Source organism: Erpetoichthys calabaricus, chromosome 3, assembly GCF_900747795.2.
Source record: "Erpetoichthys calabaricus chromosome 3, fErpCal1.3, whole genome shotgun sequence".
In the NCBI taxonomy this organism is placed as follows: Eukaryota; Metazoa; Chordata; class Cladistia; order Polypteriformes; family Polypteridae; genus Erpetoichthys; species Erpetoichthys calabaricus.
Window position 1 is genome coordinate 91,583,920 of NC_041396.2, and position 144,179 is coordinate 91,728,098.

General features: G+C 39.0%; 2 protein-coding genes across 3 annotated transcripts; both read right to left on the reverse strand.

The window, feature by feature from the left end:
• Positions 1-5,903: 5,903 nt before the first annotated feature.
• slc16a4 (solute carrier family 16 member 4) lies at positions 5,904-64,832 on the reverse strand. Its single transcript, XM_028797117.2, has 9 exons — positions 64,728-64,832; positions 52,258-52,370; positions 49,930-50,062; positions 48,953-49,096; positions 48,279-48,440; positions 45,938-46,534; positions 29,276-29,487; positions 18,175-18,268; positions 5,904-7,964 (listed from the first exon to the last, which is right to left on the reverse strand). Exons 2-9 carry the CDS (start codon positions 52,354-52,356, stop codon positions 7,774-7,776), a joined length of 1,632 nt encoding a protein of 543 aa, XP_028652950.1. The 5' UTR covers positions 52,357-52,370; positions 64,728-64,832; the 3' UTR covers positions 5,904-7,773.
• Positions 64,833-122,375: 57,543 nt separating this feature from the next.
• On the reverse strand, positions 122,376-140,317 carry lamtor5 (late endosomal/lysosomal adaptor, MAPK and MTOR activator 5). Of its 2 annotated transcripts, XM_051924388.1 has the most exons (5): positions 140,132-140,317; positions 133,914-133,975; positions 133,595-133,712; positions 133,162-133,239; positions 122,376-122,446 (listed from the first exon to the last, which is right to left on the reverse strand). In XM_051924388.1, the coding sequence occupies exons 1-4, from the start codon at positions 140,164-140,166 to the stop codon at positions 133,179-133,181; spliced, it is 276 nt and encodes a 91-aa protein (XP_051780348.1). In that variant the 5' UTR covers positions 140,167-140,317; the 3' UTR covers positions 122,376-122,446; positions 133,162-133,178. The 2 variants fall into 2 exon arrangements, with proteins under 2 accessions (XP_051780348.1, XP_028652951.1); XM_028797118.2 differs by lacking the exon at positions 122,376-122,446 and having other exon boundaries at positions 132,872-133,239; positions 140,132-140,316.
• Between the last annotated feature and the right edge of the window lie 3,862 nt (positions 140,318-144,179).

The following is a 144,179-nucleotide window of genomic DNA, read 5'->3' on the forward strand; positions in this document are numbered from 1 at the left end:
AATGTGATTAGGTCCCTACACTAGTACTCTGCCTTCTGAAAAAGATGAGTAGTTAATGTTCTAAGGCCTGTCATGTGTTTCCATTTCAAACACGTGCATCCAGGGCTTTCAGTCTGTTGGGATGTACCTTTCACTTCCCCGTCTATAAAGGAAAAGTGATGACATGTTACTTGTAATCTGCAAAATATTCAGATTTTCATTTTCAGGACAGACTCTTGACAGTAATTTTTTAAGATTAATCAATATGTATTGTGTGTGTATTCATTTATTTATTTTACTTTTCCAGGTGCTTATCTGTTAATGGGATAGCTGTCTGAATATAACGGACAACTCGTGGATGAAGAGCAAAAGAGTGAGTAGCAGCCAATTACTGGCATAAATGTAGCCGTTCAGTTCAAGCAGTAATTGTTTAATTTGAATACTTCTCATATAGGTGAACTTTGTTTTACCATATATTAATTGTTTTAACTTTTCACTTGACTATTTTTAATGCTCAGGTTTATTTTATACACTCTTTTGAGTTTTCTGAGTGCCTTTATGTATAGAAGATTTTGATGGACAGGCATTATTTAAAAATATTTTTTGTTAAAACATTTTTGTATGAACATTTCAATAAAACTTCTTTTGGTAACCAAACAATGTGTGCTGCCATTCAATGTTTATACTGTTTATCTTTAATTTGCAGCATAGTAAATTAACTCTGGGGTGGTATTGTTCTGTAGTAGTCAGTGATGTTGCCCTACTGATACAGAAGCCTGCATACGGCACCCATTTGTCGTCCCAATAGAACTGACATGTACTCCTAAGGCAGGCTTGGAGGTGCACAGTGGCTGCAGGTTCTTGTTCCAGTAAGTTTTTAAAATACAAGCCAGGCTTAACAGATTATAAAACTCAGTATTCAATTATATAGCTTATATATAAGACAAAAATTGTGTATTAATTGTTTTCTGAGAACTTTATATGTATGTTTTGTGGTCCTTCCCTTTTCTTTCATTCATTTCAAAACATTTTATTAACACAAATACTTCATGTTTCTGGTTTAAAAGAAAATACATTAGCTGTAGAGCTGGTGATTTCCTTATCATTTGCACCTCATTACTGTTTGTTAAAAAACAAGCCATAATTAGAATGTAAATGTGGCAGTTTAAACCTGAAATAGGCAATTAGGGCTTCTTAACTACAACTAAGCCCAAAATATTGCTTTATTAGTAAACTAGCTGTGTTTCCTGTCAGAAATGGGTTGAAATGTAAGTAATCAATGTAGACCTCAATGTTAATGTTTGCACTGTTGGAATGTGTTATGTACTGCATATATTAATGAAATGCATTACAGTTTTCATTCCAACATATGGCGCATCACCAATATTTGTAGTAATACAGTCTATCACTATAAATGTTTTTCATCTGTTGGAATGACAGATGCAGTGTGCCTGTCTCTGTTATATGCCATTTGGTATGAAAGGCACTTTTAATGTTTGTGATATACCATCTGTTGGAATGACAGACATAGCAACTGGAAGAACACAAGATACACAGACCTTTCCTTTTATTAAGGTGGATAAATTGGTTCCAATTAAAAAATTGGTTAAAGCAAAAATGTGCAGCTACTGCGGACCTCCAGGATTGTGACTGAGTACCCCTGTTCCTAGGGGATTAGATTATCCTGTAGTAATGCTGGGTTTCTGTTACAACACTAGTGATATCCTTGATAGGTTAATTGCCATATTGGAATTGGTTGTTTGTGTCAGTGGAAGCTGTGATGGACTGGCATCCTGTCAACACTCTCTGGATTGCCCTTATGAAGAAGGTTCAAGTTTGGAAAAAATAGATGAATGAATTCCCACCATCCAATATGCACATTATTTGCGCTTGTACAATGAAATGGTTCCTGCCTTTAAGCCAGTGCTTCTGGCTTGGATTCCTTGTGACCTTGAAATAGGTTAAGGGGGTTTCAGAATATTTTATTAAATGTTTAATACCAATTAGCTTTTTAAATTGTATACATTTTTAGAAGAACTGTACTTTAGCAGTAAGTTAAAAACAAACTCTTTTCACAGCTCTCTTCTTAACCCTCACTTTGCCAAGTAAGATGGCTAATTACAAGTAGTTATTTAAATGACATCATTTATTCACTTGCCAATACAGTGTTAGAGGGCCAGCTCTGTAAGTGGTGACAATCCATCACAGGTCATACCAACACCAGGTCGATTTTGTTGCCAATTACATGTGTTTTATTTATGGAAGCAAACTGGAGTCCCTGGAGAAGATCCACAGGCACATAGTGGGAGTGTGAAAAATCAATGAAGACAACGAGAAGCCACCATTTAAACCCAGGACTCTAGAGCCGTGAGGCTGCCCCCAGAATAGTACAATGAAATAGTCGTGTGTAATTTGTATAAATCAAATTTAATAGTAATAGTTTACACTTGCAAGATTCTCCTTTTAAAACTGGATAGCACATCATTAGTTGATTGCATGATTGTGCCACAGTGCTAGGACTAAAGGTTTAATTTCAAGTTAGAGTTCCTTCAGTGCTTGGACGTGAACAAAGGAGTGGCTGCAGAGACTCTAGAACCTTCCTTTTTTTTCCCTTATCTGTTTAACTGCCCTTTTCTTCTGGGCACAAATGTACATTTTATTTTCATTTTTAAGAAACTGAGAAAAAGCAGCAATAAGTAACATGTCTTGTTAAAGCTGGGTGGGCTGCATTTTACTGTACCATATGGAAAAAAAGAGTAGTATATTTGTTTTTGTGTCCTTGTCATGATGCCGAATGTAGCTGTAATGTCTTTTCACAAGCCACGCATATTCATTTTACTATGACACTAGTTTATTATGGTTATCAGTTGCTCCCACTTTCAAAAAATATTCGAGATGTACAGTGCAGCACAGCAGTTTCTGCCTGTCAACTCAAAACACATTTTAATAGAATTATTTTCAAGTATTGTCATACACTTGTGGTCAGTACAGATTTAGAAAAATATACTTCAGGTGACTCACTGGTGCAGGTTTCCCAAAGGTGTACCCAAGGTAATGAAGTTGAAGAGTCTAACAAATCTTTGTGGTCAAAAGGTAAACTTTATACATTTTTAATTCAATAGCATACTACAAAAGACCACAGTTATTGTACCGTGCTTATTTAAAATGTAATCAAGTTCTTGTGAGACTTTCAATGAGAAGCACTTCGTTCAGTCCTCGTGATTTGGTTAATGCTGCTTTTACTTGTTATGTATGGTCTCTCCAGGAGCTAGTAAATACAAAAAGCATCTGCCTGTCAATTGAGAGAAACCAGGGCAAAATGACTAATGAGGTGTGTTTGTTCGTGTTACACCGCACATTTCTATAACTTGTTAAGTATTCTCAGGGTAATGCTATTTTATACTGGAAATCACAATTCCACCAGAGTGCAAAAATAGGTCCTAAAAGTTGCTGCATTCTCCCTCTGGAATGGAAAAAAACAAGTCTTGGTAGCCAGTCAAACCAAACGAAAACCTCCTCATTGTAAGAGACACTTACTGCAGTTTATGATGAGACTTGTATACTTCAGAACAGGTTTGATGTATTTGAACCATACCATATCATTTTCTAAGCATACAAGGTCACAGGGAACTGGCGCATATGGCGTAAGGCAGGAACAGTCCCCTAAACAGGGTGCCAGTCCATCGCAGGGGCACACACTTGCATGCAAGCACACACACAGTACACCCAGTCCACCTGGTGTGCCAGCCCACTTAGCCTGCATGCCTTTGATCTGTGGGAGGAAACTTGGGAAGAATATGCAAACTCCACGCAAGGAGGACACACAAGTCCTGGTCTTCTTACAGCAAGAGAGAAGCACTACTGCTGGTGCCATGAGCTCTAATTTGTGTCCAAGATTAAAATGTAACAGATTCTGTTCCATAAAGCGCCCCTTCTCCCCTTATGAGCCACTGTCCACCAAGGTTTGTGAACATCACTGTTTCTGTGTACGCTTTGCATTGTCTTACCATATTTCCCAGTGTTTCTGTTCAACATATACAAATAAAGCTTGCAGTCCAACAGTCTAGTTGTTGACTCACAGCTGCCTCATTTTGTGTGTGAGAAGGAGATTACCCTGTGATGAACTGGTGTCCCATCCAGGCCTAATTTTTGACTTAAGCTTCTTGCTGGTGAACAGGAGAGGACCAAGTCTGAGAATAGATGCATACACTCACAGTACACATCGTTTGAGTAAATGATCCCCCTTTTCAATATAAGGCACTGTCGGGCAACCGGTGTGCGCCGCGGAATTTTCTAGGGGCGTAGTGAAAATTTTTGTAAAATATTTAAAATTGCTAGAGTTTTTGAACTTTTGGTTGATTAAAAAGATAATGTTTTAAAAAAAATATTTTATGTTGGAAAAACAGAACGGTTAATCAGATTGTTGAATAAACGAATGTATTTATTTTGAATGCAAGTTAAAATTTTCGCTGTCCACCATTCATCATAATATCAACACCAGCGGTGTCGAAAACACATCTCGTGAGACTTAAAAAGTCTCGTTGTTAGAAGATCTCGCTCACTGTACGGATAGAAGAAGGCGGAGCAAATATAGAACGAGAAAATACGAACGCTACTGTTTTTATTGGCGATTGTCCATAGATTGTGTCGTCACGACTTTATTTATGGGCAGTCCCTCAGGTGCGCCGCGAAAGAAAATTTTTGGACTTGGTGCGCCGCAACTCGAAAAAGGTTGCCTTTCACGGATATAAGGAATACTTTACATAAAAAAATATTATTTATGAGTGATATGTGTATTGCTTCCTTTGTGACTGTAATTACTACTTCACTTCCTGAAATCAACTGTTTGGATAAGAACACTCACCAAACTATTGCACTTTGGGACTGTTTTATAAAACATTTTGAATCATACTTGGGAGTTTCAGATATATACAGGGGGGGAAAAGTAAAAGATTACTAAATCTTATTTAAAATTAATAGACTTAATATTCATTGTTTAGTTTAGACTTAACTATCTGTGGATGCCTTTTTATTTCATTTAATTATACAGTCTTTATATAGCAACTTTTCACACAAAGAACAATACAACATTAAAAGAACTGAATGAACACAGAAATAGACAAGACACTAAGAGTTGATACTACACTATGGTAAAACTGTGTCAGCATGGCTGGTATTGAAGAAATTCTAGCATGGCTTAACATTATAAGACCTACCTAATCTGATTTAGGGTAACAGGCAAACAGAATCGTGAATAAGGCAAGAAGAAGTGCATTTTACAAAATAAAATGGTTATAGCAGAAGCAACACACAATAAGAAAACAAATGAAGTCCTCACAAATGTAGTTGCCCTCCTTTATTATTTGTAATATGTGATACTGACATTAATGCACATTACTGCAATGGAAAGAGTTTAGGAAAAGAACAAGTCCCAGTAAATTGTGAATTTGCTTTAAACTGGTTTTGGCTCACCAGGTACACAGCTAAAATTAAATTGGTTGTATTCTTTTAAAAGACATTACATGGAGTGGATTAGCAGCTGTAATTTGCATTTGATTGCACCACAGCCCACATGTATAGCGGACTGCTGTCCCATTCTGGATTACATCCTGCTTTTTGCCAGCTGCTGCTGGGATGGGCTCCGGCTTTCCATGGCACTGTACTAGAAATCTGGACATTGAAAAAGAAAGGACGTAAAGTCTAACATTTTAAACTGAAAGTAACATGGTTCAGGTATTTTTTTTCCATTAATTTTCTGAACCGACCTCTTTGATGTTGTATTGTTACAGGATGTTAATGTCTGTCTTGGCAGCACTAAATGCAAGGCAGAAAGCAAACCTGGAGGGGTGCACACATTCACAACACCCACAGTTTCCAGGCCCTCTAAATATTCTGTTTACTAAGAGGAAATAAATTAATCACTTATTTCTTAAATAGTTTTCTGTTGAAACAAAGGGTTAATATTAGGTAAGGAAGTGGGCTTCATTTGTAAATCTAAATGACATAAGCAGTTTATTTGGATTTTTCTCCAACCCCATTGCCAGATCTGCTTGTTATTTTATTTTTGCAGCAAATGTCACACACAGCTTTAGATGTTCTGTTGAGACCCACGTTGTGATCTTTGCTCATTTCACCACTGGTAGTTGAGCTCATGGTTACGCATTGAGTTAGTGCAGGGTATTAAATATTACACTGTGTGTTTAATACTTAGGCAGCTTAGCAAGATCCAGTACTGTCTACTTATTTTTGTTTTACCTTTGCCCATCACAAAAGTTATAGTAATGTAAAAAAAAACAAAAAACAAACAAGTACACAAATGTGAAGAGGTCCAAGTAAGGTACTGATACTTTATAAATTCACCATATACACATTTGGCAAATGATGGTGTGCCATTCTGTTATTATATTACTTGTAGGTAAAAGTATTCTGATTGTTCCCAGTTAATTCACTTCAGATTCTTGATTTGTTTACTTTGGAAGTGAGTGTTGGGGATTGAGGGTCAACTGTCTAGTCCGAACTCGGTACTTGTCAGTTCTCCGCATGACACACATTCAAACCAGGTTAAAACAAATGTGAATTAAATAACAGTTGCTATCCTAACCTAATGTGAATGGTTTTGGGATCCTTTCATAATTTCCACCAGTTCTGGTTCACAGCAGACTTTGGAGCCGATTTCTAGCAGCAACAGGCACGTGAGCAAACTGGATGTGGTGGCCATCCCATCACAGGTGATGCCCATATGCTTACACTCACTCCTGCGGGGTAAATGTGGGATGTGCAAATTCAGCCCACTTACATGGGAAAAACTTGTAAACCCCATGCAAGCTGTTCCCAAGTCGAGATTCAAACTGGGACTCAGTAGTTGGGAGGTATCACTTCTAATCACTATGCTACATTTACTTGTCAGTCAGTCATTGTCCAACCCGCTATATCCTAACATTTACTTGTTTTTTTTATTATTATTTGTGCACTTTACAACTATAACAAATAGACTTTTAATGGTGGACTAAACTGATCCAGTACTGCAGCAAACCAACTACCTCAACTTTTTTCTCTAATCATTCTAACAACGTACGTTTTTTCAACATTTTTATTAGTTTATAGCACAGAAACAGTCGTGTCTTCTTAACTGATAAGAAAAATGTTTTTGAATGATTTATTGAGTTATGAAATGCTAGATTATTGAGTCACAAGAAAATACACTGGTATCTGGCACCAGGTATCTGATCACTCAGTTATCAGCATTCAAGCATTGCATCTTCAGAGATTTTGTCAAAAGTTAGGAGAAACAAAGGCACAATGTTTTTGTTTTCCTCTCCTCCATCATCAACTGCCCACAGTTCAACGATAACGTCAAAGGACAGATAGTGTTAGGTTTTATTTAAGTTAACCAATTTGGAACTTTTTTTTTTTCTTCCACTGCATTTAAACAAATCTTATCTTGTCACATGTATTCATTATGCAATTAGTCTTTTGGATACTTTATTAAGTACATATACTGTACCTGTAAACCTGTTACAGCACTCAGTGAAGAGTGCCATACAAAAATAAACTGAATTGAATTGAAAATTAAACACCTGTGAATTTGCAGTAAGTTTAAACAAACTTGGGTAATTCGCAATAAATCCATATAGGGTTATTTCCACGTAAGTATTTTTGTTTTCTTTGCACCATGACATCCACTATCTGCATTTCCTTAGCTGCCATGGCTTGAGGGAAGTGAGTGAAGCAGTCCAGGTTCCACTTTTTAAACCGATACAGCATGTCCTTATGCATTGATCTTTTTGTGGTCAGTTAATTCTGTGCAGGAATAAAACCCTCATTAGCTATACAGTCTGCAGTCTCACCTAAAGTTTCCAGGTTCTTTCTGGCCTTCCGCCTACTGGCCAGCGGTTCAAAGAAAAGAGAGACTGAGGAAAGCATGAAGCACACGCCAGCCAGATAAAATGAGCAGTCGTAGGTTTGGGTGTAGTCATAAAGCCAGCCTGAAAGAGACACAAACAGAGCTGTAAGGTCAGCTGTATTATTTAGCTGTGCAAAACACTGTAAAGTTATGTCACACTAAATCTTTATTTACAAACACTTCAAATTATAAAGATAAAAAAATCTTATGAATTTGCTTAGTCTAATAGAAGGGTAATGACGATTTACAGCACGGGTGTCAAACTCCAGGCCTGGAGGGCCGCAGTGGCTGCAGGTTTTCAATCTAACCCTCTTCCTAATCAGGGACCAGTTTTCACTGCTAATTCACTTTTTTCCCCTTTATTTTAACCGCCATGTTAGAAGGATTCAGTCCTCTGAATTGATTTGTTTCCTCATTAAATGACAGCCAAACAGAAAAGAGATGTGAAACGAACCAACAGATGACCAGCTTAAACTGGAGCTTCAAACTCCAACCAGTTTCTTAATGAGAAGCCGATGCTTGCTGTTAATTAAACCTACTATTTAATTCCATGGCTTGTTGCTGCTCTCGTTCTGCAACAGAAGATTTTCTGTTTTTTATAAGAACATCATCAAAGTGTTTTGGTGAGTTGAGAGATCAACCTTACTGAGACCATCACCTTTCTTTATTTTCAGATACTGTGTGATGTGGCGGCTTGTTTTGTGTCTCATTATTGTTTGGCTGCTAATTAAGGAAAAAGAAACAACTAAAGGGCTTGAGTCAAGTTAATTAAAAGAAGTAATTAGCAGCAAAAATTGGTCACTAATTAAGAAGATGGTTAGAATGAAAACCTGCAGCCACTGCGGCACTCCAGGACTGGAGTTCGACACCCCTGATTTACAGTATATCATTCCTGCACTTAGTGCAATAAAAAAAACAACCTAGGACATAAAAACTAGGATAGAACCTGCATTTATCACATGACACATTCACGCCAGCACCCACACGAGACCAGCTTACAGTCAACATGCATCCATCCATTATCCAACCCTCTATATCCTAAATACAGGGTCATGGGGGTCTACTGGAGCCAATCCCAGCCAACATAGGGCTGGGCACCAGTCCACCGCGGGGCGCGCGCACACACACCCCACAAGCACACACTAGGGACAATTTAGGATCACCAATGCACCTAACCTGCATGTCTTTTGTCTTTGTTGGAGGAAACCCACGTAGACATGGGGAGAACATGCAAACTCCACGTAGGGAGGACCCGGGAAGCGAACCCAGGTCTCCTAACTGCGAGGCAGCAGCACTACCCACTGCGCCACCGTGCTGCCCTACAGTCAACATAATGTTTTAATTTTTGGACTGTAAGTGAACAGTAAGAGTGCACAAAGAAAAGCCAAATGCACAGAGTAAGAATGTTGAACTCAACCTAATAGAGAAGTATGGAAAGAGCACTAACGGCTGTACCACTCTGCTGACGAAAGCAGGTATTACAATTCATTTCAAATGACTTCTTGTTCATTTTAGTTTGTGAAAACTTTTTGATTATTTCCTAAAACAGAAAGGACGACTCATTAAAAGGAAAATTAAATTTTGCAGTAGTGCCACTATCCCACAGTCCTGAAAAGAGTGAATTGAAATTCCTGTTTGGTCACTCTGTGTGAGGTTTGCATGTTCAACCCATGTTTAAGTACTTTTTCCTTTTGCATCCTGTAAACAGGAGTCTCAATTGCTTGGCTGTACAGCCCCACATCTCTAAGGACCCAGCTTCAATTCATAGCTCAGTTATACCGTATTTAGTTTACATGTTTTGTGTGTGTCCTTACGTGTTTTCTCCCCATATCTCAAAGACAAGTACAGTCATGTCCATTAAGTATTTGGGCAGTGACACAATTTGCATAATTTTGACTCTGTATGCCACCATAATGGATTTGAAATAAAGCAATCAGTATGTGATTGACATGTAGACTTTCAGCTTTAATTTAAGGGTTTTAGCAAAAATATTGCATGAGCCGTTTAGGAATGACAGCTATTTTCCTGCGTAGCCAACCCCCAATTCAAGGGGCTCAAACATATAGGGACATTTGACTGGCAAGCTTTTCCACAGCCATGTGGGAGCCATTCCCTCATTATTTCATTAACTATTAAGCAGGTAAAAAAAAGGTCTAGAGATGATTCCAAGTGCGGAATTTGCATGTGGAAGCTGTCACTGCAAACTCTCAATATGAGGTCCAAAGAGCTGTCCATGCAAGTAAAAACAGGCCATCATTAGGCTGAAAAAACAAACCCTTTATAAAGAGCAGAAACACAAGGAGTGGTCAAATCAACCATTTGGTATACAGTACTCTTAAAAAGAAGGAATGCACTGGAACTCAGCATCACCAGAAGGTCTGAAAAACCACAGGAGACAGCTATGCTGGATGATTGCAGAATTCTGTCCTTGGTGAAGAAGAAACCCTTCACAACATTTAGCCAAACCAAGAACACTCTCTTGGAGGTCGACCTATCATTGCCAAAATCTACAATCAAGAGAAGACTTTATGGAAGTAAAGATAGAGGGTTTAACACAAAGTGCAAACTGCTGGTCAACCTCAAGCATAGAAGAACAGATTAGACCAGGGGTCTCAAACTCCAGTCCTGGGGCCTCATGTATAACGCCGTGCGTAGAACTCACACTATAACATGGCGTAAGCACAAAAGCGGGATTGTGCGTACGCACAGAAAAATCCAGATGCAGGAATCTGCGCGCACGCAAAATTTCACGTTCTTCCACTACATAAATCCCAATCAGCGTGAAAAGTAACGCACGTGCACGCGCCTTCTGTCCCGCCACAACTCCTCCCAGAATTATGCCTCTTTGAATATGCAAATCAATATAAATAGCCTTCTGTGAAAAGACAATGGGAAAAGCACAGGGGAAAATATAAGAATTTCAGCGAATACCAAGTGGAGGCAAAGGAAAAACGTACTATTTGTTGGTTTAAACAGTGGTATAATCAACAAAAGAAAGTTGATCGAGTGACAGAGTGTCGGAAAAACTCGAAAGATCAAATTCACAAAGTCACACAGTGCCCGAAATAAAAAAGAAATCACATATCAAAGTCGCCGTGAAAAGGCAAGTCGTAGCCCACTGTCTGAGTGTCATATGAAAGCTTATTAGGGTACAGACAAAAAAAATAGGCACACAGTGGGAAAAAAGCATGAAATGTCAACTTTAATCTCTAAATTTCCACTTTAATCACATAGTTTATTTTGCCATTAAAGTAGAACATCATAAACTTCATGTTAAAATCGTTTATTTTACTAGTTTCTCAAGTAGCATGTTAAATGCTTTGTTCTGTGTTTGATCTTCTATGTGCTCTATGTGTGTGAATCACTACGTGCTTCCGTTCTTTCTCTTTCTCCGACAGGACACAGAATGCATTACATTCGAGATGTTACAGCTCTCTGAATAATTAAAATACTGAGATGTATACGTGATATCATTTTCATGATAATAGGAATGAAAGCATGTTATTAAACATGGGAACACGGTGGCGCAGTGATTGTTCATATCTCACGCAAAAGGCTTGCTGCACCATGTGCAACCTTCGATGAAATAATTTATTACAGAAGTACTGTCTCTTTCAAACGTACTAACCTCCAGTTCCTGTCCTTACTTTTCTTTCTCCAAAAACCCAATCGCCACACAATCAGCTCTGTAATAGACGTTAAGCCATTTGTAAGCTTAGAACGCCGATTCTTCAAAACTTTTAAGAAACATTGAAATATCTTCATAGTACATGTTTAATTATTCTATTCGTCTATCCTTCCAGTGTCGTGTCAGCACCAACAAGAATACAGCGCAAGGCAGGAGCTATCCTTGAACTAGCTATACGCTGCGGCACTGTGTGCTCACATGTTTAATTATTAACAATACAGATTATTTAAATGAAGTTAAAGTTTTATCTGTATACTATAAGCAACATATTTTGCTGCATTTCATCTTAAAAATGATATTGTCATCATATGCGCTTTCTAAAGTAGCGCAGGTTGTGCAATATTGTAACTGTAGTGTAAGTTTACAGTGAGGTGATTGTACTTATAAGTACAAACAGTTCTACAAGGAGCACTTGATGGACTGATTGAGTGCGTTTATAGTTTTTGGGATGAAACTGTTTCTGAAACGCGAGGTCCGTACAGGAAAGGCTTTGACGCTTTTTGCCGTGGTTGAGGTAGTGTGTACTTGAAACTTTATACCGATAATTCTCTTTCCGATCAGCTGCTGCTGTGATTCACACTCAGATACAGTGATATAAATACTCCAAGTGGTGCAGTGAGAGTAATATGGAAAAAGATGATCCGCAGTGGCAACCCTTAACAGGAGCAGCAAAAAGAAGAACAAGATGCAGTGAGCGTAACAACGCTAAAGCAGTTATGGTATTTGGAATACTATGGCTATTCCCTGGACCATTATATTGCTACAGGTTAATTACAATCAGATGCATTACACTAATAAACAATATGCAGTTAATTTCAGTGTATTTATAAAGCCGCGTCAGGAATGTGGAGCTAAGAAAGAAAGGATGAGCACACAGGAACAGTAGTTTGACCATTCTGTGGACCATTATATTGTTACAGGTTAATTACAATCAGATGCATTAAATTTATGAACGATATGCGGTTAATTTCAGTGTATTTGATAAAGCCGCCGCCGTGGATGTGGATCTAAGAAAGGGTAACCACACAGGAACAGTAGCACTGCTTTGACACTGGGTGCCGCCAGTCTGCAAAACCGAGCAGAGAAATTGCGTACGCCAAGGTATGAGTTACCGTGGAAATGTGCGTGGCTTTACGCCAAGTTTAGGTTTTATACATCGCGATTTGAGTGTGGAAAGGTTCGTACGCAACATTTCTGTGCGTACGCACCGTTTATACATGAGGCCCCTGGAGAGCTACTGTGGCTGCAGGTTTTCATTCTAACCCTTTTCTTAATTAGTGACCAGATTTTGCTGCTAGTTAACGCTTTGCCTTAATTTTAATTGATGCACAACTTAAGACTCAAGCCCCTTAATTATTTATTTTTTCCTTAATTAGCAACCAAACAATATTAAGACACAATATGAACCAACACGTAAACAACAACCTGCGTCCATCACACAATAACTGAAAATAAAGAAAGGTGAAGGCCTCCGTAATGTTGATCTGCCGCTCAGGTCCACAAAGCATTTTGACAGCACTCTTAAAAAAGAAAGTCGACAGTTTTGGAAATGTCTGCCATGGCAGAATGAGTGTCATGAAATTAATAAACAAGTTTAATTAGCAATGAGAATTGGCTTCAAGGTAAGAAACTGAATGAAGTGAAGTTGGCTAGAATTTGAGGCCCCAACATATTTGGTCATCTGTTGGCTCACTTCACATCAAATTTATGTTTAGGTGCCATTTAAGGAAAAAAGAATTAATTCAGCGGTCAGAGTCTCAAGAAAAGGGAATATAGTTAATTAGCAGCAAAAACTCATCACCAATTTAGAAAAATTTTAGAATGAAAACTTGCAGCCACTGTAGCTCTCCAGGACTGGAGACTGGAGACCCCTGGATTAGACTTTGTCAGAAAACATTTTTTAAAAGCCTATCCAGTTCTGGAACAATTTTCTTTGGATAATGGAAACTAAGATCAATATATACCAGAATGATAAAAAGAGAAGACAATAGAGAAGAGAATAAATGGCTCATGATCAGATGAATACCACATTATCTATAAAACATGGTGGAGGCATTTTAATGGCGATCATGCATGGCTGCGAACGAAAGTTGGTCACAGGTGTTTACTGATGATATGTCAGCTGGCAGAAGTAGCAGGATGAATTCTCAAGTGTGCAGAGCTTTACTGCTCAGAACTGATAGGACGACATGTCACAGTACAGATGGACAATGAGCCAAAACATATTGCAAAACTAAACCTGAAAGTGCTTTTCAATGCAAAGTAGTGGAATATCCTTCAAAGGCCACGTCAATCAACACATGCATTTCACTTGCTGAAGGCAGAAAGTCCAACGAACAAGCAGCAATTTGAAGACAGCTGCAGTAACATCATGGCAAAGTATCACTAGGGTGGAAACCCAGCACTTGGAGAAGGCCATGGGTTCAAGACTTCAGGCAGTCACTGACCGTAAAGGATTTTTCAACTAAATATTGAAAATGATCATTATATTTATGATTATGTTAGTTTTTTCAAATACTTTGAGCCCCTAAAAAAGGGGGACCATGTATAAAAATTACTGTTTTTTCTAAACAGCTCCTACAATATTTTTGTTAAACCCCTTGAATTAAAGCTGAATCTCTACTCTTCAGTCAAATCTTTCAAATCCAATGTGGTTGCATACTGAGCCAAAATTATGCAAATTGTGTCACTATCCAAATACTTATGGACCTGACTGTAGGTTATGTGCTGTCCAAGATTGGGTCCTGCTTTCTCCCTCATGTTGTCAGGATAGTCTGTAGATCTAAAGCTGGGTATAGGAAGGTTAAGAAAATGGAGAGGTTCTTTTCAAATGACCAAAGAGAACTGAAATTAATTCCTGATGGAGCCTATGATCTTGTGCCCTGTATCACACATATCCTGAAAAAGAAAATGAAATTATTCGAGTGGGAAAAAAAAAAACCCTTCTTAGGGACATAATTAGAACTGCTGGACTAAACTCAGAATTACCCTCCTTTTCCAGTGCTTGGGATCCATTCATGACCATCTTTTTCTTCTCCCACTGCTGTATGCCACCACCAGGTGGGGCTGACAGCTTTCCCTAAACTGCACGTGTGCATCATACCAAAGAGAAATGGTTCTGTTGTAAATGGGCAAGTAGTTTCATGACCTAGATACTAGAGCTTTTTCGGGTCAGTGCCTATGTAATGCGATCAGATTGAAAGACTGCTTTCGACGGCAGCCAGGACGGCATGCTTTCTGGGATGTTGCTGTGAGTGAGAAACTTTTAAAAAAAAAAATGTTGCTCCCAAATGTTCATAAATAAAACAATGATTATAGTTTGTAAATAAACTGGTTACAGATCTATGGCAAACATAACATTAAGGAGGTAAAAAAATCACTTCTTGACTGTTGTTCCAACTAGCCTTGGCTTAACCTTTGTTAGCCTTAGATTTCTTTTCTCCTTCATATTTTTTTCTGCAAACTGAGAAATGATGGTGAGTAGGCCTTGTAGCAGTCACCTGCCTGCCAAGCCACCCAGACATGTTAATTATCTACATTGTGGGCAAGATCTTGTCAAACGACTATGGCTCAAAGGTCTCCACTTCAGTGCTTTGGGCCTCTCTTTAAGTTGGGACAATTAAAGTTCACATTTGAAACATTTAGCATTATAGACATAGTGAGACCCAAATCCTAAAATATGTGACTAGGACATCACTGTCTTGTTTTAAATGGTGAATTACATCCTGTAAATAATGTTCCCATTTAAATGTGGGACATAACACTGTGAAAGCCTGACATGATCAACAACTACTTTATTTCCATCTACCCAGAGATTTCCAGTTTCTGCTTTTGTCTAGTGCAGGTTCATGGGTAGCCAGGGTCTGTCCCAACAGCATTTAGCACACACAGGAATTCACTTCAAACGGGGCACCAGTCCATCGCACAGCATACTTATGAGTCACCAGTTAACCTAAACACATTCTTTTGTCTTTGACAGAAATGGCGATATGTGAGAAAACAATATTGCACAGACTCGATGAGAGTATTCAAACTCCAACACTCCAACACTCACTCTTATGGGGCCAGTTTGGATTTCCCAGTTAACTAAGCATGCATATCTTTGGAAGGAAAACTTGAGGCAGCATCTGTGCCACTATGTTGCCCTAAACGAGGTTAATTGGCAAAGTCAATTTTAATTGTGTGGATGGTACACTGCTTGCTATTTATCACACAGATGAAAATAACATGGAAGCAGCAGTCTATGTTATTTCTCAGTATAAATTTGAAAAATCAAAATCAACATAGAGTGCAGATGCTATTGTGTATCAAAATCTTTCAATACATACCAATCGTTCTTTATTCTTAGAATTACTCACTGTGATTTTTTTTGTCACAAAAAAACAAGAGGACAAAAATATGTTGATAAAAAGGAGCAAAAAAAAAATTCAAAGATTCTAGGTGCAGGGGTGTCTCAGAATCAGGAAAGATGGGAAGATGGCTTTAAAGCAGTCAGATGTACATCCAGAGTAGCTCTGTAGCTAAAGGGGTTTCAGTCATTCATGCATTTGTTTTTCAAATCGTATTATTCTAATGCATACTTATGAGGACTTCAGATTTTTATCCCAACCAGTTTATGAGCCTGGGGCTAATCTGAATTCAAGTTTAATTAATTGCCTCATTTCTACTGCAATTTGTCAGAGCTCTGAAAAAAATTAAGTCTCAGAGTGCAGTTGGATAAGCATGTATAGAGATGGGATGGATCAATTTGCAGTTATACCTTTTAGAACACTGGACTCCATTCATTGTTTTTATGTACCTCTTTTCATTTAAGAATTTACTTTGTTGCCAATTAATTTTCCTATAAATACAGTTCCCTCCACAGTTCTTAGCACCCCTGATGGGTAAAAAAAGTTTATAAAACATTTGCCTTTTGGTGAATTACCTTAATCTCACACTGAAAAAATAGAGAAATCCAACCTTTAACTGAAGTAAATTTACCCTGAGGAAAAAAAAAAATCCTCATCAAGAGTACCGTCACTCCTGCATTTACTACTTTGCACAACCTCCCTTTGCTACTAAAACAGCACCAAGTCTTCTCCTATAACATCTTATAAAGCTAGATAATACACGTAGAACAGGGAATCTGAGACCATTCCTCTTGTCCTCTTCAGCTAACTCCACAACTTTACAATGGGATTTAGATCCGGACACTGAGACAGCTGTGGCAGAAGCTTGATTTGGTGTTCGTTTAACCATCTTTATGTTGATTTGAACATATTTTTTGGTTCATTGTGCTGCTGAATGATCCAATGATGACCCATTTTTTACTTCTTGGCAGATGTAGTGAAATTCAAATTTAAAATCTCCTGGTATTTCATGGAGTCAGTGATATCTTAACAAGATTCCCAGGGCTTTTGGGAGAAAAACAGCCCAACAACATTACATGGCATCAACCATATGTGACACTGAGGATCATTCTTTTTATGCCAAACCCACCTTGAGTGTGTGTTGCCAAAAGGCTCAATTTTAGTTTCATCTGACAACAGAACACAATTCCAATCAAAGTTCCAATGGCATTTAGCAAACTTCACGTGCTGATGTTTGTGGTTAAATGACAGGAAAGACTTGTTCTTGGCATGCCTTCCAAATAATATGTTGACATGGAGTTGATGTCTGATAGTAGTTTTGGAGTCTTGATGACCCCAAGATGCTACTTTTTTCTGTAGTTCTCCAACAGTGATTCTTGGGGTTTTTTATTACTTCTGTTATCATCCTGCTCCAGTGATTTTTTTTTTTTAACAACCCTTTATACTTCTCTTTTATTAGAGGTGCCAATAATTGTGGAGACTTTAAAAGTGATGATTTAAAAAAGTGATAATGTGTCCTAAACATCTATTCGTCTTTTTTCTGAACCTGGCTATTCTAGTATTACAGCAACCAGAGTGTTTCCTGCTAGCACTGTGCACCCGGTAGGAAATCTCTAGCAGGTGTGCCAGTTAATATCAGCGCATATGTTGCTCATACATACACACTCTCCTATACTGGAAAATTCAGAGTCTCAAATGACTAATAAAACAAACACAGAATTTACTAGAGAAAAACAACTGCAGACATGGTAGTTGTGCAAACTCCACACAGACAATGATGGAATTAGGATTTGACCCTAGTCTCCTACAGTTGTGAGGCCACATGCTAACCACTGCCACCCAATGTCCTGAGGAGGATCCATTTACCGATTTCTGTTCACATCTGTGTGTTCACTATCAAGCAGCCTTTTCAATAACAGACATGATGGAAGAAATGAAAAAGAAACATTCTTAACAAGTAGCCTCATGAAGTGTAATTTGTTTCATTGACTATCTATTATAGTGCATGGCTTCTGAAACGTACCTAGTCAAATTCAAGATTGCAGGGGCAAGTCTGTTACCAAAACACAAGCCATTTCAAAGAAAAGTAAATCATTTATGGGTAATTTCAATATTAACCCATTACATGTAGAATCAGTTAAAGAAAAAGGCAGCAATTGATCCATCAATAATAAATTAATTGGAATAAATAGCAGCTGATGCCAAGTTCAAGAACCTCTTTTTGAAGGGATGGGCAGTTTCACTGTGCAACTCACCTGCAGTTGGTGGCCCTGTGAGGCAGCCAATGCCCACAAAAAACATGGACAGCCCCAAAGAACTGCTGATGCTGGCCATGCCCATCATGTCCACCTGCAAAAATAAAGAATACAGATTAGGATGCAAAGACATGTGAGCTAATGTGAACTGCTTTCATGTTCCAGTTTGGTTCTAAAGTGTATACCCTCTGACTTGATTTGGGATATCCAGGAATTCACTGCTAGGCATGTCTGGCACAGTCAGCAGGGAATCCATCTCCATACCATGATAATCCTTTTAAGACAGCTGGTAATGATAATTTCCCTGTCACCTAAAGAAGTGGATCATTTTAAACTAGTTAATGGGATTTAAAAAAATAATCTGTTTTGGTAATAGTTCACTCCACTCTGTGTCTTCCCAAACAGCTGTGCCTTCTTTTCACAAAAAGATGGTGTGAATGTTCAAGCCACTTAATATTTTTATTTACCTCTCTCCTCTACTTTTTCTCTTTGTTACATCTTCACATTTAGCCAATTAATATAAAAAGAGAGTATTCCCAGTAGTGGTTTATCATTCTGCTTTAGGAAACTCTGAATATCAGGAATAAATTATTGTCAGGTGAACAATAGCAGTTTGCAGAAGCAGACTTATGTAAACTTAAAGGTTTGAAGTTGAATTTATTATTTCTTTTAAGGTGGCAGCAGTGCTGATTGTGTTACACTATTTAATATAAACACACTACCTCTTTGGCCAGCTTTAACTGTTCTGTTCACTTTGCCCAAGAAAATGATCAGATTTTGTTAGGCATTAATTGTCCATCGTATTATTTTTTTCTTTAGACTCAGACTTCAACTTGGAATGGTGTCAGATCATATAGAAACATCATCATTTTTGTCAGGTTCTATTGGTCTGTATTATGCTGCCAAATGTTATACAAGTCCTGGATTGTACTTTGTGCCACCTACACAAAACCTAATCTTTCCATTCTTCTGCTCTTGCTCTAATTCACTGATACTTCAATGTTCAGTTGTCTTAATAAATTGTGCTAACAGCTTATCGATCCATTCAAGGCTGGCTCCTGCGTTGCATCTGGTGCAGCTGGGACAGCCTCAGGCCCTCTTGAATCTGAAATGAATTACATGGATGGATGGAGGTTTGTTTTCTAATTAGACTAAACCCATACTTGGTGTCACTTATGAAACTTCCTAATTGGAGAGAAAATCGCTAGTGTAAAAAAAAATTAGCAATGTATTAAAATTCAGCCCAACACCGCTCGCCTGTCCACTTTATTCTGCTAAAATAACATCAAGTCTAGTTTTGAAAGTTCCTAAAGTCCTACTGTCTACCACCCTACTTGGTAGCCTATTCCATATGTCTGTAGTTCTCTGTGTAAAGAAAAACTTCCTAATGTTTGTGTGAATTTTAACCTTAACAAGGTTCCAACGGTGTCCCTGTGTTCTTGACGAATTCATTTTAAAATAACAGCCTCAATCCACTGTGCTATTTCCCTTCACAATTTTAAACACTTCAATCATGTCTCCTCTTACACCAGAAAGGCTCAGCTCTTTTAATCTTACCTCATAATTCATGCCCTGTAGCCCTGGAATCGGCCTAGCTGTTCTTCTCTGGACTTTTTCTAGCACTGCTATGTCCTTCTGTACCTTGGAGACCAAAACTGTATGCAGTACTCCATATGAGGCCTTTCCAGTGCGGTATAAAGCTTGAGAATAACCTCCTTAGCCTTCTGCTCTATACGCATCGTGCTATATAACCTAACATTCCGTTAGCCTTCTTAAATGGCTTTGGAACACTGTCTGGCAGTTGATAGTGATGAGTCTGCTACAACTCCTAAATCCTTCTTATAAGGTGTACTTTCGATTTTCAGACCTCCCGCTGTGTATTCAAACCTAACATTTTTATTTCCTACATGTAATACTTTACATTTACTTACATTAAATTTCATCTGCCAAAAAAGCCATCCAAGTCCCTCTGTAATAATTCAACAGATTCAGGATTATCTGCCAATCCACCTAGCCTGGTATCATCTGCAAGCTTAACCAGCTTGTTACTTATATTCCTATCAAAATCATTTATGTACATTAAAAATAATAGTGGCCCTAGCACTAACCCCCCTGGAATACCACTCTTAACATCTGCCAATTCTTATATGGCTGCTCACACCACAACCCTCTGCTTCTTGTGTCTGAGCCAATTTTGCATCCATCTACAAACACCCTGAACTCCCACTTTTTTAGTATGATGCCCAAACTCCCATGTGGCACCTTATGAAATGCTTTCTGAAAGTCAACAAAATTAATTTCATATGCTCCACTTTGATCATAGCCTTTGGTTGCTTCCTCATAGAATTCCAGCATGTTGGTAAAACATCTTCTTCCACCTTCTTGAACCCAATCAGTAAAACTCCTGTACTTGCCATGTGTTGCTCAATCTTATCCTTAATAATTACTTCAATTACTTTACCTGTGATGCACGTTAAGCTGATTTGCCTAAACAGGTAGTCACTGACTTAAGACCATGTTTGGTTCCAACAGACTGGTTATAAGTCGATATGGAGACGGAGCGGTATATGTATTCAAACCTGACCATATGTATAGTACAGTACAACAAGTTCCTTAAGTCATATTGTTTGTTTTATATCCCTTTTCATCATTATTCTTAGCACACTGGAAAAAAAAGATTTTCTCTCTTTTTTTTGTGTGTAATTTTTTTTTTTTTAAATTTTGTTTTGTTATTACTGTTTCTCTCCTGTGGATGCCGAACCTTGAACAGCTTCCCGAATCTGTCTGTGTTATATTACATCATCAGTGTGAGTCTCTCCCAATATTCACTGTGTTAACTGTGAGAGGAGTTGTTGTACCGGCAGAGTTTGAGCACTCATATGTTTTCTGTTTTATCATTTCAGCCTGTTAATAATAAACATTAACAGTTCAGTGTGGTTTCATTATCCCTTCATGGAGGTTCTCACGAAGTGTCACATTGTGAGTCACAATGCACATTCTTCGGAGGTTAACTGGATTCATACCTAAAGCGCACCACAGCAATACAGCATGTTGCGGTGAACACCAGTTATAGTGGGATAACTTTAAATCACATGCTATTGCATTCACTTTCTTTCATCCCTCATACAGCTTGATCACCGTCATTTTTGTGTCAACATCAATTGCCTTTTATTCTGTAATTGTAACACAAATGTAACTGAATGTAGTCTAAACTACTGCAGGTAATAAACTGAGATTGAGATGAATGAGTCACGGTATAATGAACGAGCGTGGTGAACACTGTCATTTGCCCGTGAGACGTGGTAGCAGTCGTAAATCGAATGGTCACAAGACGCATAGGTCTTAAGTCGACAAATACCTGTAGTTGCTTGGATCTGCCGAAGTCACCTTTTTTATTTATAAATTGCATAATATTTGCAATTTTCCAGACCTTCAGAATTTCCTCAGTTTGCAGTGACTTCGTAAACATATGCATCAAAGGTTTATATATGCAGTCACTAACCTCCTTAAGAACTCAAGGGTAAATATTATGTTGTCTTGGTGATCTGTCTGATTTCAGCTTACTTAATCTAAGGAGTACTTCTCCCTCTACAATGTCCAAATCACTCACTGCCTCCTTAGTAGTCCCTTTTACCACTGCTATTTCGCTTTATTTGTTAATTCTCTTTTACTATTCCTGACTTCACCACCTCCTTGACTGTTTATTTACTACTAAAATAATGAAAGAATCTCTTTGGGTCATCTTTCACCTTATCTGCTATATTCCTCTCTAATTGACTTTTAGTCTCTCTGATATTCTTCTTAATGGCTGCCCTCATGTTCTCATACGCCCTACGAGTGACATTGGGGTTATTAATCTTATAAACCTTGTACAGCTGTTTTTTTCCTTTGCAGCTTCTTTTTCAACCCTTTATTAACCCACTGCAGTTTTTTTAAAATTTCCTACTAATTCCAAATTTAGGTATGCACCTGTCCTGCATTATACATAAAATGTTTCTAAACCTGTTCCACTGCTCATCAACTGTCTCAACACTTAAAAGCTTATCCCAGTCTATCCTCCTTAGACTTTGCAGCATCTGGTCAAAATTTGTCCTACCAAAATTAAACTGAAAGTTTTAGTCTTTGCACCGCACTCTTCCAAAATATTGAGAACTGAATTATATTATGGTTACTTGACCCTAGTGGTTCAATCACCTCTACACCCTCAATTCTATCCTGATTATTACAAAATACTAAGTCCAGACAGCCTTCACCCCATATTGGTGCTTTGACACACTGTGTTGAAAAGCAGTCACTGATTACTCCTAAAAATCTCCTGCTCTTGTGTTCCACCATTTGCAGGGTTATCCCAGTTAATGGGTTATCCCAGTTAATGGGTTATCCTAGTTAATGGGTTATCCTAGTTAATGTTCGGGTAGTTAAAGTCTCCCATGACTGTGCCTCTTTTAATATTACTAAAAAGATGTGCATCAAAATTACTGTCTGCACTGTGGTCTGTAACACACTCCTAAAAAGGCTTCTTTCCGTAATGTTTTCCAGATGAAGCCACATGTCCTTACTAAGATGGGGCTCATCGTCCAAATGAAGAGGACTTGCATTTAAATTCAGCAATGCCACCTCCTTTTCTGTCTATCCTTCCTAAAAAATGTATATCCCCTCTATGTTATACTAATCCCCAACTTTGTTATTTAGACAGATTTTTGTTATTGCTTTAATATCATAATTATGCTCCGCTACATACAAATGCAACTCACTTGTTTTATTTTTAATACTTCTAGCATTAAGGCAAGCTATTTTTAATGTGTTACTCATTTTACTTTTCCATTTAAATGTTGGGTTAGAATTTACATTACTATGCATTTTTATTTTTACACTATTGTTTGCTCCGTGATGTACAGTTCTAAACTTGGCCTGTTCTAAACTCACTGCTCCATTATACCCTAGTTTAAATTATCCTCGACTAACCTACGCATATGCCTCCTCAACACATTGGTGCTCCTCTGGCTCAGATGTAACCTGTCGCAGCAGAATAGCTGCCATCTGTTCCAAAAAGAGTTCCAATGCCCCATAAACCTATGCCCTTCTACTCAACACCACGATTTGAGCATTAAACTTCTAATCTCCTCAATTTTACCTGGACTGGCAGGTGGCACAGGCAGAACTTTGGAGAAGACTACCTTGTTGGTTCTGCTCCTCAGACTGGCACTTGACTCTTTAAATATTAATCGAAGACTTGACAGATTACCCTTATGTATGTCATTGGTTCCAATATGGACAATGATTTGTTCCATTATGGACAATGTTTTTGTGTAGTAGCTGATGTCACTTAAGTTTTTTATTCCTCCAGCCAATCTAATGCCTCTGTAAACTTTCTGTATCTTAACAAAATTACAGAGAGTTCATACTGGACTTGAATTTCAAGGTCTCTTTCTACTGTTGGCAGGGTGCAAAATTTGTCTAACCTTCCACAATGGCCAGACCTTTCAGAAAATTAAAGAGGGTACACTCTTGTCAACCATGCAAAACAAACTGAACTCAGTTTCTTGAGACATGTATTACTGTAACAAGAAGCATATTTAATGGAACTACAAAGTGTATACTGTCTGGCCCACACTACTTTTGTGAAATAAAGATAAATTAATAATTGCTCCAATAAGGAGTACATAATGAGGCAAGAATTAACCTCTGATTTGAAATAGCACCAACAGTCAGTATGGCTACAAAAGGACAGCATGTGACACATTACCTGTTCACCATTTATTCATACTTTCAAAAACTGGACATAAGTAAATAAAACATATAGGGTGTGAATACCTAGCAGCAAGGATTTTTGGTTTTCTGCATTGCATGCTCAGTCCTCTGTAATGAAGAACATTTTTATGGTACTTAAATCAGTAGCCCAACACACAGATTTATAAACATACCGTATTATACTGTAATGCATCAGAAACGTCACAGACAGCTGCTGAGATCTAGTCCTTCATCCACTTTCTGTACTGGTTTTACCAGAGAGATATTACAGAGAGCCAAAGTTAACAGGATCTCAGAGGCAACAGGAATCAATCCTATACATAACATTGTGGGAAAAACAAACTCCACATAAAAGGTACACCAAATTGGAACTGAAGCAACAAAGAGATGTAAGTGACAACGCTACCCAATTCCAATTTATCTGTCCATCCATCTATCTATTTCCTGGATCCACTTATTTCATTACAGGCTTGGACCATTATAAATGTTACGACTTCCAAATTTCTTATTACGTGGCTTTTGGGACTACAACTCTACATATTAACAAACTGGTCAAATCTTCGTATCTTTTTGTAATAGGGAACATAATGAAAGGCCCTGTTAAAACAGGCAGGTAGTGATATGCTAAGACGATAGTGATGCTGTCTCATTGGACTCAATGGATTTCATTAACTTGATCTGAATAGCATTTTCTGGGGACTCCCTCGTTCTGCTGGGAGACTTCAATGCTCACGTGGGCAATGACAGTGAGACCTGGAAGGGCGTGATTGGGAGGAATGCCCCCCCCCCCCCCCGATCTGAACCCGAGCGGTGTTTTGTTATTGGACTTCTGTGCTCGTCACGGATTGTCCATAACGAACACCATGTTCAAGCATAGAGGTGTTCATATGTGCACTTGGCACCAGGACACCCTAGGCCTCAGTTCGATGATCGACTTTGTGGTCGTGTCGTCGGACTTGCGGCCACATGTCTTGGACATTCGGGTGAAGAGAGGGGCGGAGCTGTCAACTGATCACCACCTGGTGGTGAGTTGGCTTCGATGGTGGGGGAGGATGCCGGTCAGGCGTGGTAGGCCCAAACATGTTGTGAGGGTCTGCTGGGAACGTCTGGCAGAGCCCCCTGTCAGAAGTAGCTTCAACTCCCACCTCCGGCAGAGCTTCGACCACATCCCGAGGGAGGTGGGGGACATTGAGTCCGAATGGGCCATGTTCCGTGCCTCTATTGTTGAGGCAGCTGACCGGAGCTGTGGCCGTAAGGTGGTCGGTGCCTGTCGTGGCGGCAGTCCCCGAACCCGTTGGTGGACACCGGCGGTGAAGGATGCCGTCAAGCTGAAGAAGGAGTCCTACAGGACCCTTTTGTCCTGTGGGACCCTGGAGGCAGTTGATAGGTACTGGCAGGCCAAGCGGAATGCGGCTTTGGTGGTTGCTGAGGCAAAAACTCGGGCGTGGGAGGAGTTTGGGGAGGCCATGGAGAACGACTTTCGGACGGCTTCGAGGAGATTCTGGTCCACCATCCGGCGTCTCAGGAAGGGTAAGCAGTGCAGTGTCAACACTGTATATGGTGGGGATGGTGCGCTGCTGACCTCAACTCGGGACGTTGTGGGTCGGTGGGGGGAGTACTTCGAAGACCTCCTCAATCCCATTAACATGCCTTCCAATGAGGAAGCAGAGCCTGGGGACTCACAGGTGGGCTCCCCCATCTCTGGGACTGAGGTCATCGAGGTGGTCAAAAAACTCCTTGGTGGCAGGGCCCCGGGGGTGGATGAGATACGCCCGGAGTTCCTCAAGGCTCTGGATGTTGTAGGACTGTCTTGGTTGACACGCCTCTGCAACATTGCATGGACATCAGGGACAGTGCCTCTGGATTGGCAGACCGGGGTGGTAGTCCCCCTCTTTAAGAAGGGGGATCGGAGGGTGTGTTCCAACTACAGAGGGATCACACTCCTCAGCCTCCCTGGAAAAGTCTATTCAGGGGTCCTGGAGAGGAGGGTCCGTCAGATAGTCGAGCCTCGGATTCAGGAGGAACAGTGTGGTTTTCGTCCTGGTCGTGGAACAGTGGACCAGCTCTATACCCTTAGCAGGGTCCTGGAGGGTGCATGGGAGTTTGCTCAACCAGTCTACATGTGTTTTGTGGACTTGGAAAAGGCATTCGACCGTGTCCCTCGGGGAATCCTGTGGGGGGTACTCCGAGAATATGGGGTACCGGCCCCCCTGATAAGGGCTGTTCGGTCCCTGGACGATCGGTGCCAGAGCTTGGTCCGCATTGCCGGCAGTAAGTCGAACCCGTTTCCAGTGAGAGTTGGACTCCGCCAGGGCTGCCCTTTGTCACCGATTCTGTTCATAACTTTTATGGACAGAATTTCTAGGCGCAGCCAGGGCGTTGAGGGGGTCCGGTTTGGTGGGCTCGGGATTGGGTCACTGCTTTTTGCAGATGATGTTGTCCTGTTTGCTTCATCAGGCCGTGATCTTCAGCTCTCTCTGGATCGGTTCGCAGCCGAGTGTGAAGCGGCTGGGATGAGAATCAGCACCTCCAAATCCGAGACCATGGTCCTCAGCCGGAAAAGGGTGGAGTGCCCTCTCAGGGTTGGTGGCGAGATCCTGCCCCAAGTGGAGGAGTTCAAGTATCTCGGGGTCTTGTTCACGAGTGAGGGAAGAATGGAGCGTGAGATCGACAGGCGGATCGGTGCGGCATCCGCAGTAATGCGGGCGCTGCATCGGTCTGTCGTGGTGAAAAAGGAGCTGAGCCGCAAGGCGAAGCTCTCAATTTACCAGTCGATCTACGTTCCTACCCTCAACTATGGTCATGAGCTATGGGTAGTGACCGAAAGAACAAGATCGCGAATACAAGCGGCTGAAATGAGTTTCCTCCGCAGGGTGTCTGGGCTTTCCCTTAAAGATAGGGTGAGAAGCTCAGTCATCCGGGAGGGGCTCAGAGTAGAGCCGCTGCTCCTCCGCATTGAGAGGAGTCAGATGAGGTGGCTCAGGCATCTGATCAGGATGCCTCCTGGACGCCTCCCTGGTGAGTTGTTCCGGGCACGTCTAACTGGGAGGAGGCCCCGGGAAAGACCCAGGACACGTTGGAGGGACTATGTCGCTTGACTGGCCTGGGAACGCCTTGGGATTCTCCCGGAAGAGCTAGAAGAAGTGGCCGGGGAGAGGGAAGTCTGGGCATCTCTGCTCAAGCTGCTGCCCCCGCGACCCGACCTCGGATAAGCGGGAGACAATGGATGGATGGATCTGAATAACAATTCATACAATCCCTTAAATGTGTCAGAGCTTGGCAAGTTGGACATATTTTAGATGTTCTAGGAATAGAATGTTCCCATCGGTTTATGATACCTGAGCCAATGTCCCTTGAGAAGTCTAGGTGCTACTTAAGGAGCTAACAGCCAATTCAAGAGTGAGTGATATAAGATCAGTTCTATATTGGGTCAGATTCTAGATTGTGGCAGAATTCATTAATCTACTTAAAGTCACAAATCACTCCCCAGAAGCATTAAAAAATCAATCTGGTTGCAGATAGAAATCAATTATTCAATATTTAGCTCCCTGAATTTCACTTGCTAATTATTTCTTGTCTCTTTTTACATACATTCTAGGGCAGGACTGCTCAGTCTGATATAGATGCAACACTATGTTGTACAAATAAAGAAACAGAAAAACTTAATTATTGTACTTGAATATATTTTGAGACTGTTACTATTTTAGTATAAAATTTTATGTGTACTTTCACTTTTATTTCACTAAATTTTCAAACACAAATGGATACTTTTCCTGCAATATATTTTGTTAGATACATTTGTTACTGTAATATTACACCTGAAAACAAGTTTACTACACAAATACACACAGTCCCTCACTCAGTTACATAAAAGACTGCTTTTCCCCACTTTAGGAACAACTGCATTATGAAAATTATCATACAGATCAAGAATCTGGGACAACTTTCAAATGTATGGCACTGGTAATAACACCCAATTATCTACAGTATGCAGTCGTTCCAAGCACACTTTGTCACGGCCTGCACAACAGTGTGGGGCTGAATGCTGTGAACGTGTATTCTCCACTCTCAGCTGTTTACATGGCTGATGCTGCCGTGTTCACATGCTGTCCTCACAGATGCCCACCAGGCAGACTGGGGATGATCTGAAGGCCTGCAGAGACATGGGCTTGTAAGCTCACGTGCTGTGGTTGGCTAACCTTGTCATGTGTGTTTCTCACGTCTTACCTCATTACCTTGAGCAACACAGGTCCAAAATAGAATGTGAAACAGCTAGAAAAGCCATTCCTTTGAATGTGAAACCAGAGGCGATAAAGTCTAGGTAAAAAAATTTATAAACATTATTTAATGAAGGACAATATCATATTAGGGTTTGTTTTGATGACTAATGTTCTTATTAAACTAATTCTGTCACTTTTTATGTAATTTAGTGTTTTTTGAACAAAACTGAGGCCAACTACAAGTATTTTCCATTTAAATTATTTTCACCTGACCATCTGAACAAGACATTCAATCTGACAGGTGGACATAGTGCTAGAAGATGTGCTCTCCTGGAGGATTCCTTCCATTCTCAACAGCTAAGCTGATATTTAGATTTTTAAGTTTAAGTTTTGAGATGTTTACACCTTTTTTCACTCCTCTATTCCCTACCTACATAGCTGGCCCAGTTGACACGTCATTGTGTGCACTTTTCCCTTCTTTTAACTCCTGTTGTTGTTGATTTTTCCCTCCTTCGAGTCACACATACTGTAGATGCTACTGTTTCTTACTAAGGACAAATTGGTCAGCCAGGTTACTAAGGCGACTCTGCTGGAACTAATCTACTATTTCATCAGGTGGATATAGTGATCAAGCTCACTGACTAAAATATATTAGTCCACAGAAGGTTCAAATCAAATCTGGCGGAGTGGTGGCTCTAAGGCTAAGGATCTGTGCTGGTATCCCGAAGGTTGCCGGTTCGAATCCCCGTCACTGCCAAAAGAGATCCTACTCTGCTGGGCCCTTGAGCAAGACCCTTAACCTGTAATTGCTCCAGGGGTACTGTACAATGGCTGACCCTGCGCTCTGACCCCAAGGGGTATGCGAAAACTAACAAATTCCTAATACAAGAAAATGTATAAGGCAAAATAAAGAACAAAAAAAAAATCTAAGTAAAATAAAGCCTTCAAATAAACTGATGTTATTTTCCAGTAGAATATAAAGGTGAGAATACATGTATGCTGCTTCTTTGAAGCTTAATAATCTCTGTCTCACCTGCTATTGTAGAGGTCACAAACAGCTGTACATTATTATATGTACATGGAGTTTACAACTATGTGCAAATTTTCAGAGGACTGAACAGCAGTCTTACCTGAACAGGAAGTAGTAGAGCCATGTAGCCACCACAAAAGATTGCATAGATGACAGCATAGACTATGATCTGACTGTATGTGGTAGCCAGAGGGGCTAGCAGGTTGACAATTCCACACAGAATCAAGTAGGCCTTATGACAATGGTACTTATGTAATAGGTTCTTGTCTGTAATCCATCCTGACACCAGCTGAGACAGCGTTTCCGTAATACCTACAGAGAAACAAAATGCTGAAGATGGTATGTGACCTGGAGTGAGACACAGAGAACATCATACTTAACTCAGAAGAAACAGCTAAAATGTTGGGGGTAGAGTTTGGGAAAAAAAACTATTTGGTACACAACAAATGCAAAGCAGAAATGAAACAAATGCACACCCGTCTTTGTAAAACTGTAACACAGGCCATAGACAGTGACTAAACCAAAGACTGTTATGCCAGTCATACAATACAATTCTTCCTACTGGATACAATGCAAGAGGCAATCCTGGGTGGAACATATTCACATACACACCAATACCAAGTGATTTTAAGACTGCGAAACACCTAACATGCATGTCTTTGGGATGTGGGAGGAAAACCTATGCAGAAATGGGAAGAACATGTAAATGCCACATATGCATTGTCTGGTCCCAGTTTCAATCCCCCAGGCTGTGGAGCTGTGAGACAACACGACCTGCTACTCCTGGACCAACAATGCAACATTTATTTTATAAGGCATCTTCAACAATGAGGTTTGCCAAAGAGTGCATCACAAATAAGACAACAAGAATATGCGGTTGTACTGTAAAAGGTAACAGTGTAGTTTACATTGTTCCTTAAATTTGGCAGGTGTGTACCTGAGGACCGATCTCCTCCTAAGCCACTCGTGCTATGTCTGACCTATATATCCTTCTTGAAAGAGTATGTTTTAGGTTGCACCCTCCTCAGTTAACCTGGCCTCATGTGAACTGGGCCAAAGTTCATTTTTTTATTATAAATAGAACTGTAAGAGAACACACATGCCACCTGCTAGGCCTGAGGTGCACAGAGCTAATAAGTTAACTAAGGTCTCGGTGGTGTGCTCTCCAGCAAGCTGAGCACTCTACGAACATGATATACAAAGGAATTTTAAGAATATTAACACGCATCACCTGGAAACAAAGGTATCTCACACCACTGTAGCTTTTGGGCAGTATTTTAACCACTTTCTGACCATATGCCATGCGTCTATATTTAAGAAAACAACAATAGTGCCATCATTGAACAAGCCCATGGGACACAGCCTGACTTCCACCCACAGGCACCTACTTTTATGGGTTCATCATATTTATAAAGTCTAGCAATGGCTAACAGAAAGCTAGAAAGACTCAGATTTATGCCAACTCTCTATCCTTACACATTAACAGGAAAGACACCTGTTTTGAGAAACTATAATGACTGGTTCTTCCTTCAAACTAGTCTTTAAATTTAGAGGTTTTAGTTTCTGTAACTTCACCTGAAAATGTATAGTGAATGTTGAAACAGAAGACCAAAGGGAAAAATGTTAGGTAATAAAACTCAGATAAAAATACAGATTAGATATGCTAAAATCCCTCAAGGCTGTTGCCTCATCTTCAGACTGCATTTATTTACCTTCTGCTACTCTTATTTATTTACACATCATCATTACTGTAACTGTAGCATAAGAATTTCACTATGCTCTTGCAATGTATATGAAAATAAAGATCTCTAATCTAAACTAATTGAATAAAATTCAAGTATAGTGTTGTGATTCTGCAAGCGTAATACATTAACAACCATATTTTCAGGTTTGATAATGACAGCATTCTGAATGTGGCTGATCAAAAATGTTAATGAATTTTGATAGATAGGACAAAGTGACAACAATTTGTCTCTGAAAGTCATCAAGACAAAAGCATTCATTGTGGACTTCAGGACAAACACGTCCTGATTAGCATTGATGGAACAATGCTTTCAAAAACTTCTGATCCTTGGGTTTCAGACTCCCATATAATCCAAGTTGGATGCAAAATGCAGTATTCATACTCATTCATGCTCAAGAGCTACTTCATTTTCAGAGGCAATAGTAAGCTGACATTTTCGAACTTTAATTACTACTATATACTACTAGTACTAGGGTGTTGTACCGTGTTAGCCATTATGAATGTAGAGAAAAGCCAAGCAAAATGACACCTTTTATTGGCTAACTAAAAAGATTACAATATGCAAGCTTTCGAGGCAACTCAGGCCACATCTTGCCTGAACAAGGGGCCTGAGTTGCCACGAAAGCTTGCATATTGTAATCTTTTTAGTTAGCCAATAAAAGGTGTCATTTTGCTTGGCTTTTCTCTATATACTACTGAAATTGTCCTAACTGATACCATCCACATTTGAATACGGTAAGGTAGAAGGTTTCTGAGATCTGCTTCAAAAACATTGAAAAAATGACTGTGACTTTCCATTAGTTGAGGATTTGACCTCTCAAGCTGCTGAGGATTTGACCTCTCAAGCTGCTGCCTTTAAGCCTGTGGTTTGTTAAAGGATTCCAAACACCCTGGACTCAAATTGATCTCACCTTTACAGTTTGGCAGATGGCACAACAACACCAATGCCCAGATCAATGGGCTCAAAATAGGTTTTTATCCCCAGTTGAATATGTTAGGAATACTTAAAGTATCCAGATTGTCTTACTATCTGTATACATCAGAACTGCCAGGCATTTTGCACTAGGTATCCCTGTTATACTGTAATTCAGTGCTTCTCAAACTGCATCCTTGGGTCCCATGTGGCTGCAGGTTTTGCTCCAACTAGATTCACAACCAGTGAGTCAATTTACCTCTGACTGATCTCATTTAACTTACTGCTTTTCCGTCTCTTATTCTGCATTCAGAAAAACACATCTGTGTGATTCTTCATTTATAATTAATATAGAAATATTTGATATTGTTAAAGCTTGCAATGCTTCATTTTATTTTGTGGTCTTCCTATTAATGTGTATTTTTCTTCGGTGCAGTTTGATCCCTTTATTGTATCCTAATAATGACAACTGAAAATGAGCAGAGCAGACAACTGGGCAAATGACACTGAATGTTAAAAGGTTGCAACCACTTCAGCATCAGACCCAATAATGTGCTTTTTACTGAAAATAATAAATAACCAGAGTACATGGAAAAACAGAATGAAAATCAAAATGATAATGATGAAAATCTTTAAACCAAATTTAAAAAAAAAACACTACATTATATCCTTGTAACACACATAAATACTTGGAACATTCCATTAAAAATTCATCAAAATTGGTTTTATTGTTTCTGCTTTGACTTCAAAATATAGAAATTATGAATTAACAGCTTGCTTAACAAGGTTTTGTGGAACAAAAACCTGTGGCCTCATTGGGTCCAAAGGTCAATGTTTAGGAACCATTGCCATAACCATATAATTTTTTCCTACTGGTATACATGATCTGGAAATATATTTAATTTTACTCTCTAATTTTATTTTAATTGAGAGAAAACTGTAAATTAGAATTCCTCTAATAATCCTGTAGTGGAAACTGTGTTCAGAAAATAGATAGCTTCACATAGCAAAGAGGTTGAACTGCACTGACTTAAGGAACATCATTATTAAATGATTATTATTATTACAGAAAGCAAAATCAGAACTAGAGTAGCCAAAGTAGAAGGGCTCTAGGCAGAGAGGCCACCACACATCCAAGACTCTGGACCATAATGGTAAGAGAGCATCTGAAACGCTAGGGAGAGCACAGTTTGATGAAGTCCAACATATAACAGTATTTCCGACAGCATGGCGCAAGGCCAACACAGGGTAAACACATACACATACACGAAACACACATTAGGGCCAATTCAACTAACCTGCATGCCTTTGGGTAATTGGAGGAAATCTGGAGTAGACAGGGAGAACATGGAAACTCCATTCAGTTTAGGGTCTGGATGCCAACACTGGTCTCCTTAGTTTGAGGCAGCAGTGCTACCACTGCACCACCATACCTCCTACAATGAACTGTCTAATACGAAATTGAATGCAAACATAACTCAGCTCCCACATCCATCCATTATCCAACCCGCTATATCCTAACTACAGGGTCACGGGGGTCTGTTGGAGCCAATCCCAGCCAACACAGGGCGCAAGTCAGAAAACAAACCCCAGGCAGGACAAACACCAATGCACCTAACCTGCATGTCTTTGGACTGTGGGAGGAAAACCACGCAGACACGGGGAGAACATGCAAACTCCACGCAGGGAGGACCCGGGAAGCGAACCCAGGTCTCTTTACTGCGAGGCAGCAACGCTACCACTACGCCACCATGCCTAAACCTCAGCTCCCACACATCTCCCAAAATACCTTGGCTGTTTCGAACTCTGTCTTTTTAACAGACATTGTGACAGACAGATTAAACAAATTCTAGAAATTAACATAATTTTACAAAATTTCATAATTAGTATATACACAATGCGATAAGCATACATGCTGAACCGTCATAAATAATGGGGGAAGAGGACAAAGAATTATAGGTTACAACATGTATAATAATCCAGCAACAACAACAACAATAATAATACTCAAACGGCTGCTGCCTACAGGACTGTAACTCTATACTTTGTACGCATTGCTAAAGGCTGAGTTAATTCAAAGTATAAGAATCTCTCAAATGGGCTTAAAATAAATATTGTGTTTAAGTCTACAAATATTATGCCCTGTTGTTCATCATCATCAACAACTTGATCATTGTACTCTTCAAATTCAATTCTGGCATGCTAAAATTTCTCCACAGTCAGGCTTTTATTGGAAAAACTGATACCAGGCATTGACTGGATGGTTATATTGACTTCTTTGCAATTAACCAGGCTACAGTAAATAGGAATCGTGGGCAAATATTTAGAGCTAATTATACTCTGCTTTCATTGAACTTTTATGATTATATTAAGCTAGTCGGTTTAGATCAAGGGTGTAAATAAAATCTGTATAGTTATACTTTATGGAATTGCATAGTAAAATTACAATTGTGCTGTCACCATCAATGTAAACTATTTGGGTAGCTGGTGGTTCAAATAAAGAGCTTCTCCTCATTACATTGGTATATATTGTTACTCAAAGTTAACATATTTTTTCACTCATTTGACACAAATTTGATTTTTTTGGAGAAATGTGAAATGCAAAATAATAATAATAATAATAATAAAAAAACAAAAAGCCTGCCAATACAGCCCAACTGCTATGTATTTTCTGCAATGTCACGTCTCAGACTCATCTCTTCCTACATTTGGCAGTGACGATTCCACTCAAAATATCTTTGAGCACTGGCCATCATGAGCTGACCAATTTACAGACATCCTGCAGTGTAAATAGTTTGAAATCAGGAACACTGCTAGTATCCAGGTTTGCTTATTAGGTCGTGTCTATCTGATGAACTAATTTTTATTACTCTTTGCAGATTCAGATTCAGGAAAGATATTGATACACAGCCCTTTTTGGATTTGAATTACTTGAAAAATTATTTCAACAGTCCAACAACAAAAATAAAATCACTTTTATAATAATCCAGCAACAGCAACAACAACAGTAATTCCAATTAAATAAAGTAGAAAAAACATAAAATGTAAAACAATATAAGTGTGTTGAATATTTTTTACCACCATTGTATACTGTATGTACTGTATATAGGCATTCTGTTTAAATTTGGCCAGGTATACATCCCAACTTCACCTTGGGACTCATTTAGAAAACTTTGAAAACCTATAAAACTCAAGTGTGAAAATATGTACACTACATTAAAAACAGGAAATATGTATTTACAAAAACAATAAAATTTACAAAACCTGGTAAATGCACATTTCTAAGAAATGTATACTTTATAAACCACAATCACCAATGTGTATATAGTTGAATGTGCCTCGAATGCCACCATGAAACAACTACATATGGAGCAGACTAATCAACCCTGTACATATGCAGCGACACTGATGCTGAACTTCACTGGCTCATACAGCAGCCTCCCACCTGATTCGCTGAAAAACTGCTACCTGCATTCAAGAATATCTGGCTGCACTCCACAAGTGAGAGCACAAGATCATGTGAATCATTACAGTGTTTCTCTTTTGCAGTCTCAAGAGGTCAGAGAATGGCATAAGGCACCAGTGTCTGAACAGGTAGCCGCTATTACCTGACACATGTAATAACAAGATTGGTGTTACAATGAATAGCACATGCCATATGAAAAACTGAGGGTTCAGCCAGTTACCTTACCAATAAGCCAGCCACCATACTACCATCACATCTGTCTAAAAAGTTAATTTGCCTCAAAATAAATTAATCACGGTTTGACCCGGGGCAAGGAGCCATGATGTTTGTCAACCTTTTCCTGGCATCACAAATAACTTGCGCATTAAATGAATCACTGCTCAGCCGCTTAATTATTGCTAGGTGCCCTTATTGCAATGTGTGCAGTAAATTACTTCAATTATGTTAGGAGAAAAGGACAGTGGCTCAAATTGACTTTTAATGTTGGCAAACACATTATGTTTTATGTATATGCACAAACCATGCAAAAACTGGATGTAACGCCTCACCAGTATGCGCATGAATGTGCCATGCAATAAACTGATATCCTATCATCATTGCTTCTTGTCTTGTGTCTGATGCTACAGGGAAAGACTTTAGGCCCCCACAACCCTGAATTGGACTATGAACATACATAAAATAGATGTATATACAAACATACATGTCTGCAGATGTGTTTTAATGTGTATAAAGCTATAAGTGTATAAGTTATTTGTATATTAGAAGTGTGGGTGTATTTGTGTATGTACATACCTACTTTTTTTGCATTGAATCCATGCATGCTTTGTCATGAGAAACACCAGGAAAGGTGCTACATTAAATACAAATTGACTGAAAATCTACGTAACAGGTATGAGAGAACACAGTAGTTAGCACTCCTTCCACAGAAGCACTCCATAAAAAGCAAATCTGTATAAACTATGGACATGGTTTGTGGAGAGTTTGCATATTCTCCCTGTGTGCATGTGGACTTATTACAGATCCTTTAGTTTCCAAATACTAGAATGCTGGTTAACTTTCGACTCTAGAATGGCCTGGTATGAGACAGTGCGGCAAGCTGGTATCACAACAGTTGATGCTGCCAGAGTAAGCCTTGGCTTCTTGCTGCCCTGTAATTTAAAAAACTGATTATGAAAAAACAAATAGATGAAAATATTTATTTGTGTAGGCATGTGAAATTAATTTGTACATTAATATTACACATTGTCACAATCATATAAAATTGACAGCGGCTGTGTGTGACTTTGCTGTTATTTGAAATTCTTTGCCCGATGCAAGTTTCCCTATTGACACTTGATATTTCGAAGGCTTGCATCTGCCAGCCCACTCAAATTCCCCAGATCCCTGGCACTTATATTCCCATGCTAAGCCCCAACCCCCACCACAACAGTTTGACTATTTACTTGACGTATCAGAGGGATGCTTTGTTCCCCTCTGGCTTAATTAAATCTGCCAAAGTAAATGTTACACATGAGTTTGGCTGTCTGCTTGCTCTTTTTCCATTGAGCTGCCAAGAGAGACTTAATCTTTGGGGAAGGCTTGTTAATTGGAAGTAACTGCTAACTGAGCTCGTCCTGTAGGTTTCTTATATTTGTTTCTAGGAATTCTGAAGTGAAGCGCGAAGCAAAACGAAGCTGAGAGATTTGAAAAGTCATCCCTACCCACAACAAAAGCTGCACGATTTGGCCTCTTCATTGCATTTAACATGCTGAACGTGCAAGAAATAGTTTTCAGACCTCAAACTGAATAAATTCTCCCAGCATTGGCTGTGCTTAATAGAAGCATTTATTTCTACAGCGCACGTCTATAGTATGTGTCAAATATGAGGAATGCAAGGCAACTGCTCGCTAAAAGTGAACGTTCCTGGCAAAACTGGTTACACAGAGTGAAGAACAGTAAAAGTACAATACCATACCATCTTCTACGCCTGTTTAATGCAGGATTGCAGGGTACTGGGGCCTATTCCAGCAAGTATATGGCACAAGGCAGGATCAATCTCAGTACTGCGTGCCAGCCTATGTCAGGGTGAACACACACACACACACTTGACCGAATGAAAAGTCCAAAACTCCAAACAATTTTAAATTGTTTTAAAAGTCACACTGCTACTATTACACGTACAAAGAAAAGAACAGCCCCAAGTGCAACTGTAAAAATTCTAGTCCCTAATTTACCAATACTTTGATGAGTGATATTCATGACTCAGCTGTCCCAGTACCACTACACTTTAGACTGAAATATCTACGTTCCATTATTTGCATATTCGGGCTTAGGTTCATAATATTTAGAATGCTTAAATATTTATTGTTATTTTTTTACCGTTAAGATTCATACCTTCGCTTCTTCTGTATCGATACATTCTGTAATACTCTTCATTTGTTCCATTACTAATACTGTACATTCTGGACGGGTGTCTTCAGTTCTTGTAGACTTGACCACAGGGAGCTCTGTTTCCTCTCGCCATTACAGTGACATATGATACTAAATTGCGAGTATGTGACGGTTTCATTCTTAATATGAACGTGAAAAACTGAACAATGTTATTATTAATGGGAAGGAACCCTGCGCATCAGCTGCCATTTAGAAAATTTGTTATACATTGTACTCGATTGGAAAACGTTGCGCAGTTTTTACTGCAGTAACAGGAACCTGGCTTTGTGTTTTTTGATTTTTGTAGGTTATTGAAACCAGCTATATTTTTTCTCCGCACAGTTGTTTCCCACTCTGTAAGTGTAAACCACGGTCACCTGTGAGCGCCTCAGAGACGTAGCGGTCACTGCTCGTGTAGTCATGTAAATAGTTACGCGTTCCGTTGTTTAAGTAAAAGCTTTACATGTTGGGATTTGTTTTTGTTTGCGCGAAACTAAGTAGCACATGTACTGCACCGAAGAAAAACATTCTTCGACGTGTCTTTAAAACGTATCTATAAAGAAAATGACAGAAACAAGCATTCCATACCGCTTTCTAAAGAATGTGACAAGTTGTTCACATACGGCGGTGAAAACATATAGACGTTAACATTTGTACCGATTACAACGGCAACCTTATTCGAGTACCCGGATGAACCGATTGTGCGCATGCGTCAGTCGTTGTCCAGTCTGAGAATAAATGGACCTTCTGTCTATGCGCGCGCCTGTACACAGAAGACTGGAAAAGAGCAGTGCATGTATAGATGTTAGTCTTTATTTATATCATTATGTTGAACAGTAGTCAGTGTTATAAAATAATGGGTCCACTTTTCACAATCTGCATATGCAGTCCTTAATTCACCTATAGCACTCTCTTTAATTTCTGAAAAGCACTTAGTCCTTGATACCGAAAGCCATTTAAAAGGTTTGATGTTTTTACCACTGTGCTTCATAGCCGACATTGCACTATATGTGTGATGAAATATGTTTAGCTTCCAAAAGGTCTTTAAATTCAGTGCATAGTTGAATTAAATTACATCAGAGAATCTTTAGCCATATTGTCTAAAAATCTGATTTGTAGTCCTAACAAACTATCCATCCATCCATTATCCAACCCACTCTATCTTAACTACAGGGCCACGGGGATTGGCTGGAGCCAATCCCAGTCAACACAGGGCGCAAGGCAGGACACAAACCCTGGCCGGGTGCCAGCCCACCGCAGGACACGCACACACACACACCCCAAACACACACTAGGGACAATATAGAATCGCCAATGCACCTAACCTGCATGTCTTTGGATTGTGGGAAGAAACCCATGCAGACACGGGGAGAACATGCAAACTTCACGCATGGAGGACCCAGGAAGCAAACCCGGGTCTCCTAAATGCGAGGCAGCAGCGCTACCACTGTGCCACCGTGCCACCCCCCCTAACAAACTAACTGCAGAATTATATGATTGTTATATTTAACTATTTCACTGATGTCTTTATCCAAGGTAGTCTTGCAGGCTAAGCATATAGTACAATTGTTTATACAATTAGATATATAAGTATTTGGACGGTAATACAATTTTCATAATTTTTGCTCTGTGTGCCACCACAGTGTATTTGAATTGAATCATTCAAGATGTGATTGAAGTGAAGACTTGCGTTTTTAATTTAAGACGTTTAACAAAAACATTGTATGAGCCATTTAGAAAAGGCAGACATTTTTATCCTTGGTCCACCCATTTTCAGGGGCTCAAAAGTATTTGGACAAACTAACATAATCATGAACATAATGATCATTTTCAATAATTGGTTGGAAATCATTTGCAGTCAATGACTGCCTGAAGTCTGCAACCCATGGCCTTCTCCAAGTGCTGGTCTTCCACCCAGCTAATACTTTGCCATGACTCTACTACAGCAGTCTTCAGGTGCTGCTTGTTCGTTGAACTTACTGCCTTTAGTTTTGTCTTCAGCAAGTGAAATGCATGTCCAATTGGATCGAGGCCAGTTGATTGACTTGGTCATGGAAGAATATTCCACTTCTTGCCTTGAAAAGCAGTTGGTTTACTGTTACAGTATGTTTTCACTCATTGTCCATCTGTACCGTGAAGCATCATCCTATTAGTTTTGCAGAATTTGTCTGAATCTGAGCAGAAAGTATAGTCCTACGACATTTCAGAATTCATCCTGCAACGTTTGTCAGTGGTCATACCATCAATAAACAAACACCAGTGACTGACTACCAATGGCTGTCATGCATGCCCATGCCATCCATCATGTTTCACAGATGATGCGGTATACTACATATCGTGAGCTGTTCCTTCTCTTCTCCATACTCTTCCCTATCTATCATTCTAGTACATATTGATCTTAATTTTATTAGTCTAAAGAAAACTGGACTGGTTTTTAAAAAATATTTTCTGGCAAAGTCTAATCTGTCCTTCCTATGCTTGAGGATTACCAATGGTTTGCACCTTGTGATAAACCCTGTGTTTACTTTCATGAAATCTTCGCTTCATTGTAGATTTTAGCAGTGATAGGCCTACCTCCCAGAGAGTGTTCTTGGTTTGGCTAAATGTCGTGAATTTGTTTTCCTTCACCAAGCAATGAATTCTGCGATCATGTAGCACAGTTCTCTTCCATGGTTGTCCATGCCTTCTGGTGTTGCTGAGATCACCAGTGTGTTCCTTCTCTTTAAGAATGTACCAGATGATTGATTTGCCCACTTCTGATGTTCCTGCCATCTCTTAAGTGGGTGTGTTTTGTTTTCTCTGCCTAATGGTGGCCTCATTTTATTTTCAGGACAGCTCTTTAGACCTTATTTTGAGAGTTAACAGTTAACAGCTTCTAAATGCAAATTTCACACTTGGAATCAGCTTAAGATCTTTTACCTGCTTAACAGTTAATGAAATAATGAGGGATTATTTTAACTTTCTTTTGATGGACTCTAGCTGAGTTTTCAACCAACCTTACTTGATTTTGGTATAGATTTTGACATCAGCTTGGAGCACGGGTGTCGAACTCCAGTCCCGGAGGGCCGCAGTGGCTACAGGTTTTCATCTGACCATCTTCTTCATTGGTGACCAGTTTTTGCTGCTAATTAATTTCTTTTGCCTTAGTTATAATTAACTTGTCTCAGACCCCTTAGTTGTTTCTTTTTCTTTAATTAGCAGCCAAACAATAATGAGACACAAAACAAACCGTCACATGACCAGTTCACCTGCGCCCATACACAATATGTGAAAATAAAGAAAGGTGAAGGTCTCAGTAAGGTTGGTCTCTCAGCTCACTAAAACATCTTGACGGTGATCTTACAAAAAACAGAAAATGTCTGCTGTAGCAGAATGAGAGCAGCAACAAGCTATGGGATTAAATAATGTGTTTAATTAACACAGAGAATTGGCTTCTCATTAAGAAACTGGTTGGAATGAAGTTGGTTGGAGTTTGAAATCCCAATTTTGCTCATCATCTGTTGGCTCGTTTCACATCTCATTTCTATTTGGCTGCCATTTAATGAAGAAACGAATCAATTCAGAGGACCAAATCCTTAAAAACAGGGCTATTAAAATGAAGGGAAAAGGAATTAATTAGCAGTGGAAACTGGTCACTGATTAGGAAAAGGGTTAGAATGAAAACCTGCAGCCACTGTGGCCCTCCAGGCCTGGAGTTCAACACCCCTGCTGGAGTGTTACAGAAAAAAAGTTGGGGACACATATCGTATCAAGCTTGCAAGATTACTTCAAATTATCCATCTGGAGTGTGCAGCAAGTATAATTTAATATAATTAGAATAACTTATGCTTTGAATGGTCATGCAGATGTATGCAATTGTTTTACTATACTTGAATAATTTACACCTTTATTTAGCATGCATTTTCTTTGCAATATTAAACCTTATATGAGGGGAGAAACAAAATGTCTTTCAAATGCAACCATTTAGAGACATGTTTTAAAACAGGAACATGGGCTGAAGATTTAGTGCATGGCTAATTTAAGTAACATCAGTTCATCCACAGAGCAAATGGGCAACAGTAAGATGAGATTCCAAGATGTCAGAATTTAGCCCTTCAGCACCCTGATCACAAATTTGGATGCAGAACCAATACTCAGAAATCAGCATCTGTTGAGGCTGACACTGAAGAAGATTCTAGTTGTGGAACCCCTAAATTTTAAGAAAATGTCATTCAAGCTTTCCAATATTGAGGCTAAAGTGGATATCCAGCCAGACAATGAAATGTCACCCTTATTGCTACATCTACACACTATAATGATGTTGTTTTGCAGCAAGTTCCGGCATTAAAGAAGGATTTCAAATCCTTACAAAAAAAATCAAAAAGAAAATGTCAGAACTTATTGCGTCTGGCCCCTTACCAAAATTATATATAGAGTTTTCTTAATAATTGGGATGATTTTTGAGAAATGCCTGTTTTGTTTGTTTTTTTTTTTTAGGAGAGAGGGTTCCTAAATAGCAAGGATCTTGTTTTTTAACCACAAGTTGGCAGTACAATTACTTGTCTGAATGTTCAGAACACCATCTTGGCCAAGTCCTTGTGATCTTAAAATCATAGACTATCTTTAATCTCATCTGTTATTCTTTTGTATCTGCTGTAGCTATTGAATCATGTAGCAAAGTATAAATAAATTGATAACCAAAAAAAACAGAGAGCAGAATTTAAAAAAAGATATTCCATCAAAAGTGCAAAGATAATTTAATATAAAGCATATGTAGTTTAAAATGCTGTTTGCTACATATTCACACACTTGGAAATAAATATGCATTGGTGAAAAACATTATATTAAGTATGAAATCTAATCTCTGACTCCTTTCTGAACCACGCTCAATTAATTTGAGACATATTGGCAGGGATACTGAATGGGCTTAAATATCTTCTTAAATCAAGCAATTTTGGTTGAAGAGGTGGCCTTGGAATAAGTCTATGTGATGAATGACATAATGCTTCTAAAAATGTAAGTGAATTTACATCCTTTCAGATGCTTAAATTAGATATACGAAAGAGGCTATAATAACTGTAGTGCTAAATTGCATAGCACCTGGGCTATATTCATTGTGCATAACTGAAGCTGGCAGCTTAATATCTGAACTAGCTATAAATTTTGATCATGTAGTGTTAGTGGTTGATTTTAATATTCACATAGACATGGAAAAACCGACACCATTAACAAATATTTTACACACTCACTAAATCCAGTAGAGTTTGGCAGATTGCTAAAGGCCCAACTCATTATCATAATCATACCATCCATCCATCCACTTCCCAACCCGCTGAATCTGAACACAGGGTCACGGGGGTCTGCTGGAGCCAATCCCAGCCAACATAGGGCACAAGGCAGGGAACCAATCCTGGGCAGGGTGCCAACCCACCGCAGTCATAATCATACATTGGATCTAATTATTACTTAGGTAGTTAGTTAAGACTTGAAATGTAAGAATTAAACTACTAAATAAAGTTGCCTCTGATCCTTACTTAATTATACTGGATGTGTCCTTGCCCTTTCTTACCAGTACAGGCACAGATTAAAACAAGAAAAGTGTGACATCTAGATTGTGACTCTGCAAACACTGTGTATATTGTTGGAAAGTCATACTTAATCATCAGCCAACACATAATTATAATGTCTCTCCAAAAAAGGCTTTCAATATAGTAACCCCCCTCAAAATAAGTGATTAGAGCACATAGAAGCTGACCGTGGTTTAATGAGAGCTGTTAAATTTGAATGCTGGAAATTTGAGTATAGTTGGAGAGCAACAAAATTACAGGTCTTCCAAAGATTGTGTATAGAGTGTGCACATGAAAAGTTTAAATTTTCTGACCCATTGTGTCTGCTGTTTCAGATGACAACATAAATAATCTTTTAGACCCAGGACCAAAATTTGGCAAATGGCAATTCTGATTTGCCATGCAAAATTCTTATTATTATTCTTCTGTACATTTGTAATACAGATTTTATCAACTTCTTCACTAACAAAATTTATAATGTAAGATTCCTGATACAAAATCCTCCCACAAAATAAATAATCACAGTGTAAAATCAACTCTGTCCTTGAATGCATCACCTTAGTAATTTTTAGCTTGATAACAGAACATGAAATCCATCCATCCATCCATCCATGCATCCATCCATCTTCTTAACCCACTTATCCAGGGCAGGGTCACAGGGAAGCCTTAAGCCTATCCCAGCAAATGCGGGGCACAAGGCAGTAACAATTCCTGGACAGGATGCCAGTCAAACATGACATTACAATCTGTTCCTTTGACCCTGTCCCAAAAAACTAGCAAGAAACTGAAAAAAATGTTAGTGAAAAGTAAAAGAGCGATCAATTTTTTGAGTACTACACCAATAAAAAAACAATAAAAGAGAATTTAAGAAACCCCAGGGACACAAAAGGAGACCTCAATGAAAAAGAGAAGGTAATAGCAAATGAACTAAATGAAATATTTCGCTGAAGTGTTTGTAAAAGGAGAAACAAATGCAATGTCCCATGCAAAAGTAAAAACAATCTCAAGAATTCATACATTTTAAAATAGAAGAGTCAGATACGATTGAAGCCCTCATACGTTCAAAACTAATGAAACCCCCAGACCTGACAAGATTTTATCAGTTGTATCAAGCAATTGTATTTAGCATATTTCTGCACTCACTTGTGAAAGAAAAGTACCTGAGGACTGGAAAGTTGCAAATGTGACTGCAGGCTCCAAGAAGGGAGACAAAATAAGTCCTGGTAATTACAGACCAATAAGTCTTACTTTGGTACCATGCAAAATTATGCAAACTATAATAAGAAATAAATAAAAATACATACAAAAATAAATAACAGCCAACATGAATATATGAGAGGAAGATCTTGCCAAACCAAACATATAGATTATTTTTTGAATAGGCAACTGCAACAGTTGACAAAAGCAAAGCATACAACATAATTTAACCAGACTTGCAAAATGCCTTAGATGTAGTCCACACTGAAGATTAATTCTAAAAATTCTAAATTCTAAAACTAGAAGCTGCAGGCATCAGAGGTTAACCCACTCAACAGGATCTCAGGTTGGTTAACCAACAGGAGACAAAGAGTATAGATAAGAGGTGAATCCTCCACATGGAGTGTGGTCATCAGTAGAGTCCCTCAGGGGTCTGTCCTAGATCCGCTACTTTTTCTGACTTATAGTAGTGACATATATTCTAGTATAGTTAGTAAACTTCCTAGATCTGCTACTTTTTCTGACTTATAGTAGTGACATATATTCTAGTATAGTTAGTAAACTTGAGAAATTCACAGATGGTACTAATATTGAAGGAATTGAAAACACTGCAAAGGCAGTAAAAACTATTCCCAAAAACTTGGACAAACTTCAGAGCTGGGTGAACACTTAGAAAATACAGTTTAATGTAGAAAAGTGCTACATGTGGGCAAAAAGAAAGTCAATTATAAATACGAGATGGGAGGTGGCTGTCCTAAAATAAGCAACTGGTTAAAGGAATTTGGGAGTATATGGTGACATGTCATTTTCATAATTTAAGCAATGAGTAGAAGCTCTTTAAAAGACAAAATGTTAGGTTATATCATAAAAATTGTTGAATATAAATCGAGGGGCATTATGCTTACATTATATGCAGTTCTGGCCTCCATGCTACAAGAAAGTCATAGTGGCCACCAGCGCTTGGTCATTCGTAATCTGTCCGTCACAATGGTTGTAACACCTAACATCTAAGAGTTGCCATGTTGGATTTAACTGAGGCATCCATCCTTTGGACATTTTCTTTAAACCAAACTACTTGGATGCAGATGGCCAAAACATCAGACACACTCAAGACACTTCCCTCTGTTTCTATTGTACCAGAGACTATTGGTCTGAGGATATGCTTTTTTCTGTGCATCGATAGCTTAATGTTTTTAAAAGCTCAATCAGTATTAAAAGTCAGGCTAAGTGCTATTTTCCTTCAGTATTCAAGTGTGGTGTTTTGTCTTTGCTTGTTTTGAGGCATGTGTGTGTTTTGGGATGAAGAAATATGATTTTTAGGGATAGTATCTCCTCTGAAGATACAAATTTCATGAGTACATTCTTGTATCCCTCAATTTAGAATCAAATAATCTTGAGCTGGTTAAAGATTATAGTTTACAAACCAAATCCAGAACTACAAACTACTGTGAGGTCTACATGGAATAACTGAGAGAAACATTACTTACCAGCTACTGAGATGATAAAGGAGGCATCCATAGGGTCAATCCCAAGTGTTCTTGCTCTGGCTGATAGATGAAAATAAGGAATGAAGTAAGCAAGCTGGCTAAAGACCACTGACCAGGTGAAGATGTAGAAAAAGGGGTTCTTGAGAAGTGTCAAGTCTAAGATTTTCTTCTTTGAGGTGGCACTAGGAGCTGGCTTTTCCTCATCAGAGCTCAGAATGCTCTGCAGTTTCTTGGAAGCATCTTCTTGCTTGTTCAAGTGTAGTTTTCTCCTATCATTCTTTCCCTGCTCATTGATGCCATTTGTCCAAGTCTTTGAAAAAGCTGAGGGGTTGCTGCCCCCCTGTATATGAAGCATTTCTGTACTGGGAATGTTACCACAAGGAATGAAGGTTTTACTGGCTGGCACACTGTTTGTCTTTGTGTTTTGATCCAAGCAGATATTAAAGATCAACCGCTCTGTGGCAATTGCATTTGGTTCTGTGTGCAAGTCCTCTTGTAGGGTCAGTGGAGCTTTTCTGTGTTTAATATATATGGGATGTAATAACATTCCTGTGGGCACCAAGTTCAGCATGAGTCCTCCAAAAATCAGTAAAGCACCTGGCACACAGAAAGATGAGCATTAACAAGTTGTGTTTCAATGAGCACTTACTGTAACATAACAGTCTACCTTGGGTCTATGCCTAGCTATTTCTAATGTCCCCTTATCCCCTAATTCATATCTTCAATTACTGAAATTATTTGTTTGTTCCTCTTTCTCCCATTTTATTTTTCTCCTTTTTTCTCAATATAAATTGCCCTTTGCCATTTGTAACATTCATGTTTGCTCTCCAGATTGCTCCTTTGCTGCTGACTTGTTTTATTTGTCTTTACAAGACACTTATCTGGTGAGCTACTTTAGCTATTGTGTTAGGCCTGTCTGCATCTAGTCACACAACTCTCCCTTTTAACATTTTGGTTCAATTTAAATATAATTTTATTTCCTTTTAAATCTAAAAAATCATCAACCATTTGATAGTTGTGAATTTGTGCTATTGCAAAGGCCAAAACCTTACAAAGCCACTAATTAGTAAGTATTTATTTAATGAATTAATATATTAACATCCTTACTGTTATATTTTTTCTCAAAAAAATGTAAAAAATTTTAAAAAAATGTATTTTTTGGCTTGAAAATTTATATTTTTATTAAATCTCATTTTTCTCCTGTGAAACGGTCACCACACTAAAAGTTCAAAGTCAGAAGTGTAAAATAATGATACCAATAATAGTAATGATGTATAATAAAAATAGTAATAATAATAATAATAATATTCAATGAATGATAATGATAATAATAAAGATGATGTTTGAATGGGAAAACTGTTTTGGTGTGTGGTCATTTACCTGACACTGTTCGACTCAACAACAGTTCTTTTGATCACGTCATCAAGAAACAGCTTCAGGTAAATAAGTGGCTCTTGGCTGTCAACGTTCACTTTTATTCCTGACTGCCCCACAAAATCAAAACATGGTGGTTCTGGTTTATTTGAAGCAGGATCAACAGTAGCCCAAATGTGAGCATCACTTTCAGATTCATCAGAATCACTTTCAGTTTACTGTCCGTTTCAATTTCATTTACTGAAGACAGATTCACTTTGTCATCACTGCTGATGAGAGGCCCCTAAACATCACTGCTTGTATCACTGTCAAGAGTGTGCAACAATTGAGCTGCTCAAAGATGTTTCTTACCAGATGCCATTATGTTATTACGAAGATGCGCCTACACCGTTGCCCAAGTAATGCTTGAGACTAAGGCTCTTAGCACTTTTACAGCCCAAGTAATCCTTAGGTCTAACACTAGTATGAGACTTGTTTATACTGTTGCCTAAGTGACTGACACTTGGGACTAACTCTTTTAGCACTGTTTTCACATTCCGAGTGATGCTCGGGTCTGACGCTAGGGAGGTTAAAAAATTACTGGATATTATCAGGCGAACAAAGAGCTAAAGCAAGGAGAGAAGGAAAAATTTAATAATACAATGTGTAATGTAGAAATTGTTTAATCAAAAATGAGTTCTAAAGATTATGGCAAAACATAATCCTGACTCTATTTCCACACAGAAGAAAGAAAGAACAAATAAACACAAAATGTTGGGGAAACACTGCAAAGCAGACAAAAGAATTAGAAGCGAGCCCATCAACATCTACCTGCCCACTCTAGTCCCCTATGCTCTCATGCATTATAGTGTGCTCTGTTGAGAAAAAAGAAAGGTAAGCATACTGACTGGCCCATTCACCCTCCTTCCCCGCCAATTTTCAGCATGTAAAGGAGATTAAAACACTTAATACTGCACGGTGTGTGTACCTTGCAAACCATAATATTGCAGGAGGAGTTGAGTGAAAGGAGCCAGGACAAAGGTCAGACCCATGCCAGAGCGACCAATGGAGTAGGCTGTGGCCAGTCGCTTCTTAAAGTATCGGGCAACCATGACTGAGGCGCTTTGATACAGCAAAGCAAAGCCAGTACCTGGTGATAAAAAGCAAAGATAATCTCTTGAATGTCGAGCTTCTCTCCTGTCCAAGAGGACAATGTCCACACAGAGGGAAAAATAAAGAAAGTAAGTGCTTTTATAGACAAGACAATTACAAAGTAGTGCAGCTGAATGTAGGATCTTAAGGTCATATGCTTTTCACTTTTCTACTTTACTTTGAAAAATTTTATGAATAGAATTATGAATAGAAATTGATGAGCTATGTTGAGTTGTTTGTTTTATCAAAACTTTTCTGCTGTCCTTTGTAGGTTGTAAAAGGGTTACATGCAGTACTAAAGACCCAATATAAAATAAAACAAAGAAGTTGCAGTGTGCTGTCACATGCTGTCAAAAAGCAAAATAATTTTCAAGATATTTTGTACTGTACACACCGAAGGACACTATAAAGGGCAGTACATAAAGTCAAGTTTAATTGATAGACATATTAAGCAATGATTGACCAAGCAACACAGCCAGGTCACTAGCCAAGCATTTTCCAAATACTTACCAACTATGGCTCCCATAGTTATGTACAGGAAAACAATGCTGGTGGCCATGATACTGGTAAAGAAGCCGATGCTGACCAACATGGCACCTAGTATAGAGGTCCACCTTTCCCCTAGCTTCCCACAAGTCACTGATGCAATTGGTCCTGTGGAGACAGCAGACACCGACAGGCTAAGGATATGAAAGAACCCCCAAGTCATACATTAAAACAAGATGTCAAAACAGATGATTTAATAGAACTGGTCATACTATTAACCAAATTAGTTATGGTTTAATCAAGCACATTTTAACCGTTTTACATTGTAAGGAAGATATTTTATCATTTGGGAAAGCAGCACAAATACCCTTTTCCACCATGAAGCTAAAGCCTAGGATCTCAAGTCCTTGAACCCAACAACTGAAGCCTTGGCCTCAAGATCTCAAACACAGAATCTCAACCCATGGAGCTCACAAGGCGAAGCTTCAACCAGGTAACATAGACCTTGAAACTCTAGCATAGGATCTCAAGCTCTGGGGTGCAAGAATGTAAACCTACGGACATGGACCCAGAAACCTGAGCCATGAAGATCAAGTCTTGGGTAACAAAATCTGAAGCTTAAACCTAGCAATACAAGTCTCAGAGGTCAAGTAAGCTTGTACAACAAGCCCTAGAACTCAGAAACCCAAGCCCAGTAGGTCAAACATAGGAGTTCAAGCCATTAAACTGGTACCTAAGGTTTGAAGGTCAACCCTATAAACACAGGATTTGGACAACAGTGGAACATAAGCCCAGGACCTTAAACCCAGGAACCTAAAGCTAAAACCTAGGGACTGAAACCTTATCCTATTTTGTCCTGAACTGTTTTGGATGCAGCACCTGGCTGACAACTCTAAGAGACTTAATATGAGAAGTCCTGTATATTTTAGGAGAAAGATTATTTTCTCACAGACCATGTATTTCAAAAAAAAAATACAGTATACATCTAGGATTGGACTAACCAGCTGTCAGCCGCAGACTTGACATTATAGAACCAATCCAGCTGATCTGTTCCGCTGAGCCACCAAAAGCTTCTTGAAATCCGACAAAAAAAATACCAAATGACTTCAGAGTTCCCATCACCAGGACATTAACCTGCAACAAAGAAACAAACCTTTATGTGTCATGATGTTATCAATATGACTTAAAATATTTAATACCGAGTCTAAAAAGATATCACTGGCACACTATGATTTTCTTTCTCTCAGTCATTCATTTTAGTGGCATTAAAATCACTTAATCTTTTGTTGGTGATGATTGTATGTTTCTTCAAGGACTTTGCTTTGGCTTAGTTTTATTTAAAATAGTCACACTTTGTAGGAATCAAGTGCTTATATTTTATAATAATATAGTAATATTATATATTTTATTTACTATTTTATATTTTATGGGTACACTCAAGCTTCCCTGTGATCCTGCTCTGGAGAAGCAGATTTAGGTGATGGATGGATTTTTTTATTTTATAATATTTTCATTTTTTTTTAATTATGGAGTTTCTACTTAAGGTTTTTTGAAATGATTTTTCTTTCTGATTTTCTTATTTAAAAATTCTACTATTGATACCATATTTTCTGTTTGCAATGAAAGGCACTATACAAAATAATGGAACTATATAACTTAAAAACAATTATGTGGTGGTTAGATTTCTTGGCAACTCTAAATTGGCCCAACATAAGCTGGTCCTGCCAGGATGTGCCCTGCTCACACAATCCTAAACCAGGTATGTCGATTAGAATAGGTGGATGGATGGATGGATGGATGGATGGATGGATGGATGGATGGATGGATGGATGGATGGATGGATGGATGTAGACATTAACAGTATGTGAGCATAATGCATTTAGTGAATTAGTGTCATTAATAGAAATGAAGAGGTGAATGTATAATCTTAGAGTTTTATAGCTGTAGCTTAAAACTTTCCTTAATAATATTACCAGCTACATGAAAAAAAACATATTAGCCACTATATGCAGTGCAGGATTTACATATAAGCTACACAAGCTATAGCATAGGGCCCCCGCCTTCTTGGGGGCCCCCAAAACAAATTGTCCGAGTGAGCAATTGTCATATATACTTAAATATACTACAGCATTATTTGTCCCAATCAGGCCCGGCCTTAGGCATAGGCGAAGTAGGTGACCGCCTAGGGCCCCGGCGTCCGGGGGGCCCCGGATCGACTCCTTGGTCTAATTTTCACGCATTTCACAGAGCTTCCAGGGGGCCCATGGACCCCCCTTTCGCCTAGGGCCCCATAATACCTAAGACCGGGCCTGACTATATGCCCACTTAAGCATAAAACTGTAGATTGCATAATTATGCTATGTTCACTGCGAGTAATTTAATTTGCTTTGTCTTAGTTATGATATAAACTGTGTTAATAAGATCATAAGTTGTGCATATGGCTATAAAAATATGAGATTAGTGTCTTTTTAATTTCTTATACAATGCAATTCATTTTTGTATAGCCCAAAATCACACAATGCTTTAAATTAAGAACATGTACAGATTCAGTGAACAGGCTGAGAAATGGCTTGAGCTGTAAAGCAGCAGTACTACATATTCTATCAGGAAGATTCTTATTCTAACTAGTATACCTGCAAAAAATCAATTTATTTCATTCAATCACCCATTCATTTTGTAAATTGCACGATGTGAGAACTCACAGAATCAGCTGTAAGGCATAAATAAATTTTGGACCAAATGTGTTCTGATTTTCTGTAACTTTGTTACTTATTTATAGGCTTAAAACATTTTTTTTATTTAAGACTTTGTACTTTATTTCTAATGTTATGGATCATGCAGTTTCTAGTTTCAGTTCTTGCTATCTTGCTATTTTCAGGAGCAACACAGTCAGGTTGTTGTTTGTTGCCTGGAGGCCTCTTATTTTTTTACCCAACTCTCCAAAGCATCACTATTCCAATAAGGAAGGTACCACACTCTGGAAGTAGCACTTTAGGGTATATTGCCGTTGGACAGTGTCCTTAATTCTGCAACAACATGATGACATATGTTGCCCATGACCGTGAAAGCTGCTTTCACGAGACTTTGCTGGGCTAAGTCCATTCCCTTGACAGCCTTTCCTGCCTTTAGTCCCCACAGCCAAGTAGAACACCCATCACAATATATATAATTTTGAAAATATGTAACTTATGATGCTTCAAATAGAAAATAAAAAAATAATCTGAAATATATTGTGTTTACTTATTTTAATGAAATATTGAAAAATTTTAAACAAAAAATAGGATGTACAAAATACATCCATGAAATGTCAGAAAAGTCCATTCTCTTACCAAAAAGCAATTTATCACCACCATCCAACCCCATCCTCCGTCTGGAACAGCATCATAATGACGCACTATCTTTGAAGGCCTCTCCTTGATTGGACACATCTTGTTCACTTGCACTGTTAAGAGAATAGATTAATGCTGGTCAATGAAGGACACATCCTGAGACTCAAGGTCTGTCCCATCTATTTTTTACTCCTGATCTACACTGACATTGTACCATACAAGTACTGATCAAACTTTTGTGTATTTAAGAGTTAATCAGGCTCCAAGATAAATATGGTTTTCCCTTCACAGTTCCTCCATTAAGCAAGTATCTGTTACCTACTTGCACACACACTCATCCACACTGCCATTTGCACTAATTTGGAATCAGCTAACTTGTTTGTCTTTGGGCATGTCAGAAAAAATTCTGTGCTAAGGGAGAATGTGCAAGCTTGACACAGACAATTGATCAGGAATGAGATTCAAGACCAGGATGCTAGATCCAAGAAACAGCAGTGCTACTGACTGTGCTACCAATCCACCCAACTCAAGAGCTACATATCTTTTCAATATTCCATTTTCTAGTAATTAATATTATTATACAGCTATATTAATATGCCGCTTCTCCCTCAAGTGACTCATGTCAAACTGAATTAGGCTTGAAAAATAGGTGATCAGAAACACTTTTTCTTTACCTCTTGGGATACATCTAGTCGTCTATAAAAAAGTGAGACCTGTAAAATCATACATCATCTTTCTGAGGGTCTTCAATTGAGGTGTACACATCTAATCTAAGTGCTCCAAGCCACAACATAAGGGAATTGATGAAAAACTGTAAATACTTGATTTTTCATATTATTTTCATATCCAAATATCCATCCATCCAGTATCCAACCCGCTATATCCTAACTACAGCGTCACGGGGGTCCGCTGGAGCCAATCACAGCTAACACAGGTGCAAGAAACCCCAGGCAGGGCGCCAGCCCATCACAGGGCGCGCACACACACACACCCACACACCAAGCACACACTAGGGACAATTTAGGATCGCCAATGCACCTAACCTGCATGTCTTTGGACTGTGGGAGGAAACCAGAGTACCCGGAGGAAACCCACGCAGACACGGGGAGAGCATGCAGACTCCACGCAGGGAGGACCCTGGAAGCGAACCCGGGTCTCCTAACTGCGAGGCACATATCCAAATATGCATTGTTTAAATCATTTTAATATTATTTTTTTATTTTGATATACTTTAATCACCAAATGGAAGTTGTCTTTTTGCATGACCTATAGAAAGGTGATGTCACAATAAACAGTTTTATACTTTTCTTTCTTATTTGCATCAAATACCCATGTCAGTTGTGTGAATAGAAATGTAGCTGTACATCAGGAATAAAGTGTCAAGAATCTGTGGTAAAATGTATTACTTTCAATTTCATTTTGTACTCATAAATATATCTCAGAAAAGTGGAAAATGCTTTTTCTGAAACTGAAAACATTACCGCTTCAAAAGTGGGGCTTCAGTTTTACATTAGAATTAGTACACCATAGACATCATTTTAAAACACAAGAACAGAAGCTGTATTTGGTAAATTTATTTAAAATGCTTTACTTAAGAACATAAACTCCAATGGCAAATTAATGTATAAATAATTGTGAAAAAATAACTTTGACTGGAAAAATACAAAACTTATTCTTCAAATTAATCCAGACAGGAAATATAGCCATGTTCTGATTTATGGCTGAATGAGTTGAGGTCATTCGTACAAACAGCCAATGTTTCCCCTAATTTTTTTTTTACTGAGGAGTGAACATGAATATGAGCCGGTACTTTCCTTTTACGATTAATTTTTTTAATGACACTACAGTACACAAGCTTCCCCCTGTGAAGTATTTATCAAGCTATGTGGAAACACCAACAAACAAATGATGAGTTTTCCCTGTGATGTAGCCTACACTATAAAACACAACACTTGAAAAATAAGCGTGAAGGTGGAGATATCTCATATGAAGTATTCATTAATTGCCGCAAAGTACCAACATATAAACAAGAAGTGGTTCCCCTGAGTTGCTTGACAATTCCAAACTGCTGTGCAGGAGTGGGAGTAAGCAGCATGATAAAAGCTGAGCAGCAGTTTAAATGTGCTGTGCAGCACCTTAAAAAATGCCTCCGAGACATGAATATTGTTTTTTGCTACTCCATATCGGCAGTATGCGTACCCACACCAGACTCACAGAGCCTCAATTGCAATGACCTATACACTTGTGAACAACATACAGTCAGTACAAAATAGAACCACAAGTCATTGTATGACCACTAACAGACATGGAGAAGGTGTGTTAAAGCAGAAAAAGTGTGAAGGTAAATATAGTATTTGGGGCTGTTTGCATGCTCTTAAAAGTATATTGGGAGTATGGTAGTGGTTCAAAAACAAAAATAGATTTAAGTTTTCCAAAAAGCTAGTTCCATTATTTATCATATTTATTTTTGGTATCATATTTATAACAAACACAAAACTGCATTGAAAATAAGCAGCATTTAGGGGTCACTCCATTTGGCAGTTTATATATCCTGAAATGAACAGCAGATAATTGTTCATAACTTGTAGGGCTATAACATTAGTGCTATCTTTGATGAAGCTGGAAATTTCTTGTAATGGTTTGCAAACCAGTCAAAGAAATAAATGTTTCTGTTCTTCTTCCTTTGTCAGTATTGTGTCATTGTACCTTTTGAAGAGATGTATTCCTCTTTCAGCTGTGTCATTCACATGACGACAGTTCACAAAACTCATTGAAATTGGATCATCCGTCCACTGTTCTGGACATTTCGTGGGAAATGACTGAGACCTTTCTTTGCTGTTTTCCATAAGAACATCATAGAAGGATGTTGATCTTTCTGTTACCAGATTCTCCAACTTTAGCTGTTCAGATTCATTGTCAGCTTAAGACATCGAGAAATGTTTGGTAGCCATGACCATTGCAGGCTTTGTACCATCGGCTAATACTTTAGTTTAGCTACTGCAAAAATGCAGCTATTACTCATTTACTCTTACGGAACACAACATTAAAAAAAACACTTTTTTGCTTCTCCATAACACTTACAAAGCATCTGTAAAGTGTTTATTCCTTTCTGCAATGTGACCTACTAAGAAAACTTCACTTTGGAGTGGTCCAAGGTGGCTTAACTGAGAGACATTTCTCCTTATGTGGCATATTTAGTATAAGACCTGTAATTTTACTATCATGTCAATATGCCACACTCCACAGAGATGAATAACTTATCTCATGTGAATATGCCACACTCCACAGAGATGAATAACTTATCTCATGTGAATATGCCACACTCCACAGAGATGAATAACTTATCTCATGTGAATATGCCACACTCCACAGAGATGAATAACTTATCTCATGTGAATATGCCACACTCCACAGAGATGAATAACTTATCTCATGTGAATATGCCACACTCCACAGAGATGATTAACTTATCTACTAAAGCTTTTTAAGTGTCATGAAGACCAAGAGAGTAAATGAGTAATAGATGCAGTTTTGCAGTACCTAAACTAAAGTGTTACTGCACCATTTTTTCCTTTATTTCAGCTTGGCTAAGCTTGTCAAATGTTCAGACAAAAACCAGAGGAGCCTTCACTTCCTATGCTTACAATATGTAATTTCATTGCATTTTTCTAGCTTTTGTGTATCATTTTGTAATTTTATTTTCTTGTTATTGTTAACATTCTTTACTTTATTTTTCTACTTCTCCCTTATGTTGAGCCCAGAAGGGCAGAGCCTCCACTTCATTACAGGTGATCAGCTAATGGGGCTGCTACTGGATGTTCTATTTAAGGGCGTAGCAGGCCCAAGGTAGGAGGCTGTGGCATTAGCTACTTCCATGACCAATCTTTAGGTCTGTGACTTTTGTGTTATTCTGTACTTCTTGCTTTGTATTGATTTTGGTTTTGTATTAAGGATTTTCTGTGTTTTTGTTTTAATTTTGCACAAATTAGTTTTTCTGGAAGATGTATTAGGTTTGGGTCTTTTGGTTTGAGTTCTTATGTATTGCTTTGGTTTATTTTTCATATAGTTTTTACATTTTGGAATGAGTACCTTTGATTTAATTAAATAAATCATTGTGTATTTTTGGGCCAGGGGTTTTACAGTTCTCTTCCCCCTATTTGTGATTTTGTTTTCTTCAGCCTCAGGTATTTCTTAAGAGTACTCATGCTTTTTGGTGCTAGTTAGACATGAAACCATAACAGTAATAGAGTCACAGGGGCATAAGATGAAAATCAGCACATCACTAAACCTCCAGTTGTTTATAAAATATATAAAACATTTCTGCAGTGAAAAGAACTATACATAATATTTTTTTGTTTTTCATTTCAGCATTAACTCATAAGGATTGAGCATAATTAACCTATTTCAGGTTTTGCAACTTTGCTAGCTGTTTCGCTAAAATATTCACATCACTACAAGTTGGGGTCTTTGAAGTTTGTCCAAGTTAACACTTTGTTCGTTTGAGCTGACTTATTGTTAAGCTGTGATCAGCTGAAAACTCAACTGAGTGTCCACAAAATGCAGCATGAGACCACATGATGCAATCATCCACATTTTACACAGTGTGCTTTGATACCAGGTGTACTTAAAGGATGACAGACTTGTGTTAAATTCTCTGTTTGTTCTAGACCAGTCTTTCTGCACCTGTGGTATGTGTACCACTGGAGGTACGTGAGAAATTATTGGATAGTACACAAGGGTCCTCAAAAAAAAAAAAAAGTCACAAATAGCAAGAGTGTGAGTAAAAGCTTAGAGAGCGACTGTGGAACAGAACAAGAACAGTTACACCTTAAGAAGACCTTCCAGGGTTTGAATTTCAGTGTGGGATTCCAAGTATCCACCTACTACTTATAAATCCTACTTGCTTTCACTTAATAAAGCTGAAGAACCATGCTATGCCTTCAAGGCAAAAACAGCTTGCCTCTTTTATTCCCCTATAGTATTATAAATAAAAATACACAATTCATTCAGGCTTTGGGAGTGTGATGTTTGCACCAATGAACTGTTTGCTGAGTGAGATGAGCGAGTGATTAAGTTATTCACATTCTAATAAAGCAAAATACACAGTCGCAATAAAATAAAGGAAGCTTCACATTCATTCTTTGTGTGTTATGAACATGGCTACAGTTGTCCATCCATCCATTAATTTTCTGACTTCCACATCAAGTTCAGAATTGCTGGGAGTCGGTACTTTTACTGGCTGCACTGAAAAAAGACAAAAATTAAACCTTCGATGGGGCACCAGCCTCGTGCACTTCCCACTACACATCATTCCAAAACAAAATGTATTTAGTTAGTGTTTCAAAATTTACAAATTGACCAAACATTCCTTAATGTTTTTGAAACACAAGGCAAATCTCTTTAATTATACGGAATTTAGTGTGTTAACAGAAATGCATAATCTCAGAGATGCAAGCAAGGATCTGAAACAGTATAGTCAATTACTGAAGACAAAACAGAAAACACCAAAATTTGTATTGTTAATTTGGCTTTTAGAAACCAAAGTAATGTTTATTATTTGAATGATAAAGGAGTGAATGTGATGCTAGTCGCAACTAATTTCTGCGGTTACAGTCAGTCCAACTCAGTGACTAATTCTGTAGTCACTGAGGACAGTAGAGGGTGCCAGAGATCACCCAACCCCAGACACAACCTTACAGACACAAGTCCCATTAAATAAAGCCATTTTATTATCACATATACCTTCCACCACAGCTCCATAAGTGCAATAAATACAAATATGTACACACTGTCTCAATTCTTCTCTCTTCCTCCTCCACCTCCCTGCCGTGCTTTGTCCAGTTCCACCCGATTTTGACTCACTTGGATGAGGTTGAGCAGCTTCTTTTATCTAGGACCCAGGAGTACTTCCGGTGCTAGGGCATAGCCTGATGGAAGCACTTCCAGGTCACATGGAAGTCTCACAAAGCAGGGATAAAGAATCCCTGTAGCACCCCTTGAAAGCCCCAACTTAACCCGAGAAGGATGTTTGTTCTAGGGAACTACAATATGCAGAGTGTGTTGTGGATATCCACAGAGGTAACATTGCCCTAGGGAGTTGTCCTCCATTGTGTCGGGGCAGCCCATCGTCCTGCTGGGTTTTCTCTCCCTGTCTTTCCATTATGTTGTCATCCCGGCTGGGTATTATCTCAGGGGTCCAACCCAGCCGAGATATCAGTGTACCCACTCTGGCACTGGCATCTTTGCCATATTCCTTGTGGTGGCATAGGGCTGGCCTCCCATCCACTTTGGGAACCATGCTCCATCCCGGCCAGGATGCTCGTTCATGAGTGCCGTCCATGACATCATAATGTGCATAAGTAGTATCAGTAAGATCGCTTATGTGAGGTAACTTGAAAATAACATGACAAAGGTGGTTTTATAGAAATTCTGAAAAAATAATCTTAAATCAATAAGTCTGGTTTCAAAAAGGAGGACTTTCAAAAAGTTGGGACAAATCTAAAAGAGAGAGGAAGATTTGGAAAATAAAATTATCAGGTATGTGACATTTTAAAAATGTGAATTAACTTGGCTTGTAAATTTGATATTACTCATCATTACATGTTATTAACCAGCTGTCACAGGTGGCTGGGGGTGGAACCCAGACAGGATGCCCGGAAGGACCAGAGGAGGGATTACGCCTCTTCCAAACCACGAGGGGGCGACCACCCTGGTGGCTTTGGGGACCATAGGAACTGAGCTTGGAAGCTCAACCCTATAGGGGCCCATGGTCACCGCCAGCGGGCACCCCGATGCCTGAGGAGCCCTGGCCCTCAGCAACTCCGCTACACCTGGAAGTGCTGGGGGGAAGAAGACCAGGGACACCCAGAGTGCTTCCAGGTGCGCAGCCGGTAATTCCGCCACACTGGGAAGTGTTGGCGGAAGCTAATCGGGAGGCACCTGGAGCACGTCCAGGTGGGGATAAAAGGGGCCGCCTCTCTCCATTCGATGGCTGGAGTCGGGAGGATGAGATCTTGGTGGAGAGGAGAGGAGAGGAGAAGCGAGGGCCTGAAGAAGGAAAAGGCATTGTGAGGCCTGGACTTTGGGGGAGTGTAATAAGAAAATAAATTTAATGTCACTGTGCTCTGTACAAACATTATTGTATAAATCCACTCACATGTATAGGCCAGGCCAAAGTTAGCACACAGGGGCTCTCAACATTTAGAACTGCTAGGCAAGCATTTGAAAAGAGAAGGTACAACTATGAAAATGGGCATTGTACTATTTCTGTATGTTAGAGATGAAATGGAATCCTCTCCTTCCCTTGTTTGGAACCTAAGTAAGGGCCTGCACATGGAGGAACTAGTATATAAGACTTGGACAGCAGCCAAATACTTCGAAGCCGATGGACAGATGGGTGATATCGTCATCCGTCCTGAAAACCTTTCCAGCGCAGTGACGAAAAATGGCAGACTGTATAGATCAAGATCCCACCTTGGTATTGTCATGCTATTTGGCTTCCTCATCTGTAATGCCACATAAATCGTCAGTAAAGAAAGCTAAGTTATTTTCTCTTATGTTATTTTTATCGCCGTATCAGTATGAGAGAGGTCTCTACTACCGTACTAAACCCTACTCTCTCTTCCGTTTCTTTTTCTGGTTTCTTTGTGGTGGCAGCTTGTGCCACCACCATCTACTCAAAGCACCGTGATGTTCCAACATTGATGGATTAAAAGCCAGAAGTCTGCATGACTATCATCATCAAGTCCTTCCATGAGAACCTTAAATACAAAGAGGACTATTTATTTCATTTTTGTTAGGTAGAATGCCCAGAGAGGACTGGGTGGTCTCGTGGCCTGGAACCCCAGCAGATTTTATTTTTTTCTCCAGTCGTCTGGAGTTTTTTTTTTTTTTTTTTCTGCCCTCCCTGGCCATTAGACCTTACTCTTATTCTATGTTAACTAATATTGTCTTATTTTAATTTCTTACTTTGTCTTTTATTTTTCTTTTCTTCATTATGTAAAGCACTTTGAGCTACAGTACTTTTTTGTATGAAAATGTGCTATATAAATAAATGTTATTGTTGTTGTCGTTGTATCGCCTTTTAATATCATATCTATATAGTTTACGGTTACTTAAAATGCCGCAATTACAAAAGAACTTATTCCAACTAGGGAGCTATATTGCCCCTAAAAGGAAACAGGGAGTTTTGGGGTTTTGTGTGCACATCTGTATATAGTTGACTTGTGAATAAACGTGTAGTGGTGCTTAAAACAATGTCTGCCTGTCTGTTTCTGGGCTGTCTTCCACACAGCTCATGTCTCCTCTATACACTGATGCAATCTCACAACAGTGAATGTAATAAACCTGACAAGGATTTTCTGACTAACCTGATTTGACAAGTGTCTTTTTAATAAAGCAACTTTAAACAGTTTGTGCAAATTAAAATATTCTGAATTATTCTGATAATTTCTAATTCATGGGATAATGACCTACAAATGTTTACATTTTAGTAGTGGTTTTAAGCAGTGTTTATTTTTCAATGAATGGACAGGAATAACAGGAGCAGCCGAAAGAAGACAAAGAATCCAAATGAGTACATTCAGTATGTGCACATAATAACATACATCAGGTAGTCCACGATTATATAATTGTTTATAAACCCCACACTGAAATCCCCCAAAGCCAATACAACGTTACTTATTTGTTGTTACTCTGAGGGGAAATCCTCCTGCTGCCACACATGAAATTCAAGCTCTGAACTATATACGAGGAGGAGTCAATCTAAAGTTAGAAAATGGGATTTATTAGAAAAATTAACAAACCTTAACAAAATTGACAATGTCATTTCTCAATGTAGCCTCCACCCTTCTTAATGCACTTGCACCACCTGCCTCGAAATGCCTGAATTCCAGCAGAATAAAAAGTTTTGTCTTGTCCTCGTGACCACTTGTGCACCTGAGTTATTGTCAAACACAACATGCTGAGGGGTACTACAGTCACTAGTGCAGGTTACTGTGACTTGCTGGAGACCAATGTGAAGCCTGCTATTCGATCCAAGCGGCAGGGACTGCTGTCTCAAGGAATCCTTTTGCTGCAATACAATGCCTGCATGCCCACACACTGCTAAGAACACCAAGGCTTGTCTGGAGAAACTGAAGTTTGAGGTATTGCCACATCCTCCTTATTCACCAGGTTTGGCACTGTATGATTTCCACCTTTTTGGACTGCTAAAAAACATCTGAGTGGTCGTCGATTCAAGACAGATGACGACGTGAAGAAAGCACTGCACAGCTGGTTGCGAGGACAAGACAAAACTTTCTATTCTGCTGGAATCCAGGCACTTCCAGGCAGGTGGCGCAAGTACATTGAGAAATGACATTATCAGTTCTGTTAAGGTTTGTTCCATTTTCTAATAAATCCCAAACTTTAGCTTGACTGCCCCTCGTATTTTTGTAAAATAAAAATGTGAAATTTTAAGGCTTTGTAATTTTTATTTCATACCACATGATTGTTCATACATTAAAAATAATTTATAAATAAATACCACTTGAAGATAAGAAAATATGTAAAAACACACACTCTCAAAAACAACCCATAATACATTGTTAAAACCACCAAATTCAATATTTTTCTGTGGTTAAAGAAATATGACCTTTAATTTTACTACTAAGAGTTCAGTAGTTAACTATTTAAAACTCAAAAAAATGGTAGTTCTTTAGGACATTTTGATTCCTGCAGACTGTTCGTCAAGACAGAAGGTTGAGAACCCCTGTTCTACAGCAAGGGTGATCAGGCTCAGGCCTTAAGGGCTGCAGTGGCTGCAAGATTTTGTTTCAATCTATTACTAGCACACAAACCATATAATCCATCCATCCATCCAACCCACTATATCCTAACTACAGGGTCACAGGGGTCTGCTGGAGCCAATCCCAGCCAACACAGGGCGTAAGGCAGGAAACAAACCCCGAGCAGGGTGCCAGCCAACCGTAGGGCACACACACACATATACCCACACACCAAGGTCAATTTAGGATCGCCAATGCACCTAATCTGCATGTCTTTGGACTGTGGGAGGGAACCGGAGCACCCGGAGGAAACTCACACAGACACTGGGAGAACATGCAAACTCCACGCAGGGAGGACCCGGGAAGCGAACCCAGATCTCCTTACTGCGAGGCAGCAGCGCTACCACTGCGCCACTGTGCCGCCCAAACCATATAATAGTGTACACTTTTACCCAAATTCTGTTTGAAAATGTTTAATATAAAAATCTGTTTATCTTTTGTAATTATAAAAAACAAAAGTCTTTTATAAAGCACTAGATAAAATTAGTTTCCTTAATTGTAAAAGATGACCACAGATAATTTGAAGCTAAAATATAATTGAATTTCCTCTCTTATAAAAAAATGTAATAAAACAAAGCCTCTTTCAGTACTGGTAACCTAGCGCTTTGTTGGAATAATCCACAAGACCCCTCGTTCTCTGCTAGCTCTCAGTTCTGTCCCCTCTGTTTGTTGAAGTTTCCTGTCTGCAGCTCATCAGTGTTGAAGGCTTTGTTTTTAACTCATGGCTCGGAAAAAAGACTATGAGAGAAAAATAAAATCTTCAAAGCTGTCTGCTCTGAAGCTAGTGGAGAGTAAATAAATTCCTGGACTGTTTCATTTGAGAGTTCTTTTGTGTTAACCCTTCTTCTTCAGGCAGCTAGAATGAGGTCAACACCTGGGACCATGCTGTTGAAATAATTAATTTCTTAAAGGAAATCACTTGATTGGCATTAATTGATATAAAAAAGAAGGCTCTAAGTAAGTAGAGATTACAAGAGTTCTGCTTTTCAAGAATAAAACCTTAAAGTTTTTTGGGTTTATTAGAAGTGGAAGGACTGCCTTGTTCCACAAGTTCAATGACCAATTAATTCAGATAAAGATTCAATTGAAAATAAATGTAGGAGATGTGCATGAATTGGTGCATTGGTGGCAAAATCTTATTGTCTTCTAGGGAAGCCAGCTGGTGATTGGATGGAAGTAAGAATTGCAGGATATGGAGGTTTTATACATTTTAAGAGAGTTGAGATTTTATTGAACAAGAATTGCCCAATATCTCGAATCCTCCTTTCAAGTGTGTTACTTTTTTACTTGATATAATATTGGTTGAACTCCTCACATTCATGTTGGGCTGTTGGTTAAAGTAATGTACTCTAAATAAACTATGGTATTGTAGGTCAGAGTGTGATAATGAGCAAGTGTCTGAATTGAAAAAACAAATACAACTTTATATCATATTATACCTCTCCAAAGCATTTGGACTGACTAGATACAGTATGAGCATACACCTTTATATCTGGAGGACAGTTGCATTTCAATGAAAATTAAACAGGTTTTCATAAAGATCTCCTCAAACTTACAATCTTGTGAAAAATTATTTTCCCACTTCCTTTTATCTTGTACTCTTGTATACTTGTCAAAATAAATACCTTCAGATCCTTAGACAAAATATAATATTAGATAAAGGGAACTAGAGTAAACCTATTATTCCATTTCATATTATAACCTAATATTGATAAATGGCACTTTATTTGTCTCATGGGGGCATAGAGCTTTTTACAGAAGCCCAAAAAAATATAACAAATAACCATCAGATGCACACAATAATTACTAAAACAACAGAAGAAGTTCTGACTTGGCCAAAGATAAAAATTGAGCAGTTACAGTCACAAAGAGGCATTCTAAAGTTGTTTTGCCATTGGTCTAAAGGTGCCCCAGTAGTATTTCCTGACACAGTTCTCTTGAATAATTTGTTGGATGACAGTACTTAATGATAGTTTGCCAGAGAAAGGATGTGCAGCATTATTCATAATAACACTTGGTTTTGTTTTCATGAGTTGCTCACTCAAACAGCTAGTCAAAGTTGACCTAACACAGCCATACCTGATTACATACAGCCCTTTTGAATCTAAATCCCCACTATATACGAACTGTTTCTTTGAGAGTGAAGGGATCTCCACAATGTTTCTAGAAGGACACAATGCCTTAACTCCAGATCAAGAAACGGTTGCAAAGCCATTTTTTTGGGCTGTGGGACTAATCAACACAACAATAAGCCATTATCTCCAAATGGAGAATTTGAAAATGCAGTGAATTTTACCAGCAAATGCCGGCCTACCAAAATTACCCCAAGGGCACAGCAATGAGTCTGTAGCTGCGTCCCAGAGTCGAGCAGCTACTGCATTGGCAAGGTAAGATCCACAATGAGTCAAACCTGTAACAAATGAAATCTCTCAGTCCAAAAAAATTGTATTTTAAACAGGTTTGGTGAAAATTTCAAAAAGGAACAAGTCACAAAAATAAAAAAAGTTATTACACAAACAGAGTAAACGGCAAAAAGTGCAAAAAATGGTTTCTTCTCTGTTTCATTACAATCTTTGCTTTCCCTTGTAAAACTTCAGTTACTTTCTATACTTAAAGGCAGTTACTTTTATATAGCAAACTTACATAGGCTTCACTTTAGTACGTCAGTATATTCAGCATGCCTAGTACGTTGAATACATTCAGTACGGTTTGAAACTGTTTGCCCTCCATGCCTTACCAACTGCAAGGCAGATCACTGACTGAACTAATCTGTAGTCAGAAGGACAAGAAATTATTAGAATGTTCCATTTATAGTTTAGCTTGTGGGGTTTTAATAGAACTTCCCTTTAACTATACACTAATATATATAGGCAAACATTTTAATATGGCTAAGAAAATACTTCTATCAACTTAACATAACCTAAATAATTAACATCATTTGAGAAGTCACAGAAGATGCCAGAAGAACATCCAAAGAACATACAGGCCTCTCTAGAACTTACAGGCCTCTCTAGCCTCAGCTGAGCATTCATGGTAGAGTGACAAGGTGAAAAATTCTGTTATTCTGTTACAAAGAAACACCTTGATGGCCTCCAAGTCTATTGGGATAATTCTCAATGGATCAACAAATCAAAAGTAGAACTCTTTAGATGACACATGTCCCACTATATCTGGCTTAAAGCTATTAGTGTGTTTGACAGTAAGAGCATCATCCCTACAATAACAAAGGAGGTGGTAGTGTGATGGTGTGTCAATGCTTTACTACCTCAAAGATCGGATGACCTGCCATAATTAAAGGAACTAGTGAATAATGCCAAAATATACTTAAGAAGAAATTTCCAGTCATCAGTCCATGACCTGAAACTGTAGCATACATGGGTTACGTAGCAGGGTAATGACCCAAGACACAAAAGCAAGTCTACAACTGAATAATAATAATAATAATAATAATAATAATAATAATAATAATAATAATTCTTTACATTGATATAGCACTTTTCTCATTACTCAAAGCACTTCAGTGAGTGGGTAGCCACTTCATCCCCCACTAATGTGAACCATCCACCTAGATAATGCAACAGCAGCTATTTGTGCACCAGTACACTCACCACACATTAGCTGTTAGGTGGCAAAGTGGTGAGAGACAGTTAGCCAATTAGAGACAGGGAATGGTTAGGGGGCCAGAATGACTACGCCATGCTGGGCAATTTAGCCTGGACATCGCGATACACCCGACGCTTTACGAAGGATGCCCAGGGACCTTTTATGACCACAGACAGTTAGGGCCCTGGTTTTACATCTCATTCAAAGGACGGTGCCACTTTAGCAGCACATTGTCCCAAACACTGCACTGTGGCATTGGGATCCACATTCAGAACTCAGGGTAAGTGTTCTCCTGGCCTCACCAACATCTCTTCCAGCAGCAAACTAAGCTTTTCCTAGATGGTCTCCCATCCAAGTACTGGCTCAGAAGAAACAAAATTAAAGATTTGGAGTGGCCTAGTCAAAGTCCTGACTTAAAGTCAGAGATGCAATAACAGGATCTGAAATAAGCCATTCACGCTTGCATTCCTACCAGTATGTCTGAATTAAACCAGCTCTGCAATGAAGAGCTGTTGAAAATTCCACAACACCAATGTGAAAGAATGATATTAAAGTATAGGAAGCATTAAGTTACAAATATTGCTGTTAAAGATATTGCAACCAAGTATTGAAACTATGGGGCAATTACTTTTTCACATGGTTGATACGGGTGTTGGATATCTTTCTTCCTTAAATAAAGAAAATAGTTATTTAAAACTACAATATACTGTGGTTCCCTCAGGTTCCCTCTCCATTGTATTGCATTTTGCCTAAAGGCTGGAGGCAATTCATTGTGCAAAATATGCAAAAACAGAGAACAGTAAGGAGGGACAAATATTTTTTCACAGCACAATATAGGTTTCTGGCCCTCTGGGTTGCCTAAACAATTTTTTTTGTTTTTCAGTATAATGCAGCTTTAAAACAGAAGCCTGGATTAGGTGGACTTTTCCCCCTGTTTATTAAAATATGACAGAGGAAGATTTATAAACAAATCAAATCATAATAATGCTTCTCAACAGAAACTGGGAGTATGGAAACAGGGGTAAGGAGTACATCAGATATGCTGATTTCTGCTTTCTATTTAATAACATGAAGTTATGTATTTTACTGCATTCTTCTTTAGCATGGCTCAAGTGAGTGGGGACATGTTACATGTTGGTCAGACATGCAGATCAGAATTTTGCTGTATAGTAACATGCCTTGGGGGTGACATTCATTTAAGAACATGGTGCTAAATAAAATTAGTTGCTATTTCAAGCACTGGTACTGATTCTATGATCAACTAATTTCATTTTACAGTGCTTTCAATTACAAAAGTACAGAAGCAAATGTAATATAGTTCTGGGATGGTGTTCACTAAACAAGTTGCAATAAAAAATAACGATAGTCTGTTGTTGGATAGTCTTTACTAAAGAAGGTTCTATACAGAGTAAAGCTTGTTTGTCTGTTGGACAAGATCACTGGTTCAAGTCTTACCAATGATTCACTGCATGACTTTAAATAGCTTAATAAAAGTAAAAGGTATCTAGCTGTAGGAAACAAATGTAGTATACTTTTGGAACATTGTTTAATAAAGGTAAGGTACCATAAAATATAGATATGCTGGACAAAGTAACAAGTTCAATCATCAGCATTGAACAACTTGCTTATCCTGAGTCTTATAGTAGAAATGCATAAACCATTGACTTGTAAGACACCTAGCTCAAAGCAACAGTTAGTTAAATTGAGGTAATAATGCACTAATAACAATAATAATAACCCAGGTTATTTATAGAGCACCATTTCCAACCTTACAGCACTTTTCAAGCACAGATATGTTTATTGAAAACAACGGAGCATTTTCTGGAGTGATGAATGAGAAAACTCTAGTTCTTGTGTACTTGCCAGATGTTTTAGTCCTCTGATCAGGGAATCCAGCTTGTGTGTTAAAGCACTCAAACTTACAAAACACACAAAACCTCATCAAGTGCAAATTTACCCAACAAGGTCCTGGTAGAACAATGCCTTATCAGGCTTAAATTCAAAACTGAAGTCACAGCAAGACAAAAGCCACATTTAGTCAGTTTTCAGTACTTTAAATAAAGCCTCTGGCAAAGTGTCACTGGCTTACTGCAGGTAAACATGTCATGTGCCAGATATTATTAACTATGCCATTATGCTGCACACCGACAAGGCAAGGTTTCAGATGAGAATCCAAGATCTTTTCACTTACAAGTGACCACAGCAAAGCAGGACTAACACATCTGACTGGTCCTTCTGAGAAGTCATTACAGAATTGCTGCTGAAACTGCTGGGAGACACAGTGCCCACATCAATGAAGGACAGGTTCTGTGTGGCTGGCCTTAGATCAGGGTGACCTGTCAGAAGTCTCCTGCTCACACTTCCTTGGTGTCTGATTCTACAGCATGACAATGCTAGGTCACACACACATCTGCCATGGCCACAACTGTCCCACGGTATACTAGTGTTCAGGTATTGCCTTGGTCTGCTCTCTTTACTTACCTTAATTATAAATAGCGCCTTTAAGGAGCCCTAGAATGTAACATCCACAGATGTGAACCTCTGTTTACTAATGGCCAACAACTTCAACAGCTTCCTGTGCAGGCATGAGATAAAGTCTGCAGATTCGGAGGTTCATTGTCTCTGAGGTCAAAGAAGATACTGAAGGAGTATGGGATGTTCAACTATTAGATAACAGGCATGGAAAATGATTTACTCAGAGTCACGGCTGTATGTTGGGTCAGATTAAACCAACAATCTTGAGGGTTAGAGTTCAATGCTCATGCCATTATGTTCAACACAGAAAATACCTAACAAGTATCTATGCAGATCCAGTACACTATATTTCTGGTAGTTCCTAAACAAAGTCAAAATGACTGAAAAGTAGGACTAAAGTCATTTGCTACTACATCTGGATAAGTAGATTTAGAAGATGGATGGATGGATTTTACCAAATGGAGATAAAAGGCAAGTAATCTGATTATTACACATAGCATTTGTACAGTCATTGGACTCCATAGCTGCATAAGCTTTAAGCATTGCATTATTAACACCTTTAGGGAGAGAATTTATTTAAGTCTACAAACGAGTTTCAAATGCTGCAACATGAGAGCTATTCATTGATTTTCTGTGCTCACAAATTCCGTTATGCTGTCAAAGAGAGCAGCACAGAGTCCATGCACATATGTACACAAATACACACACAACTATAAAGGGCCTGTTTAGAAAAACATGTCTTAGGATAGTCAGAAGCATCATGAATTGAAGGTACACCCTTCTGTGCTGCTGATATTCATAAAAGCTTTTTAATTTTACTAATTCTTGCTATTTTCTTCTCTTTTTGGACATCAGCGAATAGATTAAACCAATAAAGACAGAAGTTAATCTAATAATGCAAGGCTATTAAACTGGTTTAGTTTTTTTGTATTGCTTCCTATCTCAACGTGTGCAACATATCTACCTTTAATCTACAGCCATACCCCCTCTCTACCTGAAACCCTGCACTTCCATAACACTCCAGTACATACTGCTAAACAAATCCCTACTCTGATGCAAGCATTTCTAGGCTTTTGAATCACTCTCTTCTAAATCTTGAAAACTGTGTTTAAGCAAAGACGCAAAGAGGAAGATGACAGTGAATGCTCATCACAAAGAGTCATTTCAGGGGAGCAGATTATTGTAGTTCCCACCAACTTGAACTGGATAAGTTGTGTACAACATGAATAGATCATTTAATATGATTTCCTTTCAACGTGAGCAGTTACAGTTAATCACAATTTGCCATGTCCCCAGAATGTATTCCTAAATATAAACAAGACATGTATTGTACTGTCAATAATTAGTCCCACAAACTTCATTCTTTCACATCCACATTTGTGCTATCTAAAAAGTAATAACACAACATATAGTTATATAAAAACAACAAAATAATGCAACATGCTATACTAACGATAAATGTTCACCCCAATTATCTACTTTTTCTGTACACATTAACAGTATTTGTGCCCAAATTAATATTTATCAATCATTGAAACAAAACAGTTACAAATGACTGAAAAAAGTTGTTTTTCAGTCCAAAAAGTTTGCAATTAATGTTTATTTGAAGGTTCTGTTGAAAATAAGTCTCCAAAGTCAGCTGAAACCACACATAAGGAAATGACAACCAAAGGAAGAATCGAGATACAGCTATCTAAAAAAAACAAAAAAAACAAAAAAACAAACAAGCTTGACTCATCAACCAGGAGTATCCCCAAGAACAGGCCAAATGTAACTCTGGTCTCCTTTCTTGTTTTGTATCTATCTAATCAGGGATCCTCTTCGCCATCTCACTAACTGAATGCCCTATGGAAAACTGGGTAATGATTTTGGTTTGGTTCAGATAGTTCAATTCTTTCTTGATGGCTACAGTTTGACATTTTTGTGTTAGTGATGGTCATTCGAATAACATTTCCTAATAAAAACAAGCTGCATCAACTCCTCCTAACAATGTTCTCTAGCCAGAATTTCCTACAGTCCAGGGTCTTCAAAACTAAGTTGCTTCTTGAGGTGCCTACATGAGTTTTCTTAACACCAAGGCAATCAACATTGAAATGTCTTCTAGAAACATCAAAAATAGCTTATATACAGTGGATTCAGAAAGCACTGAAGGCCCTTCACTTTCTGCTGTTGTGTTTTCAACAACAAATAATAAGCTGAAGTGGTGTGAGGCCTCAAAGAATGCAGCACAGAGTTCAAAACATCCCAAAAAGTGCCCAGAATGCCCACTAGAGAAAGTAAACACTGTCAAAATTCTTGGCTATTCACACAAAGGCAAAGAAAGAATCTTTATAAATAAAAGACTTATTATGAATACAAATGCTTTATAACGAGAAGTTCTGAGGAGCACAGAAGGTAATGCCTTCAAAATAGGCAATCCCAATAACAAACAATACAAAATCCAGGAGGATAGTCAAAAAACAGAGCAAAAGAGGCCAGAAAATAAAAAATAGTAATAAACACTAGAGAACTCACTAACCACCTAGTGCATACAATGAACCACAAGGGACTGTGTGTTTACCTCTGCCTTTATGGGGCAGAGGGCAGTCTCTTTATGGTGATGGGTAGGTAGCCCCGCCTCTCAGGAAACACCCACAAAACACAAAGTACATAGTAAAGGATACACTGACACATAAAAACTAAATGATCAACAATATTTACATAAACAAAAAATACAAACAAGAACAAAACAAACATAAAAGAGGATTTAAACCCCAGCAAGTAGGAGAACCCTGGCTGAAACATAACATCTACAAACTTTATTGTTTTGTAGATTTCATTTTAAATGAATAAATTTGCTATCTTTACCATCAATCTACACTTAATAACCCATAATAAGTGACAACATGTTTTCAGAAAGGTTTGCAAATTTATTAAACATTTAAAACTGAAATCTTTCATTTATATAAGTTGCTGTAGGCAGGCAGTGTGGTGTAGTAGTTAAGGCTTTGGACTTCAAACCCTGTGATTTTGGGTTCAAATCCTGCTACTGACACTGTGTGACCAGGAGCAAGTCACTTGAGCTGCCTGTGCTCCAATTGAAAAACCAAATGAAAGGTAACCAATTGTGTCATCAATGTTTTAAGCCACCTTGGATAAAGGTGTAAGCCAAATAAGTATTCAGACATTTTGCTGTGGCACTCCAAATTGTGGTCAAGTGCATCTTGTTTGTTTTAGTTATCCTTGAGATGTGTCTTGAACTTGATTGCAGTCCACCTGTGATAAACTGAAATATATTGGATATCATTTAGAAAGATACACACCTGTGTATATAAGGTCCCACAATTCACACTGCATGTCAGGACAAAAACCAAGCTATGAAGTCCAAGAAATTCTTTGTAGACCTCTGCAATTAAACTGTGGTGAGGCATAGGTCAGGTCAAGAGTTTAAAACAATTTCTACAGCTTTAAGCACAGTGGCCTCAATAATTGTGAAATGGAGGAGGTTTGGAACCACCAGGACTCTTCTTAGAGTTGACCACCCAGTCAAGCTGAGTAACCAGGCAAGTAGTGGCTTGGTCAGGGAGGTGACTAAGAACCCAATAATCACTTAAACAGTGCTTCAGAAGTCCTCTGTTGTGATGCGTGTACCTGTTGGAAGGACAACCAACTCAGCAGCTTTTCATCAATCAGGCATTTATGGCAAATGGCTACATGGAAGCCACTCTTGAGTAAAAGTTTGTCAAATGAGAGCATGAAGAAAAAGGTTCTCTAGTTTGATGATACAAAATTCAACTCTTCAGGCAGAACTCAGAGCAGCATGTCTTGCAAAAATCAAGCACTCTTCATCAAATGCATAATACCATCCATACGTTGAAGCATGGTAGTGGCAGTATCGCTCTATTGGGGTGCTTCTCAGTGGCAAGGACAGGGAGACTGGTCAGAATTGAGGGAAGTATGAATGCAGCCACATACAGAGAGGTCTCTGAAGAAAAATCACTCCAGAGAGCATGCCACCTCAAACCTTTAAGGGTCCCAGCAAAAGCCCAGCGTTAAATCCTATAGAACATGTGTAGAGAAATCTGAAGATGGCAGTTTACTGACGCTTCCCATTCAATTCATTGGAGCTTAAGTAGATCTGCCAGGAAAAACGGGATAAACTGCCCAAATCCAAGTGTGAAAATACTTTTTTAAATCCATTACACTACGTACATTGCTTCAGTTTTGTTATATACCATATATTCTCTTTGCTACTGTCCTGATATATACTGTATATTCTCTGTTTGTTCTGCCTGATAAACAAATGGCAGGAAAGAATATCAAACAGCAAAGGAACAGGGAATGAGGCCAAAATTGTAACCTATTAACATGTTATAGTGCCTTAGAAAATGAAATAGAAAGTACCTAAACCAAGGTGTTGAACACAAATTAAAATAACATACAGTCTATTGAGGATTTTCACCATTATCTACAGTCACCGCTAAGATATGTTTTTGAATCGAGAAACATGGACAAAGCATACACTATATTGCCATCTTAAATAGGATTCTGGGCATACACATCACAGCTTCAAACAATTACAGTTGCCAAGAAACAACACAAAATGGCAATTTCTGCAATCCAACACAGAAAAAGAAACAGCAGCAGAAATGACTTAAACCTAATGATGACGATAAAGAAAAGTTCATCATAAAAGTATATGTCAAAATTAACGCAGAAGGATCCAAATTATAGATATTATGGCACTATTATGTTCCTGATAAATTTCTATTTTTGGATCTATTTTTTGGATCTATCTATTTATTTATTATTATGCAATCTTAATTTTTTTGATGGCCCACTCCACAACTAATGCATGCACAAAATTAAAGTAATCAACCATTCAAGTAATCAAGCCTTCTCTAAATGATTCCACTGCCTTCTTGCTGCTTTTTAATTTTTTTTTATCATGTATTTTGATAGTTTTTCATTTATAAGTGTTTTTGCCTGGCAATCTTCATTGCTTCTGGAATCCAAGATGGCCTCATCATTACAACTATGTGATGAGGTTTGGGAGCTTAAGAGTTACATAGTTAAAAATCTGAAAATGCCTTAAGCTGGAAAAGTGCCTTGTTCAGAAAAGCGCCTCTTCAAGGGAAGGACTGCAGATAAGAATGATTCAAGGTTGTAACACATACACAGGATGGGAGTTGAGAGGAGTGGTTCATGTCAATGGTTCCTGCTCTAAGTCTCAGAATCCATGCGAGTTTTGTCAAGGGTAAATTAATATCTCGTGAATATTACAAGAGCATTAAGAGTTAAGAGAATGCAAGAGTAATGTAGCCAATCAGTATAAGTGTATGCCCTGATGTGTAACCATTTTTGCAAGCAAGGATATAAATACTGAAGTAAAACTTTGCTCAGGGTCACTCCTGTCTGTCATTCAGTGGCTGCATGATGCCCCTTTTCATGAAAAGAAATGAAGTGTGCAAAGGACAAGCTTCCTCCTGCCTGATTCATTTAGTTGCTGAGTAATAAAGGGAATCCTGTGAGAAAAGGATACAGAGAAATTACTTGAATTTTTGCAGAAAATGAACACAAAGTTTCCAGTGCAAAGCTTCAGCTGGTGAAGAAAAAGCTTCAGTATTTGGGGCACATGTTAATTCCTGTGGAAAGGTGTTTGTCAAAAAAAGGGTGGAGGCTATTTAGAAGATGCTCAGGCCAGAAACCAAACAGCAGCTGCTTTCACTGTTAGGGATGGTTGGGTACTGTAGGCAAAGGATCCAAGATTTTGTAGAAAGAGCACACTCCCTCCAAGATCTGGCCCATGGAAAGAGACTAGCCCTGACCAACAAAATAAAATGGACAGAGGCAGCTGAGAAAGCTCTGACTGGTTTAAAGCAAGCACTAATGGCGGCGCTTTTCTTAGGTATATCTAATTACAGGGAAACTTTCTATCTCTGTGTTGATCATCGAAGAGGTTTTATGACTATAGTCTTAACACAAGATCATGGGGAGAGGAAAAAGCTAGCAGCTTACTATTCTAAAAGGCTAGATTCATTGGTGACAGCTCTACCGACCTGCTGGAGAGTTGTGGCAGTAGCAACGGAAGCAGTGTTGTCATGTGTTTTTGTATTAATTCTATATTTATTAATGTATCTTTTTTTAGTTTATATTCACAGCTCAAAATACCTAATATTGTGAAAATAATCCAGTAGCAGAATTATGTTTTAAAATATTTGTCCCAGTTTTTTCAATTTTTTTTCTCTCTCCCAAAATAGCTAGTTAAAATAACATACTCTTTTTGTTCTTAACATCAGCCATATCATACATATTACAGAAACTGATTTTTCCTGCCTTGCATCCAAACCTGCTGGGGTAGGCTCCATGTTTCCTGTGATCTGCTCTGGATAAACAGGTTTAGATAATGTATATATTGCTCCTAATCTCAGATGCTGTCTCTGTCATTTTGTGCCCGTCCATACACCTATTACCTGCTCTTACTCTGCTCATTAAGAGTTTACTGTTCTTATGATGGGCTCTTCAAGTCTCACCGCCCCTAACCTCGACACTAAATGCTTGTTTTTCTTTGTTTCCCTCAATAAAGCTAGGTGAGGTCTGCACACTGTTTCAAGCCTAAGAGAAATGTAGTTACTAAGCTCCCTTGAATATCATTATCACAGCTGTCAGAACACAATAGGATCTGTTTTGATTTGGAGCAGGATATGTTGTGTACTGTAGACATTTAGAGTAAAAAACCTTAAAATTCACCTACATTTCATTACAAATTGGCCCATTACGGACAATAAAAGAAAAAAAAAAGTGCCAACAGTCAGCGCAAATTTGTTCAACACAAATGACATAGAAAATATTTTTAAAATTATAAAATTATGTAAAATTATTCATGTTCAGTATCAGGTTTTGATTACTGTCTGCTTCTTTTTATCAGACAAAAACATAGTAAACCATAGTAAACCATGTAGTGTAGTAAGCTTCCACTAACATTAAACTCATACTGTATCATATCCAGATCCATTAAGTGTACAGTTCTGTCTGATTGTGACACAAAACTAAACTCCATAGTAGCTCCATGCCATAATTACTAAAACTAAACCTGAAACTAATAGATATAAAAATAAAATAGAAATGTCTTTGTGAATTAAGAACTAAATTCAAACTAAAAATTCACGATGAAGGAAAACTAAAACTAAACTGAATTTCCAAGCAAGGTCAGAATACATATAGAAATAAAAACTAATATAAAAAGGCAAAACTATAATAACCTTGCTTCCTCCTGCCTGGTTCATTTAATTGCCTGAGTAATAAAGGGAATCCTCTTTCTTCATCTGGAACATAACAGAATAGCCAAACTTCAGCTTTTATTGTTTGTTTTCCAACATTTTGAAGCACTTTATGTATGTTTTACTTTTCATGTTTCTATTTCCTTGTCCATTTGAGTTTGTTTTACGTCTTTCATTTTTCTGCCTGATGGTGTATTTTTTCACTCCCTTGGAGCTAGTTCATTTTAAGCAGGTACTCTCATTTATCTATGAAGAAGCAAGTGAGTGAAGCAAGCTCGTGAAGCTTCAACCATAAGACCTTCATATGAGGGTAAATAAAAAGTATGTATAATGTTTTATGTTTTTGATACTGTTGGCTGCAGTGGTAGTTGCACATGTGTGCTCCAGCTTTTTTTGTCTTGTCTGTTATACCATTCTTAACTGGACTACTCCCTTTCCATATGCACCAAAGAAAGGTAGCATGCTGTTATCTATTTTTGTGGTTTGAAGGTATATCAGGAGCACAAAGGCTTTGGTGACTCTGGCATTGTAAGGAAACAATGTTTTGCCTTAGTAATGTGTTTATAAATAGATTGAAAAGCTAAAAGAATAGGTGCGTCATTGCTAGTTCAAATCCCTTTACTGTCAGAACGGATCTTACTCTGAAAATTGCTCCAGAGGCACTGTGCAAAGGCTGACCCTGTGCTCTGACCCTCAAAGGTCATGCAAAAAGACAATTTCCCCTTTGGGGATTAATACAGTGTACCGAAATACCAAAAAAAAAAAAAAATCAATGTCACAGATAAAGGGTTCTTAGGTTGCCTGTCCATGTCCACCACAGCTGACAATATTGAATGTCCCCATAATATGGTTCTGCCAACCAAGCGTGTGACCGTATAACTGTGTTAGAAAACCTAGGACAGTTAACAGGAAATAATACTCAAATAAATTAGTATTCCTTATGTATTCATTTTATAAATATACAGTATTGTGAATAATTTTTAATCTATCCTCAAAATTATTGCTTTTTTCAGGCTTTAAGCTAGACACTACTGTAAGCTCTATGTTGTAGTTAAAACCTTGACAACTCAGTTTCATGAACTGTGCCTAATAGTACAAAATTATTTAAATTAATTTGTTTCAAGCCAACCAGGTCAGGACAATTTGTACATAGACAACCCACAAGCACGTGTGATCCCGAATCTCAAGGAGTTTATCAAGAGAAGGGAGGATATTGTTAAATCGATGACTGAACAGCTACTTTGTGTCTCATGTCTGAGTTCCATCAATGGGTAAGAAGACCTACATAGTCACAACATCTGTGGTGGTTTCATTTTGAGGAAGTTGGATACATAAAAGATGTGGTGGAGTAATAAAGTTGGTGGTCATTAGCTGACCTGTATTCATGAAATGCTATTTAAGGAGAAGGTACTCTATTTACAGTATGTCTTATATGCTTACCTCATGCTTGATGGCATATTGATAAAGATACTGACTTGAATGTATTGAAATACTCCGATACAGAAAATATTTGAGGTTGCCCAGTTGGGGCTGGGCAGCCTCGTGACCTCTGAACCCCTGCAGATGTTTTTCTTCTCCAGCCCTTTGTTTTTATCTGTACTCCTGGCCATTGGACCTTACTTTATTCTTTGTTGCTTAGTATTGCCTAATCCTATTTTTATATTTTTCTTTTATCTTTCTTCATCTTGTAAAGCACTTTGAGCAACATCATTTACAGTATATGACAATGTGCTATATAAAATAAATGTTGTTGTTGTTGTTACAACATTTTAATGACAGAGACAAAGTCTTTTCAAGACAACAATCAATTTGCTTATTGTGCAAACAGAAGAGTGGAAGATGCTCTGCTTGTTATTTTACATCAAATCTATACCTTTCTTGATCAGCCTGGTTCATATGTCACAGCACTATTTTTGGATTTTTCTTCAGCGTTCAATACTATACAGCCTCATATACTGATTGGGAAATTAAACAGTATGAATGTAAACCCATTTATTACACTATGGATTCAGAACTTTCTTTTAAATCGTTCACAGACAGTTAAAGTTCAGGACACTTTTTCAATAGCCATTCATTCAAACACAGGAAGTCCACAGGGGTGTGTCTTATCACCATTACTGTTTACTCTGTACACAAGTGACCTGAGACAGAACAATGACCACTGCTCCATTATTAAGCATGCGGATGACACCATGATCATAGGATGCATATCTGGGGAGGATGAAAGCCACTATCTAAATCAAGTGGACTGTATGGTAAACTGGTACAATAACATCTCTCTCACTCTGAATGTAAAAAAGACCAAAGAAATGTTATTTGATTTTAAGAGACAGAAATCTGTATGTTCACCTATTGCAGTTCTGGGAGAGTAGGTAGAAATAGTGAATGAATATAAATACTTAGGAACTTACCTAGATAACAATCTTAACTGGAATACAAATACAAAAAAATTATTTTCTAAATGCAACCAGCGCTTATTTCTCCTCCATAAACTCAAACTATTTAAAGTAGACAAGGACCTCATGTTGTCCTTCTATCGCAGTATGATCCAGTCTGTGATCACTTTCAGTTTCATTGCCTGGTTTAATAGTCTGACAAACCAAAACTCAAAAAAGCTCCAGCAGATTACGAAGTATGCAGCTAAAGTTATTGGGGCTGATGTAGATGATTTGACTAGTGTGAGTCAGAGGGCAATGCTAAAGAAACTGGAAATCATCTCAACTGATGACAGACATCCATTACATATAGAACTAAACTTCAGTAAATCAGGAAGGATAGTTGCTTTGAAAACCCACACAAATCGCTCCAGAAACTCCTTTGTTCCTAGTGCCATACGACTTTTCAATAAGAAATATTGGAGATAATGTTTAAGGTTTTGATATATATCCTGTTACCTTTTTTTTTTTTTTTTGTTGTAAATATGTTTTATCTAACTGCCTTACCTTAACCTTTCTTATTTCTATTTGTCTGTTTTATTTCATTCTGTCTGTTACCTGTTATTAGATGCAACTGAGAAGGCAAATTTCATGTTTTCTTGTGTAAACATGACTAAATAAAGAAACCTAAACCTAAACGGTCAGTGCTGGGGCTGCTGCTATTTTTAATATATAAAAATGATCTGAATAGGAATGTGAAAAACAAGCTGGGTAAGTTTACAGATGAAACCAACCTGGGTGGAATGGCAGAAAATGTAGAATCAGTCAAATCATTACAGAGAGACTTTGACAGAATACAGTCTTGGGCAGATTTATGGCAGATGAAGTTAAAGTAAATGTAAAATTTTACACATAGGAAGTAAAAATGTTTTATTTGTGTACACAATAAGAGATCTGAAACTTAAAAGTACCTGACATAAGAAGGACCTAGGAGTCATAGAGGACGTTTCATTATCTACCGAAGTCATTAACAAGGCTAGCTGAATGTTAAGTTATATAACACTACTGTATGAGTAGAGTACAAGTCAAAGAATAATATGCTTAAGCTTTATAACACACTGCTAAGGTCTCACCTGGAGTACTGTGTACAATTTAGATCTTTAGGCTACAAATAAGACTTAGCAGCGCACCTAAAAGTATGGAAAGGAAAATGATTCCAGGACTGAGAGGTACAAGCTATGAAGAACGATTATATGAGCCGAACTTTTTCAGTTTAAGTAAATAAAGATTAAGAGGTAACAGGATTAACGTTTTTTACAGCTGTGTTGCTTTTAAACCTTAACCAAACTCAGTTCCTGGCCATACTGGCTGCAGATTTTCATTTCAGTCGCTTTCTCCATTATTAACCAATTGCTAAAGTAATATACTATGTTACAGTGATTTTAATTGCTTTTCCCTTTGACCCCAGCCAAACAACAAAATGTAAAATGAGCCAATAATCAAGCTAAATGAGATCCCGTTTGCTCCTGTGTCTTCCATACAATGTCAATAAAATATTTGAAAAGAACAAAAGTGAAGGTCTGAGAAATAATTATCTGTTTTTGTGGACAAAACATATATATGGTACTCTCAGAAAAAGAAAATCAATTTTAGAAATTAACTAGTGTTGCCGAATGAGAGCCCTAACAAGCCACAGAATTAAAAAAAAGGGTTTCTTTATTAGGGTTTGGTTTGAGTGAAAATTGTGACCCTTCAGGGATGTTTATGATCAATAAGTTAGCTTGTAGTCTTCTGGCTTGTTTTGCATTACTTGCATCTCTTTATTTTTTGCCTGCCAGTTAAGGAAAAAGTCAATTATAATTAAGGTAAAAGAAGTAAAGTATATTAGCAGTAGTAACTACTGTCACACATGCTCGTCAGTGGATAACTCTCAGGTCTCCTCTAAGGTATGTGATACCATCCCAGGTTCAGATAGTGCACTGTCACTAAACATGTCCTCTCCTATTCCTCCCACAGCAGCGAGACGATGCCCAGTGAGGGTACCCCATCCAGTTTCCTGCCTATAAATCACGGGGTCAACGGAAGGAGGCATCACTCTGTGAACAGTGCACAACAAAGGATGAAGCTCCTGTGTAACTGACTGAACAAACAGCGAAATAAAGCCCAATTGGGGCTACTTTTGCATGATTTGTTTTGTTGCCTCTGAGCGAGTGGTCAGTTCTATTTTCGTTCTTATTTAAAAGAAGTAAACAGGGACGGTAACAGGTAATTTGACTCTGGAGATAATTTAGTAAAAAATATCTTTTGAGTTTTCTTTTTTTTTAGTTAAAATGTATTGTTTCTCTTCAAAATGTATCCAAACATTCTGACTTATGTGGAAAACTATCAGTTAGTAAGGTAATGACTCAAGCATATCAAGCATAGAATATGATGTGATTTATGCCATTGTCACTAATAAACCTAGGGAGCTATGACCCCTCTAATTCTTAACTAAATTTGCCAACAGGTCCATCCAAGGTCTAAGATTTATTAATAATAGAATGTTATGTCTTTCTAGGATAAAATCTACCACTTTGTAATAAATAAAAAAGCACTTAATCACCACATTATTTATACGGAAACATGAATTCCATTGCAGGAATAGCTTAGTAATCTGTTTTAAACAAACAATCACAATTGCCTTTTGAGTGGGAGAACAGTGGATTCAAATACTGCATAAAACATCAGATGTCGGGGCGAGTTTGTCACCATAGTTCAACTCCTGATCCTTGGGTTGCACCAATCTAAGGGTCCTAACCAATAAGTGACTTAAAATAGAAATGTATTGCAATTTTATTAGTAGATGTGTGTGTGTGTGTGCATGCGTGTGCGTGCGTGTGTGTGTGTGCGTGTGTGTGAGTGTGGGTGTACGTGTGTGTGTGTGTGTGTGTGTGTGTGTGTGTGTGTGTACCAGTCCACTCTGTTCACGCTCAACCCCAGCCAGGGGGATTGATGTGAAGTCTATGGAAGATTTAGAAGCTTATACAGTTAAGACCTGCACTTGGTGAGATGGTGCATGCATGTACTTTTAAATATGTTTGGTGCTTGCATGCATCTCACTTCTCATTCAACCCAAGCAGACAAAGTCAGCTTTGGGGTACATGCATATTGAACATTCACACAATGAGCTACCATATATTTGCCTGTGACAGGTTCCAGCCTGTCCCGCTTAATTTGTTCCAGTCGACTACACATTTGTCTTGGACAAGACATGACTTATTTCAGCCCACTTAACTGATGCCTCTGCAAATTCACCAATATAGTAAAATTGCTAGGGAGGCTTTGGGTTGTTTTTTGTCCTGAGCACCACAAACAATTAGTCTATGATAAATTTGCCCAGCCTGCCTGTTTTTTACCTCCTAACCCAACAGATGCAATGTACTGTATATCCACAGGACTTCTGGTCAGCTAAGGGTACTAAATAACAGAAAGTATTCAGCAAGGGGATGGAAAGCTGGACAGTATGCTTCCATGGTTCACATTGAGAGCTAACCCATAATGGCTGTTTGCTTTGGGAAATATTCAAGAATTAAATCATCTTTTACTCTGAGAATATTAAAACATTAGAATAATCTAGATGAGAACAGGCCATTCATCCCAACAAAGTTTGCCAGTCCTATCCACTTATTTCTTCCACAAAAACATTAAGTCGAGTTTTGAAAGTCCCTAAAGTCCTACTGTCTAACACACTACTTGGTAGCTTATTCCAAGTGTCTATCGTTCTTTGTGTAAAGAAAAACGTCCTAAAGATGGTGCGAAATTTACCCTTAACAAGTTTCCAACCATGTCCCTGTGTTCTTGATGAACTCATTTTAAAATAACAGTCTCGATCCACAGTACTAATTCCTTTCATAATTTTAAAACACTTCAATCATGTCACCTCTTAAACTGTATAGGCTCAACTCTTTTAATCTTCATAATTAATTCCCTTTAGCCCTGGAAACAGTCTAGTCACTCTTCTCTGGACATTTTAATATGCTGCTATGTCCTTTTTATAGCCTGGAGACCAAAACTGCATACAGTACTACAGATGAGGCCTCACCAGTGCATTATAAAGCTTTAGCATAACCTCCTTGGACTTGTAATATCAAGCTATTTTATATCTGAATCACATCACCTTGTAAACAGTAGAGGTCTTTCTAGACTTTGTATATACTGTTGTTTCTGGGGTTTTTTCAGATGTATCATTTGTTTGTATGTTTTGTTTAGTTTTTTGTCATATAGTATTCCACGTAACCCCAGACCTGACTGTCTTTGTAAATGGATGGTTGGGTCGAATTTACTGTACAATAGGATTTTGGTATTGGCCTATTAGTATCCTTGCAGTGGCCTCAACACTCCTAAACAGATTGGTATTCACTACAGATGTTTACAGGTGATTGATAAAGGTACCAATGCCCACCCTTACAGTACAGAGTTTTTAGAATAAACAAGGCACACAGACATGAACCATTCTCATAAATTATATATTATATTCTCCTTTCACTCACTTAAGGATTGCTGGAGGTATCAGACTGATCGACAAACAAATCAGACAAATCTTGGTAAAACAATGGTGTAAACCTCACAACATTGTAGGTCATCATACATTTATGATGGTTTACTCAACATAATGTTCCTGAAAATTTCAATTCTGCACAAAACACATGTCTGAAGTTGTAACATTTCTCATTTTTTCTTGGGAAGTGTGAAAGTAGGCTGGCTAACTTTTATTATCATTGTAATTTTAGGAAGGTTTGTGACATGCCACACGCATTTCTGCTCATTATCCATCCATCCATTATCCAACCCGCTATATCCTAACTACAGGGTCACGGAGGTCTGCTGGAGCCAATCCCAGCCAACACAGGGTGCAAGGCAGGAAACAAACCCCGCGCAGGGTGCCAGCCCACTGCAGTCCGCTCATTACATTTACTTTCATATTGATTTTGATTATGACAACATTTTGAGCATTTTCATTGTTAGTAATGAATCACTTTTGCCACCTTTGGATAACCAGAAACATAATACGTGATATGATATCTATACGGGTATTTAAGATGTTATTGTCAGCGTCCAAATTTCTGAATTTCTATAAAACTTTTTGAAGTGCATTACATGCATGTGACACGGTTTTTGACTATCCTTTTTGAGTATCATTTTAAGTTTTTTCTTTTGCTACTTTTGGTTTTGTATGATTTCTGGCTTAAACAACAAAAAGTTTAGCTTCTTTTCCTAGTCCCAAGGAATATTTTCTCAGTCCTGCCTTGCCAATAAAGACAGAACAAATTGTAGCATTCCAGTCTTATTCTGTTAAAGTTTTTCCCACTTTCATGTGGTGTCACTATTTTGGGACAGCCGCCCCCATTCTTGTCTGGCATTCCTTTTTCTTCAAGATCCACCTTTACAAAGTCTATCCATTTTCTCTTTCTTGACACCACAGCATCCAAGATTCTTCTCCCCATATGCTTTATCTCTGTTCTCATGATATGCCCATACCATTTTAACCTTCTTTCCTGTATCTTCTCTGAGATTTCCCCAACATTAACTGGACATCTGATTCTCTCATTCCTGATCCTTGTTACTTCACATATCCATCTCAACATCCTTATTTCTGTAGAATCCAGTTTTCCTTTACTGCATCTTTTTAACTGCTTAGATTTCTGATCGCTACAACCAGAGACTGGAGTTCACGTCCAGGGTCCTCCTTGTGCAGAGTTTGCATGTTCTCTCCCTGTGTGCATGGGTTACCTCCCACAGTATTAAGACATCCTGGTTAGGTGGATTGGTGATGCTACATTAGCCCTAGTGTGTGTGTGTGTAGCGTGTGCTTGTGTGTGAGTGTGTTCACCCTGCAATGTTCTGGAGCCCTGTGCTGGGATTCTTCCTGCTTTGTGCCCTGTGCTTCGTGCTATAGGCATTCGCCCCCCATGACCATGTTCAGGATTAAGCGAACTTAGAAAATTGAATGGCACGGAATGGTATGGTATGGTATGGCATGGCATGGTATGGTATGGTACAATGAATAGCATTCCAGTATGAAACACAAAAAGCCTTAAATACCTCCTCGCAGATGTTAATCCAACAGAAGTGATGTCACAGGAGTCTCCATTTGGATTGTTACTATTAAGTTTGAAAACAGGAACAATTGTGTCAGAAGGGGCCTGAGACTGTGCTTGATACAGCATAAAATGTCACCAACTAATCCTATACCCATCAGCACAAACTCTGGAATATACTCATACAAGGTTTATTATTTTAGTTAATATACATTGTAAAGGTTAAAAACAGAATATGTAACTAAAACCCACATAAATTTGGATAAAAGGTATTGTTGGAAAGGTTTATATAAGAGAACAATACTTGACTTCTTTCAAACACATAAAAATAACAGCTATAAAAATGAAGTTGTTAGAAGCTGACAGAAAACCACACAAAAATGAAATGGGCAACGCAAGATTCTTTGACTTTTTCGCACTTACATCTCAGTCATAGTCATTTGCTAACTGTTTGAAAACCCAGGATTCTGTTTGAAAAGCAAAGCCAAACATTTCTGGGCAATATCATGGGAAAATGGAAACACAATAATATTATGATATATTTAGGCATAACTGAAAAATTTTATCTGCTTGTCTGCATTGTCTCTATTCACAGAAAGGCTCACAAAGAATCATTTTTATATCTTACAGGATAATGAGTTGTTAGGAAAAGAAAATTATTTAAAAAACAAGCATATAAGTGTATGAAGATAATTTTATATCCTAGAGTTGTAGGAAGCATCACTATGTCTCTGTTTTTATAGTATAATCTTTAAATCTGTTACCTATTCAAAGTTGCAAGACTATACCAGAACCTGTGCCAGCTAGCACTTGTCAGGGCACTAGTAAATTAATTATTATCTGCTGAAATATATTTAATCATGTATTGCTTAAACGGCTGAAAAAATTTAAAAATGATGCAAATGTTTTATTGTAAAAAAAATAATGACAGTCTTTTTTAGTATGTGTATGTACCTTTTTTGAAATCTTGAAAAATTCTGTAGGGTGGAATGACATCAATACAAAGACACTAGATGTATCCAGTAAACTGACACCTTTGAAGAGTGCAGAAACTTTGAAATCACTTCAGCATGGGAAAAAATGAGTGATCTCCAGAAATTGGCTTAAATAAAAAAACAAAGAGACTGAGACAGAACATGTGTAGAATAAGTCTGGATACATTTGCACTGGCACACAGTAGGAAACAGTAGAAGTAGACCCTCATTTTTATTTGTGGCTAAAAAGATTAGTGCAAAAACTCGAAGTGCGCTCATTGCATTTTATTAATTAGAAAGTTATGATTGAAAAAAAGGCATTTCACTATTGTTTTTAAGTTATCGCTAATGTGAACAGATGCTGCTTGGTAGTGCTATAAAAACTGCCCTTAAAAATGTATTGTCATAAAATTACAATTGAAAGGAAAAAGTAAATGGAATTCCTCAGAAACAGGTAAAAATAAGATTTATCTTTGCAGATTTTAAAAGAGAAGAATTAGGTGTGCTTCAGGCCTTTGATGCCAGACTTATACAATCTATACCAGATTGGATTTTACCAGTTGCACTCAAAGACAGTAACTTATGGGAGAAATAACTGATGACTAAAAAGTTGCTAATATGAGTCCAGTCACCAAGTAGGGATACAAAACTGATTGTACGAGTAATAATTACATAACAATAAGTCTTTCTTCTAAACTTGTCAAAATTATGGACACTAATCAAAAACAAATTACAACAGTATTTGTATGAAAATAATATACTAAATAACACTCAGCATAGATTTTTGACTGGATGATCCTGCCCAACCAATCTAAGATTTTTGTGAACAGGCAACTGGAAAAATTAGACAAAAGCAAAGCATATGGTATAATTTAACTTAATCTGTCATAAAGCTGTCAATACAATCCCACATCAAAGACAGATGTTGAAAACAGAAAATACTTGTATTAGTAGTAACTAATAAAATTGAATTTCATGTTGGTTAATTGGAAAGAGACAGAGTATAGATAAGAGGTGAATGCTCCAAATGGAATGTGGTCAATAGTGGAGTCCCTCTGGGGTCTGTCCTTGGACAGTTACTCTTTCTACTTTACATGATTTATATAAATTCTATTACACTTAAACTTGTGAAATTCACCAAAGATGCTAAAATTGGAAGGATAGGAGACACTGAGAGGCAACAAAGTAATTCAGAAGGACCTGGGCAATTATCAAGAACAGGGCAAGCACTTGGAACATACGTTTTGATGTAGAGAAGTTCAAAGTGCTTTAATCTTAAATAGAAAATGAGTAGTCTACAGAAAGCAAACTCTGAGAAGGACTAGAGGGGTTGTCATTAATACATCACTCTCAGAGCCTTTGCAAAATCAAGAAGCAAACAAAAAGCCAAATACAGTAAAATGTTAGGTTATATTGTTAATTAAAGTTGTTGAATATAAACCGATAGAAATTCTCCCTAGACTCTATGATGAACTAGTCAGAATACATCAGGAAAACCTTGAACAGTTCTGGTCTTCATGCAGCAAAAATGCATAGAAGCACTTGAAGCTGTGCAGGGAAGAGCAATGAAGTATATCTCAGGACTTATCAGTGTTTCCAATGCTGACAAGCTAAGTGAACTAAACCTCTTTAGCCATGGAAAGAAGGCTGTGGGGGATTTAAGTCAGGTCTTCTAAATTCTCTAAGTCATTAATAAAGATGCCACAACAAAATTCTTTCAATTAAACAGTGACTCCTATTCTTGATTACACTAAAAGAAGTACATTCTGGAAGCTAGTAAGCATTTCTTCACACAAAGTGTTATGGGAGTCATACAGATAAAGTGGAAACCTTGACTTTTTTTTGAAGTATCTATTAAATGTTCTTGAATTGAGCACCAGCTGGTGTTAATAGTTCTTGGTGCAGTAAAATGGAAGGTATTCTATAACATTTAAGACTTACCATATGCTTTTTACATGTTCTGTTTGTTTCATTAGAATACAACTAAGATGCATGCACAGTGTATACAAGTCTATCATCAGGCTGCCCATGACACTAACACACACACGTGCGCGCACACACACACACACATACTCACTAGGTTAATCAACTATTAACATAATAGTATGAATTTGAACTCTGTAACTCTTTCTATGAAACTGAACTAAAATGGGTTCAGTTAGCTGCATGGATTGATTTTAAACAATTGGTTACATATTACATAAATGTCTCATACATAGATATGAAAGACACTATACAACGAATAACTATATCGGCATATATAAAGAGAGGGAAATGTACTGTATAATTTATATACAGTATAACTAAGTGGGATCTCTTTAGATAGAAAGATAGATCAATAAAGGCAATGTACAATAGAAGGTTATTTAAAGGTAAAGAGGATCTTTTTTTCGAGATAGATATGAAAGGCACTATACTATATAAATATATATCTGAGAAATAAAAAAATAGATATGAAAGACTACACAACAGATAGATACATAGATATGGAGGATCTTTTTAAATAGATACCAAATGTACTATACAATACATATATAGACAAGGATGATCTGTTTAGACAGATCTGAAAGGCACTATATGATAATAAATATGGAAGACTACATACAATAGGTTTATAGATACGGAAGAGCTCTTTAGATAGATAGATAGATAGATAGATAGATAGATAGATAGATAGATAGATAGATAGATAGATAGATAGATAGATAGATAGATAGATAGATAGATAGATAGATAGATAGATAGATAGATAGATAGATACTTTATTAATCCCAAGGGGAAATTCACAATTTAGTGTTCCATTTTTTAGTGTTAGTGTCTACTTAGTGTTTGTGTTTAGTGTTATGGAAGGAGTGATCTTACCACTGTCAGATATTGCAATGAATGAATTGGTAAATAATGATTATTTATCAACAGATCACATGAGCAAATTCAACGAAATTTTAGCTGCGCATACAATTTTCCAATCTCAAGAGGTTTTGCTAATGTGGTCTCCTGACATACCTATAAGGCCCATTCCACAAAATGCAAAACATATTCAAATATTACCTTCTGCAGCTACTGAACGAGTGACTCACTGGGTGTGTACCTATTATGATGGTGCTGTAATTCATGTGTATGACAGTTTAAATGCTGATAAAAAATTCAACCTCACCGAAGAGCAGCTTCGTTTCCTTCATGCTTTGTTTCCTTACAAATCTCCCATAGTTTATGAAGACGCACAGCAACAATTAAATCATACAGATTCTGGTGTATTCTCAATTGCATTTGCTGTGTGTATTTCTTTAGGTATTGACCCAAGTGATCAAGTTTTTACTATTTCTTCAATGCGAAATCACTTACAAATAATTTTTGTTACTCGACAATTGCTTCCATTCCCTGTCGAAAGTAGCTGACGGGCGACACCAGTTACAAGTATTCAGTGCGTTCAAAGACCTGTACGAAGTACGGCCACTAACACAATCATTTATAAAAGGGGAGATGACTCAGTGCAGGAAATGGGTATTGAAACTACCTTGGAAGACATGCAATCGATGAGGTGATTAAACGGATCTCAAGAGACGTCTTCTAGGTTGGAAAAAAAGCGCTTGGCTGCCAAAACCATATATATACATATATATACACACACACACACACACATATATATATATATATATATATATATATATATATATATATATATATATATATATATATATATTTATATACACATACACACACATATATATATATACTGTATATATATCTATATATATATACATACGCATATATATATATACATACACACATATATATATATATATATATATATATATATATATATATATACATACACACACACATATACATACACGTATACATCTATACTAATAAAAGGCAAAGCCCTCACTGACTCACTCATCACTAACTCTCCAACTTCCCGTGTAGGTAGAAGGCTGAAATTTGGCAGGCTCATTCCTTACAGCTTACTTACAAAAGTTAAGCAGGTTTCATTTCGAAATTCTACACATAACGGTCATAATGGTCGACAATGTCCGCCATGTTAAACTTTCTTATTTATGGCCCCATCTTCACGAAATTTGGTAGGCAGCTTCCCTGCGATAACCGAAACCGATGTACGTACTTATTTCGGTGGTATGACACCACTGTCGGCCACCATATTGAACTTTCTAACGGTCTTTGTTACTTAATGGGCCCATCTTCAAGAAATTTGGTACACGGGTTCCCAATGCTAACTGAATCCTACTTACGTACATATATACGTCCATACCCTGCAGCTCGGTCCACACTCTGAATCCTCCAGGCACTACTGAGAATAATCTAATTTTGAAGGTTGGGGCACCAATAATGTTACTGAGAAACTTACAGCCACTGAAACTTTGTAATGGCACAAGACTTCAGGTCACATGCCTGCAAAAGAACCTAATTGAGGCAACTATTTTTACTGGCGGTGGCTCAGGGGAGAGAGTTATTATTCCTCGCATCCCCTTTATACCCTCTGATCTCCCATTTCAATTCAAACACCTCCAATTTCCAGTAAGGCTCTGTTTCGCAATGACAATTAATAAGTCTCAGGGACAAAGCCTACAAAAGGTTGGCATTGATTTGAGGCAAGATTGCTTTTCCCATGGCCAACTATACGGTGCATGCTCAAGAGTAAGCTCAGCACACAGCTTGGTCACATTACAACCGGAGGGGCGAACTGACAACGTAGTATACAAAGAGATCCTTAACAAATAGTTATTGGTACATTTTCCCTCAGTTTATTTTTTAAAATTTTACAGCAGTACTTCACTGCTGCGAAGTGCGGGTATTTTGCTAGTAGATACATAAGGAGGATCTTTTTAGATAGATATGAAATGCACTCTGCAATCAATATATAGGTAAGGGGTAAGGGGGATTTCTATAGATAGATAGAAAAGGCACTAAGCAACAAATTGATTTTTAGATAAGGATGATCTTTTTAGAGAGATATGAAAAGCAGTATACAATATATAGATATAAGAAGGAAATCTTTACAAAGATATATGAATAGATGCAAAAGGCAATATACAATAGATATGTAGATAAGGATATTTTCAGATACATATGAAAGGCACTATTAATTAAGGAAAGAGAAGCTAGAAAGATATAGAAGGCACTATGTGACAGACAGATATCTCGAAAACTGTTTTTCTGAAGGAAAACATCGCTTGAATGGAACTTATCAAAATAAAAGATGGACCCACTTTCCTTTGATGTTATTTTTTAGGAAACATGTTAGAAAACTAGACACGTGATTCTAGGAAAAACAAATCCCTAGTCGCTACTCTGTTTTTAATATATATATATATATATATATATATATATATATATATATATATATATATATATATATATATATATATATATATATATATATATTCTATTTAAAGATGTGTATTAAAAAGACCTCACAAGCTTGCACATTCATCACCTTGCCTTGGCTGAGGTACTTGCCTTTCACTATCCGATCTCCGATCTGAAGTGAGTGCCGACAGTACGTGCTTTGTCTGCCGCCTCTCGTAAAGTTCCAGTAACCAATGAACCACACGAACCAGCAGTCTTGCTTTGGCTACCCTTTGTCGAGTTCCCAAGTACAGGCAGCAATTTTTTTGTGTTTGCAGCGGTCTTGAGCGAGGCAGTCAGCGGTGCTTCTGATTTCTTATCTGGAAGGAATTAAAAAGTTGAAGAAAGTTATGAGCTGGAACGCTCAGGGCGCGCGGCCACCTCACACTGGAATTCGCTGCGGATTTTTTTTTCGGGCTCCGTGTTAAAAAGTCACGCCGTTTGAGTCTTCGGTGCCGACTGGTCCATCGTGTCCTTCACGTTCCTTTTAAATGCAGGGAAACTAATGACGGTTACATATTCAGGAGAATGAAAGAAGCCACCCATTAGCAGCAAGACTATATTTGTGGGGACAGACTGTTTAATGAATTTTTCATGAGTGGGACGCCGAAGCATTTATACTATTTTTTGATTGCTACACCGTGTCTTCAATACGTATTCTCTCTTTAACAAGATTACAATTCAAGATGCAACTTAATTCCTGAAAAAGAAAAAGTAATTGGTGAAACTTTAAAAAATATCAATTCCAAAGTTATTGTTGTTTTATATAAAACAGACCTTAACTTTTTTTTTTTTTTTGCAGATACTGCTGACCTGCAGATAAGACCCCAGGGAATCACAAAGTCAAATATATATAAGGATGTAAAGAAAAGCTTTTAGAAATGAGATGGAACATGTTATAAAACTAGAAGCACCTGGGGATTTGTCCACAATTAACATCGACAAAAAATATTCAAAGGAAGTCAGACTTGGAGCTTTGAGATGAGGCTCAGGGTACTGAGGGTGAGTCTAAAAGATATGAAGGTGATGTAATTTTAACTGGCCAGTAAGTAATAACATGAATATTGTGCTTAGTCTAAGTTAAAACTTATACTCAGCCATAAAGCTTGGAACAAATAGTGAATAGGAAGATTCATCAGATGTATATCAGGTTATTACAGAATGGCCACTTCATTTGACACTGAATAGTGGCTATCCACATAAACGTTGCACTTGAACAGTGCCACAAAGACTGTCATATTATATTCTGTTCGTTATTTACTTACTCTTCAAAACACATATGTGCTTCTCTTTGGTTTTTCCACAGCTACCATATATTATGCAGGTTATCCCCAGCACACCGATAAAATTAACGAAATTCTGTGGCCCTGTTCTTATCACTGTGGAGGGTCACAGTGCAATTTAAAAAAATGTTATAATCTGGGGAATAGTACATGAACACTCTAAATACCATGAGAAAATGCACTGTCTCTGTCTTAGATAAATTTTTAACATTGCAGTTTAATATTATTTCCATTATTATTGGCAAAGCATCCTACGTACTTACCAGAGCAACCACCAACCTAGAGATTTTATTTTAAACACATAATGACCGGGAGATGCTTGCAGAATTAGCAGATGAAAACACATAAGCCCATGGGCAATAAGGCACTTTAAAACCACGTGTCAATAAGCAAGTGACACCGTTGTTATCTCTGACTATGACCCTCTGATCAAGGACCTTACGTCACTGTGCCTTACACACTCATCTCATAGCTGGCGTCTTAACTCCCCTGTCATTAGCTAATGAGAACTGTACAGAAGTCATCTCTGCAAGACAAATGCATCCTAAGAGGTTTCTGCAGGAATACTCTGGGAAACTCTGAAGGCTTTTTTAAGACTATTTCACATTTTTCCCTCAAAAATGAACTGGAAACCAGAAGGTGTCAGAGCAAATAATTGAAATTACCAGAATAGATCAAGAACACGCAAGGTCTCCAAATGAGACACTTTATAGGAAAATATATGTTTTGTAATCAGAATTTAACCTCTTTACAACAAAAGAAAGAGCATAGCTTATCTTTAAATTGTGACATCAATACTATGAACACAGAGAGAAGACTAATAAGATCTTAGCTCAACAAATCCACCAGGAGGAAGTTTGCAATGCAATCCCAGCAATTACTAACACAGATGGAGATAAAAATAATTGACCATAATAATATAACCCACATTTGGAGAGTACTGTATGTCCTTATATTCTACTTAGTATAAAGGTAATAAAACACGATCTAATGAGTTTTCTGACGCATTACCACAGCTAGGTACTCTTAGTGCAGAGGAACTGAATAAACCTCTGATCTCTTTCAGAATTACTGGACGTTATAAACTCACTCCAGTTTGGGAAAGCAGCAGGCCCTGATGGCTACCCAGTGGAATTTTATAAAAAAAGTTTCAAATAAGTTAGCTTAACTACTATCATAACATTTATAGAAGCTAAAGACAACAAAATTCTACTTCAAACTTTTCTCCAAGCATTAATTACCATCTTTCCAAAGAAAAATAAGGATTTATTACAATGTGCATCATACAGCCCAATTGAACCTCTGAATAATGATGTTAAGATACTCTCCCAAGTTCGAAGGATTGAGAAACTGCTTCCCTCTGTAATATCTCAAGACAAAAACAGATTTATTAATGGCACTTACTGTAGTTTCTAATCTTCAACATTTGTTTAATGTAATATACTCACCCATAAAATCTACCACACCAGATATCTTTTTATCTTTGGACGCAGAAATAGCATTTAACATCGCTAAATGGGACTACTCATTCACCACTTTGCACAAATTTGTGTTTGGCCCAAATAAATGTTGTGATAGACGGCCATGAGCCCTGCCCCGCTGGGATGCCTGGAGGAAGGAGGAACCGGGACAGCAGCACTTCTTTTCCCTGGGTACCTGGCAGGTCCTTGATCCCTGGGGGACAGCACTTCCAGGACACCAGGAAGTGCTGACAAACCAGGGATGGTTTATGCCCGGAGTGCTTCTGGGTGCAAGGGCAGCACTTCTGCCACACTTGGGAGTGCTGCCGGAAGTCGGTCATCAGGCACCCAGGACTGAATAAAAGGGGATGCCTCACTTCATTCGGGTGCTGCAGTCGGGAGGAAGTGGACAGAGCTCGGTGGAGAGGAGTGGAGGCGGTAAAGGACCTGTTGAGGGACTCAAAAGGGTGATTGGTGCAGGGGCACCTTGTGTTGTGTGTGAAAACTTTGTAAAATAAACGTGTGCTTAATAATAATTTATTCATTACATTTACAGTATATAGCGCTTTTCTCAGTACTCAAAGCACTATCCACATAGGGAGGAACCGAACCCACAATCTTCCACAGTCTCCTTACTGCAAAGCAGCAGCACTACCGCTGCACCACCTGTGAGGACATAGACATGGAGGTGTCTGTCAATCTGTGTCCGGGGCTGGCTTCCACAATGTGCATAGATCAAACTACTCTACACCAGCCCAGAAGTTGAATTCAATTATAACCTCATTTATTTGAAATGCAAAACATTCATGCATCCAAAGGGCGACGCTACAATGACCTAAAACAGAAGGGGGCATGGTACTACCTAACTTTCAATTTTATTAGTGGGTGGCAAATATATAAGCTATAATGACCAGGACATAAACACAAATTGATGAATATACACAAGCCTGGTCTGCAATAGAAATGCAATCTTGCTGTACGTCTTTATATGCCCTGCTTTATGCCCCAGTAAATACAAATTATTGTCAAAAAATTGATAATCCACTTGTTCATTAATCACTCAGAATATGGAACCAAAGCAGGAGGCACTTTAAGACAGAGAAGCTCTTATCTGTTGATCCTTTACATAATAATCACCTTTTTCTTCCCTCTCAAAGCAACATTAGGAAAACGTCCAGGATTAAAACACTTAAGAGATTTGTATATAGATAATGTCTTTGCATCTAAAGAACAATTAAGCTTCAAATTTAACTTCCCATCAACACAGGGTATGTTTGGGAAAGGATCTTTCTCTTAACATTTCAGAAAAGGAATGGTAGGCAGACATGCACAGAATACATTCTATCTGCATTCAATCATCCTGGTTAAAATCTTTTATCAAGCACATTTATCTCATTTAAAATTGTCCAAGATTCAACACGTGAACGTTACAATCTAGCTCCTCTCTCGCTGGGCCACATGTTTTGGCCATGCATCATATTAACATTATTCTGAAGTGGTGGCTCTGAGGCTAGGGATCTGTGCTGGCAGTTGGAAGGTAGCCGCTTCGAATCCTGTAAACGCCAGGAATGACTCTACTTTGTTGGGCCCTTGAGCAAAAAAATTTAATTCTCAGTTAGAGGATCTGTTCACAACTTACTAATCTAATTAATCAAATCTTAGATTAAGCATTTATATCAGGGAAAAGGGCATTCTTCTTTCTTTGTTGTTTTTAAAGATTTGCTCTTGTTGTAGGCTCCCCTCTCTCTCTCTCTCAAATGGGGGTTGAATTATGGTTTGTTGTTTGACATGATTGTATGGAATTTTGTTTTTCTTCAAATAATATTAATAAAATAAAATAAATAAATAACATGTTGAAAAGGTACATGTTTCTCTGCTTATGCATAGGTGTGAATCAGGCCTTATGCTATATGAAAGAATCCCTGAGGATCATAACATCGGTTGGCTTATTTGTGCCACAGTGTGGATAACCTTTGCCTTTATGTTGGCTCGGTTTCCTTCTTAAATAAACTTTTGCTAATGGCTGAGTATTCCATTTTTATTTCTTGTATTGTCTGATTGCTCAGTTGGATATGGCTCGGAAGCCACCTAGAGGTAGCGGATGTATTGTGTCATCAAGCCAGAACCCTTGTAAGATTACTGTTTAGTTTGGCGGTTTGGATGTGCATCTCCTTTGTTATCAAAAATTACTAAACTCTCACAATGTGATAAAATAAAGTATCTGTGGAATATTCAAGGCATTCTGTTACCAGAAGCTATAGACTAAAATGACAGAATTTGGATGTAGGATGAAAATTTTAAAAAGCAGATAGTCTTTAATTTAAAAAGACACAATTAATGGATGTACAGTGTCCTGGGTTTGAAACAGTTCAGTCACTACCTGCGTGGAATTGGCATATTGTATACAGAGAAAGAGGGAGAGCAGGAGAAGTTGAGAGCATAGCACTGATACAGTGTATTGCCACACCCACCACCTCAGGATCCCAAATTAGGACCCAAGTGCAGTTGTGCAATGGGTGACACCTCAGCACCACACTAGTTTGAATTGAACGGAACAGTGTGAGGTTGTTTACAGTGGCTGGAGTGCCAATCCTGCCACCCAACCATTCTATAGAGGCCCATGTGATATATCCTCTGGATTACTTCCACATCCCAGGAATCTTTAGGTTAGGTTTATCGACGACTCTAAATTGTCCGACTCTGAGTGTGTGTGTGTGTGTGCGTGCGTGTGTGTGTGTGTGTGCGTGTGCGTGTGCGTGTGTGTGTGTGTGCGTGTGTGTGCGTGTGTGTGTGTGTGTTTATGAATAGGTATACCCCTTTCCAGTGTCAGGTCCTGCCTGTTTCTGGACCTGTCAGGATGCTGTGTGTGTCACGGTGAGTCAATAGAAGAAAAAGCATTGTGGAAGCAAAAGGAATGTGTGAAATACAATGGGATTATACCAGTTGTCACAAAAAACAGAAGCAAGAGTCGTAAAAAGGTTTGGGGCAGCCACCCATATAATATTCCATGGCTGCAAAAGGGTAATTGTTTAGCACTGATGTGCTCAAAATGGAGTCCAAAACAGCACTGATGAGATTTTTAGAATATGGTGACTTTAAAGGTCAGAAAGGGAAGTGAAGTCATCAAGGGCAGAAGCAGAAGGGTCCTCTTCCATAGGCTCGGACCCAAAGGGGCTGGAACCAGAAGACTCTTTGTTCATGGGTTCTATAGCGGAAGTGACATCATCAGAAGGGCCAGAACTGGAAGTGATGTCATCAGAAGGGCCAGAAGTGACGTCATCAGGGCCAAGCAGAATTTTCTGTGAACAGTCTGCAGGAAAGTGAGAATAATGGTCAACACACTCCACCACCCCGTGGTCTAACGCGGAATTATTCTCATTTAGACCCTTTAGCTGCCTCCCATGTGCACGTGTGCAACACAGTCTTAATTTATTTCACAGAATGAAGCATTGTCAATCACATTTTGTTTTTTTTCATAATTCAGCTCCATAATTTTAAAAATGTTATAGTTTATAAAGTAAAAAAAAAACAGAAATCTACCACCCTCTGTCTTCACATTATTTTAGTTTAGCCTCCTCCACCTTTCATTAAATTCTGCAGTGTTGTCTGGCATACAGCCTTGAAACTGCAGATGACAGGATTTTGCATAAAGGTGCCTTTTTATTTCACAACCTCATTCCACCCCTCCCCATAGTAAATTCCAGTGAAATGTGGAAATGAAGCCTCAAAAGGATCTTGAGGACTTAAACACCAATTTTTCAGTGAGTTCATGGCAGGTTAAATTTCAATTCTGAGCTTGTACAGTGTCTGAAGATCAGGGCATGAAGTCTACAGTCTCCAGCCACACTGATCCAAGGTGACATATGGCTCTCCTCAGTTTTTTAGCAGCTACTCAAAATGCTTGATTCTGATCTTTGTTCCTTCTTTTGTGTGCTAAGAAACAATTTCATTAACCAACTCTGTTTTAAACTTCCTCAGCTACAATTCAGATGGCAATTATGTCAAATTATGACAGCTATAACTCTGAAATCACTATTTCCACCAAAGATACCCAGTCTGACTGCTATAACCACCAGGAAGCTTATCATCAATAAAAGAAATTAACTACCTGTGTAGGTGTGCATTACTGGCCATATTGTAGCATGATGAGGTGGTAGAGTACCTTTCCAAAGGTGGTAGTCTACTGATCCTCCTTCTTGGATGCATGATGAACAAACTCACCAAAGCACTGTATACATATTGTGAGTGCCCTGCATGTCCCTCCAACATGTTTAAAAACTAGGCACATTTATTATGGATAAAATTAATCTTCAGTGACCTTTCCTGGAACTTCTTACTATGTGTCATATGGCTCCCCCTGTTTTTGAAATTGTATTAAACGCCCAAAAACTGCACAGATAACTAGAAAATATCTAACCATTGTAGATGCCATGTGGGCTGGATGGGCATTCCAGCCGAGAAGGAAACAGGAATCAAACCCGGAAGGAAGAGATGGACGGACACCTCCCGTAAAAGAAGAGATATCGTTGGGAGTTTTTATTCCCCCAGCATGCTAGATGGCAGCAGTCTCGGAGATCCACGCCCAGTGAGAAGCCAGCAGGGCAGCCCTGCTGGGGTCACTGGGTGCCACGAGAGGACACTGCAGGGAAACAAGCTCCCTAATGTGATAATGGACTGCCGTGTGATCCGGAAGTGCTTCGATTGGGCAATCACCCTGGCACCGGAAGTACTCCTGGGTCTGTAATAAAAGGGACCACAGTCCCTTATCCAGACGAGTCGGAGGTGGGTGGTAGAGAGGCAACACTTGACTGTAGGAGGGCAGTGCGGTGGTGAGAGAGTTATTGGGGTCAGAAGGAAAACTTGTGGGTTGTGCTTTTTTGTACTCGTGGTTAATTTTGTATTCGTGGTTAATAAACAACCTTTATTTGAACCCGGGACTGTGATTCTGTGTTCATGTCAGGGTTTGGACTTGCTGATGCCTGGGGGTCCATCACACCATGAAAGACACAATTTAAAATAACCCACTTAAACCAATTTGGTATCGGATAAAAGGTAGAAACCAGTTCTGGATAGTGTGCCAGTCCATCACAGGGCCCACTCATGCACAGATCAAATTTGAAATTGCCAGTTAAAATAACATGCACATCTTTGGTGATGTGGGAGAAAAAAATCAACAAACCCATGGCAACTAGAACTGGAATTCAATCCCAGAATTCTGGTTTTGTTATTCAGCAGCATTATTGGCTGCACATCACTGCTGCTCGCAGTATAACAGGAATATTAAGTACTTCATTATGTGGAAAATCACAAGAACATAATACTGAAAAGGGATGGAATGTTTAGTGGAAATGCATACCACATACTTTTTTGTAAGGTCACTTTTAAATAGGTGTAAAAACAGTACGTTCTGTATGTAGTATTGTAAGAGTGGGTGAAGGGAGTTTGCTAGTCTCACCTTACCAGGATCTGGTGTCAGTTCTTCTTGGCTCTCGAGTGACCTTGGTAGTGTAACAGAGGAGTCCTCAATGTGTAGGAAGGCACACAAATTTGGTCACCCCAGTTTGAGGATTACTTGCCAATTTTATTTTATTTTTTATAACACATTGGTGAATATACAATATTTTCTCCCTTCTACACCTCCCCTCAGTAATTGCTCCTCTATCCTCTTTTAAATAAATAAGTAAACTTTATTAAAACTCCCTAAAATGAACTACTGCTTACATAGGTATTCTCCAAGCCCACTATGTCCAAGCAGGGTCACTTAAGTGCAGGCCTCTATCCAAACAGTAATGGATGCCAGGAAGATGCCAGTGTATCACATGGTGCAATTTCATACCAGCAGTCCTCCTGACTGTATGTCTTTGGCTGGTGGACAGAAATTGGTGACCAGAACAATATAATTCTGCCATTCCTGTCTTCACTCTCAAACCCAATTAATCTTTGGTCTTTCTTGTCATGCTGCCCCAAAGCTGATTTTGTTCCAGCTATCTTCCAATAAATGAGCAGTTTGAACTTCAGTAAGTCAGTCAGTCATTATCCAACCTAACCTGTATCCTAACACAGGGTCACGGGGGTCTGCTGGAGTCAATCCCAGCCAACACAGGGCGCAAAGCAGGAACAAATCCTCGGGGAGAGCGCCAGCCCACCGCAGTAGTTTGAACTTCCTCTTGAATACACTGGATTAACTGAGCACTTTATTTTAGACAGACGCAACAGTGAACTCTAGACATCACGTAATTTAATGCCCTATAATGGACTGGAGCCCAGTCTAGGGTTGGCTAGGATAAGCTTCTTCTCCCTACAACCATGAACTGGGTAAAGCAGGTTTCAGAATAGATGCATAGATAAATGGAGATTAATTAAATTTTGAAAATATGCTTGATTTATTTCCATTGGCTCATATAAATTACAGTACATTTATAATTTCATTCGTATTGGCTTTTATCAATTCCGTTGGTAATTAATCAGCTCAGATGATCAGCAGATTCCCAGGTCACCTCACTTATACTGTTATATGAATGTTTATTTGATGTACGATGAAGACCAACTGGTATGTCTAAAGGGTAAAATATATATTACATTTTTATTACAAAAATAAAACCCTATTTATGGTAATGGTTGTTGAAATAGATGACTCAGTGGTAATTTTGGTGCACCTTGAAGACTAATTAAAGGAAAGAAGAAGAAGAAAAGTAGAACACTACTAAAAACATCAAGCAAAACCAAATAAGCTACTTTGGGTGTTTCTTCTGTACACTGATTTGTGTCCTTTTACCTAATTTGTTGAGGTGATTTTCCTTCTTGCTTCAGAATTGACATGACTTTATTAGCCCTGTTACCACAGCTTTCTTGCTCACTTTGTGTGTGGGTGGCAGATCTAATGATCTGTGTCTGAAAATGTCAGCCTGGTTTCCTTCCTACATCCCAAAGGTTAGAATATGTGATTATAATTAACTAGCTATGTTACCTGCATAGAACAAATGTTACAATATTTGATATTTCTTACCTTACATGTACCCTCAGCATTCCCTCTAATACTTTCTTTGGCATTCTCACCTTTCTCAACCTCTCATGCCCAGCATATCCTATGTTGATCATGTTCCCATAAAGCATGCTTCTGAGATGCTATCATTTTGAGTTGCCCTGCTCACCTCCTGTCTGCATTTTGCCTCACATGAATACCCACTGAGAAAACATCATTAGTATTCTTGTTAATAATTCTGATCTATGAAGACAATTCTTGCATTCCTCTTAGGGCTTTCCTCAGGCCCAGTGCTTCCTGTCTCAATCCAGTTTGACCAATCAAAGAAAAACTGACCAATTATACCGAAACCAAAATGACCAATCAGATTGTTGAGAGGCACCAGACACATACACAGACATTATATAAGACACTGTGAATTGTCCCGGGGTTGACATAGCCCTGGTGTTCCCCTAGGGATGACCTTTTGTCCAATGCTACCTTCACACCACAATGGAAAAAAGTGGGTTCAGAAAATATACCGTAAGCATGAACCTTCCACTGCTTCACTTCACTGAACAGTTCCCTTCCTGACACCAGCATAACTGAAAGCCCAGAATCTAACCATTTATGATTCCCTTATGAAAGTTAATGGTCAGTCAGTTTAGATGCTCATGCGTATTGTCTTGAATAAGTCTGAAATGCCTGAGGATGCTAGATGATGTTGATTCCTGGTGGTGTTTGTTGTCTTCACTATTTTGTCAACTTACAGGTTTATGATATTCTTTTCTGAGATTATATCTGCTCTGTAAGAAAAGATGTTAGCTGCTCATAGCAATGCAGGTTGGAGATGGTACTCATAGTTGAATGGTGTCCCTGAACCGGTAGCCTTTTTTTAAACAGCCAGGCCACAAATGACTCTATAGTGTACCTTCTTTCTGTTACGACCACAGTTGGAAGGGATATTACTGATCATCAGCCAATCATAATGCCCTCTGTTTAGATATGGGGGTTTACTGCTTCCTGGTGGTCCCTGTCTTCTGAAACTGGCATGTGAATGTGCTCCACAATTCCTGGCATTTGTTTCCTTGCCTGAAAGTATGTTGTCAGCCAGGCATATTCAGTACTCATAAGGCAGACTTTGCTTGAAAGCAGACATTTTGTCAAACTAAGCTAATGACCTTCACCAGTTTTGTTTTGAAATTCTTCTAAATTATAAGGATATTTTTGTATCACATGTTTTTTTTATTTGGTGTCCTGCAGCTTTAGGAAAATAAAATTTACCCACGGAGTGCCAGCATGAGTAAAAAGGGAAGGTGTACTGGATGGTAATGAGACTAGCTATGTTATATGGGTTGGAGACGGTGTCACTGACCAGAAAACAGAAGGCAGAGCTGGGGGTGGCAGAGTTATAGAGGCTAAGATTTGCATTGGGTATTACAAGGATGGACAGGATTAGAAATGAGGACATTAGAAGGTCAGGTCAGTGTCAGGCAGGACGGTTTGGAGACAAAGTCAGAGGTGAGATTGTGTTGGTTTGGACATGTGGAGAGGAGAGATGCTGGGTATATTGGGAGAAAGATGTTAAGGATAGAGCTGCCAGGGAAGAGGAAAAGAGGAAGGCCTAAGAGAAGGTTTATGGATATGGTTAGAGAGGACATGCAGGTGATGGGTGTAACAGAACAAGATGTAGAGAACAGGAAGATATGGAAACAGATGGTCTGCTGTGGCAACACCTAACGGGAACAGCCAAAAGAAGAAGAAGAAGAGCTTTGGGTAAATAAAAACTGTCAATATGTATCTATTTCTCCAAGATATTTAATCTTAGATTGTTCCTACTATGTAACAGTGAGGTCAAATATTCCTTTTAACTGAAATTACCCAGTGGCTATAGAGCTGTGTTTGTAACAAAAATAGCAGATCCAAATTTTCAGGTTCTGTTCAGTGATGAGCACATGAATGAGTCCAGCCTTTAATTTTTTTTGTGCTCTACTTGGAACAATCTTTACTACTTATGTTTAATAGCATTCCAGGATAGTGCACTCCATTAAAGGGACTGTATAGAACTGTATCAGCCAGTAATGTCTGAATGAGAAACAGAAAACACTTCTTCAAACAGGCTCATTCTGTGTAGTGCCTTTCATCATGAGCACTGGAACAACACACTTTACAAGAATAGGAAGAACCACTCAGAGTCTGGGGCAACGACAAACGTTTTGGAATAGCCACCAACTATAAAATAATGATGTAATGTTTTCCCTTTGTTTAAAATCTGAGATGATGCTCGTCTCATAGTCAATAGACACTGCACTCCCTTCAGTCTCATCCAGAATACAGAAAGACCTGTTTACAAGAAATATGCTGGCACGAAAAGGAAAACAAAATGTCATTTGCATCTTATTGCTAATAAGGAACCATTATAAACAGTGAATGCAGCTATTTGAGACTAAAATAAGCAAATAATGGTTGGGAACCTTAACAAGCGAGCCCACTAAAATGAAGCATCAAAATGTCATTTGAGCAATAAATGCTTCATCAGCAATAATTGAGTTCTCATTAAGAAACAGGCTTGGAACAAAAACCTGCAGCCAGTGCAACCCTCCAGGATCAACGCTGCCCACCACTGGACTATCACAAGGAGAATAAGGCCCAAATTAAAGTCATATTCCTGCTCTTAAATGTTTATGAAAGCACAATCTTTTTTTGGTTAAGTAAAGGCCCTGCCACTTTTCAAAACTTTTGAAGAAATTTTCCATTGCAGACTTCATATAAATAATGTTAGCAAGTTAGAGGCAGTTGTGAAACTCTCCCGTGACCACCAGTTGTGACATACTCAGCAACTCAGTCTAACCATACTGAGACTTGCCCTGAAAAAATCTAACAGGTTTGATTTAATCTTGTGCCATAGGGGCACACTTTGCATGTGTGAGAGTTGAGAACCAATAGGCACTCAGCCGGAAGTACAATGTTTATAATGCAGATGGAACGTGGGTGATTTGGACATCGCAAACAGTAGGAAGGCTAATCTCTGATGTATCGTGTTTTACATTCTAGGACAGAATAGAAATTAGAAACAAAAAAGGGCAGAAGTTACAGATGAATTTGGCGTACCTGGAAAGCCTTCGCGCAGCACTGGCTTTGTTAGGCAGCAGTTTATTGGCTGTCATAAAAAGAGGTGAGCTCATGATACTTTGGAAATGTGAAGCTATGCTGGAAAATCATCACTGAATCATCTAATTTGTCATGACCTGCAATTTCTACTCATTTAATTTGACATCCTCAGGCAATAAGATTAGTAACTGCAGTTGTCAAGTTTGATATCTCTTCCCACTAGAAACTGTGCAATTTGCCACCATCTTAACATGCATGTAAAACTTCTTACTTGACAGTTTATCTCACACCCAACCACTCATCTTGCTCTTATCTCTGAATCCTGTATTGAGGTAGGTACATAATCATTGTAGCCTCATAAAGTATTCTACCATAGAACAATTTCAATATGTCTGAATTTTCAATGGATGAAATGCTTAGATTTTTTTTTTATTCATTCAACATAGTCAAGAAGTTAAAACAGTATATTTTTTATTATACTGTGTTATCAGCATGAATGGAAAATGGAAAGTTGGTGCGAGCCAAATCAAAAAATGAACTGTCACCCTGTACTGTTTTTTGCTGCCTACCATCATCTATGACCTTCAGCAATTGCCATTACCCTGCTGCCCACAGGACAGCCAATGCACCCTACAAATGTCACTGGCCCGTGATATGAAAGGAAGTACGAGTGCATAGGTTGTGCTTTTGCATGGCTTACAATCTCCTTTAAAGATTCATTTCTTTGCCATGATCTTTGTTCCCATCCTTTGACAGGGTCATCCCAATTAATCACAAATTATGACTAAAACATAATACAATGTCTACGTTTTCCTTGTTAGTACTTAATGGCCACTGTTTTTGAAAATGTACCAGTATTCCTTATGGAAGGTAGTGTCTGTATAGAGTTTGCATGTTCTCTTCGTGCATGGTTGAGCTTTCCACCTCCCCTTATATCCCAAAAATATGGGTATAAACGTCAATGAGCTGTGCTATCCAGGGTTAGCTCTGCCTTCCTGTAAATTTATAATGGACAAGGTGAGTTCAGATGGATAAAAAAAATATAGCTAACATTTTATCATTCTCTGATATTTGCTTTGGGAAACTATGAGGTTATTTTTTATTTTTTTACTTTCTAAAAAGTCTTTTCCCACACTTCTGTTTGATTTCAGAAAAAATAAGCGTTTTAGAGTGCAGGAGCTGTGGTGCTGCATCCTCCTTACTGCTGACTGTATGCTAATAACAATGTAATCTGCCACTAAAAGCTCATCTTGCCACTTTTTTCTCTGCTGTCTGTCATGCAGCATTTCACCTTATTCTCCCACCCCATATTATTCCTACTTTTACAATTTTTCAATCAAAATAGAAGGGGTCTCTTCTCTGTAAATTTACCATCAAATTGGCTATAGTTTTAAAGGTTGCTAACGCTTTGATTTGAGTTAACTCCATAAAAAGAAAAATAGCTTCAGATAGTTAAAAAAACACTTAGAGTGGAGCCAGTGCACAATCATAGTTTCTGGCGCTGTTTTTTAATTCTAGGGTGTGCATAGACATGTCTGTTTTTGAACCTGAAGTCATTTATCAATGCATATGATGTTTGGATCACTTCTTTATTGCAAACTCAAGGATCTTTGTAAGTTAGTTGTTGATGAGAAAGTTGATTTTCAAGGTTGAGCATGTTAATAATATTCAGCATAGACACAATCTTAAATGTGTTCTTTTCTAAGCTAAAACAAAGTATCTTTAGTTATGCACTGTAACACTGTGTGTCTTGGCTTAGAGGCAAAACAGCTACTTAAAAAAAAGGGGTGTGACTTAGAACCATAACATGGGTGTATGTGTAAAAGAGAGACATGCAGCCATGGAGCTCTAATAAGGGGGAAGGGGCTATTTAAGTATGCATGTGCATTTAGAGCAAGGTTAATATAGTGTTGCCTTTTCATATTAGTTTTTATTTGTATATTTTTTCTGACCATCCATCCATCCATCCATCCATTGTCTCCCGCTTATCCGAGGTCGGGTCGCGGGGGCAGCAGCTTGAGCAGAGATGCCCAGACTTCCCTCTCTCCGGCCACTTCTTCTAGCTCTTCCGGGAGAATCCCAAGGCGTTCCTAGGCCAGTCGAGAGACATAGTCCCTCCAGCGTGTCCTGGGTCTTCCCCGGGGCCTCCTCCCGGTTAGACGTGCCCGGAACACCTCACCAGGGAGGCGTCCAGGAGGCATCCTGATCAGATGCCCGAGCCACCTCATCTGACTCCTCTCGATGCGGAGGAGCAGCGGCTCTACTCTGAGCCCCTCCCGGATGACTGAGCTTCTCACCCTATCTTTAAGGGAGAGCCCAGACACCCTGCGGAGGAAACTCATTTCAGCCGCTTGTATTCGCAATCTCGTTCTTTCGGTCACTACCCATAGTTCATGACCATAGGTGAGGGTAGGAACATAGATCGACTGGTAAATTGAGAGCTTCGCCTTGCGGCTCAGCTCCTTTTTCACCACGACAGACCGATGCAGCACCCGCATTACTGCGGATGCCGCACCAATCCGCCTGTCGATCTCACGCTCCATTTTTCCCTCACTCGTGAACAAGACCCCGAGATACTTGAACTCCTCCACTTGGGGCAGGATCTCGCTACCAACCCTGAGAGGGCACTCCACCCTTTTCCGGCTGAGGACCATGGTCTCGGATTTGGAGGTGCTGATTCTCATCCCAGCCGCTTCACACTCGGCTGCGAACCGATCCAGAGAGAGCTGAAGATCACGGCCTGATGAAGCAAACAGGACAACATCATCTGCAAAAAGCAGTGACCCAATCCTGAGCCCACCAAACCGGACCCCCTCAATGCCCTGGCTGCGCCTAGAAATTCTGTCCATAAAAGTTATGAACAGAATCGGTGACAAAGGGCAGCCCTGGCAGAGTCCAACTCTCACTGGAAACGGGTTTGACTTACTGCCGGCAATGTGGACCAAGCTCTGGCACCGATCGTACAGGGACCGAACAGCCCTTATCAAGGGGGCCGGTACCCCATACTCTCGGAGTACCCCCCACAGGATTCCCCGAGGGACACGGTCGAATGCCTTTTCCAGGTCCACAAAACACATGTAGACTGATTGGGCAAACTCCCATGCACCCTCCAGGACCCTGCTAAGGGTATAGAGCTGGTCCACTGTTCCGCGACCAGGACGAAAACCACACTGTTCCTCCTGAATCCGAGGCTCGACTATCCGACGGACCCTCCTCTCCAGGACCCCTGAATAGACTTTTCCAGGGAGGCTGAGGAGTGTGATCCCTCTGTAGTTGGAACACACCCTCCGATCCCCTTTCTTAAAGAGGGAGACCACCACCCCGGTCTGCCAATCCAGAGGCACTGTCCGTGATGTCCATGCGATGTTGCAGAGGTGTGTCAACCAAGACAGTCCTACAACAGCCAGAGCCTTGAGGAACGCCGGGCGTATCTCATCCACCCCCGGGGCCTTGCCACCAAGGAGTTTTTTGACCACCTCGGTGACCTCAGTCCCAGAGATGGGGGAGCCCACCTCTGAGTCACCAGGCTCTGCTTCCTCATTGGAAGGCATGTTAATGGGATTGAGGAGGTCTTCGAAGTACTCCCCCCACCGACCCACAACGTCCCGAGTCGAGGTGAGCAGCGCACCATCCCCACCATATACAGTGTTGACACTGCATTGCTTCCCCTTCCTGAGACACCGGATGGTGGACCAGAATCTCCTCGAAGCCGTCCGAAAGTCGTTCTCCATGGCCTCCCCGAACTCCTCCCACGGCCGAGTTTTTGCCTCAGCAACCACCAAAGCCGCATTCCGCTTGGCCTGCCGGTACCTATCAGCTGCCTCCAGTGTCCCACAGGACAAAAGGGACCGGTAGGACTCCTTCTTCAGCTTGACGGCATCCTTCACCGCCGGTGTCCACCAACGGGTTCGGGGATTGCCGCCACGACAGGCACCGACCACCTTACGGCCACAGCTCCGGTCAGCTGCCTCAACAATAGAGGCACGGAACATGGCCCATTCGGACTCAATGTCCCCCACCTCCCTCGGGATGTGGTCGAAGTTCTGCCGGAGGTGGGAGTTGAAGCTACTTCTGACAGGGGGCTCTGCCAGACGTTCCCAGCAGACCCTCACAACACGTTTGGGCCTACCACGCCTGACTGGCATCCTCCCCCACCATCGAAGCCAACTCACCACCAGGTGGTGATCAGTTGACAGCTCCGCCCCTCTCTTCACCCGAGTGTCCAAGACATGTGGCCGCAAGTCCGACGACATGACCACAAAGTCGATCATCGAACTGAGGCCTAGGGTGTCCTGGTGCCAAGTGCACATATGAACACCCCTATGCTTGAACATGGTGTTCGTTATGGACAATCCGTGACGAGCACAGAAGTCCAATAACAGAACACTGCTCGGGTTCAGATCGGGGGGGCCATTCCTCCCAATCACGCCCTTCCAGGTCTCACTGTCTTTGCCCATGTGAGCATTGAAGTCTCCCAGCAGAACGAGGGAGTCCCCAGAAGGTATGCCCTCTAGCACCCCCTCCAGGGACTCCAAAAAGGGTGGGTACTCCGAACTGCTGTTCGGTGCATACGCACAAACAACAGTTAGGACCCGTCCCCCCACCCGAAGGCGAAGGGAGGCTACCCTCTCGTCCACCGGGGTAAACCCCAATGTGCAGGCTCCAAGTCGGGGGGCAATAAGTATACCCACACCCGCTTGGCACCTCTCACCGGGGGCAACTCCAGAGTGGTACAGAGTCCAGCCCCTCTCAAGGAGATTGGTTCCAGAGTCCAAGCTGTGCGTCGAGGTGAGTCCGACTATATCTAGCCGGAACCTCTCAACCTCACGCACAAGCTCAGGCTCCTTCCCCTTCAGAGAGGCCGTTTGATTCTAAACTTGAGGTGTTGTTTCAATTTAGACAGTTCATAGTCAATAGATTTTTCTTAGCAGTCATGTGGCTCTCACTTTACTTAGCTTTGAAATCTATATTTTTGTGTTTACTCAGAAGATGACAATTGGCAAACAGTATCACAAAGATATAATGTCGACAGAGATGAAACTAGTCAAATAGGATTATGGGTTGAGAAGCATTACCCGTAAGAAGTTTATGTGTATGAAATAATAATAATAATTCTTTACATTTATATAGCACTTTTCTCACTACTCAAAGTGCTTTACATAGTGAGTGGGGAACCACTTCAACCACCAATAATGTGCTACATCCACCTGGATGATGTGATGGCAACCATTTTGTGCCAGTACGCTCCCCACACATTAGCTGTTAGGTGGAGAAGTGGTGAGAGAGATAACCAAGTAGGAACAGGGAATGATTAGAGAAGCAAAATGACTAGGTGCCGGTGGGCAATTTAGCCAGGACTTTGAGGTACATCCTACTCTTTACAAAGGATGCCCAAGGATATTTTATGACCACAAAAAGTCAGAACCTGGGTTTTACGTTCCATCAGAATGGCGATGCCATTTTTACAGAACAGTGCCACCTATCACTACATTGGGGCTGTGTGATCCATACATAGATAACAGGGAAAACGCCCCCTACTGGTCTCACCGACACATCTTCCAGCAGCAGCCCAAGCATTTCCTGGTTGGTCTCCCATCCAAGTACTGGCTGGGCCCGAACATGCTTAGCTTCAGGTGGATTACCTGTTCTGAAGTGCAGGTGGTATTGGCTGCTAATGTCCTTAACGTTTACATGCATTTGGCATTCTCTTTAAAACTAGGCCATTACATTTATTGAATCCTGAAAGTAGGTTAACAACCAAGGTAGGAAACAAAGCAGCTTTAAAGAATCCAGCTTCTGTAGTTCTCCACTATATTCTTTCACTTTGTGAAACCTTCTTAACAAGGTATAAAATAATTTGTGTTAAGCAGGTTCCAAAAATAGTAAGGAAACTGCTTTTCTGACCTCAGCATTTTAAGTTTTTTTTTTGGCAAAGTTGTTCCCCAGCTTTTCAAGAAGACTGCTGTGTTTGCTCTCCATATGGATTCCCAAGTGTATTGGGAGCTAGAACAGCAAGGCAGAACAGCCTTTCTATTCAAATAAACTTTATTATTGTATTATGTACTATATACAAGGAGATTCCTACCTGTCTCCCACAGACAAGTGACAGCAGTCGAATACCCATAATACATGCCATAAAGAAGGTGAATACAACACACTTTACCAACATACTGGTAAATCCAAGTAAAACAGTTGCCTTATTAAATTTGACTTTATTTCAGAAATATAAGGGTGGACAAAATGACTTAAGTTCCAAATGATTGGGGAGCTCAACATTAAAGTAACTGAATCCAATCACAAACACAACTGCAAAGGTGAGTCACATTCTGTTGAATGAAAAACAGCAGTATGTGTCAGCAATAAATTAAAGGAGTATTAACATTTAAAAATTAAAATGTGGGCTTTCTAAATAACATGAGGCAGATCACAGATATCGGAAGAGCCCAGATATCTGGGACATGCATTTCAGGTATATTGATCACAAAAATGAAACATGATTTCATGTGTTAATGGGAACAGTTTATACAAAACAGAAATGAATTAGTATGATAAAAATGGTACATTGTAATCCTCACAATGTTTAAGACAAGACTGCCATTCATAAAATTCTTGTATCCAAGGCCGGCACACATGTGTAACTGTGATTTCACCGGTGTTTATAGGCCACATCTGTAACTGGAAAAGTTTAGCCTGATAACACCAGACCTTAAGTTTCCCTGCGAGATGGCTTTGGACTGTATGTTTCAACACTCCAACCAGTTGTTTCAGTATTATCAGAAAGACATGGCATGTACCATCTTCCTTGGCTGTAGATGGTTTGATCTGTCAGCACAGCAGGACTTTCACCATCTACACTGAACAAGATCTTATCATTTCTAATTCCTTTCAGAAGTAAAGAGATATAAGCTTTTACCAGTTTGATTTTCAACCTGACCAATGCCCACAATTCTTCCAACCTTTTCAGAAGGTAGGCTGCGCATGTGGCTGTCTGAAGAATGCTTGTGACGTCATCCATTTAACTCTACAAGGCTGTCATTCCCTGACTTGACCATGACCGGTCCCATCTGCATTGTGCCTATCAGAATAAGAGCAAAAGTTACTACAAAAGGGATGGGATAAGACTGAGCAACCCGTTACTATTCTTCTTTCTACCCACTGCCAATTAGTCATTTACTCCTGTGTCATATAACAAATTTTCAGGGTCCCAAAATTGCTATCTGTCATGCTCTTAATGATATGTGGCACATAAAAGAAGTCATGAGCTAAGCTATTAGTTGATGGGGAACTGAACTATAGGCCTTTAAAAGATCTAGCCAGACTATCTCAGCTTATCTTGTTTAAGAGTATGGATTTGTTCCCAGATTAAAACTTGAATGTTCTACACTCCTATGGAAGGCTGCTTTTAGCAACTCATGTCTAGTATGTAGCTTTTCTCCAGGAGGTAGCAGGCTATTCTTCTTGTGTCCATCAAGAAGAGGATCTTCCTCTCTACATTCAGTAATGCTTCTGAAATGACTGATGTTTCATGACTCCCGTTCCTTTAGGATGAAGATAGGCACATCCCTTTGCCACCCCAAAAGAATGCCCTAGTACTTCCAGAAAACCCCCATCAGGCTCCATAACAGCTAGGACAGTTTTTGTATAAATTGTTTGGTATGTCATTTGGGCCTGGAGCTGAGGCTGCTTGATCTCACTCAATTTAAAACTTATCAAATACATACACTTTCAAAGTTGGAAAGTTTTTTGATTTTTAGAAAACTTGCCTACAGCATTTCTGAGGTATGTTATTGTCAACAAAAGGAACTGAGATTCTTAGAACAGATTCTTGAAACTACTTTCTTGAAGGAATAATATGTTCTCGCTCACTTGTCTGTTCATACCCCGTCATTTAAGTTGATTTTTCATGTCAATATTGAAGTAAAATAGCACTAAACCATGCCTTTTTACTTCTTCAATGGAATAAAATAACAGCTTATATGTGAAAATCCTGAGAAAAATGTAACCTTAGCAAATCACTCTTAAAAACAACTGATGTTTGGTGTTTAACAAAAAAATGTAAAGTTTACAAAAATAAATATTCAAGAAGAAAAAAAAATAATGAAGCTTAAACTTTTTATAAAGGGAAAATAAAAATGTTGGCCGTAAGTTTGTGTCCCTATTACTTGCCAAGAGAGTTTGGACACGTCATTGTTGTTATTGTTTACATCCCTCCTCAGGCGGATGTGGAGATAGCGAGTGACATCATCCACTCAGCTGTTGCTAAACTGCAAACACAGCACCCTGAGGCGCTTGTGCTAATCACTGGAGACTTTAACCATGTGATGCTGGACAAAACATTACCTGCCTTCTCCCAGTATGTGGATTGTAACACCCGGGGAAATAGAACTATTGACCTACTGTATACAAACGTTAAAGACACATACAGTGCCACCCCACTGCCTGCGCTTGGGAAAACAGATCATAACCTGGTTCTGCTTCAGCCTCACTACAAACCAAGAGTGAGGGTCCTACCTACAACCACACCTTCATTCAGGAAGTGCTCCCCTGAGGAAGAGCAGGCTCTGAGAGATTGCTTTGGAACTACAGACTGGGATATCCCGCAGGGATCATATAGTGAGAACATTGAGGAGGTTGTTGACTGCACTACTGACTACATCAACTTCTGTATGGACATTGTAGTTCCAGTAAGAACAGTACGCTGCTATGCTAACAACAAGCCATGGATTACAAGTGACATCAAGGGCTTTTTGAACCAGAAGAAAAGGGCTTTTAAAGGCGGTGATCAAGCGCGTGCAGAAGGAACTCCGAGTCCAGCTCAGGGCGGCTAAGAAGCAGTACAGGAGAAAGCTGGAGCAGAAGTTGTAGAATAACAGCATGAAGAAAGTGTGGGATGGGATGAAGATCATCACTGGCTGCAGCTCGAAGCGGGGTGCCACCATCGAGAGAGACGTGGTGAGAGAAAACCAGATGAGCAACTTCTTTAACAGGTTTGACCACCCTAACCCACTCTCACCTCGGAGTACTGCACCCTCCACCCATCCTTCTGCTGACACCAGCATAGGAGAGAGTTTCCCACCACACATAATTACAGCAGCCCAGGTAAGTAGAGAGCTGAGGAGACTTCGTGCCAGCAAAGCAGTGGGTCCAGATGGAGTATCACCACGACTGCTGAAGGCCTGTGCGCTGGAGCTGGGGAGTCCTCTACAGCGCATCTTCAACCTGAGCCTGGAACAGGGGAGAGTCCCGAGGCTTTGGAAAACATCTTGCATCACCCCAGTCCCAAAGGTATCACGTCATACTGAGCTGAATGACTTCCAGCCTGTCTGACATCACATGTGATGAAGACCATGGAGCGGCTGCTGCTTCATCACTTGAGGCCACAGGTCTGCCACACCCTCAACCATCTGCAGTTTGCATACCAGGAGAAGGTGGAAGCGGAGGATGCCATCATCTATATGCTACACCGATCCCTCTCCCACTTGGACAGAGGCAGTGTGTTTCTAGACTTCTCTAGTGCTTTTAACACCATCCAACCTCTGTTCCTTAGGGACAAGCTGACAGAGATGGGAGTAGATTCATACCTGGTGGCATGGATCGTGAACTAGTAGATTCATACCTGGTGGCATGGATCGTGAACTGTCTTACAAACAGACCTCAGTATGTGCGTCTCGGGAACTGCAGGTCTGATATTGTGGTCTGCAACACAGGAGCGCCGCAGGGGACTGTACTTTCTCCAGTTCTGTTCAGCCTATATACATTGGACTTCCACTATAACTCCTGCCACGTGCAAAAGTTCGGTGATGACATTGCTATCTTGGGCTGCATCAGGAGTGGGCAGGAGGAGTAGTATAGGGACCTAATCAAGGACTTTGTTAAATGGTGCGACTCAAACCACCTACACCTGAACACCAGCAAAACCAATGAGCTGGTGGTGGATTTTAGGAGATCCAGGCCCCTTCTGGACCCCGTGATCATCAGAGGTAACTACCACCTACACCTGAACACCAGCAAAACCAAGGAGCTGGTGGTGGATTTTAGGAGACCCAGGCCCCTCCTGGACCCCGTGATCATCAGAGGTGACTGTGTGCAGAGGGTGCAGACCTATACTGTAAATACCTGGGAGTGCAGCTGGATAATAAATTGGACTGGACTGCCAATACTGATGCTCTGTGTAAGAGAGGACAGAGCCGACTATACTTCCTTAGAAGGCTGGCGTCCTTCAACATCTGCAATAAGGTGCTGCTGATGTTCTATCAGACGGTTGTGGTGAGTGCCCTCTTCTACACAGTGGTGTGCTGGGGAGGCAGCATAAAAACGAAGGATGCCTCACGCCTGGACAAACTGGTGAGGAAGGCAGGCTCTATTGTAGGCATGGAGCTGGACAGTTTGACATCTGTGGCAGATATCTATCTATCTATCTATCTATCTATCTATCTATCTATCTATCTATCTATCTATCTATCTATCTATCTATCTATCTATCTATCTATCTATCTATCTATCTAAAAAGAAACAATAAAAATAAGAGCAGGATGCTACCTCCTCACCCACTCAAAGAAATCACCCACCATTCTGACACCCAGAACATCTATCTATCTATCTATCTATCTATCTATCTATCTATCTATCTATCTATCTATCTATCTATCTATCTATCTATCTATCTATCTATCTATCTATCTATCTATCTATCTATCTATCTATCTATCTATCTATCTATCTATCTATCTATCTATCTAGGCCATCATTGCCAGGACACACATGAGGCAAGAGGAGCATGATTGAAACAGAGATGAGAAGATTAAAAAGGCAAGAGGTGACACTGGACTTTGAATTATCTGCAGCAAGAATTGGCATTTAGCAAAGTTAGGGCCAAAGGACCCATTAATCCTTGCCACAGATGGTGTAAGAAGAGTGAGGTTCAATGAAAATCCTTTCCAGAGATGAAAAGAAACAGGAAATTACCATTTCCAGCAAGACCCTAGGACCGACTTGGTGGTGATCATGTCCAGAATGCATAACCTCCACTTGGAAGGATTGAGAATTAGAGAGGTGAAGTCCAATAGGAGGTGGTTTTGAAAAATGATGTTGATAGAGAGGGCAGCTAAGTGTAGCATTCATGAAATTAACTAAAGGGAACTACACTGCTGGGAGTGAAAGAATACCATGGAGGGAGACAGGCAATGAAATGAAGAGCCCAGCTGGACATCTGTTAATACAACAGTACCCCAAAAACAAATATACATTTGTTCTTCTTCAAAGAACTACATGGATATGCCATCTTATGATACGTGTGCAATTTCAGAATGCAGATCAATTTTCAGGAAACTTCTTGGCTTGAAAATGGATATATCCAGTAAGTTTTAAGGCTTTTGTTTTCACATTTGCTCCAGTGACTCATAGATTGCATTTTAAACTGCAAAAATATATACATAGGCTTTTTATTAATTAAAAACTTTTTTTTAAAATATGGCATGATCTAATCAATAACATAGTGGAATAAGCTCCTATATCGGGGAAAAGGATACTCTCCTTCCTTGCTGCTTCAAAGATTTGCTTTGTTGGTTGGCTCTCCTCTCTTTCTTTAGGGTGGGGGTTGAATTTTTATTTTGTTAAGTTTGGTTTGATTGTATGGATTGTTATTTGCTTTTAAATATAATTAATAAAATTATAAAAATGTAAAAAAAATGTTTCATTTAAGAAGAAATTAATGTATACCATGACTGTGAAAAAACAATTTTAACTTGAAAAATATCAAATTTACCTTTTAACAATAAAATTCCTGAAGCCTACAAAAAAACTTGAAATCCCAGCCCATCTTAAATCCCTTCACACGTCTCCATCAGCATCTTTTGTTTTGAGCAATGTCAAGCAGCACAAGCAGCAGTCAGCCTGCTGTCCCATCCCACGCCTTGACGGAACTCAACTTGTGGGCAATAAGTTCAGCATTCCTTGCATATCTTGCATTTCCTTTCATCCCACACTTAACCAGATCTTTGTAGACACGGAACACACATGAAATGCATGTATTCCAAATAACAATATACTGTATTATTTACCCTATGTAACTCCAGGCACATCACATGCAGATAAGGAGCCTTGGCTTTAACTGGGAGAACGTTTTGCCTGAGCTGAGCTCCGTCAAGAGAGGGGATGGAATAGCAGGTTGCTTGCTGCTTGTGCTGATCAATGCATTTACAAAACAAAAGACACTGATGGAGAGGTGGGAAGGGATTTGAGGTGGGCCGGGATTACGAGTTTTTTCGTAGTCTTCAGAAATTCTAGTGTTAAAAAAATTGTGCAAAATAGTATGGTGGAATATTATAAAAATGATTTGCACTTTGCTGTTGCATGGATTTGAAGGGAATCATTCAGTTGCTTGGATATGAATTGCGAGCTAAATTGGTGGTAGTTCTCTGGAGTTTGAGTCATACGACTTTTCTACTGAAGGCTATTTCGACTTTACCACAGACATCAGGGTGTCATAATATTCCTGCCTTTTTTTTTTAATATATTTTTATTTTATTAACTTTCATTGTAATCATTCCATACAAATAGATCAATTTATAACCCAACAAAATTGAAGACAAATCAAACCCCACCCCTGAGAAGGAGAGCTTAGCTAAAGGAAAATTGCTTAGGGCTTTTTAATAAGGCAACATTAAACAAAAGAAAGGGAGAAGTAAATATATATAATATTCCTGCCTTTTGATCCATTGGTTGCACCTTATAATTGACAGATGTTTTCTGTATTCTATACTGCTTTCTGCATTTTAACTTTTAAATCTCTCTTTGTTTTCTCCAGTACAGGGCAACATATTTGCTGTATACAGTCCACCATAGCATGTTTCACCATTACAATTTTACATTTCTGAACATCCTCATTACTCACATAATTCTGGTTTCTTTTATCATCATTGCCCTTTTAAGATATGAGTTTCTTTTCATATATCGCCAACAACACCTGTCTCTGTACATTTTTAAACTTCCCACAAAACAGAACACATTGCTTCAGGACTTTGTAAAATTTTGACAAGGACTGGCCATCCAGCCCAACAAAATGTGCCAGTCCAGGTTACCTAATAATATTTAGTCAAGATTTGAAGTTTCTAAAGTCCTACTCTCTACCATACCAGTCAGTGACTTATTCCACATACTGTATCTATGGTTCTCTGCATGAGGAGAAACTTTCTAAATGTTGTGCGTAATTTACCCTTAAGAAGTTTCCTTGTTTTTCTTGTGTTCTTGTAGACCTCATTTTTAAGCATTTTTGTTTTTTGCCATTTGGTACACTGTATTAATCCCAGAGTGGAAATTGTCTTTCACATGACCTTTGGTGATAACAGCCTTATCCACTGTACTAATTCTTTTCATTATTTTAAACACTTCAATCATGTCACCTCTTCATCTCTGTTTGCCTAAACTCAAACAGTACATCTCTTTCAATCTCTCAGTCCAAGAATCAGCACAGTCACTCTTCTCTGGGACTTCTCTATTTTGTAGACCTGGAGACCAAAACTGCACTCACTACTACAGGTGAGGCCTCACCAGTGCATTCTTATGTCTTGTCACATGGCTCTGGAATTTTATTAATTGGGAAGGAAATGTAGATGTATTACCACTTTTAGATATGAACATTTATGAAATCACAAAAGCCTGAGCTTTCCACCAACATAAAGCAGTCACCTTAAACTCTCACAGATGGACAAAGTTTTATAAAGCTGTTTCATCAGTCTAACCCTACCTACTCACATTAACACACACAAAGGTCTTGTTGACATTAAGTTCAAGCACTGGTATTCTTGGCATTGGGTGCAAAGCAGTGTTTCTAATACAATGTCATACTTGTACCAACCCATATACTTTACTCCTGTGCCACCTAAGGAAAATGTTTCCCACCATTGAGCTGGTATCAACACAGAAATGACAAGGCACACTTGGAATGGGCAATCTGTTTCCTAGACCAGTGTCTTTGTGTTCCATCCGAAAGAGAACAATGAGTTTACTCACTGGACCTTGAGGGATTAGAGGCCTGATAGTGGTGTAAGCAGACAAAGAACTTCAGTGTCATTATTTTCTCATTTTTCTACATAATCATCATTTGAACACATGCTGGCTTCCCTCCCTGTGTCTCAGATAGACTGGTCATATTCATCACCCTAAAATATAGCACACTGTTCTAACTATTCCATAAGCATTAATTTTTTGTTAAAATCATAAAAAAGATATGTCAAGTTTTACACTCACATTTTTACCGCTGTGTTAATTTATTAATCAATATATCTTTTTTCTTTACTTAACTATTCCTTAAATTAGCCATTGTTTAAGTAACCTATGCAATTCAGGACTGCAGGGAGATTCTGCTAGTCCTAGTGACACTGGGTACAATGTGAAAATGGATTATGGGGGCAGTGCACTCACTAACACTCACACCTACATCCACTTACAATCAACTTAATGTCACAAATTAACTTTATCTGCATGTGTTAAAGATCAGAGAGGAAATCAGACAGTCAGGAGAAAAAAAAAATCATGCAGACACAGGGGTTATATCAAATCAAGATTTGAAGCTTCCAAAAGAGAATTCCAAATTTCAAACTGACCAGGATAACAGCCCATGATTCTGTAGCCAGCAATATATCTAATCATTCATTCAACCTTACATATTTTATAACCACTTATTCCCATTTATATTGCAATATACATAATTCTTCACCCATCCATTCACTGGGACCTTCTCCTGGTTATGGTTCTATGGACATGAAGCAATAGAAGCCAATTTTGGAGGTGATGCTACCTGATCACACTGAAGCAGGGAACAAGGAAAATTTGAATATAATGAAATATTAATTCCACAAATGAATGAGCTGATGGCTACAGCTGCTACCTCCATGCTAAGTCTTCATTGTTAGGCTGGGGACTCTTTAAAGGTTCAAATTACATGCTAGCATAATTCCATCCACTATTGGACCTGCTTAATCTATTTTAGTTTCACAGCAGCCAGAGCCCAGTGTGGCAGAATTAGGCACAATGACAAGTTAATTGCTATCTCAAGCAAGGAAGCAAAACTTAAAAGAATCAGAAAGTATTCAGATATCTTCACTTTCTGTACACTTTATTATATTGTAGATTTACTTTTCAAATGAATACATTTACTATTCTTGCCCATCAATCTACACTCAATAACCCGTAAAGACAAAGTAGGCAATCCCAAATAACAAACAATACAAAATCCAACAGGATAGTAAAAAAACAGAGCAAAAGAGGCCAGGAAGTCCAGAAAAATCAGTAATAATAAAAAATAGCAATAAACATAAGAAAAATTACCAACCACCTACTGCATACAATGAACCACAAGGGACTGTGTGTTTACCTCAGCTGTTAAGGGGCAGAGGGCAGTCTCTTTATGGTGATGGGTAGGTGGCCCTGCCCCTTGGGAAACACCCACAAAACACAAGGCACATAGTAAAGGATACATTGACACATAGAAACTAAATGATCAACAATATTTACATAAATAAAAAATACAAACAAGACCAAAACAAACATAAAAGAGGATTCTGAGCCCCGGCCAGTAGGAGAACCATGGCAGAAACATAAATTTTTAATGGATAAATTTGTCATCTTTACCCATCGATCTACACTTAATAACCCATAATAAGTGACAACATGTTTTCAGAAAGGTTTGAAAATGTATTAAAAATCAAAAACTGAAATCTCTCATTCATATAAGTATTCAGACTCTTTACTGTGGCACTCCAACTGCATCTTGTTTTCTTTAATTGTCTTTGAGATGTGTCCAGAACTTGATTTGAGTACACCTGTGGCAACTAAATTGACTAGATATACATTAGAAATACACATACCCTATGTATATAAGGTCCCACGGACTCAACAAACAAACTCTCTGTGGACCTCCACCATCAAATTGTGGTGAGGCATAGATCAGGGCAAGTATATCAAAACAATTTCTAAAGCTTTGAGTGATCCCAGGAGCACAGCAGCATCAATAATTATGAAATGGAAAGAGTTTGGAACCACCAGGAGTCCTCTTAGAGTAGGCTTACTTAATAAATGGCCAAGAAGGACCTTGGGGGGTCAGGGAGGTGAACAAGAACCCAATGTTAACTCTAACAGAGTTTCAGAAATCCTCTGCTGAGATGAGATAACCTGTCAGAAGGATAATCATCTTGGTAGCACTCCATTAATCAGGCATTTATGGTACAGTAGACAGGTGGAAGTGACTTTTGAGTTAAAAGCATATGGCAGTTTATAGGTCTCTAAGCACATGAGGAAAAACTTGAACTCTTTGGGCAGAACTCCAAGCACTATGTCTGGTGAAGACCAGGCTCTGGTCATCACCTGGCTACTACTATAAATAGTGGCTTATTGAGGGATTAAATAACTAAACTACTTGAATGCCTCAAATATATTAAATGCTGGGTGGCTAGTTATTTTCTCCAGCTAAATGAAAATAAGACAGAAGTGCTGATCTTGTTTCCTCCTACTGCCACCAACAGTTTCACTAACAACCTTTTCCCTCTTCCCTCGTATACAGCCATTGACAAAAGTTTTGAGAAAGACACAAGGATTGGTTTTCACAAAGTTTGCTGCTTCATTGTTTTTAGATCTTTTTCTCAGATGTTTCTATGGTATACTGAAGTATAATTACAAGTATTTCATAAGTTTCAAAGGCTTTTATTGACAATTACATTAAGTTTATGCAAAGAGTCAATATTTCTTCTTTTTCAAGACCTCTGCAATTCGCCCTGGCATGCTGTCAATCAACTTCTGGGCCAAATCCTGACTAATGGCAGCCCATCCTTGCATAAGCAATGCTTGGAGTTTGTCAGAATTTGTGGGTTTTTGTTTGTCCACCAACCTCTTGAGGATTGACCACAAATTCTCAATAGGATTAAGGTCTGGGGAGTTTCCTGGCCATGGACCCAAACTTTTGATGATTTGTTCCCAAAGCCACTTAGTTATCACTTTTGCCTTATGGCCCGGTGCTCCATCTTGCTGGAAAAGGCATTGTTCATCACCAAACTGTTCTTGGATGGTTGGGAGAACTTGTTCCCGGAGGATGTTTTCGTCCAATTCTTTATTCATGGCTGTGTTCTTAGGCAAAATTGTGAGTGAGCCCACTCCCTTGGCAGAGAAGCAACCCCACACATGAATGGTCTCAGGATGCTTTACTGTTGGGATGACACAGGACTGATGGTAGCGCTCACCTTTGTTTCTCACGACAATCTTTTTTCCGAAGGCCGCAAACAATCGGAAAGGGGATTCATCAGAGAAAATGACTTTACCCCAGTCCTCAGCAGTCCAATCCCTGTACTTTTTGCAGAATATCAGTCTGTCCCTAATGTTTTTCTTGGAGAGAAGTGGCTTCTTTGCTGCCCTTCTTGACACCAGGCCATCCTCCAAAAGTCTTCGCCTCACTGTGTGTGCAGATGCACTCACATTTGCCGGCTACCATTTATGAGCAAGTTCTGCACTGGTGGTACCTTGATCCCACAGCTGAATCAACTTTAGGAGACGGTCCTGGCACTTGCTGGACTTTCCTGGGTGCCCTGAAGCCTTCTTCACAACAATTGAATCTCTCTCCTTGAAGTTCTTGATGATCCGATAAATGCTTGATTTAAGTGCAATCTTACCAGCAGCAATATCCTTACCTGTGAAGTCCTTTTTGTGCAAAGCAACAATGGACCTTTTGTGGCAGGGCTGAAAGGCAGTGGAAATGGTTTTTTTGGGATTAAGTTCATTTTCATGGCAAAGAGGGACTTTGCAATTAATTGCAATTCATCGACTGTATATGCAAATCAGTATATGCAAATTGCCATCATAAAAACTGAGGCAGCAAACTTTGTGAAAATTAATATCTGTGTCATTCTCAAACCTTTTGGCTATTATATCATACACAAAAAATGTGCGGGTGATTTTTGACTCTTCTCTCTGTTTTGACAGAGAGATAAATGCTGTGGTCAAGGGCAGTTTCCTCCATTTTAGAAATACAGCTAAAATAAAACCTTTTTTGTCAACTAAAATCCTGGAGACTGTTATCCATGCTTTCATCTTTAGTGGACTGGACTACTGTGATCTCTTCATTTAGGTATCGGTCAGCTCTCTTTAGCTCATTTGCAGTTGGTTGCTAACAGGGAATACATTACTCCTCTCTTGACGTCTCTTCACTGGCTGCCTGTCAAGTATAGGATTGAGTTTATGGTGTTTTTATTTGAATTTAAAGACCTAAATAACCTGCCCCACTCCCCAATATCTCAGACATTCTTTCCAAGTATTCCACCGCCAGGTTGCTTAGCCCCTCTTCTCATTCTCTGTTAGTGATAGCACATTTTTGCCACATATGGAGTAACAATTGAGCTTTTTCAGTGGCTGACCCAAAACTTTGGAATGCCCTTGCTTTTGATGTCTGAACTGCTTTTTGTTTAAGATATCTGTCAGTGGGTTTGGGTCTTTAGGTTTGGCTTTTTATATGACTTGGTATAGTTGTTGATGTACTGTGATGTTTGACGTGTATTTTTTTTATTATTTGTTTTATTTCTTACATTTGTTTTTTTACTCTGTACAGCAGTTTGGTCAGCCTTAGGTTGTTTTTAAATGTGCTTTGTAAATTAAAAAGAACAAAGAAAAGCATCTCGATGGTGAAACGTGGTGGCAACATCATTTTATGGGGGTGTACAGGGTGACTGGTCAGACTTGACAGTTGCAAAAAGCAAACAGCCAAGATAATGCTGGAGTGACTTCAGGACATGTCTATGACTGCCCTTGAGTGGCCCAGACCAAATCCAGATTCAAACCCCAGAGAACATGTGTGGAGAGACCTGAAGATGACAGTCTACAGACACTTCCCCTCCAGTTTATAGGACTTTGAGAAGATCTACTAGGAAGAATGGGATAAATTGCCCAAATCCAAGCGTGCAAAGCTTGTACTTACACAAGAAAGCTTGAAGCTGTAGTTGTGGATAGAAGGGCTTCCACAAAGCACTAAATTATGGGTCTGAATACATGTATGAATGAGATTTCAGTTTTGGATTTTTAATAAATTTTGGAAACCTAACTAAAACAGTTTTCTCTTTGTCAGTACGCAGAGCAACAATGGAAAATTTATCCATATTAAATTAAATCTATAGCACAATAAAAGAGTGAAAGAGTCTGAACCCACCATACATGTTACATTCACCAGTGTCAGGCCAGATGAGGTTGGAGTAAAAAAACATAACACACACGTGAAATACACAAAAAAACATTCTCAGTAGTTTATTCTTCAGTTATGTGCATATGCTGCTCAGCTATATAAAATGTAATAGGTCCAAAGGGGAGACAATAAAGAAAAAAAAAACTTACGCCATGCTGGACACTTCTTTTCAGGCTCCTGCATCTTGTGAATTTCTTCTTCCTAGTTGTTAATGAGAAAATATTCAATCATGGATAAATCAATCTTCTTAAGAGCAGATTATTTTATTTTAGATTTTTGGGCCCACAATGACGTCGCTTTAACTACTGAAGTACTGAAAGCAAGTTAAGGCAGCTCCAAACTGTGAACCAGTTCCTTCCTTTCTCAGGGTTAAAGATGCTCAGTAGGGTGACATTTAAATTAAAGTCTTTTTCTCGACTCATTGTGACACTTGGTTAACACTAGGAGCGTCAAGTTCTCAGATAAGTTCTCCTTTTCTGTTTCCCTCTTTCTCATTTAGAGGACATTAACAGATTAAAATTTTTCTGCAAAGAATTACTGCGAAAGTCCATCATCCTGGTATTGTGTGAAGGCGCTGATGTATTTGAAAAATCACTTATTTCTCCTTATTTAGTAGCTGCAGTTTTCATATTTCTTTATAGAAAAAAAATGACATATCCAGCTGGGAACAGATGAGTTGAAGTCTGAGAAAGTCTGAACTTGAGTTGATCCCTTTCAACACAGCAGAGCAAGTGAATGAAGTCTATTTGATGCCAGTCTGAAGCATGGCAGCACCCTCTTCTGGAATGTGGGTGCTATTACACTGATCCTTTAACAAACATGGGTGAGCATTTCCATTTATTCACTTAATACTAATAACAATACATTTTATTTATTCATTTCTATCCCACTTTCACTTCTTTATTTTTGTATTTTCAAAATCTTATAGCCTTATTTATAGGTCAATTGAATTTATGTTACAAAAAAAAAAAAAAACTTGAAAATGTTTTTAAAGGTTATACTCAACCAAAAAATTGTTTATATTTTACTTTCCTCATGTAGAGGAGCAGAGGTGGCCAAAAAAAAATAATAATAATCTCATATTTTCATGGAGAAAGATTTGAACAGGATGTGATTTAAAAGTACCAACGCTAGACTACAGAAATTTAGAAAATGTACATGATGAAAAGAAAAAAAAATTCCCACATAACTCATGTCGTGTCCATTATCCATTCACAGGCTCAAAACATGCAAAACATAAGACTTGTATAATATAAACAGGAAAGGCATATTCCCATAATACTACCCTATTAAACTGAAGATCTGTCTCATCCACTTATTCATTGGTCAAGAATCCCGTCTTCGACATATTAAAAAAAAAATCATGTAATTTTTGGGTGGAGTAGTCCTTTAACAAATTAAAACACCAAATCATAAAGTCTGGTGAAACTCTACACACGATGGATGAGCCACAGCTTAATGCCTTCCTGCTCAGTTACACTTGCTGTTCATAGTGCTCAAGAAATGAGGCCATCTTTCTATGAAAAGTAGCACACGTCTACTGCATTCACAAACTTTTAGTTTTGCTGGCCGGGCTCACTCTGAGCCTGGTGTACAACAAGTGGGCTCACAAAATGGATTTATTGGGCTCTGTTTTGAGTGGCATGCTATTGCACTGATTAATACTGCTAAGTTTATATTCTTCCAGATATTGAAAGTTCTCCTTGTATCATCATGGCTTTCGTCCCTCTTCCCACACAAGAGCAGGTTAGGTTATTTGGAGAATGTTCCGGTATGGGGGACCATATCTTATAAAGCAGGGACACTGAATTCCTGGAGGTCCACAGTGGCTGAAATAACCACATTTCTAATTAGAACCCAGTCATTTATCCATCCATCCATTATCCATGCCGTTATATACAAAACACGGGGCCACGAGGGTCAGCTGGAGCCAATCCCAGCCAACACAGAGCGCAAGACAGGAACAAATCCCAGGCAGGGCGCCAGCCCACTGCAGGACACACACACCCACACCCCAAGCACACACTAGGGACAATTTAGGATCGCCAAAACACCTAACCTGCATGTCTTTGGACTGTGGGAGGAAACCGGAGCACCCGGAGGAAACCCACACAGACACGGGGAGAACATGGGAGGACTTGGAAATCGAACCCAGGTCTCCTTACTGCGAAGCAGCAGTGTTACCACTGTGCTACCATGCTGCCCCCCAGTTATTTACTGCTTTTGTAATATGTTTCTTAGGCTCAGTTTTAATTAACTCATTCAGAACCCTTGTCTGCCTATTTTAATTTTGAACAGCAGTATTAAGGTTTTAATTGTTGCTTGTGTCCTTAATCAGTCATCAGTTAATAGTAAGGACCAAATGACAAAGGAACCAGCAGCTCTCCAGCTAACATGCTTTCTTTTTAACCTGTGTGCATGCATCATGAAGTCTCTGCATTAGTACAAAGTTTTGAAATAAATGAGGGAGAAGGACCACGAAACATAAAGATAAACAAATATGATCTGACACAGATTTGTCTTGGAAGAATGAAAGCACTAAGAAGCCATATAATTAAATGACAAGTTTCATTACCTGCCAGGCCCAGCTTCTAATTACAATAGGGGTTGGAATGAAAATTGAGTACCCCTGCTATAAAGGGCAAGCTGCCACATTATATCACATGCTGTTGGGATGGATTTTGGTCTCCAATGATCCTGAACTGGTTCAGAAAATATAGGAGGCACACTATTTAGCATTAGTAGGTTCAAATACAAGTCTGGGCACTGCCTAACTGAGTTTTTTCACGTTCTTCCCCATGCAGATTTTCTCTGATACCTCCAAGTCATACAGTTTAATGAATTCATGAATTATTTTATGGCAGGCACAGTGATCAACTTTGCTAGGTTCAAATTCCAGCCTGAGCGCTGTCCGAGTCAAATGAGTGCACAGCGTTGTGTCCTCTGATACTCTATTAAGAGACATCTTTTCAAATAATACATAAAATGGAAGTCAAAACTAATAAACATATAAATGTGTAAAAAGAACATATTAAGATTGAAAAAAATCTTGAAACTTAATGCACTCCAAAGCTCAAGTATTTAAAATTATAATATGCATTATCTGTGGGTTTGATGAAAAATACAGACAAATGTTACACAACTTGTCCTCCCTGCATGGAATTTCCATGTTCTGCCCATGTCTGCATGGGTTTCCTGTGGGTAATCCGGTTTCCTCCCACAGTCCAAAGACATGCAGGTTAGGTGCATTGGCGATCCTAAATTGTCCCTAGTGTGTGCTTGGTGTGTGGGTGTGTATGCCCTACGGTGAGCTGGTGCCCTGCCTGGGGTTTGTTTCCTGCCTTACGCCCTGTGTTGGTTGGGATTGGCTCCAGCAGACCCCCATGACCCTGTAGTTAGGATATAGCGGGTTGGATAATGGATGGATGGGTTACACAACCTATCTAAATACTCATCATGCAAACTTGCATTGACACTATAATTTTTTTTTATGATTGTCCCTCCAACAGATGCCCCACAGCCGCTGGACCCCACAATCTTGCCCAACACCCAGTCCATACAAGCATTGAACAAAGTAGGAGCAAGAACACACCCCTGATGAACCCAAGTATCAACTGGGAAAAAACACAAGAAGAAATTTCTGTTGGTGAAGAAAGTTTCACGGATCTTGACTTTGCTGATGATGCTGCGATATCTGCAGAGACAATGGAGGCTCTGATCAGGGTGGTAGAGAGACTGAGTGAGGGGTTGGAGTGTCTAAGCTTGCGAGTGTCCTTGATAAAAACCAACATCCAGGCCTTTAATGACCTCTTAGGCACAGCCATCAGCAGTGTGTCTGTCTGCGGAGAGAGTGTCGACCTTGTTGAGAGGTTTACTTACCTTGGCAGTGACATTCATGTCTCTGGTGACTCTTCCTATGAAGTCAGTAGACAGATTGGGAGAGCATGGGGGGTCATGAGGTCGCTGGAAAGGGGTGTGTGGCGCTCCAGTTATCTATGCAAAAGGATGAAGGTCCAAGTCTTTAGAGTCCTGGTGCTTCCTGTCTTGCTATATGATTGCGAGACATGAACGCTATCCAGTGACTTGAGACAAAGACTGGACTCCTTTGGTACTGTGTCTCTCCGGAAAATCCTTGGGTATCGTTGGTTTGACTTTGTGTTGAATGAACGGTTGCTCATGGAGTCCCGAATGAGGCACATTACCTGCATTGTGAGGGAGCGTCAGTTATGGCACTACGGCCATGTGGCGCGTTTCCCAGAGGGTGATCCAGCTCGTAAGATCCTCATTGTTGGGGACCCGAGTGGCTGGACCAGACCAAGGGTTCGCCCATGTAACACCTGGCTGCGGCAGATAGAGGGTCTTTTCTGGAGGGTGGGACTGGACCGTGTGTCTACCTGGGGGGTTGCAAACTGGGATCCTGAGTTGTTTCGTTGTGTAGTGGGTGCGGCAACGCACTGTACCAGTGCATGCTCCCCAACTTGACTTGACTTGATTGTCCCTCCCACTGCCACCTTCTTCTCCTGACCAGTCCCCCTACACCTATCCCCACTACATCAACAACTCCTACCATGTCAACTGGTATGGTCAGTGACGTGTCCACCTCTAACCATAACTATGGGCTGTCCATAATTGATGGACAATTTAGGAGACAACTGAGCGAGCTACTCACAGGAAAAGCTGTGGGGCCAAAAGGAGTCAGTCCATTAGTTCTTAAGGACTGTGCTCAATAACTTTGTAGTGTCCTCCGTCACCTGTTCCTGTGTGCCATAAAAACCGCAAAAAGTGCTACTGCTGTGGAAAACCTCCTGCATTGTTACTGTTCCAAAGAAGGCAAGCACCTCTTCACCCAATGACTACCAATCAGTGGCACTTATGTCTCACATCATGAAGATCTTTGATAAGCTGGTCCAGGATTATATGAGCCCTCTTGTGTAGACTCCCTGGACCCACTTCAGTTTGCCTATCAGGCAAAGATTGGAGTGAAGGATGCAACTATCTAAAGCTGGCAGCACTGTGAGGATTATGTTTTTTGTCTCCTCCAATGCCTTCAATACCATCCAGGTCCTAGATGGTGTCCTAGAAAATGGACACATGTTGGGCACACCACAGTTTGCGAGACTCAAGGATCATGTCTCTGATAAGAATGTGAGCAACACCGGAGTACTACAAGGAACAGTCCTGTCTCTTTTCCTCAGACTAGAAATATATAACCCCTGGTCATATCACTTGCACAAATTCTCAGATGATTCTGCATCTATGGAGTGTATCGATAAGAGGATGAGATAAAGTACAAGAGTCAAGTGGAGAACTTTGTTTTTTGGTGCAGAACCTGAGGCCACAGGTCCAACACGCCCTCGACCCTCTGCAGTTCGCATACCAGGAGAAGGTGGGAGCGGAAGATGCCATCATCTATATGCTACATCGACCCCTCTCCCACTTGGACAGAGGCAGTTGCGCTGTAAGAATTATGTTTCTAGACTTCTCTAGCGCCTTCAACACCATCCAACCTCTGCTCCTTAGGGACAAGCTGACAGAGATGGGAGTAGATTCATACCTGGTGGCATGGATCGTGGACTATCTTACAAACAGACCTCAGTATGTGCGTCTCGGGAATTGCAGATCTGACATTGTGGTCAGCAACACAGGAGCGCCGCAGGGGACTGTACTTTCTCCGGTCCTGTTCAGCCTATATACATCGGACTTCCAATATAACTCGGAGTCCTGCTACGTGCAAAAGTTTGCTGACGACACTGCTATCGTGGGCTGCATCAGGAGTGGGCAGGAGGAGTATAGAAACCTCATCAAGGACTTTCTTAAATGGTGCGACTTAAACCACCTACAACTGAACACCAGCAAAACCAAGGAACTGGTGGTGGATTTTAGGAGACCCAGGCCCCTCATGGACACCGTGATCATCAGAGGTGACTGTGTGCAGAGGGTGCAGACCTATAAATACCTGGGAGTGCAGCTGGACGATAAATTGGACTGGACTGCCAATACTGATTCTCTGTGCAAGAAAGGACAGAGCCGCCTGTACTTCCTTAGAAGACTGGCATCCTTCAACATCTGCAGTAAGATGCTGCAGATGTTCTATCAGATGGTTGTGGCGAGTGCCCTCTTCTACGCAGTGGTGTGCTGGGGAGGCAGCATTAAGAAGAAGGACGCCTCACGGCTGGACAAACTGGTGAGGAAGGCAGGCTCTATTGTTGGCATGGAGCTGGACGGTTTGACATCCGTAGCAGAGCAACGGGCACTCAAGAGGCTATCAATTATGGAGAATCCACTACATCCATTAAACAATGTCATCTCCAGACAGAGGAGCAGTTTCAGCGACAGACTGCTGTCACTGTCCTGCTCCACTGACAGACTGAGAAGATCATTCCTCCCCCAAACTATGCGACTCTTCAATTCCACCAGAGGAGGTAAACGTTGAACATTATTCAAGTTATTGTCTGTTTTTTACCTGCATTTTTTTATTTTTTATTACTCTTTAATATTTTTTGCTGCTGGAGTATGTGAATTTCCCCCTGGGATTAATAAAGTATCTATCTATCTACCTATCTATCTATCTAAAAGTCTGCAGCTTAACATCAGCAAAGCCAAGGAACTGGTTATTGACTTTCACCACGCCAAAGAGGCTCTATGTCCAGTGACTATTCAGGGAATGGATGTAGAGGTGTTACACTACTACAAGTACTTTTGGGACCATATCATTGACAGGCTGGACTAGTATCATAACACAAAGGAATGACATAAGAAAGGGCAGAGCATGCCCTAAATGTGGGAAGTGAACTTCCTTTACATTTTCTACAACTCTATGCTGGTGCGTGTGATTGTCTGGTCTGTAGTGTGCTGGGCTTGTAAAATCATTCAAAAGAGACCCAACAAATCAAGAAGCTAATTAAAAAGTCAGGCACAGTTATGGGATGCACCCTTAGAGTTAGTAGCGGAGCAAAGAATGAAAACAAAACTGAGTGCCACTATTTACAATGCTGCACATTCACTCTCTGACAAACTAACAGTGAGGACTTTCAGCCACTATCTACATGCTGTCCCTGTTATTAGGCACCACCGTCCCCACTTGTGTGCTTTGGCACAGTTTAAACTGTGCTTGAGGCTCAAATGTCTATTGGCATAGTTCCCTAATCACTTGGAATGAAACTTTCTTGCTGTCTTATGCCAATGACAGAAGACCCTTAAGAGTAGACAGACCTGTCAACCAATCAAATATCGAGTTAGCATTGAGAAAGAAGGGCATTATGTACAAAGTGGAAAAGTAGCAACAATTTTGACTGCTACTTTAAAGATTCTGTCATTCGTAACAGATTAATTGAAATTAAAATAAGACCTTTTTGTTCAGATTGAAAAAAAACAACCATGAGACTAAGAGATTCAGAGCAATAAAAAAAGGAGAAAAAGGAAATATCTATCTATTATCTTAGTTTACTTTTTCTGTTACTGAGTCACAATGAGTTACACACAGTCCACATAGAATCATGTATGAAACAGCCAGTGCCCAGGATAAAATGACAGTGTTTCGCACAACCTATTCAGCCCTGGAGAATTTGGAGTCCCCAATTAACATATATTAAGCCCCTTAAGAGTTATAATCTGAAATGTGTGTTACTGGTTAATTATAATGTCCTTCCCTTTGTAAGGACTACAACTTTTAAATTTTAAATAGAGCCAGTGTCCTAATGTTTGTTTAATTAGTCCTGTTCCTAAAATTTTTGCTTATAGTGGTATGACTAACTTTAACAATCATAGCCTTCATGTTAATATTATGTTAAAATTCAGATAAAGGAAATTTTTGGAATTTTTGAATTAAATGGCAGTGTTTTTACAATGTACTAAATTATGCTTGAACATGAGGAAAATATTAAAATACATTTTATTTATACAGCACCTTTCCCATGCTTATCGTGCACAATAAACTACTCTGTTTGACTGTTTGTTGTTTGTATCTTCCATAAAATATGTAAACATGAGTAACTTTACAAAATATAAAATTATCATGGCATTGCTAAAACTGCCTACCTGAAGAATAAACTTGAAAAATGCAACAGTTGTAACTGTATGAGCAAGATGGTGAAGTGAAGCTTCATAATACACTGAGTTACTACTAAAAGGAATCGAAAACCATGATTTGACAAAATTAATAAGCAAAGAACAGAAATCAAATGAATGTTAGACTGGAGAGAAAAAGAAAATGAATGGGAGCAGTCTTTAAAAGTATAGCCATGAAACTGCTATTCAAAAGACACAGAACTCCATCTTATTGCCACCAGGCATCTGATTTATAAAACTTGTGTATGCACATTTTGGGCCTCATTTTTTGCACATGCAACTCTACATATAAAATTCAGAATTTCTAAAAGAAAATTTGATAGAAGAAATTGCAAATATTTATGACAACTCTGACCCATCCTTATGCAACATTCTGGAGAAGTGAGAAATGATGACACTCTTTGATAAAGTAGGGAAATGCAGCCAAACCAGATAAATGTCAACTCGTGGGCACCGTAATTCATTTCACTAAACCATTGTTATAATGTGCTGTGACGTGACAAACATATTAAACCTCAAAAGTGATGAATATAATGTACAGACCATTTTAATTCCTTTTTAAGAGGACCAACTACAATAAATTTGCACTAAATAATTCCTTTGTTTATATTACCTAACTGTTGTCACTTCTCAGGATAAGAAACCAAACCAATCACTTGTTGTCCATAATAAAATAAAAAACACTGGTGTGATTCACTCCCTGTATACCATGCCATATTCATAGGTTAACGGTTTGACACAGCATGGCTTGCTTGACGCTACTTGAAGAGTATGAAAATGGTCCTACATGAAGAGAATGCACTTTAGGGACCGGCAGGATTTTTTTTTTCCTTATAATGAATTGACTTATGAGCCTATTTAAGGTCTCACAAGACAAGTGTTAGAAAGACAATCATGTAATAATAATATATTTTATTCATCACAGACTGCTGGAAATATCCAAGTTTTACAAACAGTTGGCGACAGACATGTACCAGTGAGAATTACCTGACAGGTAAGGAATATCTCTGCCAAGCTTCAGCTCCATCATGCCCACTATGCTGGAAGCCACTGACTGACTGACAATGCACTGCATTCAGTTTCAATATGATGTGGGTGTACAGGCTAACATAAAAGGATATTTGTAGCAATGTCCAGTTTTCCAATATGATCGGGACAATTGACTGCTCTTATATTGCCATAAGGATATCTAGCAAGAATGAAGCTGCTTTTGTTAAATGTAAGCGGTTAATGGAGAGTAACACACAACTCATTTGTGATGCCAGAATGAGACTGACATACATCTTGGCCTAGTGGCCTGAGTCAACCCATGATTCATTTATTTTGAAACAAAGTCACATAGGCCAGTGACTTACTGGTGGTGCTATACATGACAGCTGGATGTGTCAAGTTGAAGGCTGACCTACCAGCCAGTGAAGGTCTACAGCATGCCTGCATATGTAGGAAGTTGATTAGCATAGTCCATATATGATTGTTTCATGGCAGCAACCTGACAGGGTTCGGTGTACATTCATGTATGCACATTTACAAGATGATTGTGATTTGCAAAAGGTAAATTGCATAGAAACACTAGGTCATATAAATGGGCATTTTCACGTTTTTACAGAGTGTGCATATTTTTGCGCTTGAGTTCACAGAAAGTTTTCTAAAGGAGTCGAAAGGTGAATCTGGGAGGCATACCTGACCAAATTTAAGCAGCAAGAACGCCTATATACAATACACGCCAGGTTTTATATGTCAGATTATTTTTTGCTCTACTTTCATGCTCAAATCCACAATAAGTTTTATAAGTGAGACCCCAGGAACTTTTAGAAGACACAAGTAAACTTTAAAAATCTTTTGTACAATGGAATATTAACATAAATTTGACAAGAGCCTAATATCCATTGTTTTTAGCACTCAGTAAACACTGGCTTGCTCAGGAACTTTCTTCACATAGTTGTTTGATACTCTTTGGATGTAACTTATAATTTCGTGCATTTTATCTCACAGCAATTCTGTTGAGTCCTGAATTAATTCACCTTCTACCTATAAGTTGCTAATGACTATTTGAAAGTACGTATTTGAAATATGTTTTTAATTTTCAAGAAACTCACAAATTCACTGGGACATTACTTAGCTTCTAGTTTAGTTTTTGACAATTTTTTTGATCATTTTTAGGAACATTATAAACTCTATTGAAAGTGCATTGTGATGATATGCCTCAGAAAAAAATAGTATATGAAAACAGCTTCAATGACATGTGTCAAACACTAGTCATCATTGGCTCCCGCAAATCAGAATGTTGACTTTAAAATTGTGCTACACTCAGGCTGTCTTCCTGTGCAATGTATACCATGTATACTTACAACACTAACTCATACACAAAATACAAATCATTTGAAGAGTGATAAGCTCTCTAACATGCGATTCTACATCCATATTGTGTACACAAAAAGATTACTAACCTCAGTTATATTAAAAATGTACTCATTTATTCAGGGAATTTTCCCTATGTAATGAAATATAAGATAAACAATGTGGCCATTTATTGCATCCCGTAAATAAAAGTGTGCCCAATGATAGTTAAATTAATGCAAGATTTATTAAACGATACAGTTTCATGCTGATCAGAATTAGTCTCATAGTAGGATAAATTTCTGTTATTTAAAGTCATAATATAAAATAAATAAGACAGCTTTTAGGTTTCTCTTAATGACTGACTCCATGTCCAATTTAAGGACAGTCCATTTACACTGTGTAGGTTTTACACATTTAATTTTTTTCCCCAACATTTTCAATACCTTGAAGAGTAAAAACCCATATGATGTAATGTTAGGTTCTGTGGCAAAGTAAACTTGCGTACACACAGTACAAAGTAAAATCTTCAAGAATTCATCTTGTGTATTGCCACTGTGGTGCTATTGTGTTTCCTGATCAAGATGTTCCTGTGAAAGAAAATAAATAAATACAATGAGCAATTTCACCAGGTATTCCTGTATTAACTTGGATAATATTTATGTGCTGCCATTAGAGGGCAGTATAATGATTAAGGACAGAATTCAAAGATTTTAAAACAGTACTATTGAACAAAGAAGTGTGTAAATTCATATTTAAAAGATGATATTATATTCTATCAGCTATGGTTACATATTAATTTATACAAATGTATTCATGTCCTGTTTTTGTGTAAATATTATACAAGTAAAACAATGCATTGAAATGTTGTGCATGCATATTTGTCTTCTGTTTATATACTTAAAATAACTGTAATGCCATCTAAAGTGACAACAGCCCCCTCACCCTGAATCAGACTCCAAGCAAACTGTTGGACTGTCTGTGGGGTCTGAACTGAGTTTTGATGCTTGACTGGCCAATACAGATACAACACCACCATGCTCGTCTGATAGGGAACCACGGCCTGCAGAACAGTGGTTGGGAAAAAGAAAAAGAAAAAAAGGATGTATTAGAATCAATCTTGTATCATTACAAAAAAGATGAATGTCAAAATAAATTACTGACAGGGAGAAACCAACTGAGAACTCAAACATTAGTTAGTATAATTGTAGAAATATGTGCAAAAGACCTTTCTAAAATTTCACATTTATTGAGGAGAACTTACATCCTAAGTTGTGTCCTTGTTCATCTGTGCAAAGAATTCCAACAATGGCAGGATTCTTCATCCTGAAATATGAAAAAAAAGAGAGGGGTTGAACAGTCCCATAAATGATATTCCTATTCATTAATTTTATTTATGCCTCTGTCCAAAGAGACTTGCATTATAAATCACAGTGTAATTACTATTACATATTTTTAACCTGTCAGCACCAGCATTTACTTACTGTATGTGTCAAATTAAGGTTGCTCAGAGGTGGAAATTGAGCCAGGAATCTTGTGTATGAAATTGCATAATGACAAACTTGTAAAAATGAGTTTCATGTTCTGTTTTTCACAAAATAAAAAAAAAAACTGAAGGATACTTGCAAGGCAAATTTCTGTGCTTTATGCCATGATACCACTGTATCCACAGGTCACCCTCAAAAAAAGATCTACTGCTTCGTGATGGCAAACTCATAGGGTGCTACAAGTCAAAAGGAATGAAATAAAGTGTTTAGGATTGTGAAGAAATAGAAAGAAAAAAAGTTCTAAGTTTGGATTGCTTGAAAAATCTAAAGGGAATATTATGATTGAGTGCAACGAAGTTAAGGATATGTAGAGAATTTGCTGAATAAGGAGAATGAATGTGATAATATTTATTATGAAAACAGAAGGACTAAGCTATAGGTTTTTCAAACAAAAAGTTGCAAAAGTGCTGATAAAGGTAAAGCAGTGGCACTAACTGGAGTGGTGTCAAAAATGATAAAGGCAGCAGAAGGTCCTCGGAGTTCAAAGGGTGATGGAAATGAGGATTCCCAAAGACTGGAAAAGAAGTTTGTTCATTCTGGTGTACAAAGGAAAAAATGACCCTTCGGTGTGTTGGTCATATTAAGCAATTCAAATCTTATAGCAGGTAATGAAGGTAGTAGAGAGTGCTAGAGTAAAGAATCAGGGATCGAGTCAAAGCTGGCAAAATGCAAATTGTCTTCATGCCTGGGAAGGGAACAAGAGATGCAGTCTCAAGTATGTGCAGGAGAAGGACCTGACCATTGAATATAAGCTGCAGAAGGTATCTGACAGGGGTCAAGAGAGGTGGCCAATGAGAAAGTTAGGTGCAGACAACCATTAAGCATATGCAATAATGGTAATGTATGAAAAAGTGTGAACAGTGACAGCAGATGGGAATAGCAACAGTTTTGAGATGAAAGTACATATACAGAGTCCATTGTTTTTCATGATTGTGATGGAGGCAGTAATCAGAGAAATGAGTGAAGCACTCCCATGAAGGGGAAGACACCGAAATGGAAAGCTAGTTTGGACAAAAACAGCCTTGTGGTAAATGCTGGAAAAGACTAAGAAAAACAGACAGGAGGCACAGAATGGGTGTGTGTGGGGCTGGGGCCAGTAAATGTGATGGGAGAAACTGAGTCCAATGCATGGGTTGATGGAAATACAGTGCATCCGGAAAGTATTCACAGCGCATCACTTTTTCCATATTTTGTTATGTTACAACCTTACTCCAAAATGGATTAAATTCATTTTTTTCCTCAGAATTCTACACACAACACCCCATAATGACAACATGAAAACAGTTTACTTGAGATTTTTGCAAATTTATTAAAAATAAAAAAAATGAGAAAGCACATGTACATAAGTATTCACAGACTTTGCCATGAAGCTCAAAATTGAGCTCAGGTGCATCCTGTTTCCCCTGATCATCCTTGAGATGTTTCTGCAGCTTAATTGGAGTCCACCTGTGGTAAATTCAGTTGGTTGGACATGATTTAGAAAGACACACACCTGTCTATATAAGGTCCCATAGTTGACAGTTCATGTCAGAGCACAAACCAAGCATGAAGTCAAAGGAATTGTCTGTAGACCTCCAAACCAGGATTGTATCAAGGCGACGGTTTGTCTTTCAGCAGGACAACGACCCTAAGCACAGAGCCAAGATATCAAAGGAGTGGCTTCAGGACAACTCTGTGAATGTACTTGAGTGGCCCAGCCAGAGCCCAGACTTGAATCCGATTGAACATCTCTGGAAAGATCTTAACATGGCTGTGCATCAACGCTTCCCATCCAACCTGATGGAGCTTGAGAGGTGCTGCAAAGAGGAATGGGCAAAACTGGCCAAGGATAGGTGTGCCAAGCTTCTGGCATCATATTCAAAAAGACTTGAGGCTGTAATTGCTGCCAAAGGTGCATCGACAAAGTATTGAGCAAAGGCTGTGAATACTTATGTACATGGGATTTCTCAGTTTGTTTATTTTTAATAAATTTGCAAAAACCTCACTTAAACATTTTTCACATTGTCATTATGAGGTGTTGTGTGTAGAATTCTGAGGAAAAAAAATGCATTTAATTCATTTTGGAATAAGGCTGTAGCATAACAAAATGTGATGCGCTGTGAATACTTTCCGGATGCACTGTAGGTACATAAAACATGTGGTGGTTTGAAGGGTAGTCTGCAGACAGCAAATGCTTAATTACTTTCAACATCAATGTGCTTACCAGTGAGGTAAAAACTTAAAATGCAGTAAGTAAAATATTCTGAATCCATGTTTTTCTTAGACATCAATATGTGGGCCCATCCAGAATGGAAGATAAACATAACATTTACATTCAAATTGATAATCACTGAATATGATGAACAACACAGTTTTGTGGATTTGTAATTGGAGCCGATACACTCTGGCCTGATACCACTAGATTTAATTGGTTTGAAAAATATTACACAGTTTAATTTCATGAATAAACTCGTTTTTAAAATATGAAATTGAATGTTTTGTTTTCCCCATTTATATCCTTCCCAGTGCTCAAAGAAATACTATTTATATGCTCCTGGACACTACCAGGTACTTATTCTAGTGATATTTCAGCTAATAAACAACGCTGAAACAGCTAAAATACAGGGTGAGGCAGAAAGGATTTTTATAAAATCACAAAATTGTTAATTTTTTCTTACAAAGAAATTTCTTGAAAGATTTGAGTTCATATTGAAATAGCTTTTGACAAAATCAAGTGTGGAAAACAACATCTCCCATGTGGTGTCTGTTATCACTGATGCATTTCTGAAGGCGTTCATGGAAGTTGGCCTCCACTCTTTTCAACATCGCTCTGTCAATTTGGGGACTTCCATGCGAATTGCTTCCTTCAGTTCCTCCAATGTATGGGGCTTATGCTTGTATACATGTGCCTTGAGATGACCCCACAAGAAATAATCGCACATGGATAAGTCAGGGGACCGAGGAGGCCAATGAATATCAGCAAACCTGGAAATGAGGTGACCAGGGAAGAGAGGGCAAATAACATCCATTGATGCTCTAGCTGTGCGGGCTGTCGCCCCATCCTGTTGAAACCACACACGCCGGATGGGAATACATTTTCGTCATAATTCAGGTAAAAAGAAGTTGTTTATCATCTCAATATAGCGCTCCGAACGATTACTGAGGCCAAGTTCAGAAGAATGTTTCTGAGCAGATCGACTTGGACTGCGCAGCAAGGCTACTCATACACTTTCCACATTTTCAGGGGTACGTGCTGTTTGTGTAGCCCCCGGTGGTCTTTTGTTCATTAGTGTACCTCGTGTACAAAGTGCTTTAACCCAACATAGGATAGTGTTACGAGCGGGACCAGCTTTATTTCTGTGGATATTGAAATGGCAACGAAACTCATGCTGAACTGCGGTAATAGACTGGTTGACAAAACAGTCGTACGCAAAAATGCGGTGTCCTATCGTCCACGGCTCCATAGCTTCAACTAAAAAGAAAATAAAAAAATGCTAAGACTTCACGAACCTAACACCACCTACCGCACATCTGTCACTCCACCTTGTGGCGAGTTCTAGCCATTTCAAAGAAATCCGCCTTTCTGCCTTACCCTGTAATTACAGTGATGGAACAACTCAAATGATTAGCCTAAAATATAAGGTCAAGAGGAAATCTGCACAAAAATAGTCTATGGAGAAGTGAAACAGCAAAGATGTGAGAGGTGGAAAATTTCTTTGGGCAATAGACACTTAATTGTCTTTTCTTAGGGCATATTATAACTGTATAAAACCAAGGTAAAGCAAGCCAAGGACAAAATATTGCACAGGCTATTAGTAATAGTCAAAAACTGAAAGTGTTCTAAGCACCTTACAAAACAATTCTCGGTTCACATACATTCAGGCAGAATTACAACAATGTGCATTCCACAATAATGAACAGATTTTTTTTTGTTTTGCTTTATAATCAACACTTATACTATAACAAAATCAAAGAAAATGTGCATTACCAACTTACAGACTATTAGAAAGTGAAGTGTTCTGTGGAAAATCAAATTGTTTAACAAGTCAACTACATCATAACATTCTTATTCCAATATATGGTGTATGGATAGCAAGGGGAGCAAGGCAACACCAAGCCCTTAGTGGGCCACGAGTCCATTGTAAGACATACTCCAAATATACCCAACTGCCACTCATGTTATGCCAGTTGTCTAATGCATCCATTGTCAAACCTGCATATACTGATCAGGACTGCTGGGTAGCTGCAGCCTATCTCAGCAAACATCTGGTGCAAGACAGGAAGAATCCATGGATGTAGTGAATGTCTATCGCAGGGTGAACATGCTCACACACAAACACACACACTTTGGCCAACTTAACATTGCCAATCCTTGTAACCTGCATGCCTTTGGACTGTGGGAGGAAACCCACACAGAAACACAGAAAACGCCTGGAGCAAGAACCTCTGTCTCTTTCTTGTGAGACAACAGCACCAACACTGCACCATGGTGTCTCCCCAGGGTCTTGAAATCAAACATGGAAAGTTCCAATTCGTTTTTATCTAACTTGTAGGTACATTGTTCCAAAATTAGTAGTACAAAAGAGTGACAGCAACTATTTAACTTAATGTAGCAGCATTAACTATTTATGCCATGTGATAAACTCACACATTTACAGAGGAGTGGACTCGTTTTTCATGTGTGGCATGCTGGATTGAGACTTACTTGTATAATTTAACACAAAACGAACAGAACTAAGTGATAAGTTTTGCCTCCTTTGGGATAGCAGGGAGTGATGTGTTGCCTATGAGTAAGATTGCAGCATCCAACTTTGCATGCTTTGTGGATCTGGTATTAGAGACTCTTTAACTCTCCAAACTAAATCTCCTTCCACATCCCCATTACCCGTCCGGAACTTAAACTCACAGCATACCATGTAACTTGCAGATCCTGTTATAGACTTAGAAGTGAGTACAATACTGTAAAGAATTAAATGTTTAATTTTTCACAACAAGCCACAATTGTGTTTTCATGAACTAAACTGTGAAACAAATGATAATAAAAACCCAGCACCACAGTGAGTCATGAAAGCACTGATTCATGCAAATTGTAGACTTAGGGACAGCAGCGTCACAATGCCAGTTCTGACTCATTCACATTAAAACAAACGTTCTACCAAGTTTCACGTACCGTATTTATCTCATTTTTTGATTCGACATTAAACCAATTGCGTGGAACCATTTATGTTGAAAAACAGCATTATGTGATTTAATGCAACTGGGATATAAATTTCGTTACAATCGTGATCTGAAACAAATGTTAATACCGAGTCAATGCGACAGTATGATAATCTATGTATATTATAAACACTAGGTCACTTATTCCCAAAGCGTGCAGTCTTGGGTTGGAATCCAAAATGAGCCTCTCCTTCTTCACGACGGAAACTTACGTAAATTATATCCATTAGCCAATAATAAATAAGATAAAACGTTAACGAGATGCACATTTTGAAAATAAAACAACTTAAACACCGGACCTCGTAGGTGATCTATACGTTGGACAAACAATACAACAGATACAGACAAAAACCACACGGTTTAAATCAGTTCTACGGAGTGAGGCAGTTTTCGTGTCTAATGGTCATAAAAGCCTTAATAGCTAGAAAACTGTAACTAAAGCGACAAATCGATAACATAATAAAGATCTTGGTCAGAGAAGCCTTACTTTCAGAATCAATTCCTTTACTACACGACCTCATCCTAAGCCACAAGTAATTTAAGTGCACACACACTACAATTGTAACTATGTGACTTGAAGAGCGCTTTAAACGTTATGCTTTATTTTATCCTGGCTTTCAAATTTATACCTTTATATAATCTGCAGCTAATTTAGTCTTCCTGTTCCCTCCGTTAAATGTTCGCCTCTTTTCACAGAGATGTCATAACGATGTAATTTTACGGTAATAAAATGACTCACGTTTCGTCCAAATGCTGTTCCAGTATTGACTCCATTGCTTCTCTTATTTAATCAATCGTTTAGATGTTACTTCTGTTATTTCTCAATAAATGCAAAGCTATGCACAACTCTTCCGGAAGGTGAGCACCAATCAGCTGACTATCGCTGACACGTGACCAAGAATGTTGTCACTCGGACGAGTGCCTGTTAGGGACAATCATAGTGGCATTAAAAAACGCACTAAAAGCCATTACAAGATTTCAAAGTCGCGATCCCGCTTTAGAATACTTTGATTGAATGCAGGGCAATAAATGTATGCAGGGAAGTCATAATACTATTATTATATGGATTAAATAGATTCATTTAATTTCGGGATTTAGTTGTAATATGCCAATGAAGCAGGGAAACCTGCTTGTTTAAATTGTGATGGTGGTACAACATACTCTGATTCTAGAGGGCCACAGTGACTGAAGATTTCCTTTCCTGCCACTTTATTAATCAGCGACCAATTTCTGCTATTAATTGACTTCTTTTCTCCTTGTTTTAATTGAGTTGTGAAATGAGCTAACAATTGATCTATTTTGAGGCATCAAAACTCCAACCAATTTCACTCCAAGTTTCTTAATTAGAAGGAGAGTCTAGATGTCAATTAAACTCGTTATTTAATTCTATGGCTTTTTTGGTACTCTTATTCTGTCACAGCAGACGTTTCTAAAACTGCTCAATTTCTTTTTTCCATGGTCAGTCAGGTCAGGTCAGGTTAGGTTAGGTTGGGGAGCATGCTCTGGTACAGCACATTGCCACACCCACCACACAATGAAACAGGTAGGGCTTCTAGTTGGCAACCCCCCAGGCAGACATGCATTCTGGGCCCACCATCTGGAAATGACCATCTATCTGCCAGAGCCAGGTGTTACGTGGATGTCCACTTGGCCTGGTCCAGTTGCTTGGGTCCTCAACAATAAGGATCCTCTGAGCCGGGATCACCCTTGGTGAATCGTGCCACATGGCTGTAGTGCCTTAATTGACATTACCTTACAATGCAGTTAATGTGCCTCATTTGGGACTCCATGAGCAACCACCCATTCAACACAAAGTCAAACCAGCGCTACCCAAGGATTTTCCAAAGAGACACAGTACTGAAGGAGTCCAGTCTTCGTCTCAGGTCACTGGATAGTGTCCACGTCTCGCAACCATATAGCAAACGAGGAAGCACAAGAACTATAAAGACTTAGACCTTCGTCCTTTTGCAAAGATATTGGGAGCGCCACACACCCCTTTCCATTGACCTCATGACACTCATGCGCTCCCAGTCCGTCTACCGACTTAACAGGAAGAATCACCAGAGACATGAACGTCACTGCTGAGTTAAGGAAACCTCTCAACAAGGTCGACACTATCTCAGCAGACAGACACATGATGGCTGTGCCTAAGAGGTCATTAAAGGCCTGGATCATAAAGGCCTGGATCTTGTTTTTTCCAAGAGCACAGCCAAAATATTTTGCAGACCTGAGCAGATCAACATTACTGAGACCCTCATCTTTCTTTATTTTCAGATATTCTATGATGGACACAGATTAGCTGGTCATGTGTTGTCTCGTTTTGTATCTTAATAATGTTTGGCTGCTAATTAAGGAAAAATAAAAATTAAGGGGTCGGTGTCTGAAATAGCAAGTCAAAGGTCATGCAAAAAGACAGTTTCCCCTCAGGGATTAACAAAGTATATCAATTCAAATAAAAAATCAAGTCAAGATTAAAAATTAAGATGAAAGAAGTTAAATTGCAGCAAAAAATGATGAGCACTAATTAAGAAAATGGTTTGAATGAAAACAGGATTGGAGTTGGACACCCTGTTAACCTCTTTCTTCATTAGTTACCAATTACTAATGGTAATAGAACATACTATATTGCCTTGATTTTAAATTACTTGAATTTTAAATATTTAATTTTTTTTCTTTTAACAGGAGCCAAGGAATAAATGAGAACAAAGTAAACCAACAGATGACCAACTAATTTAATCCCATTTACACCTGCACATGTACACAGCATACATTTCATTTTATCCAGCTAAATTAAAGCTTAGGTCATAACTGTGTCAGTATGTTATACCTAATTAAAAAAAAAAAAAAGAGAAATTTTCTGTAGAGTAGTTAATGTCAAATTTGATGGGCCCTATTACAAAGAAAAAAATTAGCCCCCATATAAAAATTGTTTTCATTAATGCACATGTACTGTATTATTTTTAAAGTTATGAAGTTCATCTAACATGTTTTTCGCACTGCTATGACAACATTCAAGTCTTGGCTCTACAGTATTTTCAATGGACAGTGGGCAGCACAAATACTCCATTTAGTATTTTCAGTGCTATGCTGCTTCTCAGGGAGGAGCTGATGAGTTTTAACGCTCTACTATGCTAACAGTAACAGTAGAGGAGAGATCTGCTTCTATTGGACGTGGCATGTTAGTGCAATGAACTTGCTGTCTAGTCACTGCTCCTCCACTGTCCTGTTGTTCCATAACTTAGGCCAGGAATAACCACAATATTAGCAGTAGTAGACTCTGAACACTTTCTTCTCAAGGAAACTTGTTTCATTCCACTATCTTGTTCTCATTTCTTTCATTCCTTCTGGTTTGTTTTAATCGTATTGTATCATGCATAAATTATAGGATAAGTTTGGTATTCTTCAAGTTTAAATATTTTTTTCATAATCATGATATACATTAGGGGGCAGCACGGTGGCACGGTAGTTAGGTCCTCCCTGCGTGGAGTTTGCATGTTCTCCCCGTGTCTGCTTGGGTTTCCTCCGGGTGCTCCGGTTTCCTCCCACAGTCCAAAGACATGCAGGTTAGGTGCATTGGCGATTCTAAATTGTCCCTAGTGTGTGCTTGGTGTGTGGGTGTGTGTGTGTGTGTGCACCCTGCAGTGGGCTGGCACCCTGCCCGGGGTTTGTTTCCTGTCTTGTGCCCTGTGGTGACTGGGATTGGCTCCAGCAGACCCCCGTGACCCTGTAGTTAGGATATAGCGGGTTGGATAATGGATGGATATACATTAGTTTGCCATGGAAAATTACAGTCAGGTCCATAAGTATTTCTACAGTGACACAATTTTCATAATTTTGGCTCTGTGTGGCACCACTATGGATTTGAAACAAAGCAATCAAGATGTGATTGAAGTACAGGCTTTCAGCTTTAATTCAAGGGGTTTAACAAAAATGTTGTATGATCTATTTAGAAAAGACAGGCATTTTTATACATGGTCTGCCTATTTTCATGGGCTCAAAAATATTTGGACAAATGACCATAATCATAAATATAACAATCATATTTCATATTTGGTTCAAAATCCTTTATGGTCAATGACTGCCTTAAGTCTGTAACAGATGGCCATTTAAAAGTACTGGGTTTCCACCCTAGTAATACTTTGCCATGATGTTACTGCAGCTGTCTTCAGGTGCTGCTTGTTCGTTGGACTTTCTGCCATCAGTTTTGTCTTCAGCAAATGAAATGAATGTCTGATTGGGTTGAGATTAGTTGAATGACTTTGCCCTTGAAGAATATTCAACTTCATTGCCTTTAAAAGCACTTGGTTACCTTTTGCAGTATGTTTTGGCTTGTTGTCTATCTCTACTATGAAGTATCATCCTATCAGTTTTGCAGCATTTGGCTGAATCTGAGCATATAGTATAGCCCTGTACACTTTAGGATTCATCCTACTACTTCTGCCAGCAGTCATATCATCAGTAAATACTAGTGAACGACTTCCATTCGCAGCCATGCATAATCATGACATAAAACTGTGCCCACCATGTTTCATAGATGATGTGGTTTTCATTGGATCATAAACAATTTCTTCTCTTCTCCATAGTCCTCTCTTTCCAACATTTTCATATATATTGATCTTAGTTTCCTTTGTCATAAAAAATTGTTCCAGAAGTGGACAGAGAGAGAGACTGAGAGAGACTTTTGAAAAATGTTTTCCGGCAAAGTCTAAGTCATTCCTATGCTTGAGATTTACCAGTGGTTTGCACCTTATGGTAAACCCCTCTGTCTATACTTTCATGAAGTTTCT

Bases quoted from the DNA above. Each gene is read 5' to 3' on its own strand.
- slc16a4 (XM_028797117.2), bottom strand. From the start codon at position 52,356: ATGTGTCCAATCAAGGAGAGGCCTTCAAAGATAGTGCGTCATTATGAT. The intron at 18,269-29,275 runs GTAAGACTGCTG...TTATTTTTGCAG, and splicing joins CTCTACTACTTCCTGTTCAG to GTGGACATGATGGGCATGGC. The intron at 7,965-18,174 runs GTGAGTTGCACA...TGTCTCTTTCAG, and splicing joins CACAGGGCCACCAACTGCAG to GCTGGCTTTATGACTACACC.
- lamtor5 (XM_051924388.1), bottom strand. From the start codon at position 140,166: ATGGAGTCAATACTGGAACAGCATTTGGACGAAAC. The intron at 133,976-140,131 runs GTGAGTCATTTT...TTCATATTTCAG, and splicing joins GAACAGCATTTGGACGAAAC to GATGAAGAATCCTGCCATTG. The intron at 133,240-133,594 runs GTGAGGGGGCTG...TTTCTTTCACAG, and splicing joins TGCTTGGAGTCTGATTCAGG to GAACATCTTGATCAGGAAAC.